This window comes from Hyalella azteca, unplaced genomic scaffold, assembly GCF_000764305.2.
Source record: "Hyalella azteca isolate HAZT.00-mixed unplaced genomic scaffold, Hazt_2.0.2 contig16377, whole genome shotgun sequence".
NCBI classification, from domain to species: domain Eukaryota; kingdom Metazoa; phylum Arthropoda; class Malacostraca; order Amphipoda; family Hyalellidae; genus Hyalella; species Hyalella azteca.
In genome coordinates, this window is record NW_025946201.1 from 38,440 (window position 1) to 182,618 (window position 144,179).

Genomic DNA, 144,179 nt, shown 5'->3' on the forward strand with positions numbered 1-144,179 from the left:
CAGGTAACCTAAATTTAATTTCGGTAAACACTCGTTCCTTTCGTTAACACAAAACAAATTACGATCTCTAATGTGACGGACTGATAAAAATTTTAGGAACGAAATAATTGTACTTGATTACGAGAAAGCCGGGGAGGAATGTTCCCCAAATATAAAAATGATCTACATTTATCACTGTTCGTATCTTCCCTTAGCATCAGTACCTTTTGGAAGTATTAGTATCTTTTGGAAGTGTCAATTTCCCTCATTGGATTTCGAAAGCCAAAATATCGAACTGTAAAGTATTTCTTCCCTGAAATTAATTATCATAAAACCGCAGTGCACGCAATCTCAAAAATTATTAGCATTTTTAGGATTATGAATTTGAAAGTTATGAGTTTGAAGTGAGTAAGCAATGTAATTATATTCAAACTCACGGAGGTAACATGATAGTAGAAGATAGTTTACGTCTGTATACACAAGATGATTCGGCCGCTTTCTCTCGGTGGTAGTAATATAAACAAGATTGTTGTTACTTGATCTAACCTATTACCTAACGTAACCTGGCATATATGTGACCTCACTTCTCAAACGTCGTATTAGTATCGCACTTATTATGACTTGGTAGTAAACAACCTTTTTCAGCCTTAAAAGCAACGGTTCCATCTTGCTCAACGTTTGATGTCGATGCAATTTTCATCTACATTAAAGTTGTTTCTTTTTTTCATCTCTCCTCGTGTGTATCAATTTATTTACTAGCTAATGACTACTAATTTATTTTTGGATGGAGTTTTAGTGGAATGCAGTGCAAGAGTAATTTTTTCTGCTTATAAAATATGCGAAAAATAGGATATTTTTGATAAAATAAAATGCCCGATTTGAGCACGTAATACCAGTCCAGCGTCATAGCATTCCTTATAAGAATTAACGACTCCCAAAACGATCTCAACTTAATTATTGAACTATTTGGACGAGCGGAATGTAATGTAACGCTATTTTCGGTCATCTGACTTGTAATTGAAAAAATATTCTTATCTTACTACGCAACGGCAGGCGTTGCTAGAATTTTTTGTCGTTCTTAAATTAAGCGAGTATGAAAAATGGATAAAAAGTATTAAATAGCGTGTCTCTTTTGTACCCCAAGGTCTCCATAAACCCCATTATATAAAATGGCGTTTTCCTCTATAAACGTGTTTCCCTTATATAAAAACGGCGAAAAAATCTTACAAAGTTTAAATGATTTTATGGGTTAAAAGTGAATTTTTAATAAGGACACTATGATCTGAGCTTGTTTTAGTGTGGCTGTCTCAGTGAATGCTTCTATGCTAGAATTAAGCTATGTAGAGCAAGTAGATAAATTCTCCGATGCACCTCTCCTAGTGACAACTGTGCTTTAAAAAACCTACATCACAGCTCGCATTATCAGACAGAAATCCTGATTTATCTCGAATCATTAAACCATTAAAGCATTGACAAAATAAAAGTAGGTTTTATTTAGTGTTTTTTTTACAATAAAAATTCTTTACGTACAATATTTTCAGTAAAAAATTTCATAGTTTCAGTGAACCCTCGCAGCTTGGGTAATTGCGTAAAACCCTCATTTTATAGTATTTGAATTCCAGGAGCCCAGTTGAATGCTGAACTGAGTACGGAACTCAAAAAGGAGACAGGTCTGCCCTCATGCAATAGGTATGCTCTTCTAAAATGTCTCAAAACTATGAAATTTTAAAGTGGATGTTGTCATTTACGTTGATTTCGTAGTTCTTGTTACATTTTGTTGTGATTTCATTAGATTTTCATAATATTCTTGATACTTATTATAATGCTTGCTCTGGGTACAGAAGTCTTTTCAGCTTTTCATTTGGTTTAGTGACCCCTATCTATTACCCAAGTTGAGCACAGGCTACTCTTTTTTCTTCTTGAGCTCACCGGTGGTCTTGGTCTGTCNAATACCGCAAAGTTGCACATTTTCTCAGGGAACGTTGATAACCGAATTACATATTTATTCTAGACTGTCCATTGCTTTTGAATTTCTAGCATAGGACAGACCACGTCTTAAGAGTCCCACGCACCCAGGATATCCTGCTGCGGGAGCCACTTGGCCAGCTTGACGTTGGGGGGCAGGCCTGGCATCGACGCCTCGTCCCATTTCCATATCACGCGTTGGGGAAGAGTCGAGAAAACCTTCACAAACACCTCACGGAAACTATAAAGATCGACGCGGTTAGTTTACATCAAATAAAAACTGAAAATCATTCGTTTTGAACGCTATTATTATGGATAAATCTGTTATGATGCAGCATGTCCTACACTTTGTGAAACAACTTAATGCTCTAATTTCTCAATTGTGATAAAGGTTGAATCTAATCAGCGTCATACTCGCATTAGTTTTGCGGGGTCAATTTCACCTAGCATTTTCTCCTCTTTTGAAGTCTAATGAAGTAATAACACGGTCAGAAGGAGCGAACTAAAACGTGTTCAAATAAAACAAGTGACAAAGGCAAATGAAATTTGAATTAGAATGACGCATACGTTGGAAAAAAGTTTGTCGTGAGATAATTTTCGCCTATCAGACCAGTGTTATGAATATTGTATGATACAATTTTTAATCTATTAAGCACTTAGCTCTTTTTTCCAAACACGTCTCGGCCGTTTAACCGTCTCTAATCATCTCAGAAGTGCACTTACTTCTCAGGCATGTCCTTCGGCTTTACAATGGATCCCAGGCTGAAGTAAATGGTGCCTGCGTCGCCCGAACCTTCAATCCACGATGCAAGATCCTGAGAATATCAAGTGCCATAGGCTAAACTAATAGGCCATCCAGGCTAAATGCTTTAATTTTCAATTTAATCATCCCAAACAACAAAAAAATAGATTTGAAAATGACGAAATCCCATGACAGTATTAGACATACGTAAAAAACTGAAGATCAGCTTTCATTGACGAAGTATGATCTTAGGAGGATCTAATGTCATGTAAACAACTTTAAAATAATTCATCTGGAGAGAAGTTATTAGTTTTAGGAAGGCATATTATCGTTATTGTAGCCAACAAATTTCCTAATTTCATGCACTTATACAGCATGTTAAATTGAGCACTAGCAGTGATCAGTCATTCTCATTTCTAGGGAAAAAGTTGTTTTTTCGAAGCATTTCCAGAAAAATAATCAGAACAAATGGAAGCTACTCTGGCATCTTCCTATGGAATGCTAGACAATATTTTTTGACACAAGTTTCAGCAAAATTATTAAAAAATGTATTTATCTTGACGAATCATTCTTATTTGTTCTCGATTTAGTATGTTTTGTGATTTCATACGTTTCTTTTGTGATTTGCTAAATTTGCTCCATCATTGATACTTAATTTATATCTACTCGGTGTGCGCCATGCCCTGATAAACCCACGTCACGCATGTTGCGGCTCACCTCCGGCAGCGGCTGGGCGGGCCGGCAGTTGAGGCCCCCCGCGTGGATCACGGCCGGCACGTAGGGCCGCACTGGCGTCTCCAGGGCCTGCACGCTGGGGGTGGACACGAGGGATTCTTAAAGGTGAAGGTTCACTCTACCTTCAAAATTTTTTCATTTAACTGGCACAGAACGCATGAATTTGCGTTTAACTTGGGAAGGATATTATTTAATTGTGCATTGATTTCTCGAAATATGCAAATGGTTATTTTGTTGGAAAGTAGGAGAAAAATTAAACTAAAGAATAATTGTGGCAAGACAAAAAGACCTTAATGTGAGGCTGAAGGACTTCATAGTGGAGAAGTCTTTGAAACTCATATAATGGGAAAGCAATCAATACGGGTTGTGAACACTGCATGCACGAATCTCTTCGGGAGTGTAGGACATATGTGAGAGTTGAATACGATAATTATCGCATCATTCTCTAATACATATTTAGTATGGAGAAACAAATTATAATTAGATAATCATAACTAAATTTCAAGTTTTTGCACTATCTGCCGTCATTGACACTTACTTGTTTATGAAAATGAATGCAGATTTTGCAGCGATGTCTTGAATAGATCTCATGTCGCGCGGGCACAGACCAGCAGCTTTGCATGCTTTTTCAACACTGATTACGAAAAGACACCATGTCACTGAAGTTTCTTTCCTTTTTTAACTTAAATTTGTCCTTGCTGGCACTTGTTATTTTTGCTAAGAGCTTTAGCATGATGATTACGGACACCGTTCAAGCATACTATCAACTTTGAAAACTATAAAATCGAGAATCAGTTAACGCTGATTTATTATTTTTGTTATTTCAAAGGAAATCTTTCACAAATAATTCGATCTTTTTACACGAGAGACCATGATATGGCATTGCAAACAACTGAATTACAACGTCTCTTATGTAATACTGACCTCTTTTACAAAATTTCTGACTTCAAAATGCATTACTCTAGTTCCCCAGCCATCTCGACTAGCCATTGACCTAGTTTGAGCCCCAAGTATGTTTTAGTTTCTATAACATAAAAATTGCCTCAAATTACTTATGGCTACAGGAACTACCACTAAGAGTTTAACGTATACACGGAAGAGGACATTAATTCCATAAAAGTGAGAATTAAGTCTTCCTCAGTTTGCAGCTGCCCAAGGGGACTAATTTGAACATTAAATGTTGAAAAAATGAAAACTTGGGTAAGTAAAAATTATCTTTTTTCGTATAGGGAATGGGCTGTCAGCACTCACCTTGGATGATAATAGAATTTGGTGAGTGCGGAGCTGAAGAAATTGGCAAGGGTATTCAGAAGGCGTTGTGTGAATGTCATAGGATGCTCCATGGGCAGTCCAATGACGGGTACGAAAGAAGGAAAATCAACATTTCCCACGATGTCATGAAAGTACGTGAAGAGTGCATTCGGGTTCATGATTATCACTGGAACCTGCGAATTAGCGAAACTCAAACCAATGCATGGGTGACTCAGAAAAGGAAATTCAATTCCTCAAACTAAGTGCTTGTTAAATTATTGCACCAGAAGATAATTTTGGAGGAATAAACCCCCAATTGCCAATGGACCTACAAAAAAATAGGCATAAACCACAAAAATAGCAATCTTATCCCAAACGACACTAATTTTCATCGTCCGTTCTAGCACTGGTCGCGCATCACTGATATTCAAGCCAAATTGATTCATGATATTTATAAATTGAATTTTGTTTAAATGACAAAATAATCTCAGCACGATACAATCACTTCATTCATTTTATCTTGAGGGGAAGCTGAAGTGTATGCGGAATTCCTTGGTATGGTAAGTGCCGTCATCGCTTTCTGTGCTCTATCAGCCTTCACGTCTAGTCATCTCAGCTGGACCAAAATTAAAGTCGTCAACAAAGAATTTACTGGCTGTTGAAATAGTACTGTGGAATATCAAGCTGCATGAAATACAATCACTTCATTCAGTTTTTTGTTGAGGGGTGGCTGTTTTAAAGTCAGATATCGGAACATCAATACAAGCATGATCTAGACTTATATCCAAGCCCAAGGTCGAAGGCTAAACTAGATGACAACTATAACAAAGACCATTCATTGGTAGCAGTTGCTTATTAACCAATTTTCATAAAATTTTAGTAAATTTTATGTTCATAGACTAGAATAAGAAGAATATCACAGTTACTGCAAGGCTTTCCNTCTTAGCATCAACAAGCAAAGTGAGACAGTTCTTCTACTGTGCCTTGTCGGCTTCCTTACAGTCTTTCTTGATGAAGACTTTTGGCACCAGCCATCTCAGGTTCCTACCAAGGCCATACCTGATAGGGCTCTTGTCCAGTAGCTTTTGGATTACAGCCTGCATGAAGTCCCGTGCTCGTGTCTAGAAAGTGAGAACTTGCAGTCCACTTGCCTTCTTGTCTGCAAGTTGTTTTTTTTAACGCGGTCCTGGCCATGGAAGGGTGCCCTGCCGAAGACCACCATTGCCCTGGATGTAATGGACCACCATGATTTCTGCCTTCCGTAACGTAGACTTCAACACTTCTGGACAATCGTATAGGCAGCCGAAAGCCACCAGATAGAACGAATCAATTGAATTATACCAATCAGCCTTTAGGAGAAACAGCCGGCGATCGAATGGCCTAGCATCGTCCGCCGTACTGTGAAAAAATTCTGTACCACTCGGACGTAGCGCGCCGGAGCCTTGCAGCGAATGTGATATTCTTCACCACCAAGCCACGTCCATCACGTTTCGGACAAATTTACGGCCGGACTTGCTGCCGGTCTCGCGGCCGGTGTCCAAATTCAGTGTACCTGGAATATCTCCCAAAGTACTGAACGTAGCGCGATGAAACTTGGTACACATATTCATTATGGTTTTACGGTGATGTCATGCTCGTGACAATTTTTTTGTGACAATTTTTTAATATCGCCTTCATTCGTGAGTTATATGACGTAACGTGCCGAAATTTGCAGTGTACCGGCCATTTCTTCCAGAGTCCTGGACAGATCTGAATGAAATTTTGCATATGAATTTCTGAATACTAAACGGTGATGTTTAGCTCGTGAAATTTTTTTACGTTTTGCCTTCGTTGGCGAGTATTTTTCTCTTTTCCCTCATTCGTGATTTAAACAGCAAAATAGCGCTTAAATTCGAAGTGTACCAGAGATTCCTTCTAAAATACTGAACAGATTCGAACGAAACTTTGCATATAGAAACCTAACCTCCCAACGGTAATGTTTAGCTCGCGACAACTTTTTCGATTTTGCCTTCGTTTGCGAGTTATACTGATATACGGAGAAACGACCGGCATTTCTCAGGCCGATTTTTGAACTTGCATTGACCATGAGCCATATACGTAAAGCCGTATAACTCGCAAACAAAGGCAAAATCAAAAAAAAATGTCACGAGCTAAACATAACCGTTGGGAGGTTAGGTTTCTATTTGCAAAGTTTCGTTCGAATCTATTCAGTATTTTAGAAGAAATCTCTGGTACACTGCGAATTTAAGCACTATTTTGCTGTTTAAATAACGAATGAGGGAAAAGAGAAAAATACTCGCCAACGAAGGCAAAACGTAAAAAATTTTCACGAGCTAAACNACTATTTAAACTTATTATTTATCGTGGAGCTAACGGTGCTACTCGAATCCGCGAGTAAAATGTAAAAGAGCCTATACGCACTCTGGATTTGAAAGCAAATAAATAATATAATAATACATATAATATGGGCCACTACCTGAGTAAAAAAATAGCTTACAAGCTATTTTGTTTACTGGAAACAATTAAATGGCGTTGATATTTTGCTGAGCAGTCGAACGATCTCTCGTGACGAGAGATTGACTGTATTTGCTTACTGAATACTAACAGTGATCAAATATCCGCCATTCTCGGCGAATATTTCTGCTGTTGTGTGCATGAACTCTCATTTGTAATTGTTAAGCTTGGATCAAAATGATACTGTTCACTTAAAGGCTAATAGCAGTGAGAGTAAGATCGGAAATTGACTGGGAATTTAATATGAAAAAAGATGGAGAAATGGTTATTTTATAACTGATATCATTTCCTCGGTCATCTCTCTCGTCAGTCCGAAAAAATCTGGTTTCGAACCCTCAACTCTCGCCTCCAGTGCAGTAATTTTAAAAGAATTGAAAGTTTTATTCATGAAATACTTTCCAAGTTTCATCATTCACATAAAATCGATGCTAACCATTGATTTTAACTCCGGTTCTGAAATCTAGTAGAAAGGTGAACCCGGCGACTTCTTATTTATAAGCAATGGTTCCAAACTTTTAAAGGGAGGGGGTATACCCTCCAAAAAAACTTTCAAATTTACCAATGGATCTTTCTGAAACTTCACACATATATGTAAAACGAAAATACAAGAACATTTTGTTCGTATGATTTTTTCGGAAAAATTAATAGAAAACGTAAAATTCATAGAAAACGGACAAAAAAGGGGGTACTGTAGAAATCTATCTCCTCCTAGGGTTTTTAAGCTGCAACATTGAAACGCATATCATTCGATGCGTAAAGACCATACCAATCGAGTAACGAAGCCCGATTTTTTTATTTTTTCCTTAGTTTTTTTATACACGCATTTTTCCGTTTTCTTCTCATTTTCTTCAAAATTTTCCCCCTCCCCCCAATTTTGAATCTAAACTATGCATAAATCTAAAAAAGGGCTTCGTTACTCGATAGGTATGATCTTTACAAATCGAATGGTATATGTCTCATCGCTGTAGCTTCAAAACTCTAGTAGGAGATAGGCTTGCCGTGACAATAAGTGCGAATGTTCAGGAGAGTGATTCCACTCAAGGATGGTAGGAGCGACTACTTGCGCACCTCCTCATACAACGCCGGCGGATAGCTGAACTGCACCTCAAGCAAACACTGTATTTATAGTGCTGGCAGCGAATTAGTTCCTATCTAATTTGTTAAAGAACTCCCCCACCCGCCCCCCTTTCATGATCTGTCGTGAAAGCATAAATCAATGTACAGGTGTGGCAATGATACCGTTGGATAGGGCAGAATGTCAGCTTCAAGATGAGACTAGAAACCGGAAAAGCCAAATCCGAACATTTTAGGGTTCCCCCCCCCCCTTAAAAATGCAGTTCCGCGTTGTCTGCTTCAGAATACGTCGATTTCATTTTGCTTCTACAATAGAGTGGCTTAGCTTCTTAATTAAATTGGCTAGTGTATTAATGAAGCCGAGCATTAAGGATGCAGATACCGCTGGCAGACTACTTTCGCACTCACCTCAAGCAATGCTCAATCTCGCCAAGAATTATTAGAACCGGGTGACCTATAGAGATTTCAAAATTAGATTTCGTATATGGTGCTGCGGACGTAACATTAGTAGAATCTTTATATAGTTTGTATAACGCAATTAGTTCTAATGACGTCAAATCTGTTTCAGGCTCATTTATTGGTATTTATTAATATTTTTTATGTTTTTGGATTTCTGGTTATTAACTTGTACCAATTTCGTCATCCGGATTGTTTACTCCTCTAATAATGAACGTTTAAATTAATAATATAACTAGCATGCAGATAAAACTCATTAACAGTACGGTTAATTGTCTTACCATTATATTAGCTATCAAATTAATATCAGAAGTTACCTCTCTGAAATGTTTTCTTTTCCAAAATAATTTCAGGGCATCCTCGACAATTTTACCACCACGACATTTTTAACAATCTTGAAGTTTAAAACGGTTTCTTAAAGAACATCATCTGTTCATTTAACGCAGATTTGGTTGAGTTGGTTGTTTAAATTAAACTTGTAGTGACCTCGACCCAATAATAGATTCACGAAGTTGATTGCATACTTTTCCTAACAAGATTACTTCCTTGGGTTTTTGAGCAAGAAATGGCAACTGAAGCCTGCAATTGGAATAATTTGACAACTCATTAAATTGGTGATCCTGCATTGGTAAATTTATTACCTCAAAATATTTAATTAACTACCACTTGACTTAAACACTTGACAAACGGGCAACACGAAACTCCTTCGAAGGTAACTGTGAAGCCAGCAAGAAATTGTACAGTAGGGGCCACATTTATTAGAAATTATTTGGTCATATCGCACTATATAAATATTATAACATTGTTATATACCATCAATTTAATCTGTTTTTTTCTTTGCCAGACAATGACAAACATTATTTTCGATCGATTCCATCAAAGTGGACAATAAAAATCACGCTTTTCTTAGCTCAACGTAAGACCAAACAATGCTGGTGCATTGCGGGTATGTACTATGAAAGGAGAGAGACTGGCTGTTCTTTAATGAAGGTAGTCATTATCAGAGATAATGGCAAGGTCTAATCAGATAACATGCGTTATCAAAACGGTACATAACAGCTACATGTATATACCCGTTCACGGCTTTTTTCCTTGATTGACCTGAACGAAGGTTTAAGTTGAAACTAAGCAAGCGCACCATGCATTGTATGCAAAGGAAGGCTAATTATACGAATAATTATTATTAATGCTATCAATTATGAATGCATATGCTTCCTATGCACTATATGCAAATAATGAATTACATTTTCCTTTTACGCTTCAAAACACATATTGAACTTTCAAAAAGAGATTCATGAGGCAAAAATTCGGGCAAGTAAATATTTTTCCATTCAAAAATGCAATTTAACCAATTTAAAAATTTTTCCCATTTATTTAACCGCAATCATGTCCCACTGACCTGACTTTTTCTAATTTTAAAATAATGATAAGAACATATGACGACATTTGTCAAGCGATAATTATTACCAAAAATGTATGCCGGACCTTCATAGCAAACCTGTCCCTAACTCTAATATGTTTGAAATACGATGACAGTTGTACTATTGAAGTTAATGACTGATAGTGTAACCCTAAAACTGTCCAGGCAAGGAGGGTTTGGAAATGAAAATGTATTATAATCAACATCAAATGAATAAAAATCTGTGTCTGAAGTTTGATTCATATACAGATTCGTAATAATTTCTGAATATTCGAATATTCCTGCGGTACACGTGAATAAGAAGTAGGTACTATCAGTTTACCTGAATGGAATTGCTACCGTAAATAATTTTCATTTCAAGGTACTTTTCCATTAAAATATATTGTCTTGCTACCACTTAAGATTTACATATATATTATATCTTTGGATATATTTGCGATATAAACCGTATTATCTTCTCAGTAGGTACAGTTTTTTTCAAGTTTATTCTCACACAGCCACAACAATCAAGTAGGACGTCGGTGACCACAGTGTCGTAAGCTTCAACTGCCTGCTGTATGTTTCATGCATTTTAGAAAATTTTAGATTCATTAAGATTGATTTCTTAAGGTGGAGGTGGCGCGTCCGGAAAAACTTTTTTGTTTACGGATGGATCTTTCTGCAACTTCACACATATATGTAAAACCGCAAAGGAATCACATTTTGTTCATGTGATTTTTTTGGAAAAATTGATAGAAAACGTGACATTCATAGAGAACGGACAAAAAAGGGGGTCCTGTAGAAATCCTTCTCCTACTAGGGTTTTCAAGGTACAACATTGAAACTTATATCATTCGATGCGTAAAGACCATACAAATCGATTAACGAAGCCCGATTTTTTATTTTTGCCTTATTTTTTTACACGCATTTTTCCATTTTTTTCATTTTTTCTCATTTTCTCCAGATTTCCCCCCCTTCCCCCCCCATTTTGAATCCAAACTATCCACAAATCTTTAAAAGGGGTTCGGTAATCGATAGGTATGGTCTTTACGAATCGAATGGTATATGTATCATCGCTGTAGCTTCAAAACTCTAGGAGGAGTAGGCTTTTCCGTGACAATAAGGTAAACTTTTCAGGAGAGCGCGACAAAGTCCCGCGCGCCTCGAAATAGGCACTCAATGTAGCACGGATACCAAACTACAGGCTTCTGTAGCTTCCTTCCACTCAAGGATGGTAGCAGCGACTTGCAGTACACCTCTCCGTACGAAGCGAGGAGGGTGACTGAGCCTTGATGCCAGAGAACACCATATATCTAGTGTTGGTCAGCGAATTTCCTCCCATCTAATTACTGAAGGAACTTTTAAAGAGCAGCCGTGTACGTATAAATTCACGTACAGGGATCGCAGTGGTATCGTTGGAAAGCACAGAATGTCAGCTTTAAGATGAGACTAAACGAGTAACTAAAGCGCAACTCAATCAGACACTATATTTAAAATGCTCAGCAGCTAATTACCTTGTATCTAGTTAGTGAAGGAACTCCCCCACCCGCCCCATTAAAAGAGCCGTCATGTACGTATAAATTCACGTACAGGGATCGCAGTGGTATCATTGGATAGGGCAGAATGTTAGCTTCAAGATGATACTAAATACCAGAAAAGCCAAATCCGCAAATTTTAGGGTATACCTTGCCCTTAAAACTAAATTTCAGAAGCTTATTATAATTGCGAAATCATGACTTGATTTTAATTTATGACTCAATCTACATATCTGCAGCTAACAGTTCAATTATGTATGTGCATGGTTATAGCGAAGAAAATTTTTTTGCACGAAAAAATTTATCGCTATAAAATAGAGGCACTCAACACTTTTCTATGCACAAAATATTGTTTGAGGGAAATTGCGCAATCTATGTACAGTTAGATCAATTATAGGTAAAATATTGAGAATATATAATTTTAATTTCACTTCCGGGAAATGTCTGCAAAATTCATATTCGCGATCAAAGATACAGATAGAAATCACATCTAACGGAGAAATCACATCTAATTTCAAGCTTAATAACCGATTACGTGCGCCTACAAAATTCTTTTCACGTTTCTTCAATAAGAAAAATGATTGAAAATATCACCATAAAAAATCTTATGTCCCGGTGTGGCCTGTGAAGTAACACTTTTCTCTGGTACCTGACTTCCAATTTTCTCTCTCCTCCTCCTTACTACTCTATGACACCTCTTTTACCTCCTTTTCCACTCTTCTACGCCGTCACTATTTTATCATTCCCCTTTCTGACAATTGTACCTTCTACAATTTTAAGGTACAATTGTAAGGTAAAATTGTAATTTGTTCCTTCTTTTGTAAGGTACAAAGAAGGTACAATAATTGAACCTTCTTTTCCACTCTTCCCTATATTGGCACTGCGCCGTCACTACCGTCATCATCATTATGAAATACTGCGAGGCATCATGAACAATGGACACTTCGATTATGTCGACATTATTAGCAGGTTTTTGTAACGAAGCAACAAGTCTATCATAAAAGATAATATATTGGAATAATAACCCACCGCGAACCAATACAGCCAAGATTGTTGGCAAGAGGAAATTTTCTGGATTATTCAAAACGAGCCAGCGAACCACCTGTTGCATCTTGCTCAAAGTTTGATGTGTATATAAAGTTTGATGTATATGTTAGCTTGTTTCTTTTTTTATATCTTCTCAAGTGTATCAATACATTTACTAGCTAAGGACTACTTCCTTATTTTTGATGGGAGTTTTGGCTGAATGTAGTGCATGAGTAATTCTTTTTCTGCTTACACACACACTTCTTTTCTTACTACGCAACGGCAGGCGTAGCTAATTTTTTTCGTTCTTAAGTAAAATAAACGAGTATGAAAAGTGGATAGCCTTGAAATGCCTAGCACCTTACAAACCTGGCAATAAGTCCAGCAGGTATCTCAAACAATCGCTAGCTATAGAGAGATCGGGTTCCAAAGGCCGGATCCTTTGGAATCAAGTTGCAAAAAGTACAAGAATCGGCAACAGGCCATGGGCCCATTTCTTCAGAGCCGACACTTCTATACTATTCTATAGCCGTTCAATTATGAAAGGCGAAAAAATCTTACAACGAAGAAAAAAGGCGAAAAAGTCTTACAACGCGAAAAAAAGTTTATTGTGTGTGTCTCAGTGAATACATCTATGCTAGAATTAAGATAAAGCGAGTAGGTAAATTCTCCCACGTACTTCTCTTATTGACATCTATGCTATAAAAAACCTACATCCAGAGCTGGGCAGAGCTACTTTGAAATGTAGCGGCCGCTACTGCTACATGCTCTAAATAAAGCGGGCGCTACCGCTACCGCTACCGCTACACCTACTAGATTGCAGCGAGCGTTACCGCTACCGCTACAGTAAAATGTAGCGCCGCTACATTAGCCGCTACAATGGCCAAAATTATTGGAAATCTCCAAATATTTATTGTTCTGCTATTGGGATTTACTCATAAACATTTAATGATAATAAAACATTTTCAAAACATATCAATGCAACTTTATTGCAATTAACCTAACCGAACTAGTACGGGTTAGATACAGTGACTAAAAGTTACAATTATTTTTATGTTTTACCTTCCCTACATGGATGCCTACTTTAATCTACCAATCTCAAAAATTATCCACATATACATATAAAAAATCAGTCTTTTATTTGTATTTATATATATGTGGATTATTTTTGAGATTGGTAGATTAAAGCATACATCCATGTAGGGAAGGTGAAACATAAAAATAACTGTAAGCAAACTGAAACAAGAAAAAATACCTGTAAGTGGTAACTGGTAGCAATTTAACAAGTACCAACTAACATGTTGACACTAGTAACAGGCTGAGGTAGCCAACATTACACCGAAATCTTTCGTACAGTTTTATTCTGTAATTTATATTATGTATGTATCATTATGGTTTTTAAATAATATATAATACTATCAAGTAAAATCTAAACGCTTCATCTATAAATGTAGTAGCGCTGTAGCGGCAAAACCTCGTATCGCTACTTAAATATAGCGCGCTACTGTCCACCTTTGCCTACATCGCCGCTCGCATTCTCAGACAGAAGTCCTGATTCATCTGGAAGCATTGCGAAACAAAAGTATGTTCTATATAGTAGTTTTTTACAATACACATGCTTTGTACATAATATTTTAAATAAGAAATTGCCCCAGTTTCAATGAGCACACGCAGCTTGGGTAACTGCGAAAACTCTCATTTGATACTATTTGAATTCCAGGAGCCCAGTTGAATACTGAACTCCGTACGGAACTAAAAAATGAGAACAGATCTGCCTTCGATAGGTCTGTTCATTTTTTTATGTAGATATAGTCATTTAAATTGCTTTCGTAGCTCTTATTACGTTTTGTTGAGGTTTCATCAGATATTTATGATTCTTGACATTTTTTATAATGCTTGCTCTAGGTACAGAAGTCTTTTCAGTCTTACATTTGGCTTAGTAACCTCTTTCTATTGGCCTTATTAATCACAGGCTACTGTTTTTTCTTCTCGAGCTCACCGGTGGTCTTCGTCCTATAACAGCATCGTCTCACCAGAGCAATTATTATTTTCATGTCCAAATAGAGACACGCGATTGAACATCATACTCATATTAGTTTTACAGGCTCTATTTCGTCTAGCATTTTTTTCCTCTTCAGAAGTCTAATGAAACAATAAAAATTATCTTACATGCTGAGAAGGAGCGAACTAAAACGAGTTATAATGAAACAAGTGACAGAAGCTAATGAAAGTTGACTTAGAATGACGCATTCGTTGAAAAAAGTCTGTAATGAGAAAATTTTCATAAATCAGACTAGTGTTAAGAATATACGTAGTATGATATGATTTGCAATTTAAAATGCACTCAGCTCTTTTTTCCAAAGACGTTCGGCCGTTTAGCCGTCTCATTTCATCTCAGACGCGCACTTACTTCTCAGGCATGTCCTTCGGCTTCACAATGGATCCCAGGCTGAAGTAAATAGTGCCCGCGTCACCCGAGCCTTCAATCCACGATGCAAGATCCTGAGCGTATAAAAATCAGAGATGAATTCAGCCCAAATTCTTTTATTTTCAATTTAATTATCTCAAACATATAAAAAATTGAAGACAAAAAAATCCCTTTACACTCTGGCATCGTCCACATTATTTTCACAACATTTTCACACAATATTTGTCGCAGAAGTTTTAACAAAATTATTAATAAATTGATATTTCTTGATGCCTAATTATTGATATTTATACTCGATATAGAATGTTTTGTGATTTCATCAATTATTTGGGGGATTTTCCGGAAAATTGTAGATTTTCTAATATTGCTCTATCTTTGATACCTAATTGGTATCTGCTTGGTGTGCGCCATGCCCTGATAAACCCACGTCCCGCATGTTGCGGCTCACCTCCGGCAGCGGCTGGGCGGGCCGGCAGTTGAGGCCCCCCGCGTGGATCACGGCCGGCACGTAGGGCCGCACTGGCGTCTCCAGGGCCTGCACGCTGGGATTGTTGAAAGAACACGAGGGATTGTTGAAAGAAGAAGTTCCTCCAACCTTTAAATTTTTAACTGGCACAGAACGCTTAAATTCGTGTTTAACATAGGTAGGAAGTTTTAAAAACCCATGTAATGGGAAAGCAAGCAATGTAGGTTGTGAACTCTACATGCACGAATCTCTTCGGGAGTGTACCACAAAAGTGAGAGTTGAATACGAAAATTATCGTATCATTCTCTAATCTACATCTAGTATGGAAAAAAATATAATTTGAGAATCATAACTAAATTTCAAGTCTGCACTGATTGCCGTCATTGACACTTACTTGTTGATGAAAATGAATGCAGATTTTGCAGCGATGTCATGAATAGATCGCATGTCGCGCGGGCACAGACCAGCATCTTTGCATGCTTTTTCAACACTGATTAGGAAACAACACCATCTTAATGAGATTTCTTATGTTTTTTTTTTGCTTCAATTTATCATTGCGGGTACTTGTAATTTTTACAAAGAGCTTTAGCATGAAGATTACTGACACCGTTCAGGCATACTATCAACTTGAAAAATATAAAATCAAGAATGAAATTAATGCTGGCTTGTTGCTCTTGTTGTTTCAAAGGAAATCTTCCACTAATAATTCCATCTTTTAACACGAGAGCCCAGAAAATGGCATTGCGGGCAACTGAATTACTACATCCCTTATGTAATACTGACTTCTTCTCACAAAATTCCTGACTTCAAAATGCAATACTCTAGTTCCCCGCAGTCATCGCGACCAGCCATTGACCTTGCCTCAGCCCCAAGTAAGTTTTTATTTTTAAAACATAAAAATTGCCTCAATTTACTTCATTTCGGCTCTCCAGAAACTACCACTAGCAGCTTAACGTACATACGGTAGAAAACCTTAAGTCCATAAAAACGGGAATCATGTCGTCATCAGTTTGCAGCTGCCCAGCGGAACTACTTTAAAAATTGAAGGCTGAAAAAATTAAAACTTTGTTAAATAAAAAATCATCTTTTTCGAATAGCGAATGAGCTGTCGGCACCCACCTTGGATGGTAATAGAAATTGATGAGTGCGGAGCTGAAGAAATTGGCAAGGGTATTAAGGAGGCGCTGTGTGAACGTCATAGGATACTTCATGGGCAGTCCTATCACGGGTACGAAAGAAGGAAAATCTACATTTCCCACGATGTCATGGAAGTAGGTGAAGAGTGCGTTCGGGTTCATGATTATCACTGGAACCTGCGAATTGACAAAACTCAAAAAAATGAATGTGAATGAATTAAGTATGAATTCCTCACACTAACTACTAGTTAAAAAATTCAACAGAGGAAAGTTGTAATTACCTCGTGGTGGGATAAACCCCCCACCTGCCAATGGACCTGAAAAATATATGTACAAACCACAAATATAACAATCTTTTTCACAAATACACTAATTTTCATTGTTAGTTCTAGCACAGGTCGCGCATCCGGCATCACTGATATTCTAGCCACATTGCATCATGATATTTATTTATTTGATTTAGTTTAAATGGCAAAATAGTCTCAGCTCGAGTCAAGCTGAAGTGTATGCGGAATTCCTTGGTATGGTAAGTGCCGTCATCGCTTTCTGTGCTCTATCAGCCTTCACGTCTAGTCATCTCAGCTGGACCAAAATTAAAGTCATCAACAAAGAAAATACTGTCTGTTGAAATTGCAGCCTACTGTGGAATATCATGTTGCACGAACTGAGAAGAGATACAATCACTTCATTCATTTTATCTTGAGGGGAGGCTGTCTTATCTTGACGGGTGGCTGTTTTAAATTCCTCAATATTCTGTTTCAAATTCCTCAATTCCTGTTTTAAATTCCTCGGAATCTCAATACAAGCATGATCTAGACTTATATCAAAGCCCAAAGTCGATGGCTATACTAGATGACAACGATAATCAAGACCATTCATTGTTGGCAGTTGTTTATTCACCAATTTTCATAAAATTTTATGTTCATAGACTGGAATAAGAAGAATATCACCAATACTGTGTGTCTTTCCGATTCTAAATATTCAGTCCGAATCTGAGAATAACAAATATAAAATGGGGCAAAATAATTATCTCTGATCTGAAAATTTCACCAATGCTATAGACATAACTTAACCCACGCTTACCTCAATGCCATCCAAAAGCCCAAAGAAGCAGTCATTGACAAAGCTGCCGATGAATACCAGGTCGTATTCTTGGATTTTAATATCGTGCACTTTCTTAATCGACAACGCTTCTGCACACATTCCGGGCATCTTATTCATCATGCTAATGCCCACCCACCAACCGCGATTCTCGAATGTGTTCGGGATGAGAGGGCTTCTGTCAAACTCGATGTCTGTTTCTGTGACGTTGTCGTGGCGGATCATCGGCATCGATGTCAGTGACGTTATCTGAAAAATTCACAGTTTTAGTGCATATTAATACTTTTTATAAAAAAATTTAAATTTACTTCATCGGTGCAAGGTTGTGTATTCTATTTCAGACGATATCGGATGCGAAATAATGGTGTTGAGATAGACGCGTTCCAGCTCAGCCTGTATCACGCGTTCGTGTCATGAGAAACCCATTAGTGAGCTTCGCCTACCCGCCAGCTGTTGATCTTCATCTTTGTTGCTCGGGAGGCGAGAACGGCAGATATTGTAAACTAAAAATGTTCATTCGTCATTGTCATGATAATTTGTTTGTATTGAGCATGAATGAGGTGTCAATAGGTTAGGTTATTCGTGATAAGTGAGTGAAGTAATTTATTAGGGTTTGTGATAGTGGTTGAGCACAAGTTAGCCTCTAGGTTTAGGGGATTCAAGAAGGATGTCATCCTGCCCCTCCAGGAGTCGTGAAATAAACTCTTCTTTCGTAGACTAAATCTTTTGTTTACTTAGTTTGTGCTTAGCTTGCGCTTTATTGAATGAAACAAAATTTTCACAAGAACCTTACGAACCTCGTTTTCAGTAAATTCAGGATAGCACGATTACCCGAAATCTCTCCTGTTCTGAATTGACAATCGCGACGTCATGACAATACATTATCTAGGTGGGACATGCAGCAACGGGTATTTTTATGCCAGTTTTCAATAACTATCCCTATAAAAGAGGGTTAGTTATTGAAACCTAAATAGCAGTATAAAATTCAGAGACGAGCTTGGGACGCTTCACAAGTGAAAGTTATGTATGCCAATGAAGAGTTATTTGCTAAATTGGTGGGAACTTCCTGGTCACGGCCTGAGATCCGACTGAATGTGAAATAATTGCACATCACAAAACGTTTTCTGAGGAAGTTAGGGAGAGTACAACTAAATCAATAAAAAGCAATATTTATAGAAACACGATTGTAACCACCCCCTGAGTGGAATGACATAAAGTACCCAGTCAATCACCAATGTGGGCAGCGATGTCGATTAGTGTGGGTTACTGCATATCGCGGAAGATCCGACCACTCGAAGATTTGGAAGTCGAATTTCCCTGAATAATCTATACAGGTGCATGGCGAACTATCGACTGTGGGTTTAGCGTTGCAGATCGAAGTATCTGAGTGTGGGCAACATTACAGAGCAAACCGAAAAATTCATGCGCAAACATGTCGGTTGGCAATTCAATCTAATAGAATGATGAATCGGAAATTGATATGCACTTTAATTTATGATTGCCCAGTTAAAATTGTGTACAAAACTGTGTTCAATCTAGTTCAAGCGAAAGAATGCGCTATTTCGCGTCCATTTCTGATGCCAGTTACGATTATTATACCACGTAATTACTTTAATACTTTGAAATACGGACGTAAGTGTTTTACTAGCTTTCCCAGTTTAAACGTTTCCGCAAAGAGGAACGTTTAAGCCTTAATGTTACATTTCCTTAATAATGTTCAGGATATATCGATTAGTTTGCCTAAAATTTTTTTTTCTAACGTGAGTGTAAAGAAAATGTTTTTACATGCATGATATAAATCTCCTGCTATCGACTAAAAGTCGTACGAACAAACTGCTTCAAAGCTTAACAATATTTTTATTTAAAAAAATCCCATCATAAACTTCTTCATAGTTCATATTCAAAACATTTTCATACAGCTGTTGTAGCGTGTTCCATTAATCATTTCAAATTTGCTTCAATTTTTCAACGAGGCTGATTTGAGGTAATAGAACTAATGAGAAATAAATTTTGATGTAAATTGATCAGCTCCATTATGAAATTTATATAAACTAGAGAACCAACTTGTAAATAAATTGAGGAAATATGGAAGTAACGGCATTTCGATTGCCTGAAAATAATAAAAAGTGGCAAGAGAAACAGTGCTTGTCTGTCTCCTTTACAATACGGGTAATATTTTTTCAAATGAATAGAAACTGCGTTCATTCCTCTAAAATAAATATAAATAATAATCTCTAAACAGTTCCACCACAAATGCGGTTTTTCCTCGATTTACCTGACGATAGCAAGCTATTCGTTTCGTAGTTACAGCATGTAGTTGATAGAGCTCGCTGTAGTAAGGTGCCATGGTGGTCAAGTGGGCTGAGGCTTAACTCGGACGCGAAATTCCAGCGTTCGAATGTCGAAGCTGCCGTCGACGTTTATCCGGTAAGAGAACTTAGCGGTTAATTACTTGTGACTTCTCTGCATTATTACTAATTGAATTTGTTAGATTGTAATTGATATCGCAAGTGCATACACGATACAAATGTTCGACAGCGAACATTTGACCTGATCTGACATGTCATAGTAAACAGTAACATGTCGATGATCTCGAAGAGAGAGAGAGTCGCGTCGTTTAAATTTGTTTTCGCGTAGTCGACAAACGGTCAAACTCGACTGCCGGGCATTTGTCAATTAATATGGATTAGACATCGATTAATGTAGATTCGTCGTAGATCAATGATGAATCGACATCGATTAATGCAGATTCGACTTCAGCTAGTGTAGATACAACATCGTTCGATGCAGATCTTTCGACTCAACAAATTATCGGGTGCAGAAACTTTGAAGATCTGTACTGAATCGGCATAGAATGCCCCTCTTTAATCGGTGGTGCGCCCCGCGACATTGCCCCGCGATTGATGTGGTTCTTGATCGAACCACATCAATCTCCGTCGATCGATCAATACCTGATTGACTGGGTAGGCAGATAAATTTATTATTTTAAGATAGAATGTACTATTTTGTTTATGAAATTTGTGTTCGTCAAGCCAAATAAGGTTCCGGCATGCTGTTCTTTTGGGAGTTAGCTTTGTACAATGCAATGTCAAGTGCCAACGTCATGTTTGCTCTGGACCTCTGGTAATACTTATTACTTATTGCACTGTTATACACCTAATAACATTTTATAAGACTCACATGATGTCCATGGTCAGCGAGGGTCTTGATGATCTCGCCAAAAAATTGCCAGTGGCTTTTGCCTGAAAGCGGCGCGATGACGAGGATCTTGCTGCCATGACTGTTCATGCTGCCGCAGCTCAGTAGCAGCAGCGCCACCAACTGTACCTTACAAACCTGCATCTGTGCTAAACTAATTAAACTTATTATTTACCGTGGAGCTAACGGTGCTATTCGAATCCACGAGTATAATGCAAATGAGCCTTCGCACTCTGGATTTGAAAGCAAATCAATATTATAATGAAATATATAATGCGTTCCTCTACCTGAGTAAAAAAATATCTGACAAGCTACTTTGTTTACCGGAAACAATCAAATGGCGTTGCTATTTTGATGAGCAGTTCGAAGGATCTCTCGTGATGCAGTTCTGTATTTGCTACTTGAATATAAACCGTGATCAAATATTCGCCGTTATTTCTGTCGTAGACTTGAACTGTCATTTGTAATCGAAATTGATTCCTAATTTTTATTTCATTGAAGTTTTATCAAGAAATCGCACAGATGATGACTTTAAGAAATTAACTTAAACGCTGAAAGCAGTGAGAGTAAGATTGTAAATTGACTAGGAATTTATTACGAAAAAAGCTGGAGAAATAATAATATCATCAATGATGTCGTTCCCTCGGCCACCTCTATCTTCAGTTCAAAATTCAAGAGAATGTATCAGTATAACCGATTTAGGGAATTAAAATTACATATTACATTTCGTTGAACCAACATCGGCCAAAAATCAACCTAGAATCATTACAGGCCGATATATATTCTATCAATTATTGAGATATCAAATCCAATCTTCAAAATTACTTGGCAATGTAACTGAAATTTTACAAATTCTAGCCAAACGTGAAGATGACTTCGCCGTCTTACTTAAAACTCATTCTGCTCCTGTCAATGTTTTGGTATTTTGTACAACCTCGCAAAAAATTCAGAAATCTGATTTCGATTTAATATTTCGATTCAAGCCGGTTTCACTCTTTACGATTAACAGAATTTCAGACTTGATTTGTTGTCGAATAATAATGTATAATAATAATGCAGTGTCAACTTTGATTCATCAATTTTGGTGTGTCGTCAAATCTCAGCCATTCAGCATCTCGTGCATGGTGATTTCGATCAGAATTTTCTCCAATTTAATTGCTGGTTTCGAACCCTCAACTCTCTGCTCCTGTTCAATAATGTTCAAAGATTTGAAACTTTTATTCACGAAATATTTTCGAAATTTCATCATTCACATAAAATCTATGTTTGCCAATGATTTTAACTTCGGTTTTGAAAATGGGTAGAAAGGTGAACCAGCTAGACGACTTCTTATTTATATGCGATGGTTTCAAACTTTTAAATTCAGCTCTGGGTTGTGCGCTTCAGAATAAGTCGATCTTCTTTTGCTTCTGCAATAGAGTGGCTTAGCTGTTTAATTATATTGGCTATTATATTGATATATTGAGAAGCCGAGCATCAAGAATGCAGTTAACCGCCTCCAGACTACTTTCGCATCCAACTCGTGCAGCAACGCGCAAACTCGCCATGAATATTGCTAGAACCAGGTGACCTATAGAAATTTCGTATTGGGTGCTTCCGTCGTCACATTTAGAATCTTTGTATAGTTTGTATAACGCAAATAGGTCTATTTTCTTTATTTTTTGTTATTAACTTTTGCACGTGTATCGTCGTCCGGATTGTTTACTCCTTTAATAATGATCGTTTGAATTTAAAATTTAACTAGCCTGCAGAGAAAACTTATTAACAGTATAACGGTGAATTCTCTTCCCATTATATTAGCTATCAAAATAATAATGGAAGTTACTGCTCAGAAATGCAATCTTTTCCAAAATAATTTCAAGGCATGCTGGACAATTTTACCACCACGACATTTCCAAAAATCTTGAAAGTTTAAAACGATTTCTTAGAGAACATCATTTGTTCATTTAACGTTAATTTGATTTAATTAGACGTTTTAATTAAACATGTAGTTTTCTCGACCCAATCATAGATACCCAAGGTCAATTTCATATTTTTTCTAACAAGATTTCTTTCATGTATTTTTGTGCAAGAATCGGAAACTGAAGCCTGCAAATGGAATAAATTGACTACTCACTAAATTGGTGATCTTGCATGGGTAAATTCATTGCTTTAGACTATTTACTTAGCTATAACAGTAGACTTCAACACTTGACAAACTCGCAACATAAAAAACTCTCGAAGGTAAACTGTTAAGCCGGCAAGAAATTTTTACAGTAGAGGTCGTATTGCTTAGGAATTATTTGGTCATAACGCACTATTTGCACATATCGTTATTATATAACAGCAATGCAAGCTATTATTTTGGCTCACGTTGACTAACATTATTTTCGATCGATTTCACTGAAGTGGACAGTAAAAATCACACTTTTCTTAGCTCAACGTAAGCCCAAGCAATGCCTGTGCACCGTGAATGTGTTTTGTGGAAGGAGAGACTGGATATTCGTTAATGATGATGGTCTTTATCAGAGATAATGGCAAGGTCTAATCAGATAACATGCGTTATCAAAAGGGTACATAAAAGCCATATGCTTGCTTACGGTTTTTTTCCTTGATTGACCTGAACGAAAGAATCGGGTGGGACGGAACCGATTGAGCAGTTATGAGGCGAAATAAAAGAGTAATGGAGGTACATAAAGAAAAAAGTTTATTTTCATCGACGTTAGCATAACATACCATTTAGAATACTTTTGTTTTGAAAATAATATCAGGAAGATGGTGGCCGTTTGCTGCAACACGCTGTTGGAGTCGTTCTCGGAAGTTTCCTTTACAGCACGTTCACACATATGGCGAGGTATGGCCATAACCTCTGCAAGAATCCGTTCCCCTACCTGTGGTAAGGTGTGAGGGCGACTTCTGAACACCTTTTCTTGTAGATGCCCCAAAGAAAGAAATCGCAAATGTTCAAATCAGGTGACCTCGCAGGGCACCTGATCGCAGGGACCACTGCAAATCACCCCTCAGAGACACCAGACGTCCCGAAGACGTGCGTCTCAAAACATTGAGTGGCATTCGGGCTGTGTGAGCTGTAGCCCCATCCTGCTGGAACCACACATCTCCCAATGCTTCATTTTCAACAATTTTTTCCATCCTGGGCTGCAAAAAATTTTGTAACATTGCAGCATAGTGTTCGGAATTCACTGTCACGGCGCGCGGTTACTCCCTCCCTCCTCAAAGAAGTATGGGCCTATCACGCCAAATTGTGAGATGGCACACCAGACCGTTAGTTTGGGAGAATTTAGTGGTCTTTGATGGATAATTTGTGGGTTATCTTCAGCCAAGCAACGAATTTTTGTTTATTTACAGTCGTACAGAGGTGAAAAGCGTCTCTTCGCTGCTGAAGAACGCTGCGTTGAGAGCAATCTGTTCAAACATGTTCTCATACAGTTTTCGGCGGCTGGCAAAGTCTGCTTCGTTCAATTGTTGGGCCATCATAACTTTGTAAGGATAGAAATGCAAATTTCTATGCAGAATCCTCCTCAAACTACGTGAGGAGTTTCCCAAAGCAACGGCATGCCTTTGTGCAGAACGTCTTAGCGAGTGGATGACTGCTGCTCTCACCCTCTCGACATTTTCTGGTGTTCTGATGGACCTGCGTCGGCCATGTGTATCTCTTCTTAGTGTGCTACCAGTTGCCACCAACTGCCTAACCCAGGACCGAATTGTGTTCGCCTGAGGAGGAGCATCATTGCGTGGAATATTGAACCGCCGCCGAAAAGCTTTATGCGTTGCAATCACGGATTGATTGTTCTCGAAATTTGCGCGCACAGCAAAGTCCACGATGTTCTCCTGACCACACCATGTTGGCTACTGAAATGAGAATACCGGAGGGGCTGGAAAAAACCAGCCGCATGCACATCCCGGCCCATGGTTCCCTGCGAGCACTGACTGCTCTAAAATCTTCAAGCGGTTCTGACCCACCCTGTATAACTCTAAATCAAGCAAGCGCACCATGCATTGCATGCGTAGGAAGGCTCATTACAATAATAATTATTACTAACTCTACAATTATGAATGCATATGCTCCCTGTGTGCTAAATGCAAATAATAAAATAAATTTTCCTGCTTTGCTTCAAACCACACATTGAATTTTTAAGAAGAGGTTCATGAGAAAAACTTTGGGAAAGTAAATTATTTCCAATTAAAAAATGCAATTTGACCTTGACCGCAACCATGTCTCACTGATTTGAATTTTTCTAATTTTAAATAAAAATAATAACATGCAACGATATTTGAAAAGCGATTATGTTACCAAAAATGTATGTCGGAACTTTCAGGCAAACCTGTCCCTAACTTTACTATGTTGAAATACAATGACATTTGTACTATTGAAGACATTGGCTGATAGGTATAACCCTAAAACTGTCCAGGCTAGGAGGGGTTGGAAATGAAAATGTATTAGAATCAATATAAAATGGAGATAAAAGGCAGTGCGTGAAGTTCGATTTATATCTAAAACTTCTTACAAATTTCTGATCCTGCGGTCAACGTGAATAAGAAGTACCAGTTGATCTGGATGGAAAATGTGCTACTGTAAAGAATTCCATTCCAGGGTACTTTTCCATTGAAATAAATTGTCTACCACTTATTATTTACGTATATCTTATATCTTCGGATATATTTGCGATCTAAACCGTATTATCTTCTCAGCACGTACAGTTTTTCCAAGTTTATTCTAGCACTTCCACAACCATCAAAAAGGACGTCGGTGACCACAGTGTCGTCAGCTTCATCTGCTTGGTGTATGTTTCATGCATTTTTGACAATTTTATATTCATTGAGATTGATTTCTTAAAACTAAATTTCAGAAGCTTTACATTACTGCAAAATCACGACTTGATTTTAATTTGTGACTTAATCTACATATATGCAGCTAACAGTTCAATTATGTATGCGTTTAGCGAAGAAAATATGCTTTGTTGTTTAAAAAAATATCGACTTTTTAAAATAGAGGCACCAATATTGTTTAAATATTAATGTTAAAACTGATATTGTTTAAAAAAATATCGACATTTTTAAAATAGAGGGACTAAACGCTTCTCTAGCTACAACATATTTTTTGAAAGAAATTGTGCAATCTATGTAAAATTAGGTCAATTATAGGTAAAATATTCTGAAAGTATAATTTCAATTCCAGTTCCGGGACAATATCAGCAAAAATCATATTCTCCATCAGAGATACAGATAGAAATCACATCTAATTGAGGAATAAATTCTAAATTTAAGCCTAAAAACCGGTTGGGTACGCCTATTAAATTCTTTCCACGTTTCATCAATATGGAATATTGTTGGAATTATCAACATACATACAAACACTCTTGTCTCGGTGTGGCCTGTGAAGTAACACTTTTCATTGGTACCTGACTTCAAATTTTCTCTTCCCCCTTTCTGACCACTCTATGACACCTCTTGTATCTTCTTTACCACTCTTCCCCATTCACTGCACCGTCACTACCGCCATCATCATTGTGAAATATTGCGAGGCATCATGGACATTAGACACTTCGATTATGTCGACATTATTAGCAGGTTTTTGTAACGAAGCGACTAGTCTATCATAAAAAATAATAATAACCTAAGAAGCAACGGTTCCATCTTGCTCAAATTTTTTATGTTAGCTTGTTTTTTTTTATCCGTTCTCGAGTGTATATCAATATATTTACTAGCCAAGGACTACTTGCTTATTTTTGAATGGAGCTTTTGTTGAATGGGGTACAAGATTAATTCTTTTTCTGCTTACAAGATTTGCAAATATTAGGATATATTTTGATAAAATAAAATGCCCGATTTGAGCTCGCAGTACGACTCCCAAAATTGAGGTCGTAAAACGAACGACGCCCAGAATTATCTCAACTTAATTTTAGAACTAATTGGACAGGCGGAATGTAGTGTTATCACATCTTCGCATGTTCATGTATAAATGACCCAGAGTAAATGTAACGCTATTTTCATTCCTCTGACTTGTAATTGAAAACATACACTTATTTTCTTACTAGGCTACGGCATGCGTTGCTAGAATTTTTTGTTTCCAAATAGAACGAGTGCAAAAAATGGATACAAAAAGAATGTAGAAAAATTAATAAATAGTAACGTGCCTCTTTGCATCCCAAGGTCATAATTTAACCATTCCATCTTTTATAAAAACGGCGAAAAAAAACACACAACGTTTACATGATAGTTTTGGTTATAAGCGAATTTTTACTAAATACGCCATGATCTGAGCCTGTTTTATTGTTTGTCTCAGTGAACACATCTATGCTAAAATCAAGCTAGAGCAAATAGGTTACCTCTCTTAGTGACACCTGTGATATAAAAAACCTACATCACAGCTCGCATTCTCTGACAAAAGTCCTGATTTATCTCGAAGCATTGACAAAATCAAAGTAGGTTTTATCTAGTTAATTTTTTACGAAATAAAAATGATTTGTAAACAATATTTTGGGTAAAAAATTTTCTCGCAGCTTGAGTAATTGTTTAAAACTCTTATTTGATACTATTTGAATTCCAGGAGCCAAGATGAATGCTGAACTGAGTACGGAACTCAAAGAGGAGAATAGGTCTGCTCTCAATAGGTCTGTTCTTCTCAAAGCGTCTCAAAACAGTATAATATGAAATTTTGAAGTAGATGTTGCCATTTAAATTGCATTCGTAATTCATGTTACATTTTGTTGAAATTTCATTACATTTTCAAAATATTCTTGATACTTCTTATGCTTGCTCTAGGTACAGAAATATTTTCAGTTTTACATTTGGCTCAGTAACCTTTTTCCATTACCAAGTTAACCACAGGCTACTCTTTTTTCTTCTTGAGCTCACCGGTGGTCTTGGTCCTATAACAGCATCGTCTCACCAGAGCAATTATTATTTTTATGTCCAAATAGAGACACGCGATTGAGATCACAATCAAGGACAGCCAGACGTCGACGTTGTAGATCTGGTACCTGCGGAATGAGACCGATGCGAAATTTATAAAGTTTGAAATGTTTTTGCACAATTTGCGTTGAATAGAACACTTTATTCAAATGAAATGCCTCTCTATTTTATAACACTTCTCTTTAACTTCACTTCTTGTTGTTTGTCTGCTACAAATCTTTTAATCAATATTTAACAGACTCCTAATTATCCAATCGATCTGAAATTTTGCCATGCACTTGCGTAAAGTCGGGGACAATGCTTGAATCAATTGACAGAAAAATTAACTTTGAAAACTTTAAATTCATTTTTAGTGTTAAACAAATTTAAAATAAATTTTTAAGTTTTGAAAATAAAATTAGAAATTCATTGTATATATGAAACATCGGAGACATTGGCCTCTTTAGAAGAGTTGTCTTTAAAAAGTAATTTTCAAACGCATATTATTCTATCTGATATGCACTAAGGCAATTAACGTAGAGAAAGTGGATATCTGAGTGTACAAATAAATTGAGGAATGACGTATAAGATGGAACGATGATCATTTCGATCATACATAAAGGATGGAAAACATAATAAGAGGGACGAATTCGATCACATTGCTGAGAGTAAATTTTGACGTCTCAATATAAATGTTTGTGAATAAGATTGAACAACCAAGTGGGAATAAGTCAAGCTCAAGCTGTTAAATTAAAATGAATAGAAAGAATTAATTTCATTGCCAGACTGTATATGTAGCGGGCGTAAACAGTCGAATACGAAGCACTCACCATGCCATTCCCTTGACAGGGGACTGCAGATGTGGCGCCCCCTTGTGGCGGATGGCGTACTCGGTCCAGTAAACCACAACATCTCGGGGAGACATCGGCTGGTCCCGCATCAGTTGCGAGCGATGATTGACAGTCTTCTGATATCTTAGGGAAGCATTCAGCGTTACTTTGTTGACAAGCATTCAGTGTTGACGTTACTATGTCGTGTAATTCAGCACATAACACAAACATTTTTTGTTAATTATGCTAAGAAAATGGCTAACATGGAATCCCAAGAAAATTTTACGCTAAATCCAATATCCGATTGTTTCATCCAACAACGCATATGACTACAAGTCCAATAAGACGATTACTAACATAGTCGTAAACTCGGACCCTTCAATCAAAGCCAAGGGTTTAAGAGTAGATAATAAATTAATTATCTCCTCACTGGTTAACAGGACATTAGTGGCGACTCACTTCAGGTCGGTCAACATTTTGTGTATTGTATGATTTAGCAAATCCTCCGTAAGATCGTCCCATTCGATGGTCTCGGCAATGCCATCGGCTGTAGACTTGATCATGTTACTGCCTTGGTCGGCGAACACAGGGAAGCCGAGGATGGGAACAACGTGGTAAATAGCCTCCAGCGTGCTGAACAGCCCGCCGTGGGTGATGAACAAATGCACCTTGGGGTGACCTGCGATGACGACAAACTTGTTATATTTAATGAATAGGGCAGATAATGAGTACCTTGATATAGGCTGCAGTTGTTGCAGATTGTAAAAATATTTATCTGTTCATAAAAAAGAAGCCCTGAATTATGTAGAAAGGAAGAAATATTGGGCTTATCATCTACTGCTGAGAGTGATGTACATTGTGAAAATGAGAAATATGATTTTTCATTTTTGAATAAAAAGCAGGCTACATATTCAAAAAGCTAGAAGGTGGAATAAAAATAATAGCTCCTAAGTTTACTAGAAAGTGATTGGCAAACTGTAATTTAAAAAATTTTTCGTAATTAATAACGCGGTGTCTCGCAACGAATCAGGGATATGAACAAATCAATATTTCAAATTACGTGGTTTCATATTTTTGTGAATAAAAACACGTTTTTGCATCATCTATGAGTCACCAAAACTAACATTTGAGGGCGGTGTATAGCAAATTTTATGATTATATATGATGGTTTCAACATCACTAAAGAAGGATTGTTATAGGAACAGTTTTCGATGAACATATTCTTCCCTTAGTATCGAGTTATTAATCCAAGAATGTTAAAAAGTGATGAATTACCTGATTGGTTGACTAGAAATGTGAATGATTTCTTATAAAACATATATCAAAAAGCATCGAGTACATTCTTACGTATGCATTCAAGGATCAATATCGTACGAGTGACATCGAGTGATATGTTACCACGTTCATGAAATTCACCAAACGATGTGAATTCCAGTATATTGAGTGCTAAGCATTCTTTCATCAAATATTATTCTCTTGGAGTGTGGATACAAATTCTGTGCATTTCAAAAATGCCGCAAAGTTGCAAATTTTTTTTTTTTCAGGGAACGTTTGACAACCGAATTACATATTTTTTCTAGGCTATTCATTGCCATTGAAATTCTTGTATATGCCATGCCGGACAATGTCTTAAGGGGGGAGGCATACCCTCCAGAAAAACTTCCACATTTACTAACAGACTTTCTGAAACTTCACACATATATGTAAAACCCGAACACAAGAACATTTTGTTCGTATGATTTTTTCGGAAAAATTAATAGAAAACGAGAAATTCATAGAAAACGGACAAAAATGGGGTAATGTAGAAATCTAGTTCCTCCTAGGGTTTTCAAGCTACATTATTGAGACGCATATCATTCGATGCGTAGAGACCATACCAATCGAGTAACAAAGCCCAATTTTTTATTTTCGCCTTAGTTATTTTTTTAAACGCATTTTTCCGTTTTCTTCTCATTTTCTTCAAATTTTCCCCCCTTCCCCCCATTTTTAATCCAAACTATGCGCAAATCTAAAAAAGGGCTTCGTTACTCGATAGGTATGGTCTTTTCGAATCGAATGGTATATGTCTCATCGCAGTAGCTTTAAAACTCTAGGAGGAGATGGGTGTTCCATAACAATAACTGTGAATGTTCAGGAGAGCGCGACAAAGTCCCGCCCGCATCGCAATAGGCACTCAATTTAGCAAGGATACGAAACTAAACGTTTCTGGAGCTTGATTCCTCTCAAGGATGGTGGGAGCGACTACATGCGCACCTCCTTATACAGCGCCAGGCGGGTTAGTGAGCTGCACCTCAAGCATACTCTGTATTTATAGTGCTGGCAGCGAATTAGTTCCAATCTAATTTGTTAAAGAACTCCCCCGCCCACCCCCCTTTCATGATCTGTCGTGAAAGCATAAATCAACGTGCAGAGATGGCAATGGTACCGTTGGGTAGGGCAGAATGTCAGCTTTAAGATAAGACTAAACACTGGAAAAGCCAAATCCGAAAATTTTAGGGTATGCCCCCCCCCTTAAGAGTCCCCCACACCCAGGATATCCTGCTGCGGGAGCCACTTGGCCAGCTTGACGTTGGGGGGCAGGCCTGGCATCGACGCCTCGTCCCATTTCCATATCACGCGTTGGGGAAGAGTCGAGAAAACCTTCACAAACACCTCACGGAAACTAAAGACATCGTCTTGGTTAGTTAACATGAAATAAAGATAGAATGTCATTTATTTTGAACGAAATTATTAGGGAAAAATCTGTAGAGATGCAACACATCCTACCCTTATTGAAACAAATTGAGGCTTTAATTTGCCAATTGTGATTACGGTTAATTCTAACCAACATCATACTCATATTAGTTTTACAGGCTCTATTTCGTCTAGCATTTTTTTCCTCTTCAGAAGTCTAATGAAACAATAAAAATTATCTTACATGCTGAGAAGGAGCGAACTAAAACGAGTTATAATGAAACAAGTGACAGAAGCTAATGAAAGTTGACTTAGAATGACGCATTCGTTGAAAAAAGTCTGTAATGAGAAAATTTTCACCAATCAGACTAGTGTTAAGAATATACGTAGTATGATATGATTTGCAATTTAAAATGCACTCAGCTCTTTTTTCCAAAGACGTTCGGCCGTTTAACCGTCTCTAATCATCTCAGACGCGCACTTACTTCTCAGGCATGTCCTTCGGCTTCACAATGGATCCCAGGCTGAAGTAAATGGTGCCCGCGTCACCTGAGCCTTCAATCCACGATGCAAGATCCTGAGCGTATAAAAAATCAGAGATGAATTCAGCCCAAATGCTTTTATTTTCAATTTAATTATCTCAAAGGTATAAAAAATTGAAGACAAAAATCCCTTTACACTCTGGCATCTTTCACATTATTTTCACAACATTTTCACACAATATTTGTGGCACAAGTTTCAACAAAATTATTAATAAATTGATATTTCTTGATGCCTAATTATTGATATTTATACTCGATATAGAATGTTTTGTGATTTCATCAATTATTTGGGGGATTTTCCGGAAAATTGTAGATTTTCTAATATTGCTCTATCTTTGATACCTAATTGGTATCTGCTTGGTGTGCGCCATGCCCTGATAAACCCACGTCCCGCATGTTGCGGCTCACCTCCGGCAGCGGCTGGGCGGGCCGGCAGTTGAGGCCCCCCGCGTGGATCACGGCCGGCACGTAGGGCCGCACTGGCGTCTCCAGGGCCTGCACGCTGGGATTGTTGAAAGAACACGAGGGATTGTTGAAAGAAGAAGTTCCTCCAACCTTTAAATTTTTAACTGGCACAGAACGCTTAAATTCGTGTTTAACATAGGTAGGAAGTTTTAAAAACCCATGTAATGGGAAAGCAAGCAATGTAGGTTGTGAACTCTACATGCACGAATCTCTTCGGGAGTGTACCACAAAAGTGAGAGTTGAATACGAAAATTATCGTATCATTCTCTAATCTACATCTAGTATGGAAAAAAATATAATTTGAGAATCATAACTAAATTTCAAGTCTGCACTGATTGCCGTCATTGACACTTACTTGTTGATGAAAATGAATGCAGATTTTGCAGCGATGTCATGAATAGATCGCATGTCGCGCGGGCACAGACCAGCATCTTTGCATGCTTTTTCAACACTGATTAGGAAACAACACCATCTTAATGAGATTTCTTATGTTTTTTTTTTGCTTCAATTTATCATTGCGGGTACTTGTAATTTTTACAAAGAGCTTTAGCATGAAGATTACTGACACCGTTCAGGCATACTATCAACTTTGAAAAATATAATATCAAGAATGAAATTAGTGCTCGTTTGTTACTCTTGTTGTTTCAAAGGAAATCTTCCACAAATATTTCGATCTTTTAAGACGAGAGCGCAGAAAATGGCATTGCAGACAACTGAATTACTACGTCCCTTATGTAATACTGACTGCTTCTCACAAAATTCCTGACTTCAAAATGCACTAGTTCCCCGCAGTCATCGCGACCAGCGATTGACCTTGCTTTAGCCCCAAATAAGTTTTTATTTTATAACGTAAAAATTGCCTCAATTTACTTCATTTCGGCTCTCCAGAAACTACCACTAGGAGCTTAACGTACATACGGTAGAGAACCTTAAGTCCATAAAAGCGAAAATCATGTCGTCATCAGTTTGCAGCTGCCCAGCGGAACTACTTTAAAAATTGAATTGGCTGAAAAAAATAAAACTTTGTTAAATAAAAAATCATCTTTTTCGTATAGCGAATGAGCTGTCGGCACCCACCTTGGATGGTAATAGAAATTGATGAGGGCGCAGCTGAAGAGATTGGCAAGGGTATTAAGGATGCGTTGTGTGAACGTCATAGGATACTTCATGGGCAGTCCTATCACGGGTACGAAAGAAGGAAAATCTACATTTCCCACGATGTCATGGAAGTATGTGAAGAGTGCGTTCGGGTTCATGATTATCACTGGAACCTGCGAATTGACAAAACTCAAAAAACTGAATGTGAATGAATTAAGTATGAATTCCTCACACTAACTACTAGTTAAAAAATTCAACAGAGGAAAGTTGTAATTACCTCGTGGTGGGATAAACCCCCACCTGCCAATGGACCTGAAAAATATATGTACAAACCACAAATATAACAATCTTTTTCACAAATACACTAATTTTCATTGTTAGTTCTAGCACAGGTCGCGCATCCGGCATCACTGATATTCTAGCCACATTGCATCATGATATTTATTTATTTGATTTAGTTTAAATGGCAAAATAGTCTCAGCTCGAGTCAAGCTGAAGTGTAAGCGGAATTCCTTGGTATGGTAAGTGCCGTCATCGCTTTATGTGCTCTATCAGCCTTCACGTCTAGTCATCTCAGCTGGACCAAAATCAAAGTCATCAACAAAGAAAATACTGGCTGTTGAAATTGCAGCCTACTGTGGAATATCATGCTGCACGAACTGAAAAGAAATACAATCACTTCATTCATTTTATCTTGAGGGGAGGCTGTCTTATCTTGACGGGTGGCTGTTTTAAATTCCTCAATATTCTGTTTCAAATTCCTCAATTCCTGTTTTAAATTCCTCGGAATCTCAATACAAGCATGATCTAGACTTATATCAAAGCCCAAAGTCGATGGCTATACTAGATGACAACTATAATCAAGACCATTCATTGTTGGCAGTTGTTTATTCACCAATTTTCATAGATTTTATTAAATTTCATGTTCATAGACTGGAATAAGAAGAATATCACCAATACTGTGTGTCTTTCCAATTATAAATATTCAGTCCGAATCTGAGAATAACAAATATAAAATGGGGCAAAATAATTATCTCTGATCTGAAAATTTCACCAATGCTATAGACATAACTTAACCCACGCTTACCTCAATGCCATCCAAAAGCCCAAAGAAGCAGTCATTGACAAAGCTGCCGATGAATACCAGGTCGTATTCTTCGATTTTAATATCGTGCACTTTCTTAATCGACAACGCTTCTGCACACATTCCGGGCATCTTATTCATCATGCTAATGCCCACCCACCAACCGCGATTCTCGAATGTGTTCGGGATGAGAGGGCTCATGTCAAACTCGATGTCTATTTCGGTGACGTTGTTGTGCCTGATCATCGGCATCGATGTCAGCGACGTTATCTGAAAAATTCACAGTTTTAGTGCATATTAATACTTTTTAGAAAAAATGGAAATTGACTTCATCGGTGCAAGTTTGTGAATTCTATTTCAGACGATATCGGATGCGAAATAATGGTGTTAAGATAGACGCGTTCCAGCTCACTCTGTCCCACGCGTTCGTGTCCTGAGCAATCTATTTATGAGCTTCGGATACTCGCCAGTTGATCTTTATCTTTGTTGTTTGGGAGACGAGAACGGCAGATATTGGTAAGCTAAAAAACTTCATTTGTCATTGTCATGATAATTTGTTTGTATTGAGCATGAAAAAGGTGTCAATAGGTTAGGTTATTCGTGATACGTGAGTTAAGTAATTTATTAGGGTTGGTGATAGTTGATGAGCACAAGTTAGTCTCTAGGTTTAGGGGATACAAGAATGATGACATCCTGCACCTCCAGGAGTCGTGAAATAAACTCTTCTTTCGCAGACTAAATCTTTTGTTTACTTAGTTTGCGCTTAGCTTCCGCTTTACTGAATGAAACAGAATTTTCACAAGAACCTTACGAACCTCGTTTCCAGTAAATTCAGGATAGCACGATTACCAGAAATCTCTCCTGTTCTGAATTGACAATCGCGACATCATGGCAATGCATTATCTAGGTGGGATATGCAGCAACGGGTATTTTCATTCCAGTTTTCAATAACTAACCCTATATAAAAGGGTTAGTTATTGAAACCTAAATAGCAGTTTAACATTCAGAGACGAGCTTGGGACGTTTCACAAGTGAAAGTTATGTATGCCAATGAAGAGTTATTTGATAAATTGGTGGGAACTTCTTGCTCACGGCCACGGCCTGAGATCCGACTGAATGTGAAATAATTGCACGTCAAAAATGTTTTCTGAGGGAGTTAGGGAGGGTACAATTAAATCAATAAAAAGCAATATTTATGGAAACACGATTGTAACCACCCCCTGAGTGGAATGGCACAAAGTAGGCAGATCAGTTTATTATTTTAAGATAGAATGCACTATTATGTTTATGAAATTTGTGATCGTGAAGCCAAATAAGTTTCCGGTATGCTTTTCTTTTGGGAGTTAGCTTAGTACAATGCACTGTCAAGTGTCAACGTCATGTTTGCTCTGGTAATACTTATTACTTATTGCACTGGTAATACTCCTAATTATATTTAATAAGACTCACTTGATGTCCATGGTCGGCGAGGGTCTTGATGATCTCGCCAAAAAATTGCCAGTGGCTTTTGCCTGAAAGCGGCGCGATGACGAGGATCTTGCTGCCATGACTGGACATGCTGCCGCTCACTAGCAGCAGCAGCGCAACCAACTGTACCTTACTAACCGGCATCTGTACTAAGCCAATTATTTACCGTGGAACTAGAGGTGCTATTCGAATCTACGAGTAAAATGCCTCTCCTTCAGTAAAAAAATAGCTGACAGGCTATTTTTTTACGGGAAACAATCAAATGGCGTTGCTATTTTGCTGAGCAGTTCGAACGATCTCTCGTGACGCAGTTCTGTATTTGCTTTGTGAATACAAACGGTGATCAAATATTCGCCGTTCTCGGTTAATATTTCCTTTGTGTGCATGAACTATCATTTGTAATCGAAATTAATTCCTAATTATAATTTCATTGAAGTTTTATCAAGAAATCGAACACATGATGCTACAGTTACGCTGGGATCAATTTATCTTATTCACTTGAAGGCTAGTGGCAATGAGAGTAAGATCGTAAATTGACTAGGGGGTTGATATGAAAAAAATAATAATAATAATATTATCACTTATGAAATTCCGTCGGCCACCTCTATCTTCAGTTTACAAAATCAAGAGAATATATCAGTATTACCGATTTTGGGAATTAAAATTACAGATCAAATTTCGTTGAAGCAACATCGACCAAAAATCAACCTAGCATGATTACAGGCAGATATATATTTTATGGATTATTCAGATGTGAAATCCAATATTCAAAGTTACATAGCAATTTAACTCAAATTTTACAAATTCTAGCAAAACGTGAAGATTACCTCGCCTGCTTACATGAAACTTATCCTTATACCCCTACCATTAATTAAGGCGCCTGTCCACGTTTCGGTAATTTGGACAACCTCGCAAAAAAATTCTTAATCTGATTTCGATTTATTATTTCAGTTCAGGCCGATTTCACTCCTTGCGATTAACAGAGTTTCAGACTTGCTTGGTTGTCAAAAAATGAGGTATAATAATAATGCAATGTCAACTTTGATTCATCAATTTTGTTGGGTCGTCGAATCTCAACCATTCAGCATCGCTTGCAATGGTGAGTTCGATCAGAATTTTCTCCAACATAGTTGCTGGTTTCAAACCCTCAACTTCCAGCTCCTGTTCAAGAATGTTCAAAGATCTGAAAGTTTTATTCATGAAATATTTTCGAAATTTCATCATTCACATAAGATCGATGTTTGCCAATGATTTTAACTTCGGTTTTGAAAACTGGTAGAAAGGTGAACCAGACGACTTCTTATTTATATGCGATGGTTTAAAACTTTTAAATTCAGTTCTGGGTTGTGCGCTTCAGAATAAGTCGATCTTCTTTTCCTTCTGCAATAGAGTAGTTCATCTGCTTAATTAGATTGGCTATTTTATTAGAGAAGCCGAGCATCACGAATGAAGTTACAGCCTCCAGACTACTTTCGCATCCAACTCATGCTCTCGCCAAGAATATTGTTACATTCAGGTGACACATCAATTTTGTTGGGTCGTCGAATCTCAACCATTCAGCATCGCTTGCAATTGTGAGTTCGATCAGAATTTTCTCCAACATAGTTGCTGGTTTCAAACCCTCAACTTCCAGCTCCTGTTCAAGAATGTTCAAAGATCTGAAAGTTTTATTCATGAAATATTTTCGAAATTTCATCATTCACATAAGATCGATGTTTGGCAATGATTTTAACTTCGGTTTTGAAAACTGGTAGAAAGGTGAACCAGACGACTTCTTATTTATATGCGATGGTTTCAAACTTTTAAATTCAGTTCTGGGTTGTGCGCTTCAGAATAAGTCGATCTTCTTTTGCTTCTGCAATAGAGTGGTTCATCTGCTTAATTAGATTGGCTATTTTATTAGAGAAGCCGAGCATCACGAATGAAGTTACAGCCTCCAGACTACTTTCGCATCCAACTCATGCTCTCGCCAAGAATATTGTTACATTCAGGTGACACATAGAAATTTCAAAGTTAAATTTCGTATTGGGTGCTTCCGACGTCACATTTAGAATCTTCGTATAGTTTGTATAACGCAAATGGTCTATTTTTTTATTTTTATTAATTTTTTATATTAACTTGTGTACCAGTATCGTCATCCGGATTGTTTACTCCTCTAATAGTGATCGTTTGAAATTTATAATTTAACTTGCTTGCAGAGAATACTTATTAACTGTACGGTGAATTGTCTTCCTATTATATTAGCTATCAAATTAATAATGGAAGTTACTGCTCAGAAATGCAATCTTTTCCAAAATAATTTCAAGGCATGCTGGACAATTTTACCACCACGACATTTCCAAAAATCTTGAAAATTTAAAACGATTCCTTGGAGAACATCATTTGTTCATTTAACGCTCAATTGTTTGAGTTATACGTTTAAATTAAACTTGTAGTTACCTCGACAATGTCATAGATTCCCAACGTCAATTTCATATTTTTTCTAACAAGATTTCTTCCATAGACTTTTGTGCAAGAAGTGGACACTGAAGCCTGCAATTATAATAATTTGATTACTCACTAAATTGGTGATCCTGTATTGGCAAATTCATTACTTTCAACTATTTACCTAGCTAACACTTGACCTAAACACTTGATACTTGACACTGGCAACACGAAATCTGCCGAAGGTAAACTGTTGAGCCGGCAGGAAATTTTAAAGTAGAGGTTGTACTGCTTAGGTATTATTTGGTCTTAACGCACTATTTGCATATAATGTCCTTATTATATAATAGCAAGACAAGCTATCATTTTGGCTCACATTAACTAACATTATTTTCGATCGATTTCACTAAAGTGAAAAGTAAAATCACCTTTTCTTAGCTCAACGTAAGACCATGCAATGCCGGTGCACTGCGTGTGTGTTTTATGGAAGGAAAGAGACTGGCTGTTCTTTACTGAAGATGGTCATTATCAGAGATAATGGCAAGGTCTAATCAGATAACATGCGTTATCAAAAGGGAATATAAAGCTATATACATGTTTACGGTTGTTTCCTTGATCGACCTGAACGAAGGTATTACTTGAAAGCAAGCAAGCGCACCATGCATTGTATGCATAGGAATGCTAATTAGAAAAATAATTATTACTAACACTATCAAATATGAATGCATATGCTCCCGGTGTACTATATACAAATAATAACATACATTTTCCTGATTCGCTTCAAACACACATTGAACTTTTAAGAAGAAATACATGAGGCAAAAATTCGAGCAAGTAAATTCTTTCCCATTCAAAATTGCAGTTTAACCTTGGCCGCAACAATGTCTCACTGATTTGAATTTTTCTAATTTTATATAAAAATATGAACATACGACAACATTTGTCCAGCGATGGTGTTGCCAAAAATGTATGTCGGAACTTTCAGGCAAACCTGTCCCTAACTTTACTATGTATGAAAATTAATGACATTTTTACTATTGAAGGCAATGGCTGATAGGTATAACCCTGAAACTGTCCAAGCTAGGACGGTTTGGAAATGAAAATGTACTAGAATCAACATCAAATGAAGATAAAAGTCTGTGGGCGAAGTTCAATTTATATCTATTCTTCTTACAAATTTCTGAATATTTCTGCGGTACACGTGAATAAGCAGTACCAGTTGATCTGAATGGAATTACTACCGTCAAGAATTAAATTTAAGGGGTATTTTTCCATTAAAATAAATTGTCTACCATATATGATATACTGCATATCTGCATATATCTTCGGATATATTTACGATCTAAACCGTATTATCTGCTCAGCAGGTACAGTTTTTCCAAGTTTATTCTACCACTTCCACTACAATCAAATAGGACGTCGGTGACCACACTGCCGTCAGTTTCAACTGCCTGGTGTATTTTCATGCATTTTTGAGAATTTTATATTCATTGAGATTGATTTCTTAAAACTAAATTTCAGAAGTTGTCTATTACTGTGAAATCATGGCTTGACTTTAATTAGTGACTTAATTTACATATATGCAGTTAACAGTTCAATTAATTAGCTAAGAAAATTTGCTTTGTTGTTTGTACGAGAAAAATCTACTTCTAAAAGATGGAGGCGCTAAACGCTTTTATATGTACAAAATATTGTCTGAGAGAAATTGAGTAATCTATGTAAAATTAGTTCAGTTATAGGTAAAATATTCTGAAAAGATAATTCCAGTTCCGGGAGAATGTGAGCAAAATTCATATACACGATCAGAGACAAAGATGGAAATGACATCTAATTGAGAAATCACATCTTACTTTAACCTTAATAACCGTTTGCATGCGCCTACAAAATTTTTCCAACGTTTCGTCAATATGAAAGATTGTTTAAAATATCATCATAAGAACACACTTGTCCCGGTGTGGCCTGTGAAGTAACACTTTTCACTGGTACCTGCATTCCAATTCTCTCTTTCCCCTTTCAGCTCACTCAACACCTCATGCATATGCGTTTCCACTCTTCCCTATAGTGGCACTGCACCGTCAATACCATCATCATCATTATGAAATATTGCGATTTGCGAGGCACAAGGAACACTGGATACCAGTGTTGCCGACTCTTTCCTCGGCAAGAATACCAAATTGCCTAGCTCAAAATACCAGAAATATATCACAAATTTTATTGTTAAAAACTTACTAATACCTCCAAATTTGATGAAACTAGTCGGCAGAAACGTTAGTTAGAAAAAGAAAAGTAATATTTTATCTTTTTTACTGTTCATATATCTGGTTTGACGAATAATTAACCAAATTGAACACGTTATATTTTCCCCCTGTTCGAAATATTTTGACACTTTTCTTTTCCTGTGTTAGATTACATTGACACTTGTTCCCCTTTTTATCACTGTGTGGCACTTCTTCCCATTCACTCAAGATGAGCAAGACACGGAAACAGGTCATCTTCCTCTTGCTTATTTTTGAACATGCTTGCATATTGCATTTATCTTACATTTCGGGGGTCATTACTTGTTGCGGCTGAGCAAATACGTAACTTTTGGGCCGAAGAACGGACTCCAGTACCTTGGTTGAAATTCTGTTTTGTTGCATATTTTTTCACGTAGGTAACTTGTGAAAACACTCGCTCCACGAATGCATTGGAGACTGGTAAAAGTAGACAAGTGATGCAGCAGTCAGCCAGTTCTATGAATGGATGATGATATTCAAGATCAGTGAAATATTGAATAGCACCCCAGAATTCAAGTGACACTAATAAGTGACACTCTAGAATTCAAAACCACCAAACAGAAACGGTGGAGCTTGCGTCGCAGAGATCGTTTCGACAACCTTACTCACCATAGGCCATATCATCACTGATCAGTAATCAATCAAGAGTTATTACTCTCGTGCTTATACTGCAGTAAGCACTTTTGTTGAATCTTAACAAATAGATTGGGGTTATTTTATCAAGCGATAATCTCGCGGATTCAAAAATGGTGGGAAAACTCTAGTCGCGCCGCTCTGAAGGTAATCGATATAATCCATGCCTACGCTGGGGGGAAGTTCAAATTTCAGAGGTGGAACTTAGTGCAGTAAATTTGCAGTAAGTCAAAAAAGACCAGAAAATACCAGATTTAGGCACAAATACCAGATTTAAAATATTCATACCAGACACCATCAGAAAATACCTGATTTGTGAAATCTGGTATAGAAATATACCGGTTGGCAACGCTGCTGGATATTTCGATTATGCAAATATATATGGCAGGTTTTTGAAGCGAAGCGGCAAGCCGATCATAAAAAATAATGTATTGGAATAATAACCTACCGCGAGCCAATTCAGCCAAGATTGTTGGCAAGAGGAAGTTTTCTGGATTATTCAAAACGAGCCACCGAACCACCTGTTGCATCTTGCTCAAAGTTTAATGTATATGAAAAGTTTGATGTATATGTTGGCTTGTTTCTTTTAGCATCTCTTCTCAAGTGTATTAATATATTTACTAGCAAAGGACTGCTTACTTCTTTTTGAAGGGAGGTTTGGTTAAATTGAGTTCAAGATGAATTCTTCTTCTGCTTCCACGATCTGCGAAAAATTAGGAACTATTTTGATAAAATAAAATGTCCAATTTGAGCTCGTGGTACGACTTCCAAAATTGAGCTCGTAAAACGACTCACAAATTGATGTCAACTTAATTTTTGAACTAATTAAACAGACGTGGTATAGTGTTGTCACATCTTCGCATTTTCTTGTACAAATGTCCCAAGAAAATTTAACGCTATATTCAGTCCTCTACCTTGTAATTAACACACACACTTCTTTTTTTACTACGTAACGGCAGGCGCTCCTAACATTTTTTCGTTCCCAAGTAAAATAAACGAGTATGAAAAGTGGATAGTCTTAAAATGCTTAGCACCTTACGGACCAGGCAACAAGTCCAGCAGCTATCTCAATCAGTCGAGTTATAACATAGCATAGTGATGTCAGCGCTGAAGTGTAGGCCTGATGTGGCCTGTCGCCGATTCTTTTCTTTTTCGTGCCTTGTTCACAGATCTAAACTCGTGTCATTTGACAGGATCTTTTCATGACTGACGATAGTTTGAAATAGCTACTCGACTTCCACCGGGTTCCATAAGGAGCTAGGCATTTCAAATCTGAACATATATTTTTCCATAGCTTTATCTCTGTCTCTTATACACATCTAGATGTGTATAAGAGACAGNGCGCTGCAACTAGGCGATAATCTTACAACGATTGCATGATCGCTTGGGCTATAAGTGAATTTTTAATAAATACGCGATGATCTGAGCTTATTTTATTGTGGCTGTCTCAGTGAATGCATCTATGCTAGAATTAAGCTAGAGCAAGTAGGTAAATTCTCCGACGTACTTCTCTTAGTGACACCTGTGCTATAAAAACCTATATCACAGCTCGCATTCTCAGACAGAAGTCCTGATTCAGTATCGATCCATTGAAGGAAGCATTGAATCATTGCCAAAATCAAAGAAAATTTTATTTAGTAATTTTTTACAATATAAATGCCTTGTATACAATATTCTCATGAAAAAATGTATACTTTGTATACAATATTCTCAGTAAAATCACTTCAAATGAGCACTCGAAGCTTGATTAATTGCGTAAAACCCTTATTTTATATTTGGATTCCAAGAGCCCACGTACTTTAAGGCTGAACTGAGTACGGAACTCAAAAAGGAGAATCGGTCTGCCCTCAATAGGTCTGCTCTTCTAAAAATGTCTCAAAACTATGAAATTTTAAAGTAGATATCATTTAAATTGGATTCGTAACTCATGTTACATTCTGTTGAAATTTCATTAGATTTTCAAAATAGTCTTGACACTTTTTATAAGGCTTGCTCTAGGTATAGAAGTTTCTTGAGCTATACATTTGGTTTAGTGACCCCTATATATTACCCAAGTTCAGCACAGGCTACTCTTTTTTCTTCTTGAGCTCACCGGTGGTCTTGGTCCTATAACAGCATCGTCTCACCACAGCAATTATTATTTTCATGTCCAAATAGAGACACGCGATTGAGAACACAATCAAGGACAGCCAGACGTCGACGTTGTAGATTTGGTACCTGCGGCATAAGATCACTGTGAAATTTATCAAGTTTGAAATGGTTTTGCACGATTAGTGGCTAATGGAACGCTTCATCAAAAAGGAAGTGCCTCCCTATTATCTGATATGCACTAAGTCTACGGAGACAACGTGGATATCAGAGTGCACCAATAAATTAAGGAATGACGTAAAAGATGAAATGATGATCATTTCGACACATAAAAGATGGAAAGCATAATAAGGGGGACCAATTCAATCACATTGCTGAGAGTGAATAATGAAAGCGAAAAATTTAATCCATATTCAGTCCTGAACTAAAATTTTAATATCTCAATATTGTTGCTTGTGAATAAGATTGAACAACCAAGTGGGAATAAGTCAAGCTCAAGCTGTTAAATTAAAATGAATAGAAGGAATTAATTTCGTTGCTAGACTGTATATGTAGCGGGCGTAAACAGTCTAATATGAAGCACTCACCAAGCCATTCCCTTGACAGGGGACTGCAGATGTGGCGCCCCCTTGTGGCGGATGGCGTACTCGGTCCAGTAAACCACAACATCTCGGGGAGACATCGGCTGGTCCCGCATCAGTTGCGAGCGATGATTGACAGTCTTCTGATATCTTAAGGAAGCATTCAGCGTTACTTTGTTGACAAACATTCAATTTTGACGTTACTATGTCGTGTAATTCATCACATAACACAAATATTATTTGTTAATTATGCGAAGAAAATGGCTAACGTGGAATACGAAGAAAATTTTCCGGTGAAACCAATATCTGATCTTTTCATACAATAACGTATATGAATACTAGTCCAATAAGACGGTTACTAATATAGTCGTAAACTCAGACCCTTTAATCAAAGCCAAGGGTTTGAGAGTCGATAAGAAATTAATTATTTTCCCACTGGTTAATTCGACAGCCCACTCACTTCAGGTCGGTCAACATTTTTTGTACGGTATTATTTAGCAACTCCTCCGTAAGATCGTCCCATTCGATGGTCTCGGCAATGCCATCGGCTGTAGACTTGATCATGTTACTGCCTTGGTCGGCGAACACAGGGAAGCCGAGGATGGGGACAGCGTGGTAAATAGCCTCCAGGGTGCTGAACAGCCCACCGTGGGTGATGAACAAATGCACCTTGGGGTGACCTGCAATGACGACAAACCTGCTATGCTCAACTAATAGGGCAGACTGTGAGTACCAAAATATAGGCTGCAATTGTTGCTGAATGTTAGAAAATTTATTTGGTCAAACAGCAAAAGCCTTGAACTATGTAGAAAAGAAAAAATATTGGGTTTACCATGTACTGCAGGGAGTGTTGTAGATTGCGAAAATGAGAAATATGATTTTCCGTTTGTGAATAAAAAAGCAAGCTACATATTCAAAAAGCTATAAGGTGGAATAAAAATTAGGTATAGCTTAGAAGTATACTAGAAAATGTTTGACAAACTGTGATCTCGACAATTTTTCGTAATTAATTACGCGGTATCCTTCAACGACTCAGAGAGGTGAACAAATTATGATTTCAAATTGCGTGATTTCATATTTTTGTGGATAACAACACGTTTTCGCAGTATCTAAAAGGCACGAAAACTAACATTTGAGGGAGGTATTCAAAAACTATAGTCAATTTTAAGATTATGATGGTTCCAACTTCACTAAAGGAGTGTAATAGGGACAACCTGCGATAAACATATCCCTCCCTTTAACAAGTTAATAAGTCAAGAATGTTAACTAATGATGAATTAGCTGTTTGGTTGAATAGTAATTTGAATGCCTTCCTCTAAAACATATATCAAAGAGCATCGAGTATATTCCTAAATATTCAATCAAGTTAATTCCGTACCAGTGACATCAAGTGAGATGTTATCCTGTTCATGAAATTCACCAGACAACGTAAAGGCCAGTATATTGAATGCTAAGCATTATTTCATCAACTATTATTATCCCGGAGTGTGGATACAAAACCTTTGCACTTCGAAAATGCCGCTAAGTTGGGAAATTTTCCAGGGAACGTTTGACAACCGAATTACATATTTATTATTGACTATCCATTGCTTGTGAACTTCTAGTATAGGCCAGACCACGTCTTAAGAGTCCCACGCACCCAGGATATCCTGCTGCGGGAGCCACTTGGCCAGCTTGACGTTGGGGGGCAGGCCTGGCATCGACGCCTCGTCCCATTTCCATATCACGCGTTGGGGAAGAGTTGCGAAAACCTTCACAAACACCTCACGGAAACTAAAGACATCGTCTTGGTTAGTTAACATGAAATAAAGACTGAATTTAATTTTTTAACGTTATTATTCTGCGGCAATAAATCTGTAAAGATGCGGCATGTCCTACACTTAGTGGAACAAATTGAGGCTTTAATTTTTCGGTTGTGATTAGGGTTGAATCTATTTGCATCATACTCGTATTAGTTTTACAGGCTGAATTACTTCTGGTATTTTTCCTCTTCTGAAGTCTAATGAAATAATAACATGGTCAGAAAGAGTGAACTAAAACGAGATCAAATAAAACAAGAGACAGTAGGAAATGAAAGTTGAATTAGAATGACGCATAGGTTGTAAAAAAGTTTGCAATGAGATCATTTTCACCAACCAGACCAGCTTTAACAGATAAACGTTAGTCTGATAAAATTTGCAATTTAATAGCTTATTAGCTCTTATTTCCAAAGACGTCTCGGCCGTTTAACCGTCTCTAATCATCTCAGACGCGCACTTACTTCTCAGGCATGTCCTTCGGCTTTACAATGGATCCCAGACTGAAGTAAATAGTGCCCGCGTCGCCCGAGCCTTCAATCCACGATGCAAGATCCTGAGAATACATATTAAGGGCTGCAGGCTGAACTAATAGGTCATTCAGGCTAAATGCTTTTATTTTCAATTTATTCATCTCAAACAACAAAGAATAGATTTGAAAACGACGAAATCCTTTGACACTATGCAACATGAACACTTGATGAACAGCGTTCCTTGACGAACTATGATCAGAGGAGAATATAATATCATGTAATCGACTATAATTCACCTGGGGAGCAGTTACTGGTTTGAGGTAGGCATATCATTGTTATTGCAGCCAATAAATATCCATAATTTAATGCATTGATACAGTATGTTAAATTGAGCGCTAGCAGTAACCATCCATGACCATTTGTGGGGAAGAAAAGTTTTTTTCCGAAGCATTTCACAGGAAAATAATCAGAAGAAATGGAAGCTACTCTGGCATCTTTCACAACATTTTCACAAAATATTTACTGGCTCAAGTTTCAACAAAATTATTTAAAAATTTATGTTTCCTGATGCCTTATTGTTGTTTATACTCTATATAGCATGTTTTGTGATTTCATCAGTTTTTTTAGGATTTTCCATAAAATTGAAAACATTTCAAATTTGCTCTATCTTTGACACTTAATTGATATATACTCGGTGTGCGCCATGCCCTGATAAACCCACGTCCCGCATGTTGCGGCTCACCTCCGGCAGCGGCTGGGCGGGCCGGCAGTTGAGGCCCCCCGCGTGGATCACGGCCGGCACGTAGGGCCGCACTGGCGTCTCCAGGGCCTGCACGCTGGGGGTGAACATAGGAATAGTTCAAATAAGAGATTAACTCTACCTTTAAATGTTTTTCTTTAACTGGCACAGAACGCGTGAATTCGTGTTTAACTTGGGAAGAAATTAACCTATTTGTGCATTGATTACTCTAAATATATAAAATGTTTTTTGTTGGAACAATACTAAAGAAGAAGAATTCTACCGACGAATAAGCTTTGCAAGTCAAAAAAATTTCAGGTGAAGGTGAAGGTCTTCATAGAAGAGGAGTCTTTAAAACTCATATAATAGGAAAAAAGCAATATGGGTTGTGAACACTGCATGCACGAATCTCTTCGGAAGTGTATTACAAAAGTGAGAGTCGAATACGAAAATTATCGCTTCATATCGCTTCATTCCTTATTTTCAATTAAAAAATAAATTATAATTTGAAAATCATAACAAAATTTCATGTCTCAGCACTGTTTGCCGTCATTGGCGCTTACTTGTTGATGAAAACGAATGCAGATTTTGCTGCGATGTCTTGAATAGATCTCATGTCGCGCGGGCACAGACCAGCATCTTTGCATGCTTTTTCGATACTGATAAGGAAACAACGCCATGTTAGTGAATTTTCTTAGGTTTTTTCTAACCTAAATTTTTATTTGATGGCGCTTTTGAGGGGGCCGTTACGGTAAAAAAATTTATTTACGGATGGAGCGTTATGAAACTTGGTACACATATGTAAAACAGAAATCGATGACTTTATTGTTCGTGTGAATTTAAAAAACAAATTAAAGAAAATGTGAAATTAATAGCAAATGGCAAAAAGGGGGTACTCTAAATAAGTTAATAACGTTTGCAAATCACATACTACAATGTCAAGACACATACCATTCAATTTGTAACAACATTACCTAGCGGCTCTAGAGCCCCGATTTGCGATTTTTCTCATCGTTTCTCTTTTATGTGCGTTTATTTTTTTATTTTTCCACGTTTACCGCCTCCCCCCCACTCCCACTTCCCCATATATATGTCAAACCATGCACAAATTCGAAAAAATATAACTTGAGGTCACGGACGGACGGACAGACGGACGGACAGACAGACAGACGGACATGGCGAGCACAATAGTGCATTTTTCCCATAAATGAGAAAATGCGCTAAAAAGAGCACCTATAGTCGCTAGGTATGGTCTTTACAAATCGAATTGTGCGTTGTTCATTGCTGTAGCTCGAATACTGTAGGAGTTATTACGTTTTTAAGAAGGCGTTTTTGTATTTTTAAATTTTCAAAGGGAGCTAAATAAAGTAAAATTTTTTGGAAAAAAGAATATGCCAAAAAATTCTTGATATTGTAGCCCATTGCCAATTACTTGCATTTAGTGTCCAAGCACGTGTCTCTAGACTTATTCATGTCCAGTTTAACGTGAATAATGAGCTATAAATGGGACTTTTGATAATTATATACTGTATATACATAAATATTCATTTCATATAAAAGTTTAAAACTGCACTTCACAAAAATTATTACATGTACATGCATGATGGTAGATTCGTTGAACGCGTCTTGTTTGTAGCTTACACAAATTCGAAAAAATATAACTTGAGGTCACGGACGGACGGACAGACGGACGGACAGACAGACAGACGGACATGGCGAGCACAATAGTGCATTTTTCCCATAAATGAGAAAATGCGCTAAAAAGAGCACCTATAGTCGCTAGGTATGGTCTTTACAAATCGAATTGTGCGTTGTTCATTGCTGTAGCTCGAATACTGTAGGAGTTATTACGTTTTTAAGAAGGCGTTTTTGTATTTTTAAATTTTCAAAGGGAGCTAAATAAAGTAAAATTTTTTGGAAAAAAGAATATGCCAAAAAATTCTTGATATTGTAGCCCATTGCCAATTACTTGCATTTAGTGTCCAAGCACGTGTCTCTAGACTTATTCATGTCCAGTTTAACGTGAATAATGAGCTATAAATGGGACTTTTGATAATTATATACTGTATATACATAAATATTCATTGTATATAAAAGATTAAAACTGCACTTCACAAAAATTATTACATGTACATGCATGATGGTAGATTCGTTGAACGCGTCTTGTTTGTAGCTTATAAACGAGTGCACACATTTTGCAATTAACGCAAATAATGATCCATAAATACCATTTTTCAAATAAAAATTTGTAAATATTGTTATAAAATGGTCATTTTATAAAAGTTCAAAACAGCTGTACGCAAAAATTATTGTATGTATCATGCATGGCTGTAGCTTTGTTGAACGCGTCTTGTTTGTAGCTTTCAAACGAGTGCAAACACTGCAATTAACAAGAATAGTGATCAATAAATACAGATTTAATTTAAATAATACTCTGTACAAATTGGTAAATAATGTTCATTTTATATATTTTTGAGATTGTTATAGGCAAAAACTAGAGCATGCACAGACATGCGGTTTGCTGCGTTTGACGCGCTTCTTCAGCCGCTACAAAATGAGCTAAGACAACGGAGAAGCCAACATTTTCGATTTATGACCATAGCGGTCCCCATAATTTTTGCAAAGAGCTTTAGCATGATGATTACGGACACCGTTCATGCATACTATCAACTTTGAAACGTATAAAATAGAGAATCAAATTAATACTGATTTATTATTTTGTTTTTTAAAAATAAATCTTTCACAAATAATTCGATCTTTTAGCACGAGAGCCCAGAAAATGGCATTGCCGTCAACTGACTTATAACGTTCTTTACGTATTACTAACCCCTTCTTATTCGGGATTTCAAAATGCATTACTCTAATTCTCCAGTCAGCAGGACCAGCAATTAACCTTGCCTCAGTCCCAAGTAAGTTTTAGTTGTTATAACGTAAAAATTGTCCAAAATTACTTCATTTCGGCACTCCAGAAACTATCTCTATGAGTATAACGTACCGACTTAAGCGGACCTCTATTCCATATAAGTGAGAATTAAGTCTTCATCAGTTTACAGCTGACCAAGGGAACTACTTTAAACACTGAATGTTGAGAAAATGAAATCTTTGGTAAATAAAAAAAAAATCATTTTTTCGTATAGGGAATGGGCTGTCGGGACCCACCTTGGATGGTAATAGAATTTGGTGAGTGCGTAGCTGAAGAGATTGGCTAGGGTATTCAGGAGGCGTTGTGTGAACGTCATAGGATGCTTCATGGGTAATGTCATCATGGGTACGAAAGAAGGAAAATCTACATTTCCCACGATGTCATGAAAGGTCGTGACGAGTGTGTTCGGGCTCATGCTTATTACTGGAACCTGCAAATGGACGAAACTCAAAACAATGCATGTTGACTTAGAAAAGGAAATTTGACTTCCTCACACTAACTACTTGTTAAATTGATGCAGCAGAAGATAAATTTAATCACCTCGTGGTGGGATAAATCCCTAGATGCCAATTGACCTTCAAAAAAGTCTAAATCGCAAAAATAGTAATCCTCAATCCTCCTACCTCAATTCAAGTATGATCTAGACTTGTAGCCAAATCCAAGATGGAGTCTTAACTAAATGACAACTATAATCGAGACCATTCATTTATGGCAGTTGTTCATTCGCCAATTTTCTTGAAATATTAGTAAATTTCATGTTCATAGACTGGAATAAGAAAAATGTTACCAATAGTTCGTGGTTTTCCGATGAAAAATACTCAGTCCGAATCGAAGTATAACAAATATGAAATTGGGTAAAATTAATCTCTCTAATCTCAAAATTTTTGCCAATGCTATTGACATATAACCTAAGCCCACGCTTACCTCTGTGTTATCCAAAAGTCCAAAGAAACAGTCATTGACGAAGAGGCTGATGAATACCAGGTCGTATTCTTCGATTTTAATATCGCGCACATTTTTCCTCGACAACGCTTCTGTACACATTCCGGGCACCTTAGCCATCATGCTAAAGCCCGCCCACCAACCACGATTCTCGAATGTGTTCGGGATGAGAGGGCTCATATCAAACTCGATGTCTATTTCGGTGACGTTGTTGTGACTGATCATCGGCATCGATGTCAGCGACGTTATCTGAAAAATTCACAGTTTTAGTGCATATTAATACTTTTTAGCAAAAATGTAAGTTGACTTCATCGCTGCAGGGTTTTGAATTTTATTTCAGACGAGACCGGTTATGAAGTATTGATGTTAGGGATAGACGCGTTCTAGCTATGTCAGTCTGTACCACACGTTGGTGTCATGAGCAACCCATTTATGAGCTTCGGATACTCGCCAGTTGATCTTTATCTTTGTTGTTTGGGAGATGTGAATGACCTATATTGGTAAGCTAAAAAAGTTCCTCTTGTTTCATTTGTTATTCCAGTTCCATTTGTTATTGACATGATAATTTTTTTGTAGTGGCCATGAATAAGTTGTCAATAAGTTAGGTTATTCGTGATAAGTGAGTTGAGTAATTTATTAGGGTTGGTGATAGTTGTTGAGCACAAGTTTTCTCTAGGTTTAGGGGATTCAAGAAGGATAGCATCCTGCACCTCCAGGAGTCGTGAAATAAAGTCTTCTTTCGCAGACTAAATCTTTTGTTTACTTAGTTTGGGCTTAGCTTGCGCTTTATTGAATGAAACAGAATTTTCACAAGAACCTTACGAACCTCGTTTTTGCTAGATGCAGAATAGCAAGCTCATTAACCCGACCACTCTCACGTTCTGAATTAACAATCGCAACATCATGACAATGCATTTATCTGGATTGGACATACAACAACGGTTATTTAATTACAGTTTTCAACAATCAACCCCATAAAAGAGTGTTTATTATTAAAAAATAAATAACAGTATCACATTCAGCGAAGACCTTGGGCCGCTTCACAAGAGAAAGCTATGTATGCCTTTGAAAGAGTTGGATCATTCATAAAAATTTACGTGCACGTATTCCTATCAAGTCAGCATTACAGAAAAAATTATTTTCATATCAGTTCATTAATGAATTGGTGTGAACTTTCTGGTCGCAGCCAGAGACCCGACTATGTGAAATCATTGCACGTGTGGCCACAAAACGTTTTCTTAGGTAGCAAGGGAGGAAACAAGAAGCAATATATATGGAAGCCCGATTTTAACCACCCATGGAGTGGAATGACTTGAAGTAGGTAGTTCAATTTATTATTTCAAGATAGATTGTACTATAATTTTAAGTTAAGTTGTACCTATAATTAAGTTGTACCTATAAGTAAGTTTGTGTACCTGATATCAAATAAGTTTCCGGTATGCTGTTCTTTGGGGATTTGGCTTTGTACAATGCACATGTTTAGTGTCAACGTCATGCTTACGCTGGTAATACTTATGATCCTAATTACATTTTATAATACTCACTTGGTGTCCATGGTCAGCGAGGGTCTTGATAATCTCGCCAAAAAATTGCCAGTGGCTCTTGCCTGCTAGCGGCGCGATGACGAGGATCTTGCTACCGTGACTGTACATGCCGCAGCTCAGCAGCAGCAGCAGCGCCACCAACTGTACCTTACTAACCTGCATCTGTGCTAAGCTTATTATTTACCGTGGAACTAAAGGAGCTATTCGAATCTACGAGTAAAATGCAAATCGGCCTCCGCACTCTGGATTCGAAAGTAAACATTAAATATAATAAAATTTATAATACGCGCTTCTATCTGAATAAAAAAATAGCTGACAAGCTATGTTGTTTACCGGAAACAATCACACAGCGTTGCTATTTTGCTGAACAGTTCGAACGATCTGTCTTGACGAGAGATTGACTGTATTTGCTTACTGTATACAAACGGTGATCAAATGTTCGCCGTTCTCGGCAAGTAATTGTTCGTGCGCATGAACTATCATTTGTAATCGAAGTTAATTCCTAATTTTAATTTCATTGAAGTTTATCAAGAAATCGCACACATGATGCAACAGTTAATCTGCGAGCAAAATGATCCTTTTGACTTGAAAGCTAATAGCAGTGAGAGTAAGAACGTAAATTGACTAGGAAGTTAATATGAAAAAAAAAAGAGATAAATAATAATATTATCACTGATATCATTTAGTCAGCCACTTCTAACTTCAGATATATCGCCTTACTTACTGATTTCGATCAGAATTTTCTCCAATATAGTTACTGGTTTCGAACCCTCAACTCTCTGCTCCTGTTTAATAACATTAAACGATTTGAAAGTTTTATTCATGAAATGTTTTCAAAATTTTGTCATTCACATAAAATCGATGTTTTCCAATGATTTTATCTTCGGTTCTGAAATCTGGTAGAAAGGTGAACCAAACGACTTTATATGCGATGCTGCCAAACTTTTAAATGCAGTTCCGCATTTTGCGCTCCAGAATAAGTCGACCTCATATTACTTCTACAATAGAGCGGCTTAGCTTGTTAATTAGATTGGCTATTGCATTAGAGGAGCCGAGCATCAAGGATGCAGATACCGCTGACAGACTACTTTCGCACCCAACTCGTGCAGCAACGCGCAATCACGACAAGAATGGTTACATCCAGGTGACCTATTGAGATTTCAAATTAAGATTTCGTATTGGGTGCTTCCGACGACACAATTTAGAATCTTTGTATAGTTTATACAACGCAATTAGGTCTAATGCCTTCAAAAGTTTCAAGCTCATTTATTGGCGTTAATAACTATTATTTTTCGTGAAAATTTGGTTGATAACATGTGTACCATTTTCGTTAGCCAGATTGTTCACTCCACTAATCGTGAACTTTTGAATTTATAATAGAACCAGCCTGCTGAAAAAACTTATTAACAGTACAGTTAATTGTCTTCTATTACATTAGCTAAAAATTAAAGATGGAAGTTACCGCTCAGAAATGACTTATTTTCCAAAATAATTTCAGGGCATGCTGGACAATTCTACAACCACGACATTTTCAAAAATCGTGAAAGTTTAAAGCCGTTCCTCAGAGAAAATCCTTTGTTTATTTAACGCAGATTTAGTTGAGTTATACGTTTAAATTAAACTTGTAGTGACCTCGACCCAATTATAGATTCCCAAAGCCAATTTTAAATTTTTTTTCTAACAAGATTGCTTTCATAGATTTTTGAACAAGAATTGGAAACTGAAGTCTGCAATTGAAATATATTGACTACTCACTAAATTGGTGATCCTGCATTGGTAAATTCATTGCTTTCGACTATTTACTTGGCTGATTTACTTAAACACTCGGCAAGCGGGCAACACGAAACTGTCGAAGATAAACTGTGAAGCTGGCAAGATTTTTCAGTAGAGGTTATATTGCTAAGAAATCATTTGGTCTTAACGCACTATTTGAAAACAATATCATTATGATACAATATCAATGCAAACTTATTGTTTTGGCTCATATTGACTAACATTATTCGCGATCAACTTCACCAAAGTTGAAAGTAAAATCACCTTTTCTTAGCTCAACGTAAGACCAAGCAATGCCGGTGCACTGCGTGTGTGTTTTATGGAAGGAAAGAGACTGGCTATTCTTTAATGATGATAGTCATTATCAGAGATAATGGCAAGGTCTAATCAGATAAAATGCATTATCAACACGGTACATAATATCCATATACCTGTACACGGTTTTTTTCCTCGATTGACTTGAACGAAGGTATAACTTGAAACCAAGCAAGTGCACCATGAATTGTATGCATAGGAAAGCTAATTAGAATAACAATTCTTCCTAACGATATCAATTAGGAATGCATATGCTCCCTGTGTACTACATGCAAATAATATAATAAATTTTACTGTTTTTCTTCAAACACACATTGAATTTTAGAGAAGAGATTCAGGAGGCAAAAATTCGCGCAAGTAAATTATTTCCCATTCCAAAATTTAATTTATTAACCTTGACAGCAACCATGTCTTACTGGTTTGAATTTTTTGAATTTTTCTAATTTTTAAATAAAAATAAGATACGACGACATTTGTCAAGCGATTATATGTTACCAAAACTGTATGTCAGAACTTTAAGGCAAACCTGTTCCTATAACTTTACTATCTTTAAATACGATGACATTTCTACCATTGAAGACAATGGCTGATAGTATAACCCTAAAACTGTCCAGGCAAGAAGGGTTTGGAAATTAAAATGTAGCCTGTGACGTAACACTTTTCACTGGTACCTGACTTCCAATTTTCTCTTTACCCCTACTTACCACTCAATGACGCCTCTTGTACCTTCTTTTCCACTCCTCCCTATAAAGGCACCGCACTGTCACTACCATTATCACCACTACCACCACTACAATCACCACATCATCATCACCACCATCTCCACCATCATCATCACTATCACCACCACTATCTTCATCACCACGTCCAGCTAATGATCATCGTTAAAGGTCGTAACCGATTCAAGGCTTCGTATTGAAGAAAGGGCCACGGGCCCAAGCAAATTGAGAGCCTGAAGAAATCATCACCAATGATCATTCCGAGCGCCGGTTTCAACCTGAAAGCGAAAGTGTATTTTCAATTTAAGTCAATTTCTATTCGGTATGATTATGAAATATTGCGAGGCATCAGGAACATTGAACACTTCGATTATGTCGACACTATTACCCGGTTTTTGTAACGAAGCAATAAGTATATCATAAAAAATAAGGTATTGAAATAGTAACCTGCAGCGGACCAATCGAGCAGAGATTGTTGGCAAGAGAAAATTTTATGGATTATTCAAAACAAGCTGAGAATATGTGTGTTGTGTCGGCCACTGTTCAAATTTCGCAGAACAATCGCATTTCTTGAAATTTTCTTCGCCTCGCCAACGAATTCTTTACTTGAAAAATAACACTCGAGCGTTATCGCGGGATAATATGGAAGTTGTTTTTGATCATGTTGATTCTTCAACTAAATTTTAGGCTTTCTGCAGTAAAGAAATTCCTCGCATCAGCAAGGCCAAAATTATCTAATTTTTATTTATGCTGCCTGAGTCAGAATTTAGGCATAAGAATTGGCCAGAACCATTTTCGGGACTCGAAAAATGGTTCTAAACTAAATTGAGATTTCATGGAGAATATACTTGCATAAACACCACTTCATTCATGCTTTCCCACTTCAGGTGGAACTTAAATTTAATTATTATCACACTTTCAGTCGATTAAGATCAAGAAACTTTCACAATCTTAATTCATCGTTGCTTTGCATGGTGCTGGTGTGATTTGACCTGATGATGCATTTGCATAAGGAATGATAAAACAATGAGCGCCACTAAATTCCTTAAAATTATCGATCGGAAAAGATACCAAGGCCTATACTTTCAAAAAGTTAAGAGATCGTAAGTTCATTAGCCAATCATTGACGGCCTTTCAAGCAAAATCCACCAATCATAGACAAGAAAATAGAGCGTAAATATTTACGTTCACGTAGCGAGTTTTGAAAGTATGGCCCCAGAAAGATCGATTAATCGGAAAACATGCCCTCGACTATCACCTTAAGTTCGCCGTTGGCGTAGGCGTCGTTGTCGTAAACGTAGCGGATGCTTGGCTCGGTCTTCGGCTCACGTCTCCGCAGTTCATGTGCTGGTTTGAAATCTTCGGTTGCCGATATCATCTCTTTGAATGTCTGTGCAGAAGTAATGAAGCTTTTTTTAGTATAAGAACTTACAAATATTGAATACAGTTGAGCTTCTACCAACTGAAACCTTTATTGTTTTTGGAGATGCGTGGCGGCTTGGTCGGCACAACGCCGCTTGCCGCCATCATTACTGCGGAGGAACGCGGTTGGACGGTGGCCAGGAATTGCAGCCTTGTCAGGAAAAATTTGCTACCAGCACTGGAAGTTTGATTGTCTATCCTCATTCCTCATGTCATATCCCATATGGTAGCTGGGTATTTTCTCGGCCTAAATTTTCAAACTTTTCAAACAGATCAAATTATTCCACCATGTTATCAGTAGCTATAAATTTTTTCGTTATTATGGACTTGTCGATAGAACAGGGACATTTTAGTCGAATTTAACGATAAGTTTATATGACATTTCATTTCATTTTCTCCTTGAAATCAAACCAGTGCCCTTGCATTAGGTACGCTTTTCGTGCTTCGCGTGCTAATCTGAACGATTTTTGGGATACCACATTCAGTGCATTCACATTCAAAATCGACTTTACTCATAATATAAGGCATTGTATCTGCTAATATAATGATTATTTATTAAAAATAATGCAATGTCCACATGACAAATGACCGTAAATTATGAGCTTTTTCTTGGTTAACATCATAGAATTTAATGATAATCTTTCATGTTATATTAAGTATCAATTGAGAACGTGATACGTAAGTATACGACAAGGACAGCTCGATGCTGGTAGACTTATTTTCACGTATTGATTGTAAAGAGCATTTATTATTTCCCGACGTTACTTTGCTTAAATGAATACTTTTTTAATTACTACTAATTAAATAAATTCAATGACATATGAATATATCTCTTAGAATGCTTCCACCAATTCAGTTAATTTAAATTGCATCAAATGGAAGGAAAACCTGACGAACGCTTGCTCCTCGCCTCGCTCGATTGAGGAACGCGTCATGGGAACGATTTAGTGATCACCCGATGCCATCCTAAGGCTGGAATTGTTCTACCTAAAGCAAACATTAGGTATGAAGATTTATTTTAACAAACAAGGAAAAGAACAAAGCTATTTACCATGCATGTATAAAGAATAAATTAGGAACGGTATTAATCTACCGCAAAAAAAAATAATAAAAATGCTTCATACGTTTTTGTTAAATTCTTATCCTGAGACTTTTATTGTAAAAGAATTCAAATTTTAGAGTTCTTCATACTTGAACTTTTAATATCAAAAACAGACTAATTAGTAAATTTAATTTAATTAATTAATTTAATTGCATGAGCAATTCGTTATTATTCCCTAGACAAAGTTAATTACCACTTACTCTTTTATTATAGAATATCTCATAGAGAGCAGACACTGGGAGGCTGAGTAAAGGCAGCACCACAAGTAACCATCCACAACCTTGAACCAGATTGCCCAGCTCAAAATACCAGAAATTCTATTGTTCAAAAACAGACTAATACCTCAAAATTTGATGAAACTAGTCGTCAGAAAAGTAATTTTTCATCTTTTTTGCTGTTCATTTATCTGGTTTGACGGATAATAAACCAAATTGAACACGTTATATTTTCTCCTCTGTTTGAAATATTTCGGCACTTTTCTTTTCCTGTGTTTGATTACATTAACACTTGTTCCCCTTTATATCACTGCGTGGCACTTCTTCCCCTTCACTCAAGATGAACAAGACACGGAAAAAGGTCATCTTCCTCTTGCTTATTTTTGAACATGCTTGCATATTGCATTTATCTAACATTTCGGGTGTCATCACTTGTTGCGGCTGAGCAACTACGTAGCTTTTGGTCCGAAGAACGGACTCCAGTACCTCAGTTGAAATTCTGTTTTGTTGCTTATTTTTTCACGTAGGTAACTTGTGGAAACACTCGCTCCACGAATGCATTGCAGACTGGTAAAAGTAGACAAGTGATGCAGCAGTCAGCCAGTTCTATGAATGGATGATGATTTTCAAGATCAGTGAAATATTGAATAGCACCCCAGAATTCAAATGACGCTCTAATAAGTGACACTCCAGAATTCAAAGCCAGCAAACAGAAACGGTGGAGCTTGCGTCGCAGAGATCGTTTCGACAACCTTACTCGTCATAGGCCATTTCATCACTGATCAGTAATCAATCAAGAGTTATCACTCTCGTGCTTATACTGCAGTAAGCTCTTTTGTTGAATGTTAACAATTAGATTGGAGTTATTTTATCAAGCGATAATCTCGCGGATCCAAAAATGGTGGGAAACCTCTAGTCGCACTGCTCTGAAGGTAATCGATATAATCCATGCCTACGCTGGGGGGAAGTTCAAATTTCAGAGGTGGAACTTAATGCAGTAAGTAAAAAAAGACCAGAAAAATACCAGATTTAGGCACAAATACCAGATTTAAAATATTCATACCAGACACCGTCAGAAAATACCTGATTTGTGAAATCTGGTATATACCAGTTGGTAACGCTGCTGGATATTTCGATTATGCGAACATGTTTAGCAGGTTTTTGTAGCGAAGCAACAAGTCGATCACAAAAAATAATGTATTGGAATAATAACCTACCGCGAACTAATTCAGCCAAGATTGTTGGAAAGAGGAAGTTTTCTGGATTTTTCAGAACGAGCCACTGAACCACTTGTTGCATTTTGCTCAAAGTTTAATGTATATGAAAAGTTTGATGTATATGTTGGTTTGTTTCTTTTATCATCTCTTATCAAGTGTATCAATATATCTACTAGCAATTAAGGACTGCTTACTTATTTTTGAAGGGAGTTTTGGTTAAATTGAGTGCAAGATGAATTCTTTTCTGCTTACACGATATGCGAAAAATTAGGAACTATTTTGGTAAAACAAAATGTCCAATATGAGCTCGTGGTACGACTTCCAAAATTGAGATCGTAAAACGACTCCCAAATTGATTTCAACTTAGTTTATGGGCCTCTTTCTTCTGTGTCAACACTTCTATTCTGCAGCCGTTCAACCTTTTAAAATATAACTCAGTACTCACTGCACTGAGTGACAGAGCGCATTTTCTGGTCGACGAAAATGTGAAGTCACAGACGGATAGACAGACGGACGGACATGGCGAGCACAATAGTGAATTTTTTTCCATAAATGAGGAAATTTTCTACAACTAGGCGATAATCTTACAACGATTGCATGATCGCTTGGGCTATAAGTGAATTTTTAATAAATACGCGATGATCTGAGCTTATTTTATTGTGGCTGTCTCAGTGAATGCATCTATGCTAGAATTAAGCTAGAGCATGTAGGTAAATTCTCCGACGTACTTCTCTTAGTGACACCTGTGCTATAAAAACCTATATCACAGCTCGCATTCTCACACAGAAGTCCTGATTCATCTGAAAGTATTGATCCATTGAAGGAAGCATTGAATCATTGAACCATTGACAAAATCAGAGAAAATTTTATTTAGTAATTTTTTACATTATAAATGCTTTGTATACAATATTCTCAGTCAAAAATGTCTTCACTTAAAATAAACACTCGCAGCTTGAGTAATTGCGTAAAACTCTTATTTTATATTTGGATTCCAAGAGCCCACGTACTTTAATGCTGAACTGCGTACGGAACTCAAAAAGGAGAATCGGTCTGCCCTCAATAGGTCTACTCTTCTAAAATTGTCGCAAAACTATGAAATTTTAAAGTAGATATCATTTAAATTGGATTCGTAACTCATGTTACATTTTGTTGAAATTTCATTTGATTTTCAAAATAGTCTTTTACTTCACTTTTTATAAGGCTTGTTCTAGGTATAGAAGTTTCTTGAGCTTTACATTTGGTTTAGCGACCCCTTTCTATTACCAAGTTAACCACAGGCTACTCTTTTTTCTTCTTGAGGTCACCGGTGGTCTTGGTCCTATAACAGCATCGTCTCACCAGAGCAATTATTATTTTTATGTCCAAATAGAGACACGCGATTGAGATCACAATCAAGGACAGCCAGACGTCCACGTTGTAGATCTGGTACCTGCGGAATAAGATCACTGCGAAATTTATAAAGTTTGGAATGGTTTTGCACGATTAGCGGCTAATGGAACGCTTCATCAATAAGGAAGTGCCTCCCTATTATTTGATAAGCACTAAGTCTACGTAGACAACGTGGATATCTGAGTGCTCCAATAAATTAAAGAATGACTTAAAAGATGAAATGATGATCATTTCGACACATAAAAGATTGAAAGCATAATAAGGGGGACCAATCCAATCATATTACTGAGAGTGAATAATGAAAGCGAAAAATTTAATCCATATTCAGTCCTGAACTAAAATTTTAATGTCTCAATACTGTTGTTTGTGAATAAGATTGAACAGCCAAGTGGGAATAAGTCAAGCTCAAGCTGTTAAATTAAAATGAATAGAAAGAATTAATTTCGTTGCTAGACTGTATATGTAGCGGGCGTAAACAGTCGAATATGAAGCACTCACCAAGCCATTCCCTTGACAGGGGACTGCAGATGTGGCGCCAGCTAATTAGCGCTGATACGCGGCTGGCGATATCGTCTCTAAAGCGGACATTTCTGCTCTATCGCGGCTATGTCGCGTCTCTACGTCGGCTCTGCAGCCGGCGACGGCCTGCTCTATTCCCTGCCCTAAATTTTAACTGGGATCTTTCACAACATTTTCAAAATATTTTCTGGCTTAAGGTCCAACAAAATTATAAATAAATTGATGTTTCTGGATGCCTCATTGTTGTTTATACTCGATATAGTACGTTTTGTGATTTCATCAATTTCTTTTAGGATTTTCTATAAAATTGAGGATTATATATCAGCCTGAAGTAAGTTTTAGTTTTTGTAACATAAAATTTGCCTGAAATTACTTCATTTCTTCACTACAGAAACTACCACTAAGAGTTAGCTTATATAAGGAAGAGGGCTTTAATTCCATAAAAGTGAGAATTAAGTCTTCACCAAATTGCAGCTGCCCAAGGGAGCACCTTTAAGCATTGAAAGTTAAAAAATAAAAACTTTGGTTAATTTAACAAATTTTTTTCGTAAAGAGATGGGCTGTCGGCACCCACCTTGGAAGGTAATATAATTTGGTGACTGCGTAGCTGAAGAGATTGGCAAGGGTATTCAGGAGGCGTTGTGTGAACGTCATAGGATGCTTCATGGGTAACCCCATCAAGGGTACGAAAGAAGGAAAATCTACATTTCCCACGAGGTCATGAGCGTAGGTGAAGAGTGTGTTCGGGTTCATGCTTATCACTGGAACCTGCGAATATGAATTTCTTACTCCAACAACTTGTTAAATTATTTCACCAGAAGATAATTTTAATCTCCTCGTGTTGGGATAAATCCCCACATGCCGATGGACCTCGAAAAAAATGTAAACCACAAAAATAACAATCCTCAATCCTTCAACCCCAATACAAGCATGATCTAGACGAATATCCTAGCCAAAGATCGAGGGCTAAACTAGACGACAACTATAATCGACACCATTCATTGTTAGCAGTTGTTTATTCACCAATTTTAATGAAATATCAGAAAATTTTATGTACATAGACTGGAATAAGAAGAAAATCATGAATAGTGCATTGCCTTCCGAGTAAAAATACCAAGTTCGAATCAAAGGATTACAAAAATGAAATCGGGCAAAATTAATTACTCTGATCTCAAAATTTTCGCCACTACTATAGACATTACCCAACCCACACTCACTTCTGTGTTATCCAAAAGTTCTAAGAAGCAGTCATTGACAAAGAGGCTGATGAATACCAGGTCGTATTCTGCGATTTTAATATCATGCACTTTTGTCCTCGACAACGCTTCAGCACACATTCCGGGTACCTTACTCATCATGTTAATGCCCGCCCACCAACCGCGGTTCTCGAATGTGTTCGGGAAGAGAGAGCTCATGTCAAACTCGATGTCTATTTCGGTGACGTTGTCATGGCTGATCATCGGCATCGACGTCAGCGACGTTACCTGAAAAATTCCCAGTTTTAGGCAAGTTAATACTTTTTAGAAATAAATGTAAGTTGACCTCATCGGTGCAAGGTTGTGAATTTAATTTCAGATGTTAAGTATTGGTGTTCAGGAAAGACGCATTCCAGGTCAGTCTGTACAACGCGATCGTGTCGTGAGCAACCCATTCATGGGCTTCGCTTGCTCATCAGTTGATCTTTATATTTTTTATTTGGGAGAAGAGAACGGCCGAAATTGGTAAGCTAAAAAATAAAAAAATTCACTAGTCATCGTCATGATATCTGTTTATATTAATCATGAATAAGGTATCCATAGGTTAGGTTATTCATGATACGTGTGTGAAGTAATTTATTAAGGTTGCTGGCATCAAGTTAGCTCTTGAGCACACGTTAGTCTCTAGGCTTTGGGGATTCATGAACGAAGACATCCTGTACCGGCAGGAGTTCATGATAAAGTCTTCTTCCGTAGATTTAATTTTTTGTTTACCAAGTTCGCTTTCAGCTTGCGCCTTATTGAATGAAACAGAATTTTTGCAAGTTCATTACAAATCGTTTTTACTAGATGCAGGATAGCACGATAATTAACCCGACCTCTCTCATGTTCAGAATTAGTAATCGCAACATCATGACCATGTATTCATCTGGATTGGACAGACAGCAACGGATATTTTTCTTCCAGTTTTCGATAACTAACCCTATAGGAAAGGGTTAGCTATTGAGTTACCTCGGCTTTCGCTTACAACAGGCCGCTTCACAAGTGAAGCTTTGTATGCATTTGAAAGAGTAATTCATTCATAAAATAATTACTTGTACGTATTCCTATCAAGTCAGCATTACAGAAAAATATTCTTGCTATATCAGTTCATTAATAAATTGGTGGGAACTTTCTGGTCACCGACTGAATGTGAAGTCATTGCACGTACGGCCACAAAACGTTTTGCGAGGAAGGGAGATAACAAAAACAAATTTATGGAAACCCGATTCTAACCACCCATGGAGTGGGATGGCATAATGTAGGTTGTTAAATTTATTATTTTAAGATAGATTGTACTATAATTTTATGAAGCTTGTGTACCTGAATTCAAATAGGTTTCTGGTATGCTGTTCTCCAGGGAGTTAGCTTTGTACAATGCACATTTTTAGTTTCAACGTCATGCTTACGCTGGTAATACTTATGATCCTAATTACATTTTATAATACTCACTTGGTGTCCATGGTCGGCGAGGGTTTTGATGATCTCGCCAAAAAATTGCCAGTGGCTTTTGCTTGAAAGCGGCGCGATGACGAGGATCTTGCTACCGTGACTGTACATGCCGCAGCTCAACAGCAGCAGCAGCGCCACCAACTGTACCTTACAAACCTGCATCTGTGCTGAACCGATTAATTATTTAGCGTGGAACTAACGGTGATTTCGAATCTACGAGTAAAATGCAAAAAGCCTCCGCACTCTGGATTTAAAAGTAAACATATAATATAATACAACATACAGTATAGCACGTGCCTCTATCAGAGTGAAAAAAGGCTGACAGGCTATTTTGTTTACCGAAAACAATCAAATGACGTTGTTACTTTGCTGAGCAGTCGAACGATCTCTCGTGACGAGAGATTGACTGTATTTGCTAACCGAATACGAACTGTGATCAAATATTCGCCGTTCTCGGTTAATATTTCCTTTGTGTGCGTGAACTATCATTTGTAATCGAAATTAATTCCTAATCATAATTTTATTGAAGTTTTATCAAGAAATCGTACACATATTCCTAACGATATCAATTAGGAATGCATATGCTCCCTGTGTACTACATGCAAATAATATAATAAATTTTACTGTTTTTCTTCAAACACACATTGAATTTTAGAGAAGAGATTCAGGAGGCAAAAATTCGCGCAAGTAAATTATTTCCCATTCAAAAATTTAATTTATTAACCTTGACAGCAACCATGTCTTACTGGTTTGAATTTTTTGAATTTTTTTAATTTTTAAATAAAAATAAGATACGACGACATTTGTCAAGCGATTATATGTTACCAAAACTGTATGTCAGAACTTTAAGGCAAACCTGTTCCTATAACTTTACTATCTTTAAATACGATGACATTTCTACCATTGAAGACAATGGCTGATAGTATTACCCTAAAACTGTCCAGGCAAGAAGGGTTTGGAAATTAAAATGTTTTAGAATCAACATCATATGGAGGTAAAAGTCTGTGGGTAAAGTTCGATTTATATCTAATCTTCTTAAAAAATTTCTGAAGATTCCTGCGGTACAAGTGAATGAGAAGTACAGTTGATCTGAATGGAATTGCTTCAGTAAAGAATTTCATTTCAGGCTACTTTTCCATTAAAATAAACTACCAACCACAAATGATATACATATATCTTATATGTTCGGATAAATTTGCAATCTGAACCGTATTATGTTTTCAGTAGATACAGCTTTTCCTTTCACTTAGAGCAACAAAAAAGACGTGGGTGACCACAGTGTCGTCAGCTGCAACTGCCTGCTGTATGTTTCGTGGATTTTAGCGAATTTTATATTCATTGAGATTGATTTCTTGTAACTAAATTTCAGAAGCTTTTTATTACTGCGAAATCATAACTTGATTTTAATTTGTAACTCAATCTATATATCTGTAGCTAGCATTTCAATTATGCATGCGTTTAGCTAAGAAAATGTGCTTTGTTGCTTGTACGAAAAAAAATCGACTTCTATAAAAAGAGGCATTAAACGCTTTTCTATGCACAAAATATTGTTTGAAAGAAATTGAACAATCTGCTTAAAATTTAGTCAATTAAAGGTGAAATGTTCGGAAGATATAATTTTAATTCCAGGTCCGCTGACAATGTACTATTCACGTACATATTCACGTACATATTCACGTACATATTCACGTACATATTCACGATCAAACATATCAAACACGATGTACATATTCACGATCAAAGACACAGATAGAAATCACATCTAATTGAGAAATGGCATCTTATTTTAAGCCTAATTACCAATTGAGTAGGCCTACAAAATTCTTTCCACGTTTCGTCAATATGAAATATTGTTGAAAATGTCATCACAAAAAAACTCATGTCCCGGTGTGGCCTGTGAAGTAACACTTTTCACTGGTACCTGACTTCCAATTCTCTCTTCCCTCTTTCTGACCATTTTATGACGCCTCTTGAATCTTCTTTTCCGCTCTTCCTTATAGTGGCACCGCAACGTCACTATCATCATCATCACCACCATCACCGCCACCACCAACACCACCATCTCCACCACCATCATCATCATCACCACCACCACCATCATCATCACCAAGTCCAGATCATGATCATCGTTAAAGGTCGTAACCGATTCAAGGCTTCGTATTGAAGAAAGGGCCACGGGCCCAAGCAAATTGAGAGCCTGAAGAAATCATCACCATTCGCCGTTGGCGTAGGCGTCGTTGTCGTAAACGTAGCGGATGCTTGGCTCGGTCTTCGGCTCACGTCTCCGCAGTTCATGTGCTGGTTTGAAATCTTCAGTTGCCGATATCATCTCTTTGAATGTCTGTGCAGAAGTAATGAAGCTTTTTTTAGTATAAGAACTTACAAATATTGAATACAGTTGAGCTTCTACCAACTGAAACCTTTATTGTTTTTGGAGATGCGTGGCGGCTTGGTCGGCACAACGCCGCTTGCCGCCATCATTACTGCGGAGGAACGCGGTTGGACGGTGGCCAGCTATTGCAGCCTTTCAGGAAAAATTTACTACAAGCATTGGAAGTTTGACTGTCTATCCTCATTCCTCATGTCATATCCCATATGGTAGCTGGGTATTTTCTCGGCCTAAATTTTCAAACTTTTCAAACAGATCAAATTATTCCACCATGTTATCAGTAGCTATAAATTTTTTCGTTATTATGGACTTGTCGATAGAACAGGGACATTTTAGTCGAATTTAACGATAAGTTTATATGACATTTCATTTCATTTTCTCCTTGAAATCAAACCAGTGCCCTTGCATTAGGTACGCTTTTCGTGCTTCGCGTGCTAATCTGAACGATTTTTGGGATACCACATTTAGTGCATTCACATTCAAAATCGACTTTACTCATAATATAAGGCATTGTATCTGCTAATATAATGATTATTTATTAAAAATAATGCAATGTCCACATGACAAATGACCGTAAATTATGAGCTTTTTCTTGGTTAACATCATAGAATTTAATGATAATCTTTCATGTTATATTAAGTATCAATTGAGAACGTGATACGTAAGTATACGACAAGGACAGCTCGATGCTGGTAGACTTATTTACACGTATTGATTGTAGAGAGCATTTATTATTTCCCGACGTTACTTTGCTTAAATGAATACTTTTTTAATTACTACTAATTAAATAAATTCAATGACATATGAATATATCTCTTAGAATGCTTCCACCAATTCAGTTAATTTAAATTGCATCAAATGGAAGGAAAACCTGACGAACGCTTGCTCCTCGCCTCGCTCGATTGAGGAACGCGTCATGGGAACGATTTAGTGATCACCCGATGCCATCCTAAGGCTGGAATTGTTCTACCTAAAGCAAACATTAGGTATGAAGATTTATTTTAACAAACAAGGAAAAGAACAAAGCTATTTACCATGCATGTATAAAGAATAAATTAGGAACGGTATTAATCTACCGCAAAAAAAAATAATAAAAATGCTTCATACGTTTTTGTTAAATTCTTATCCTGAGACTTTTATTGTAAAAGAATTCAAATTTTAGAGTTCTTCATACTTGAACTTTTAATATCAAAAACAGACTAATTAGTAAATTTAATTTAATTAATTAATTTAATTGCATGAGCAATTCGTTATTATTCCCTAGACAAAGTTAATTACCACTTACTCTTTTATTATAGAATATCTCATAGAGAGCAGACACTGGGAGGCTGAGTAAAGGCAGCACCACAAGTAACCATCCACAACCTTGCACTACGGGAGGATATACGTAGTCTTCGTAATAAGCTGGAATGTAGGAGTAAATCGCAAAGAAGAACACCGTCTGAAACATTACAAAATATTTTAGTCATTTATTGGATCTTTAGCTTAATGTTGTGTTTAGCATGTCTGAATAAAACGAATCCTCTTAACAAGGTATCTTAACATATACCAAGGACTGATAATTGAGCATCACAATTCATTATTTTTTATTTATTGGTTATGGTTTTTATGACGTTAATTGGTGATGCCAGTTACGCTATGACATCCGGGAGAAGATAGCTTGGGTTTCAGCCACCATATCCAGTCTACAGCCTGCAAATCATCTACAGGTCGTAAATGTACCGCGCCCTGCCTGCGGCCGCTCCAACACGACATCACTTAAAAACTAAACATCGATTAAAAATTACTCGACAGCAATTAAAAATTAATCGAGATCAATTGAAAATTTTTATATACGGCAGAAAATTTAGATATACAATATACATTCTACAACCCAATGAGCTTAATTTTGCTTAAGCTGTTTAGATGAGTCAAAGAATTATGCAAAGTAAAGATGGGGCAAAAATGGAGCTATTGTGAGTACGAGTAACATGCGTTTCAAATATTTATCCCAATAAAAGTGTCAGGAGGACAAGAAAATGTATCTTAACAATGTTAATTTCTAACCATCAACACAATAGGAGATAAAACAGCCCATGAGGCCGCCCAGTACACATACAGGAACATTGGCATGTAGATCTCCATCTCATCTCGGATGTTTTTCATGAAGCGATCAATTCCTGCAATAATAGAGACAAAAATATGATAAATAAATAAAATCCATTTAGTAAATGAAATTTAGAGGTATCCTCAATCATGGATTCATTAATACGGGATTACGTGCAAAGATGTATCTTGGCATTGCTTAGGGAATCTACTTCGTATGAGCATCGGAGTTACTGAAATCAGACAAAGCATGCAGTTGTATCATAGTTTAAAATCAACATCCAAGCCGGAAATGTGCAGTTAAATAGCATGACATATTTGGATTAGATATATATATATATAGCAGTTTTTAACCTTCAAACCACCATGATTTATCTTTACTATCATACTAACATTTTTAGTAAACAGCTTAAAAACTCAAGCGTATATATGTTAACTGCAGTTGGAAAAGGTAAAAAAAATCGAGGACCAAAATAATGTGTTGGAGTGTTACACACACCTAAATGACAAATTGATTCACGGAAACTCCCTGACTTCAAAGATCAATAAAAAACTGTTGAAGATATCATAACAATATGAATTGTATTGAAAGAGACATTACCTGAAATTTTGTATCACTTAGTTTTAGAGATGATATTGACATTCAACTCGCTATGTTGTTCGTCATATGAGGTTCCTTGTTGTTCGCTGTTCCTTGAACAGTTATTGTAAACACTTGATTCAAGATAAACCAACCCATAAAGAAATCACACGGAGCTAAATCAGGGGATCGGGCCGGCCAAAGAAGGCCACCTCTCAGAGAGATGAGACGCTCTGCTAAATGTTTCCTGAGACGGAGACAACTCTGCAAAACGGCCATTAGAAAAATACGCCTCGACAGCAAACGCACGCTACTCACTTGTCCAATGCATAGTGACAACTGACTGGGCGGGGCACAAAACTTCATGACCCTGTCTTTTGTGTTAAATACTTCCCGCCCTTTTCCTACAATATCTGGCTGTTTGGCTCAAAATACAAAACGTGATATTTCCGTGAATCACTATGTATATACGGGATTACGCGCCAAATCACCATTACGTCCCAAAGAACGACACAAATTTAACTTCTGGAATGCAAGATATCATCGCGTTTGATACATTAATGGAAGTTAAAACATTTAAATCGCTATGCAAGTAACTGTGAAGTTGTTAAGTCCGATGAAGCGTTATTGAAGACGATGGCAGGTTTATATATATTTAAATTTTGGGATTAAAGACACAGATAAATGCTGCAAAAACGGAAAGGTCGGAAGATTTAGTCAGAATCATCCTGGATTCTGTAGATTTTAGTGTGTATACTTTGCGAGATGATGCTTAGATGATATTACAAAGATTGATGCAAATCATTACCGCCTCAGAAGCATAGCCTTGCATTGAAGCTCTACACAAACGATAATCGGGCGATCAAATTTGGTACGGTAAAGCTGGCAGTGACATTTCGTTTTTTTAATTTGCGATAGCTTCGGTCGTATTGATCATGCGCAAGCAATTGATTTCGTATTGATCAAAATTAAATCCTACCAGCACGATTATTGGAATTATTTCGCTTGCATAATTAGTCATGACACTAAAGGATGTGTGATATCACTTCTGTTGAATATTTATTGACGCAATAATGAAATTAATATTAGTCTACACAATTATTTCAATTCAGACGTTTGACTTACCGTATATATACGTGACTGTGAATAGTTCCACAATTCCGTAAATGATGACGGACAACCATCCAGAGTACCAGTTGAAGAGCTCGAAAACATACAATCCTCCCTCCAAACAGAAGGCGATACTGATGACAAACATGAAGAGGCTGAGGGTGCTGATAACGAGGGGCTTGTGCTCTCGTAGAGACGTAAACTGATCATATATTGCTGATGTTAGCGTCTCAACCAACGAAAACTGAAAAGAAAATCAAGTTACGGCAATCATCACGGAAATTGAATCAATATCTTGTTTTAAAAAAGTTTTCGGAATGAAGTTTCAGAATTCACTTTAACCGATGTATGGATTTTGGAAGTACTTCAAGAAGAGATTTTTTGATATGATGTGTTTACTCCCGGAAAGTTCGGAAGACAATTTACCTGGGAGTCGAGTCCCAGAATGACGAACATGACGAAGAAAAGGCATGACCAAAGTGGAGGTAGAGGCATCATGGTCACGGCGGCAGGGTATGCGATGAACGCTAGACCAGACCCTGACGACACCACATCCGTTACCTGAAGGTCAGTGAGTCAGGAAAAGCTAGAGGGTAAATGCAGGAAGGACCACAGTTTGCAGTTCAGAGCACAAAAAAAGCTAGAGGGTAAATGCAGGGTGGCTCAGTGTTTGAAGATTAGTGTACAATGATTGAAGAATCGAGTTGTGGGTTCGATCCCAGCTTCCATGCAACAGTTCTGGTCAAAATCGGCGAGGTGGCCGGGCGGTTAAGAGAAAAGCTAAATTTGAGCAGTGAGATGAATGGTTGAGACGCGCAACAAGCTGTGAAAATTCTACATGTTCAGGATCAGCGACAGGTCTAATAGCGTTATCAACGCTGTCACCGCTACAATTCTATAAATTCACTACAAATTTAATATTCTCTGATCGCCGAATATCATGCGTCGTCCCTTTAACAAATGAACCAATACTTCTTTATCGCCAATTAAATAAACAGGCGCTATTTATATTATTTTTAGGCTGGTAACAAACTAAATAAATAAAAATAAAATGAGTATTACTGACTACTTTTTTCATGACTCATTCAAGTTTCTCGATTATGCATTTCTTATATGATGCCACTCTGAACCAATATCGTCAGTTATGAAACGAATGCCCGACAGAAAGACAAACAGAAAATGCGTGCATTTTCGACTAGCCCGAATGAGTCATATTGACTCACTCAATTCTCCGAGTTCAGCCTCGAATCTTACCTCGACTCCAGCAGACGTTGCCATGAAGCCGAGAATACTGAATATAACAAAACCAGCAAACACTGACGTCACGCAGTTGCTGATCGCAATCACAATCGCATCTCTGAAAATGAAAGGTCAGAACTTTTCACACTTCTTTTATCAGCGGTGGAATATAAGTGACCTTATTTTACCATTTTGAATTCATTTGATGCCCTAGGCTGTTCTAACTTCAATAGATACACATTTAATTACACATATTCAACAGTTGCACATTAATATAAATAAATGTAACGAAATAGCCTAACAAAATTTAGAGACGTGTGCGATCCTGTATTTTGGCCGCCCAGGACTCTGGGAGCACGTAAATCAGCTTCTCTGTGTCCGCTTCGGCTCAGGGTTCGACAGGCAGCCTCTGGGCAGCTGGTTAGCTCGATACGACTCGGCTCGGACAACCCTTGTCATTTTCTTAGGCGACTATAAAGTCGGGTAGGAGATTCTGACCGCAAACTGATTTTGATCGGGTGGCCACGCATACCCAGAAAAACTTTGCGCAGGCGCGGGGTGTAGTGACTATTCGGCCGAAGCCTAGGTGGTCCCCAAATTTTGTTAGGGTAGTTTCTTTAGACATCTCTTGAGTTTTGATGCATGCAGTTCTTCATGTACAATGATAGTATAATTACGAAATTTAGGCACATAATATTCAATATCTCACTATTTTATGCATTTGTTGGATGAAACAAACTGTTCTGGAATCGTCATTCCAGAATTGGAATCATCGTTCTAGATTCCAGAAAATCAGCCCGCATGGTTAGTGGGTTAGTGATAACTATCAAACAATAAACAGTAAAGAGCTCTTTTTCTTCTCCCCTATATTTTATATCAGATTTAAGCACAACCTCCGTCAACTCTAAACTATTCCAAAAAAAAATTAACAAAACTCACCCTCATTCGATAGCTTAACGACACCTCCAGACAGATGAAGCTCCCGACAAAGTTTGGTACACCGGCTCACATACAAAAACTTTGAGCTCAACATTCAGCCGCCCTTTTAAACGCTGCATTAATCATAGAATGATATGCCCCTGAAATTTCGACTTAGAGTAGGCTAAAATGAGTTCTCAAATCCTTTCATTTACTAAATTTTCAACCGATTATGTGTTTGAATGTCATCATGTATTATATTATGTAAGCGGTAAGCATGGTTACAATTTACATATTATGAGAAAATTTTCTCCTGCTAACCTCATGCAATTGACTTTAAATCCGTTGTACGAAGCCAAAACGATGAGACCACCAAAAGCCGTTGATAAAGAGAAGAAGATTTGGGCAGCTGCGTCGTTCCAAACTTCCGCTTCCATCAGCCTGCTCATGTTCGGCTTCAGAATATAGAATTCTATTCCTTTGTAAGCTCCCTCGAGTGTGATACCTGGAAAATGATCTTTTTCATTGAGAGTTCAATTACAATAGATTATCAAATTTGGAAAGATTTCATTTATATGTATCAACAAAATTTTATTCATCAAACTTGTTACTCAACATGCGCATAAATTTATTCATATTGCCCAAGTATATTCGAGCGACAACTATTACAAATTGTCACTCATCTTAAGGAAATTACAGTTAACCAAAAAATTATTTGAGCGTACATTTTCGAACAATTTTCAGTTAATACAATTAAACGAAGATGATTTTTTGTCCGATTCATATCAAACATTACTTCTACGTACCACTTTGTTATCATCAGTTTCGCACGGGCTCTACGCATTTTATAACCCTCTAAATTGGAAGATCTAGTCTCACGCTAAATCAACTTGGCTTAGTCAACCTATACACTACATTCACTTGCTTCAATATCATGATATTTTCAATATCAATTATCCTTATTCAAAAATCTTGCATGGCTTCATTGCTATATCTTTCCTACCCGCACGCTCTGATAAAAATTACCGATTTTGAAATTTTAGGACATAATAACATTTATTTATAATAATGCCACGTTTTGCGAGCAATAACAAGAGCAAAGATTGAGTCAGGAACTGAAGTTGAAAACTTAAATTGGGCTTTATGCTCTATTTTTGGTGGAAATATATTTATCGTGTATTGAGATTTCGTTTTCGGTGAAATCTTAACACGGTATACGCCTGTCCAGTAATCGTTAATGTTCAAATCAACTTGCGTGCGATCACAAAAAAAATTGGCTCGGTGAAAAAATTCAAGTACATTTTAAGTTTAATTTGTTGTATCAAAATTATTTAGAATTTTGCATTTTATGAACTTGTTCATTGTTTACCACTAAGCAGCAGTTTAAAATCACTGTTGGTACACCTAGCTACTGCACTAACTTCGGGAAATTAATTAATCTAATCTGTTACAAAATTATTTGATAAGTTTACCTCACCTCTCACGAACAGGATTACCAAGACCACATAGGGGAAGATTGCCGTGAAGTACACGACTTTACCAGAGCTCTTCACTCCTTTAATGAGGCAAGCGGCCACTGCGATCCAAGCCAAAGCCAAGCAGCCAACTAACTCCCATCGGATACTTCCCAGGTCCGACCATGACCTTCCGTTGATGCCGAGCATTCGATTTCTGAAAATAATAAACCTACTTTCTCATGATTGCTCATCTAATAGAAGAAAAGTTGGCAATAGTTTCTCATTTCACGATTGAAATATCTGTGTGAACTTCTTTGACGACTTCTTACAACTGATTACAACTGAGTCCATGATTAAAAATCTGATCATATGATGTAAAAAATATTAACAATTATTAACAGGATGCGCCTTCAAAACTTCTATCCGCGAATATTATAGATTTTTTTACAAGACTTCTCTTTAACTTCACTTCTTGTTTGTTTGTCTGTCTGTCTGTCTGCTACAAATCTTATAATCGATATTTAACACACTTCTACCTGTCCAATCGATCTGAAATTTTGCACACTCGCGTAAAGTTGGAGACAATGCATGAATCAATTTACAGAATAAATAATTTTGTAACTTATAATTTTTTTTTCATTATTAAAAAAAATTAAAAAATAATTTCGCCTGCTACAAATCTTATAATCCATATATGACACAATTTGACCTGTCCAATTGATCTGAAATTTTGCACAATTGCATAAAGTCAGAGACAATGCATGAATCAATTGACATAATAAATAATTTTGAAAATTTACAAAATTTTGATATCTTAAAAAATTTTGAAAAATAATTTTTTTTTTCAATATTTTAAAATAAAATTAGAAATTCATTGTACATGTGTAACATCCAAGACACCGGATTATTCAGAAGCGTTGTCTTTAAAAGTAATTTTTAAACGAATATTATTTTATATTCTAAGGTATAATATATTTAAGTCTGCTATCGTTTGATCGTGTTCACAAGCAGAAATTGCTTGTGTTCAGTTCAAGACTTTAGTAATATGCCCAGTAAGTATCTATTTATTCTAGGGTGTAATATATTTAAATCTCCTATCGTTTGATCGCGTTAATTAGAAGATATTGTTTGTGTTCAGTTTAGGATTATAGTAATAAGCTCAGTAACTTTTTTTATATTATAGGGTATAATATATTTAAGTCTCCTATCGCTTGACCGAGTTCACAAGCAGAAATTTCTTGTGTTCAGTTCAAGACTATAGTAATATGCCCGGTAATTTTTTATTTATTCTAGGTTGTAAATATATAAGTCTGCTATCAATTGATCGCATTAACTAGAAGATATCGCTTGTGTTCAGTTCAAGATTATAGTAATAAGCTCAGTAACTTTTTTTAGATTATAAAGTATAATATGTTTAAGTCTCCCATCATTTGATCGTGTTCACAAGCAGAAATTGCTTGTGTTCAGTTCAAGATTATAGTAATATGCCCAGTAATTTTTTATTTATTCTAAGGTATAATATATTTAAGTCTCCTATTGTTGAATCGCGTTAACTAGAAGAAATCTTTTGTGTTCAGTCTAAGATTATAGTAATAAGCTCAGTAACTTTTTTTATATTCTAAGTTATAATATACATAAGTCTCCTATCGTTTGATCGTGTTCACAAGCAGAAATTGTTTGTGTTCAGTACAAGACTATAGTAGAATGCCCAGTAATTTTTTATTTATTCTAAGGTATATTATATTTAAGTCTCCTATCGTTTGATCGCGTTAACTAGAAAATACCGCTCATGTTCAGTTTAAGATTATAGTAATAAGCTCAGTAACTTTTTTATATTCTAAGGTAGAACATTTTATATATTTAATAAGTCTCCATCGTTTGATCGTGTTCAGAAGCAGAAATTGCTTGTGTTCAGTTGAAGACTATAGTAATATGCCCAGTAATTTTTTATTTATTCTAGGGCATAATATATATGTCTCCTATCGTTTGATCGCCTTAACTAGAAGAAATCGTTTGTGTTCAGTTTAAGATTATAGTAATAAGCTAAGTAACTTTCTTACAAGACTTCTCTTTAACTTCACTTCTTGTTTGTTTGTTTGTCTGTCTGCTACGAATCTTATAATCGATATTTAACACACTTCTACCTGTTCAATCGATCTGAAATTTGGCAAACTTGCGTAAAGTTGGAGACAATGCATGATTCAATTGACAGAATAAATAATTTTATAAATTAAAATTTTTTTCATTATTAAAAAGAATTAAAAAATAATTTCGCCTGCTACAAATCTTATAATCCATATATGACACAATTTGAACTGTCCAATTGATCTGAAATTTTGCAAAATTGCAAAGTCAGAGACAATGCATGAATCAATTGACAGAATAAATAATTTTGAAAATTTACAAAATTTTGATACCTTAAAAAATGTTGAAAAATAATTTTTCTTTTAAATATTTGAAAATAAAATTAGAAATTCATTGTACATGTGTAACATACAAGACACTGGATTGTTCAGAAGTGTTGTCTTTAAAAAGTAATTTTTAAAAGCATATTATTAGTTACTCAGACCGGTTTGAGCAAGCGCTTATTTACCTTTTGTTCAATTCGTTCGGAATTGAATTGAATCGAAACAGTGATTCTATGAGGCTATTAAAAATTGCTTCATTTTCCATTCTATTCATTCTGAACTTGAACGACTATGTATTTCAATACATAATGTTTTAAGTAATACGGCATATTTCTTAGTTCGCAGTCATACGTACTCACGGTAGGGAAACTGCGAATCTACGAGACTAGGGAGAAAGAGCACGGATTATCACGAATTCTTCACTTATCACCTGTAGTAATCCTCAGCTGCGGAATATCTCTTGACTGCGAGCTCGGCCCTGATGGAGATGTTGTTCGCCGTGAGGCAATGCGTCGAATTAACGGCTTCCAGGGAGTCGATACCACAAAAAGTGTCCGTGTTGTGACACTCTCCAGCGTAGTAATACATTGAAGCGTCACGGCACAATGCGTTTTCTTCAAACGTGTAACAGCCTGTGATAATAAGTAAAGAAAACATATTGAATGTGGATAAACACAAAAATATCTAGTTCAACTAATGATGGTTTTCTGGAACATAATGTCGTTTATTTTTATAATACGGTCATGGCAATATTAAAGCGCACTAATCATGATTTATGTTAAGGACTTCATGATGGAAGTTTGATTTAACAGGCTATCATGAATCGACCCTCATTTAGAAGTAGAGGCACCGGTTCAATATCTACATAATCCGCAATAAAAGATAAAAGTTTCATCTTTTTCTGCTATTTAAACCAAGCTTTTTGAAATATTCTCGAGCACTGAAACTCAATAATATAATACAGTAACAATTTCTTTGAGGTATTTAGTATTAAAATTTGTATAAAGTGCGCATATCAACAAGTATAAATAAATTCGTAGCAATGCAATTTGGAATTTATTATATATTAAATATTCTGTCGAAAAATAACCAATTTAATAGTTATTTCATGTACTTATGCTGCTGTAATTATGACCAGATTGGAAAATACAATTTGAATCTAGAATATTATTAATGTATTAATGCAATACTCACCACCAGTTAGAGGGCAGAGTTTGGGGAAGAGTATATTAGGACCCAGGCTGACATATTGTCCGAGCGCGAGTTCCATGAAGAAAAGCGGTATCCCAGCTACGAGGAGCATGATGGTGTATGGTATCAGGAACTCACCACCAGTTAGAGGGCAGAGTTTGGGGAAGAGTATATTAGGACCCAGGCTGACGTATTGTCCGAGCGCGACTTCCATGAAGAAAAGCGGTATCCCAGCTACGAGGAGCATGATGGTGAACGGGATCAGAAACGCCGCTGCAGGGAGCGATGAAAATATCTTTAATTTTGATTTTTAGCGCAATTTCTCATTTATGGAAAAAATGCATTATTGTGCTCGCCATGTCCATCCATCCATCCGTCCGTCGTCCGTCTGTCCGTCCGTGACTTCACGTTTTCTTCGACGAGAAAATGCGCCCTCTGTCACTCACTGCAGTGAGTACTGAGCTATATTTTTTACAACAAGGTATTAGCTGTCTGAGGGCTCACCTATAGCCCTTATTCGACTCTAAGTAAACACAAGCTAGGGGCTAAATTTTTCAATTAAATTGTTCAAAATTTATTGTTAACTTGTTACTTTAGTAATCACGTTCAATGCATACTCACCTCCACCGTTCTTGTAACACAAGTAAGGGAAGCGCCAGATGTTGCCAAAACCTACTGAGTATGCGAGGCATGACAGGAAAAACTCGCATTGATTGCTCCACTGGCCGCGGTTGTCGGGATCAACATTGGCTTCTTCTCCATTTCCTACCTCCATAGCTTGGCCATTCTCGTCATTAACATTGAATTTATCTTTTCGACGAGTCATTTTATCAAAAATATTTATAATTTATCTATCCTATGAGTTGCATGCAAGTGACACTTTAGGGAATACCAAGACTTAATTTATGGGGACCAATTTTGAAACCAGTACTATTGCCAAGACCATTTTGGAACAAGATAATTATGTCGACCTAAATTACGACTAATAACACGATAACAACTTACATATCTGACAACTTGCATAAATGACAACTTGCATAAATGGCAACTTACATAAATGACTCATTCATGAAAAATCTGTATATTAAATGTAAGTGGAAACGGTTTCCTTAGTTTGGGTCCCGTCGTGTAGAACTATCTGTGTTGTCATCAATGTTTGCTAGGGTAAATTTTTCGTGGCGCTCTGGCGTAAACTGTGTTGTAGCTTTTTTAGTGAATCCAAAGAGTTCATAGTGACGTAATGTGTTTAAATGCGTATTAATTTTAGAGGTTCATTGACATTGCGGCTTGTTTTAAGGGGCGTGAAAGGTTCTGTTGCCTTCTCCTCTGACAAATATATAAGCGTTACACAAATATTCAATTGACGTAAACTCAAAGTTTAAACGCTTAAAACACGTAGATTTTTTTGTCAGACGCCTTGTGGGTTATGGTTTTGTAACTTTAGTTACAACACATATTAGTAGTTAAGTACTCAGGAAGAGTTTAAATCCTTCGTCGAAATAGTATTAGTCTATATATACTATAAAGAGACTAATACTTGTCGTCCAAGGACTTATAAACTTTTCCTGGTACATCGGCGAACATAAGGATTATAAATGATATAATCCTTCTCTTAGTTCGTCGATGTACCAAACGATGGTAGGGTCTGGGGAGTTTTGCTGGGCTGCATGAAGCGTTTAAATAATTGATGGGGATTATTTATTGATGGGGATTATTTATTGATGGGGATTATTATCCCATCTATATAATAATTGATGGGGATTATTCGTACCGAGGCAGGGTACGAATAAAAATTATTTAATTGTTATTCGTCGCTTCGGTCTATTATTACATTTCCCTTGGCTACGGTAGGCAAGAGTCTTGCTACTGAGGGTGTAGGGTCGTACAGAGGCTTGTCTTGATCTAGTTTTGCTTTATTATTTGCTAAGGATGGCAGGTTTCCTGCATAGTCTGTTGACGTTAAGTGTCCTATTTGTGCTTTGTGACGGCTGTAAAGTTTTTTTTTTGTGTTGTTTTTATGTGTGTAGGTTTGATCTGCTGCATGAGGCACTCATCCACTAGAACAGTGGTTCCCAAAGTGGGCGATATCGCCCCCCTATGGGCGGTGGAAAGATTTTGGGGGCGGTAAGGAATAAGAGGGCGTTTGGGGGCGATAGGGGGGCGGTAGTCTGAAGTCGAAGTCAGTAGTTCGAACGTTTGTTTGACGATTAGTACACAACACGTGCAGCACATCAGGACACCCAGCGATGGTTTTTTCCACCCAGATCTGCTTTTTTAACCTCTCCTGGGTTTACGTCTCGGACAAATTAACGGCCGGACTCGATCAAAAGCCGGTCTCACGGCCAATTTCCAATTCAATGTTCAAGTAATATCTCTCAAACTAATGAACTTAACTCGATGAAACTTGGTACACGTATTCATTAGGACCTAACGGTAATGTTAAGCTCGTGATTTTTTTTTAATTTTGCCTTCATTTGTTTTTGCCATAGTTATATGTCAATACGGGCCGAAATTCACAGTACCGGGTAATCAAGAATTTTTTTCCAAACTATTGAGCAGATTCGAACGTTATTTTGAATTTACAGTCCTAACTACCGAACGTTAATGTTTAGCTCATAAAAATTTATTCGATTGTGCCTTTGTTTGCGTTTTTTTTTCCATTTCACCTTCATTCGTGATTTAAACAGCAATATGTGCTTAAATTCGCAGTAATCGAGAAAATCCTTCCAAAACTACTGAATGGATTTGAACGAAACTTAGTATTTAAATACCTAACCTCAGCAACGGTGATGTTTAGCTCGCTACAATTTTTTCGTTTTGCATCGTTTGCGAGTTATACGGCTATACGTATACGGATAAACATAAACGGCTCTTGGTTAAACCAGCCGGTAGAAAAGCCGGTCGTTCCTCCTATATCTCTATAACTCGCGAACGAAAGCAAAATAGAAAAATTGTTGCGAGCTAAACATCACCGTTGAGAGGTTGGGTATTTATATACAAAGTTTCGTTGAAATCTGTTCAGTAGTTTAGAAGAAATTTCTTGATCGCCGCGAATTTAAGCGACAAATTATCCGGCGATAACAATTGGAGATGAAGATTTTAATGGACGGTATTTTGAAGGTAATTTTATGGTGTGTCAAGTTTACAGGTGATAACTGAAATAAATATATTAAAAAAATATTTTGTTATAACAGTATGAAGTTCGCAATTTGGTTGAGAAATTATTGAAAATCATTAACACAATACTATTATTTATTCGTGTTATAACTCCTTTTTTATTTTAGCAAACAAAATATTACAGAGGAATATTTTTATCGGAATTTTGACCGAGGTTAGTATTCATTTTCAGAAGCACAACATCAAGTATATACTTTCCTATTAATTGTTTTAACTAAATGAAGAGCACTCAATTTCTAGGCGATCAATTTCAAAGTGATTTTTTGATGATAAGGTGATAGATGAAACATTAAGAAGCACTGGTTAAATCGAAGCCTAAATATCGTTAGAGGAAAATTGTGATAAGTTCGACCATAACGGAACGTAGATTATGATGCTTCCTAACACCATGTTAGCCATGGACAAGACTGCACAGGTTGCCCACCAAGCCACACGACGTCAACTGAGTAACTGTAAGCAATTTTAATTCCATCGGTGATTCTGTCAATGACATGCAAGGTTATGGACATAAAATCTAAATCGGTATTAGCATCAAACTCGAATAGGAGGAAATATTTAACGAAGCACAGAATTGCCCAATCTTTTTATTCTGATTCCACGAAAGATTTGCATAAAATGTGAGTGTGCGACCAATAAGAATCTGACGAGAATGAGAGACTACACGGAAATTTTTTTCATGTCTCCAACTTAAAAATGAGTGAACTTGACACCAGTGAACAGACCACATTTCCGTGGGTGTGTCAGCATATACATATCGAGCTCACTTAATTACCGTACTAAGTTTTTACTAATCTGCGCATTTATATTTTTATCTGTTAGATTACTGGTTTAGTATGAATTCATTTATATATACGGCTAATAAAATAAACGTCATTTTGCGTGGTTAAGAATAAAATGCACATTGTCATTTGATTTGGTAGTTTAAACACACGAGAAGTTTTTCGAAAATGGTGTTTAAGAAATTTGAGTAATTTCTTATCAACATCTAACTGCAATTAAAGCCCTTGAAATTAACATGATCTTGAATTTTCAAACGATACCTTATTTCTTTATTCTAAAACTTGGTCGTCAGATTTGTAGAATTTTGCTCACGGCACAAGTAGATAAAAATAGAAGATAAAATTTTATTCTAGATGTTGGTTTCCAATTATGTTATGTCTAGAAATTTATTGAAATCAGAGGTCAAATCTCATCTTACCAGCGAAGATGGCCTTCTTTTCGTATCAAGTTTATGTTGATGGTGGACACCAAAATTGTTACGAAGTGTATATTTTCAGGCAAAAATCGTCATTTCAGGCACCAATCAACCTGATTAAAATAATTTTTAAACAATTGAGTTAGGTTGAAATGCATGTTTGATAATTGAATATCTTATTATGTCAAAAGTTGTGATAATTGAAATGGTTTCTCTTCTTTAATTACTAATCTTATACTAAATTTGGAGTGATTCTCCGTATCAAAACTTTCCCCTTGCACAACAAAACCTTCATTTACGTGTCCTGTGTTGTATTGTGTATGCCAGACACATGTTATTAGAACGTACCTTCAAGTTCTAACCAGTTTATTTATGAAATCATGACGGCACCTGAGCGCGTCATTCGCACCGAAATCCCTAACAAAATTTAGAGTCGCCCCAGCTTCTGGTAATCCAAATGAGAAGCTGCCGCCTGTAAATTTTCACTGGGATAACGAAAGTGCCGAGGCCATCACATGCAAACAGGATATTTATAAGCCGAGAGATTTGAATGCAACAACGAGATGAGGATATTTTTAAATTTTCCTGTTGAACCTATGCAGCTAAATTAACATGTTATTAGAACGTACCTTCAAGTTCTAACCAGTTTATTTATGAAATCATGACGGCACCTGAGCGCGTCATTCGCACCGAAATATAACGAAAGCGCCGAGGCCATCGCATGCAAACAGGATATTTATAAGCCGAGATATTTGAATGCAACGACGCGACGAGGATATTTTTAAATTTTCCTGTTGAACCTATGCAGCTAAATTAAATAGGAACCTAAGTATTTTATGCAATTACGAGGAACTTATGAGAAACATAAAATTCAGCAGGAAAATTATTTGAAAGGAAAACAAGTAAACACTGAGGTAATTTTAATGTCGTGAACTTCTTATGATTTTTATGAAGAATCAACCCGTTAAAATCTTCCATGAAACTGAATTTTCAATAAAATATGCGATATTTTTCGTTAATAGCTCATAATTACTTTACATTTGTTACCCAAAAATGAGGCTTCACGCTTGCATGTACTTTATTCCATGCATTGGTCAGAAATAAAAGTTTGATCTTCATTATAAACTATATTCATGAATTTAGTTTCGTCTTGCGAAACGGTCATTTATCGAGCATGTATATTTCTTCAATGCTATTGGTAAATGATAATCAGTGCTATGAACGAAAGGAACATGATTTAATGCTAATTGGCGCATAACATATTTTATTATAAGCTAAAATTTAGCTTTAAAGAGCAAGTAAAATATTTGTAGGAAAATTCTTTAAATCGGAGAACCAATAATTGGAGGGGGAATTAATTCTTCAATGGTGACATACACAGGCGGTGTCGCTTCTCAGAAATCTGTTCAGATTTCATCAATATTCAAGACCAGTCTCGTCCACGCCAGCTTACGAATAGCAAACCCAGGATACTCAAGGTATGCACATTCATGTCAATATATCGGGTCTTATGATGAAACGTGCCCACGTAAAGATTTGTGTTGCTAGTGAACTTTTTACATAAATTCCTTTTGAATCATGAAGGCAGAATTTTTAAAATAATAAAGATTAAATAACAAATTTTTCAAATGTGATCTATACTTAGATAAAAATTTCATATCTTAATGTTAGGAAGGTTACTAGTCTTTTAATTAAAAACAAATTGGTGTATTCATAGTCTGTGAAGTCTCTGCAAATAAATATCACCAAACTGAGTTTGGAAAGTTCCCGTTTTTAAACATTCACGACTTCTCCGTATGTTGACGAGTCGTCGCCTTACATTTCTATGCAAATATTGCCCCATTCAAGCACAAACACTTGCTCGTTCAAGTGCGTCTTAAACAACATTCATTTAGATCGATCGTAGCAGATTAAATAAGGCCGATATTGATTTGGGATTATTCCTCTCTAACTCAGTGAAAATCTCCGCTGACTCTTGAAATACAGAAGGAATTCCTTGTTTATTTTATTTTGGTTATTTTATTTTATTGTTCCCCTAAGCAATTTTCAGTTAACGATCACACCTTCCATCAGAAGGTCCTCCACTGCATCAAATTTAGATTTTTATTTATTCCTTGAAATTATTCGTACAAATTCTAGGAGTTCTACAAATCATCATCATTGCATATTTTCAAGCAGAGGCAATTAGTTTGAATGCTGCCTTTAGCTTTTATTCAATTAAAATTGTAAATAGATAGATTTTGCTTTTTTTTGCTTCGTTTTTGTTTGTAAATTTGTGTTTTTAGCGCATTGTGCTCGTCATGTCCGTCCGTCCGTCTGTCCGTGACTTCACATTTTCGTCGACGGATAAATGCGCTCTCTGTCACTCACTGCAGTGAGTACTAAGTTGCATTTTTTCTATTTCGACTGGACTAACTGCGGATTATTGTATCTGTGTTCTAGAATTTTAGAACTGACGATGGATCTGGACTCCGAAACGTTTTCTATAATAATATGGTAAGTTATGTGGAATTTTCTTTGCTTTTAATTTTTATTGCAAGGTACGCCGGCCAGAAGCAAGGTAAGAGAAGCGTAGAGAAGCCAGCCTATTCAAATAACAACTTAACCCCCACAACTAAGACCCGCGGTCAGACATCGCTGTGAAAAGTGTACAGGAAAAGTTCTCTCATCCGAAAGCAAAAAACGAGTAATTTCTTTTATTAGGAAAAATAAAACAAAGCGACATCGTCAATAATAGTTTATCTAACCTACATTTGAGCTCAGGCCTTTGCTATCACGAATTCCCAGCTAACCATTATCCATTCACACAATCTTCACTCACAGTTTAAGCGATCACTTACATCCAGACAACATAATTTGAATGGTCACGCATTAGCTTTATTTACAGTATAATTCTAGATTTGTTACAGTATAATGCCAGATTTGTCACAGTTTAATCCCAGATTCGTAACAGTATAATTCCAGATTCGTTACAGTATAATTCCAGATTCGTAACAGTGTAATGCCAGATTCATTACAGTATAATTCCAGATTTATTACAGTTTAATTCCAGTTTCGTAACAGTATAATTCCAGATTTGTTACAGTATAATTCCAGATTCGTTACGCGGTATAATGCCAGATTTATTACAGTATAATTTCTTTGCAGTATAATTACAGATTATTTACAGTATAATGCCAGATTTAAATTCCCTTAAAATGCTAATTGTGTTCGTTGTGTAGAATCGTAGTTAGTCAATTAGGATTTTATTTCTGGCATATAATAGTACACGCTCCAATTTTCTTCGCAATGCTTGCTTGGGAAGTTATAGACTCTTATTTGAAATTTTCCAAGTTCAATCTAGAATTTTTATGATTTTAAAATTATGTTATTATATACAATACAATAATTTTTGGATCATACAAATTCTAGATTGAACTTGGAAAATTTCAAATAGAAAGTTGCTATTATATGTAATGCAAGTACATAACTTTTAAATCATAAAAATTCTAGATTGAACTTGAAAATCTCAAATAATAGTTTACAACTTCCAAAGCAAGCATTGTGAAGAAAATTAGAGCTTGTACTGTTATATACCATTAATAAAATACTAACTAATTAACACCGATTAGACACAACGAACACAATTAACATTTTCAGGGACGTTAAAATAACACGCATAAGTAGACCATAAATATATATTACACTTGTAATTATACTATGATTAACAATCTGAAAAAGAGTCAAGATTTCCGTTGAACACATGGAACGGGCTTTTTCGGTTCAATAAATAATTGTGTTTCTGGAAACGAGAATTAGAATTTCAGTGATATATTTCAGCGCTATCGCTGAAATTTGCAAAATATGCCATATAACAACACTTATTGTGGGTGGGTTTTTCAATTCAAAACGAAGAGCCCGCGAGTTCAGAGGATATTAGTTAATAAAATAAAAATTAAAAAACATCAATTCAATTTGTTCTGAAAAAAACGTCAAATGTCAAGATTCAAACCCACGTTTAATGAGAAGTCGTAAATCAATGAAGCTACTCTAGGATACGACTTCAATTTTATTTTTTCGGATGGTAAAGAATTTTGAAATTTCGAAATAATTGAAATAAATTTAAAAATTCTTAAGCTTGTAGCGTTGCAAGCTTGGTTGTAGATAAATTATCTGGTGTCAATGGAGTCTGTAGTTCTTTAAGATGGTTTAAAAAAGGAAGGCAAAATTTCTTGCGATGAAGGTATAAATGTGATGTGATGAGGATGCCCATTAGAGCATAGAAATTCTAACTTTACCTTTAATCCAGGATGACAGTTAAACCGAGAAACTTCGAATTTTTCTTTCAAAATATAACTTTATCTCCATAATTATAGCCTTCGAGCTTTACCTTCAAACCTTAAAAATTTGAAACGTTGTTATTGGTTACTCCCAACAACTCATAACGTATATTTATATTTTTTTGACAAGTCGCATCATTTTGATTGGAGACAAACGTTGTTTCAAAACCATTCCTTCTTCTGAATGAAGCTCATTATGCAAATTCATTACCGTAAAAATGGAAAAAAGCCACACCTTTTCAGGAACCACAATTTGCTTTGCTTACAAAAATTATTCGGATTTGGTGGAAATGAAAGAAAATTCAAATTCAAAATCGAAAGAAATTCAAAATATTGGAGGCGATTGATTCACTGCATAGTATTTGAGGCATCCGAAGAATCATATCACAGGCATCTGATCCATCGTAGTAAATTCATCTGATGAATCATATCTGGGGCAGCAGATCAATTGCATCAGAGGCAGTGATCATTCATATCAGAGGCAGCTGATGAATCATATACGAGGTAGCTGATCAATCATATAAGAGGCCGCTAATAAATAATATCAGAGACAGCTAATCAATCCTATCATTTGCGGTTGATTGTCGAACCCATATCAAGTTGAACATCATAATACAAATAATGTANATGTAGACACAACCAGAGACTGGCACCCATCCGAGGTCGAGTTGTGCATCATAATACATATGATGTAGACACAAACAGAGACTGGCACCCAGCCAAGGTCGAGTTGTGCATCATAATACATATTAGGTAGAAATAACCAGAGACTGGCACCCAACCGAGGTCGAGTCGTGCATCATAATACATATTAGGTAAATATAACCAAAGAGTGGCACCCAGCCGAAGGTGTAAGCTGCAGGAACCATCAGTGTAGTCACTTCCTAGGTTACGGGGCTGGTCTCAATCTGAAAAAGGATGGAAATTACCTCACAGATCGTACAATTTTGTTTCGTTGAAAGCTATATTGATTCTTAGAGATCATGTATTGTTTCGTGAATTTTTTATAACCAAAGGATTCGTTCATTTGCAATCGGCAAAGGTCAGAATCAAATCTTCGTTTGGTTTGGTCATATTTATGCATAAAAATAGGAAAAAATGGTTTCAATTATAAGATTTCTAACAGATTATCACAGCAGATCTAGCATAATGACTAATAGTATCAAAATTAAAGCCCAACAGGCTCACAGTGTATAAAATTAAATTCCAAAAAGACAAAAAACATTAAAAAAAAAACTACTTCAATGCGGCGGAAACAACATGGAGGGTTTGCAGTAAATATATCCTGAAATTAAAGTTTAGTGGAAATTTAAATAATAATAACTTTTTCAATTCTTAAAACAATTTAGGGGATAAGTTGCCAAGGGGACTCGATCATCACCTTAACGTCGCCATTGATGTATGCGTCGTTGTCGTAAACGTAGCGAACGCTGGGCTCGGTCTTCGGGGCAATTCTCTGCAGCTCATGCGCTGGTCTGAAATCTGCGGTGGCCGATATCATCTCTTTGAATGTCTGGAAAAATTAAAAAATTTTATTGAAATCTGAGTTACCTGTTTAGTACAAATTGATAACTAACACTTTCGTGTCAGTTTAAAAAAAAGAGTTCACATTTTTGGCTCGACTTTCAACACTCAAAGATTGACTACACGGAATTCCTTCAGTTAAAGCGTTAAAATAGATAAACTTGACCAAAAAATCTGTACCTATTTTTGGGGGATTATTAAAAGGGTCAAAGGATCCGAAAATTTTGAATCCAAGGTGTCGAAAAATCAATAATTTATAACACATTTTAAAGCACTTCAAAAAGCAAATATGTACTACCTGACTGTTAAATTAGGTTGTTGGTTATGACCAATGATCATTAATCTAACAGCCAGCTGTTGAGTAGGTTGTTCGATTTGGCCAATAAGCAGCGCCTATTCCTACAAGCTGTTTAAGTAGTTTGTTTTATGGAACAATATGGCACACCTACTACCAAGCTCTTGAAATAGGTTGCCGGATAAGGTCATAATTCAAAATTTGCCCCTAGCCGCTCAATTAAGTATGTTGTTTGGAATGACCAGTAAGCCACTCCTATTATCGAGCTGTTGAAGTAGGTCGTTCGACTTGGTCAATAAGCTACACTTACCAAATAGCTTTTTGATCACTGGTTGTCGGATTTGATAAATCCGCAGTACCTACTCCGTGGCTATTGAAGTTGATTTTTAATAACTAATAATCAACATCTATCACGTAACCATTGAAGTAGAGTGCTTGATACGATAAATTAAACAAAATTGTTAATTTNCCATTGAAGTAGAGTGCTTGATACGACCAATCAAAAAAAACTTCATTTCCTTCACGATCCTGCACCTCAAAATATTACAATGGTCTTGATTTTCATGCACTTACTCTTTTGTTATAGAAGATCTCATAGAGAGCAGACACTGGGAAGCTGAGCAGAGGCAGCACCACAAGGGACCATCCAAAGCCTTGCACTAAGGGAGGATAAACGTAGCTCCCGTAGTAGGCAGGAGTGTAATTGTAAATAGAGAAGAACAGCACAGCCTGGGGTCGGTAGAAAGTACAATTAGATATAAGATACTTTTACAAATCATTAAGAATATAACGAAATATACAATTTAATTTTGTTTGAGCAACTTGTGTTGAAATAAATGAACGCCATTGTCATAATTTCTCGGTAGCGATGGCAGAAAATAATTTTGACGATTAAGAATTGGACGGGGGAAGTGGGAGTTGAACAGGTGGTGAGGGTGATAGCTTTGGCTTATACCGCACGTGGGCGGTAAACAAGATTGAGCGCATGAGGTAGAAGACACAACAAAATTCACCGGATCAGTGATAGGATCAGCAGAGGGCTTAAAATTTGCAAGGCCTAGTCTATGCAAAACATGCAGGATCATTCCCTAAAACTTTGACTATTTCGTCCAAGATGGTTGCAAAGTCAATTGTGGATGTAACTCTGAGAATAATGCAGCGTACGAATGGGCCCCTAGTTGATAATTCCAAGATAACTACTAACATTTCTTTTAAGTGAGTGAGTGGAGTGACATATAGCGGGAACTCACTGTAAAGTTACCGCTGTCAAAAATCACATTAATGCTGAAAATTATAACTTGTGAATCGGAACTGTTAGAATCGCAAGCAGTTATGATATTTTTTATTCGCTCTCTCGTACGTTAGAGCGAATAACCATCTAACTCTAACAGTTCTAACTAAACCAGTACGACAGGAAAGCTTATAAATTTGTCGGTAAAAAGAGGGATGTTACATACCAGCAGCACTAAGGGAGTCAAAAAGGTCCATGTTGTTGCCCAGTACGCAAAGAAAGGCAATGGTACGTTGACTTCCATCTCGACTTGGATATTCTTCATGAATCGCTTGAAACCTTGAAGGAAGAATTAGTTCTACACATATGGAATAAGAAATACGTAGAAAATTATGGTAGGTGCACGATTACAATCTGTTGTAAAAATAACTTGCGCAACTTGCTTGCTTGAAGAAGTTTTTCTTTTTACAGTTTATTATTGTTTTAATATAAGTCGAAATAATCTTGACTATGGTTTCCTATCCAAAGTTTGCATTATAGCCTAAAAGAAGAGCTAGACCTAATTTTGCATAAATTTCTCCGTTGAAACTTTGAATTAGAAAGGCACCCATCAACAATGAAGAAAGCATCTTCAGAGTTAACAATTCCATTTTCATCATACTTCTACTGGTTTTTTTCCAGAGGAGATTTTAAAGACACGTTGACCGTTCAAGGGACTCAAGACAAAGCAATCAGGCCAATATTCTTCATGAAGTAGGTATTCAGGCGGGGAAACAAAAACGGGCACGTGCTAAAAACCGCATTTGGAACACCATTTAAAACAGCAAAAAACTGCATTTGAAGAAAATATCAAACGGAATCGGTTGTGTAAATTTATCACAGACCATGCAAATGCAAGCATGAAAAAACGAATAAGTCATGCCATAATGAATTGATACGTAATTCAACACAAAACAAATGAAGATATTTGTGAAGATATCGTTTTTTACTTACTAATTACAATCACAAGTAGGTAGAAGAAAAATTGAAAGACTGTAAAATGTGTACTTGTTCCAGTGATCATTGAGTGTTCTTTATTCCATATACTATGGCTTCCATAATGCATACACCAACAGCAGTCAACATGATTGCTCACCGATTTAATGCGTCACCGTCTCATATTTTATTGAATGAAAATGTTCATAATGAACATACAAACAGCAGTCAACATGACTGCTCACGGATTGAACGCCTCACCGTCCCCTAAGTTTAACCACGCCTCAATTGTTAACAAATAGCGAATTAAATGTCCAATGAAGTTCAGGATAGCCAGCAGGCAACTTGAATTCTTCAATTATGAAGTCAACAATTGATTTGGGGGCATGATATAGCAAGAGTTTTCGATCTTATTATTTAATTCTTAATCGATTAATTATTCTGGACCGTTTCATTGTATGCAGCTGAAAATGTGAGCTGTACCTGCAATTTCCTATGAGGATGAATTTGATATTTAGCGAAATTAGAATTTAGCGAATTCTCTCAATTATGGAAAAAAATCACTATTGTGCTCGCCATGTCCGTCTGTCCGTCTGTCTATCTGTCTGTCCGTCTGTCACTTCACGTTTTCGTCGATTAGAAAATGCGCTCTCTGTCACTCACTGCAGTGAGTACTGAGTTATATTTTTTAGATATTTGAGTGCAAAAATAATAAGTGCAATATCCCGCTTTCCGGCAACATTAAAAGGTATTGACATAATTTTCTAAGAGTTTGTCTTACCGTACAGATAAGAGACCGTTATGAGTTCAACAATGGCGTATACGATGACCGCCAGCCACCCGGAGTACCAGTTGAAGAGCTCGAACAAAAACGCGCCCCCCTCCAGACAATACGCGATGCCACATAGAAACATGCAGAGGCACAGTACGCAGACGACCAGAGGCTTACGCTCGCGTAGGGACGTAAACTGGTCGAATATGGCCGATGTGAGCGTCTCGACAAACGCAAACTGAAAAAAATGGGCAAAATTAAGTTATGCACAGCACAAGACACGCGTAATTTTGCGTTTTTTCCAAAGCATTAAAGATTTTTCGAGGTGATTATTTTTCGATCTTTTTGATAATCATGAACGAATATAATAATGAAAAATTAACAGTCTTTATCCGGACTCGGTAGTCTCAAATTCATTGAGGAACGCCTATGCCCACAAACAATTAAGCCGAATGCATACCAGCAGCGGATTTAGTTATAGAAATCAAATTTATTCCTTAATTTGAAGCAATCCATAATTTTTGAGATGACTAACAATTCCCAGTTTTAAATGCTTCAAGTTCGGTAAACATTATACCTGGGAGTCGAGCCCCAAGGTGATGAACATGGCGAAGAAAAGGCATGACCAAAGTGGCGGTAGAGGCATCATGGTCACGGCGGCAGGGTAAGCGATGAACGCTAGACCAGACCCTGACGACACCACATCCGTTACCTGAAGGTCAGTGAGTCAGGAAAAGCTAGAGGGTAAATGCAGGAAGGACCACAGTTTGCAGTTCAGAGCACAAAAAAAGCTAGAGGGTAAATGCAGGGTGGCTCAGTGTTTGAAGATTAGTGTACAATGATTGAAGAATCGAGTTGTGGGTTCGATCCCAGCTTCCATGCAACAGTTCTGGTCAAAATCGGCGAGGTGGCCGGGCGGTTAAGAGAAAAGCTAAATTTGAGCAGTGAGATGAATGGTTGAGACGCGCAACAAGCTGTGAAAATTCTACATGTTCAGGATCAGCGACAGGTCTAATAGCGTTATCAACGCTGTCACCGCTACAATTCTATAAATTCACTACAAATTTAATATTCTCTGATCGCCGAATATCATGCGTCGTCCCTTTAACAAATGAACCAATACTTCTTTATCGCCAATTAAATAAACAGGCGCTATTTATATTATTTTTAGGCTGGTAACAAACTAAATAAATAAAAATAAAATGAGTATTACTGACTACTTTTTTCATGACTCATTCAAGTTTCTCGATTATGCATTTCTTATATGATGCCACTCTGAACCAATATCGTCAGTTATGAAACGAATGCCCGACAGAAAGACAAACAGAAAATGCGTGCATTTTCGACTAGCCCGAATGAGTCATATTGACTCACTCAATTCTCCGAGTTCAGCCTCGAATCTTACCTCGACTCCAGCAGACGTTGCCATGAAGCCGAGAATACTGAATATAACAAAACCAGCAAACACTGACGTCACGCAGTTGCTGATCGCAATCACAATCGCATCTCTGAAAATGAAAGGTCAGAACTTTTCACACTTCTTTTATCAGCGGTGGAATATAAGTGACCTTATTTTACCATTTTGAATTCATTTGATGCCCTAGGCTGTTCTAACTTCAATAGATACACATTTAATTACACATATTCAACAGTTGCACATTAATATAAATAAATGTAACGAAATAGCCTAACAAAATTTAGAGACGTGTGCGATCCTGTATTTTGGCCGCCCAGGACTCTGGGAGCACGTAAATCAGCTTCTCTGTGTCCGCTTCGGCTCAGGGTTCGACAGGCAGCCTCTGGGCAGCTGGTTAGCTCGATACGACTCGGCTCGGACAACCCTTGTCATTTTCTTAGGCGACTATAAAGTCGGGTAGGAGATTCTGACCGCAAACTGATTTTGATCGGGTGGCCACGCATACCCAGAAAAACTTTGCGCAGGCGCGGGGTGTAGTGACTATTCGGCCGAAGCCTAGGTGGTCCCCAAATTTTGTTAGGGTAGTTTCTTTAGACATCTCTTGAGTTTTGATGCATGCAGTTCTTCATGTACAATGATAGTATAATTACGAAATTTAGGCACATAATATTCAATATCTCACTATTTTATGCATTTGTTGGATGAAACAAACTGTTCTGGAATCGTCATTCCAGAATTGGAATCATCGTTCTAGATTCCAGAAAATCAGCCCGCATGGTTAGTGGGTTAGTGATAACTATCAAACAATAAACAGTAAAGAGCTCTTTTTCTTCTCCCCTATATTTTATATCAGATTTAAGCACAACCTCCGTCAACTCTAAACTATTCCAAAAAAAAATTAACAAAACTCACCCTCATTCGATAGCTTAACGACACCTCCAGACAGATGAAGCTCCCGACAAAGTTTGGTACACCGGCTCACATACAAAAACTTTGAGCTCAACATTCAGCCGCCCTTTTAAACGCTGCATTAATCATAGAATGATATGCCCCTGAAATTTCGACTTAGAGTAGGCTAAAATGAGTTCTCAAATCCTTTCATTTACTAAATTTTCAACCGATTATGTGTTTGAATGTCATCATGTATTATATTATGTAAGCGGTAAGCATGGTTACAATTTACATATTATGAGAAAATTTTCTCCTGCTAACCTCATGCAATTGACTTTAAATCCGTTGTATGAAGCCAAAACGATGAGACCACCAAAGGCCGTTGATAAAGAGAAGAAGATTTGGGCAGCTGCGTCGTTCCAAACTTCGGCTTCCATCAGCCTGCTCATATTCGGCTTCAGAATATAGAACTCTATTCCTTTGTAAGCTCCCTCGAGTGTGATACCTGGGAAATAGTACTTTTTACAACTAAGAAAGCATTTTCTAGTGCATTCAAATTAATAACTTTAATATAATTATTGAACATAGATTTTGAGTGAAAATTTTAGGGTTTCAATGAAAAATAGAATTTAACGGTTCACTCAATCGTTTAATGTGTTCATACCACTCTTCTGAAACAATTCTCATAGTGTACCATTTAATTTTCTATCGAGTTTAGAAGTAGCATAGTAGATCCGTGTTGCAGTAGCATAGTAAATCCATAGAACTTAGAATAGTTTCCTTTTACAAAGAATTCTAATTAAGTTTACTGGTTAACTAGCTATGGAAAGCTTTAGAAATCATTTTTGCCTATCGTTACCTTCTGTAAGTTAAAGTTCTAATAACCTTTGAAACACTTTTCCTGAGTTCCAATTGACCTAATTTTCCAAATTACCATGTTATTTGACTCTCCTCAACCAAATCTCATCATAACCCCGTATTTATTGTCCGAGAAAACGCTATTGTTTTTCCGTATTGAATCTAAGCTAATCTATGTATGTTTGGCCCATATCAACGTGGATGACATTTCAGCCAGATTGACTGAATTTTCGTTCTTTAGTTGGAGAAACACTGCTGCTATTTATCAGTGAACTGCTGTGCATCATGCTGCTGTATGATTCACAAATGCGCTGTGGTGATGGCCACAAATATTATGTTGATTTGCATGTTAAACGAGAATCAAATGATTACCATTAACTGGTGCATTAATTTTGATGGTAGATAAACTATTCAATGTACTCTGAAACCCTTTTGGTCCTTAATATTGCTCTTGGGTCGCTTCCTTAAATATTTGCCTCACCTCTTACAAACAGGATCACCAAGACCACATAGGGGAAGATTGCCGTGAAGTACACGACTTTACCAGAGCTCTTCACTCCTTTAACGAGGCAAGCGGCGATGACCAACCAAGCTAAAGCCAAGCAGCCCACCAATTCCCATCGAATACTTCCCATGTCTGACCACGACCGGCCGTTGATACCGAGCATTCGACTTCTGAAAATTTAAATATTAATTTTTTATAAACGATGATTTTGGACATCATAGTAAAAAAATTGCAACACGCTTCAAGGGTTATCTTGCATTGAAGATAAATATATTTTTCATTCATTGTTGAATGAAAAAATATCTCACTTTCAGCTAGTTGGACTGTGTTTTTTTTTTCGTCAAACATATTGCATATACTTGATTCTAGGACGAGTACGACTGAAATCAAGACTCATCCTAACTATGCTTTACTTTTAATTGCAACATTTAAAAAAAGGTTTATGTGTAAAAGATTATTATGTTGATCATTTCGCCAATCGTTCAATCTTAAAAAGTTTAAATGATTAACTCTCAAGTCTCAAAAAAAAGTAAAGTCTCAAGAGTTATAAGTGCTCAGGTATCACCTGTAGTAATCCTCAGCTGCGGAATATCTCTTGACTGCGAGCTCGGCCCTGATGGAGATGTTGTTCGCCGTGAGGCAATGCGTTGAATTAACGGCTTCCAGGGAGTCGATACCGCAAAAAGTGTCCGTGTTGTGACACTCGCCGGCGTAGTAATACATTGATTCGTTCCGACACATCGCGTTCTCTTCAAATGTGTAGCAGTCTGCATTGAGACACGTTAAATAATCTGAGATAAGACACGAGCATAAATTCGGCGTTAAATTTACGAAACAATCTCGGATGCGACACGTGTAGAAATTGAGAATAAAATATGCGCAAAAATAAAGGGAGAAACATGGGTTTCAATCTGAGACGTGATATAAGAAACAATTCAGGAGTACATGTACAGTTTTGTAATGTACGCGTGCGACAATCTATATACAACATGACGCTTTCTGTGAGCCTAGAGTAGACACATTCTGAAATTTAGGATGATACACTGCTATAATCTAGGACGAAACACGGTCAATAATCTAAATAATAAACGGGTTACAGCATAAGATAAGACTCGTGTTACAATCTAGATTAATCCTTATTTACAATTTAAAACTAGAAACTAGTGAAAAGTACACGAAAACTTCACATTTTGTGAATGATGATTCACCGAAATAACAGATGATGCATTGATGGAGGGAGATAAAAATATATATTAATGACGATGATTCGGCAACAATAAACGACTCCTGATTGAACGTTACATGTCTCACATTCATATGAGGCACTCTGTGAAACAAAAATTAGATTAAATAATCAAAATTATTCAATTATCTTATTATGGTATACAATTAAAATTTTGCAAATCCCGATTAATCTTCGTCGTTCTGCAAATCGTTCTTTACAAAGAATCGAAGCAAAGTTCGCGAACATTCGTACTAGCACCAGAAACTTTTCACTTGACCTGTAATTAGTGTTAAGCTTCTGGCCACTGGTTGTAATCCCTGCACGCAAATTACAAAAATAAGTTTATGGTATCTTCCTAAGCCATGCTGTATCACCACCTCAACGGCAATCAAGCGTCGCTCACTAGCAACAGCGAATATGTATTCACCTCGGTGCCGTTACCCCTAAGCTAATGTAACAGTAACATTATGCGCGAACAGTAAAATAAATCTTCTCGAATTTGTGAATCCGCATGACAATTGTGTATACGACTATCTGATTTAATTTCTGGAGCTGAATAGATGATTGGAAAATACAATTTGAATCTAGAATATTATCAATGTATTAATGCAATACTCACCTCCAGTTAGAGGGCAGAGTTTAGGGAAGAGTATATTAGGACCCAGGCTGACGTATTGTCCGAGCGCGAGTTCCATGAAGAAAAGCGGTATCCCAGCTACCAGGAGCATGATGGTGTATGGTATCAGGAACGCCGCTGCAAATTACAATCATTAGGAGTGGAAAATTGTCAGCAGAAGACAAAACTTATTAATGTCGACAAGCAACTTTTCCTTTACTGAAACATAAAAATCTTATTAGATATTAATGCCGGGGAGATCTAATTTTAATCAAATATTTATAATATACGTTTAAAAATTACTTTTTAAAGACAACACTTCCAAAGAATCCAGTGTCTCCAATCTTACAGATGTACAATGAATTTCTCATTTAATTTTCGAATATTAAACAAAATAATTTTTCAATTTTTTTAATATATAAAATTTTTTAATATATAATTTTTTTCAAAATTATTTATTCTGATAATTGATCCATGCATTGCCTCTGACTTCATACAAGTGTGCAATATTTAAAAAAATTAATTTTTCATTTTTTTAATATATAAAATTTTTTAATATATAATTTTTTTCAAAATTAGTTATTCTGATAATTGATCCATGCATTGCCTCTGACTTCATACAAGTGTGCAAAATTTCAGATCAATTAGACAGGTAAAAGTGTGTCAAATATCAGTTATAAGAGATGTAGCTGACAAAATTATTTTTCAATTTTTTTTAATATTAAAAAAATTTTTGATTTTTAAAATCATTTTTATTTTGACATTTGTTTCATGCATTGTCTCCAACTTTACACATGTGTGCAAAATTTCAGATCGATAGGACAAGTAGAAGTGTATTAAATTTCGATTACAAGATTTGTAGCAGGCAAACAAACAACTAGAAGTGAAGTTAAAGAGAAGTGTTGCAAAAATATAGAAATTAAAACATAATCAAGTTATTACATTTAATCTAGACTCACCTCCACCATTCTTGTAACACAAATATGGGAAGCGCCAGACGTTGCCAAAACCCACAGCAAATCCGAGGCAGGAGAGGAAAAACTCGCATTGATTGCTCCACTCGCCGCGGTTGTCGGGATTTAGAGGGGTTTCCTCCACCGCTCGTGCTTCCATAGCTTGGCCATTCTCGTCATTAACATTAAATTTATCTTTTCGACGAGTCATTATATCTTAAATATTTCCAATTTAAACTATACGTAACAGGATAACAATGATTATGTAGTGTGAATGATAATAGACGAACTCAACTTCACCAAATGAACTCGCATGCGGGCACGGTATAAGGGCTGCGAAATTGGTGCAAATGCCTTATGAAATGGCAATGAACTGAAAATAAATAAAAAGAATTAGGAAAAAATCAATTACTTTCATGAATATTTTCCCCGACATTTACATTGAGTCATCAATTCCAAATCAACAAAAAATTCAATGCCCAGTTATCAAACTATTGTTCGTTGCGATTCTAGCAGGTAAAGTTCTTTATAGGTTATTAGCTGGTTATCCAGGCATTACCAGGATTCGGTAATTCCTGCAATTTTAGCATCCTACTATCCCGAATATCGTAACTCACGTGATCCTAAATCAATTTTAAAGTCTAAGGTAAATTTTATATCAAATACTTTCCTCTCTGTATTGCAAACCTTAATATTATGTCACCAAGGATACATTTTAGGTCTATGTAATATCCCCCACTCTATCAATATCCTGGATGCGTTCTCAATGTACTTACGATGCCAGGCGCTTCAAACACACACATACACAATCTGGCATACATGGACACAATCATACATGGACACAAAAAATCTTTAACAAATATTTATAAAATTAGCGAGTGAACGTTTGTAGTTGCCACGTGAATTGACATAAGCCATGTTTGGAAAGCTTTGTTTCGATAATTTTGTTTAAAGCCGCAATAATTCATAATGTAAATGTAGAAATTTTCGAAATTTTAACGGAAGTTCAAATTCACTTTATGAGCCGAGTACAAAATGACGAAAATAAATTTGATGAGTAGAATTAACCACTTGGGAACTTGAATGTTCAAACCGAAATGACAGTGTTAACATCTAGAATTCTTGAATCTAGAACATTTAGAATTCCTAATATCATGAATTCTAAAGCCTTAAATTGTCACTAAATAATTATTCCTATCCAATAGTTGATTATGAGATACATTACAATGGGGATTTCCTTCGTGATAACAAATTTGTATAAACAGACAACTATTCGATTATTTTCCTTGTTCGATATAGAAAAGGTTTTAAAGTCTTTGTATACACGAAAACACGAAAATTTGAATCTTTTCCTGACAAGCTCTCTTGTATACACGAAAGTTTTAAAATCATTCTCATCTATATTGCTTCAAATGTTGAAATGTGCATTGATCATTTCAGGGCTGAACTCGCACCCGATGCGGAAGAGTCTCAACCTCAGCTTCAAGTCTTACATCGTCATGACAGTGACATAGGGGTGCGGAAATGGCTCTGAAAATGACCACGTCTTAAAGGTTCAATTATTCGCAGACGGCAACAGAAACGTCGCCTTCAGCAACCGCAGTGCAAGTGTCGAATGAGCGAGTAAAATTATGCATGTCTGAGAAAATTACAGCTTTAAATCAAGGTAATAAAACGAGAACTTACGGCCTTACGAACTAAAATTCAATATAAATATTGTAGTTTGTCTTTGATTTGTGTTGTTGCCATGAATAGCGAATCCATTAATTTATTATATCATGGATTTCCGTTGACAGTAGAGACCGATGACGTGTATATGAAAGATCGAAGATAAAACTGAAAGAGCTGTTTGTGAAGTAGCTCAATTACAAAATTGATTGTTCATCTCACATATGAAATGTCGAGATATAACGGAGTAACCGCAGCTTGGTTGAATAACATTTATGAGCTAGCACGTTTTTGCTGGGATTCTTTGAAGTATGAATTGTGTTAACGAGCATTAGGCTTTGCCATGAATGGTCTTGTGCCGAATCTTTCACTCTGACTCTACTGTACATTTATTTGGGATTTTCATCGACTGTGTCTCATTTGAGGAGTAATATCAAATCTTACGTGAAGAAACATTCCATATCTCATGTGATGAACCATGCCATATATCATGTGATGAAGCTATCATATCTCATAAGGGGAACCATATCATATCCCATGTGATGAACCTATCATATCTCATAAGGGGGACCATACCATATCTCACGATAAGGGAAACCATATCATATCCTATGTGATGAACCTATCATACCTCATAAGGGGAACCATGTCATATCTCATGTAAGGATCTACACCACAACTCATGCTAGGACCCATAGAGAATCTTAAGCTAGGATCCATAAAGCATCTTATATGAGATTCCGTAGAGTATCGAATGCGATTCATATCGAATGTGCGGAACCATCCCACATCTCGTGTCACACAAATTTTTAATTCTAAAGTGTTTTCCAAATTAATTTTACAATAGGAAATAGTGTGCCGTAATATATCATGAGGGCAATATATTAAGAGCCATCAGGCATGGAATGTATCAACTTTTATTGGCATAGTTATGCTTCAAATAAATATTATTCAAATATGCGGTGAATATTTGCAACCAGAAGATAGGTAACAAATTATACTACAAACAAGAAACATACGATCTAAGATGATAAATGAAATTTTTTAGTCGAACTTACAGTCAGCTGGAGTTCAAAGCTGCGACCGTCTGTTTACAAAATATTGTTGGAATGATGTGAGTCTGCATCAAGGATCCCGTCTTTAAGCCACATCGAGGCCACATACCTGAGCATTGTAATTTTATTTGTTTCATAGTTAAAAGTCAATAAACTATCCTTATCTCAGCGCAGTTGAGTACAAGTCCTTAGCTCAGTACAATCTAATAATCTTCCTTTTCCATATTCCAGGAGCCAATCGAAATTTTTCTTTTGTTTGCTCTGTACTTTTCACCTTTCACTGATATTTGAATTCCAATTATACTGGTGTATATTTAGATTTGTTGGAAATTATTGAGAAGATTGGATTGAAAAGTTATTGAGGGGTCAAAATTTTATGCTTAACATATATCATTACAATTGTTATTTTGGAGAAATGGTATGAAGATCAGAATGACAGAATCGTTATTATGTACATTGAAAATTTAATTGGCAATGAGGGACAATTTTACAGTTTCAAACAGTTACAGAGCGAAATTTTGATCGGAAAGCTGGTGGGAATAGTTCATAAAAATAATTATCAGAGCACAAATAATCATAGTATGGCTGAAAAAGATCTCAAAATGGAATGACGCCAGCCTATGGAAGAGGCAAAAATATCCATTGGGTTGATGAACCGTACAGGGAACCTAACGATTGATCTAACGAACATTCATAATTTTTGTAATCTCCTATCATGGTAGATGTACCATGGTAGAAACTCACACATTAATCTATACCGAATACTTTGAAGAGCTTGGTACTATTGATGAAACTTGCTGCGTCCTCACTGGTGGCTATTCGGAACTAAAAGTATTTTTATCAAGTAAACTGAATTATTTGCAATTCTATCATCAGCTTTGTGCTTCACAAAGCTGATGATATCGGTGGATTAGGAAATACATACGATACAATTTAAAGCCTGCACTTTGGCGGAAAAACACATTTGTACCCTATAGTTACGGGTTAACGGCGCTGATTGTATGTTATAGCTTGATTTTGTATGTTATGAGCTTTTGTATGTTATAACAATAGCCTTGACTGTGAAGCAAACTCAGGAAGTCCCTCTTGAATTTTATTTACAACCATGGGACGTTATCATCTTGCAGGTGAAGGCGTGACAATCTCAACCCATAAAGACATAAAAGATAAACCGGAACTTCACGAAACCTTTGATGTACAACGAAATATTTTTGTATAGTAAAATTCTATTTTATGAATTCTTTTATGAGAAGATTGTCAAAGGAACATTCGATATTGTATTTGAGATTTAAAACAAATGCAATTTCCACACTGTGTGTATTGCAATGGGATGGAAAGATTAACCTTTTGATACGAATTCTCTGAGATCTGTTTCAAAATCTTATACGGAGGACTAATCAATTGTGGTATGTGGACGGCAGTAATTATATTGTTACTTGGTCTAAGCAATGAGGATAGGTTGTTAATGCGAAAAATAAAATATTATTAATCTATTTTAGAGGTATCAATTGCGTTTCGTATCAAAGCGGAGAGTGTAAGTCAGTCGGAAAATTAAATTTATGCGAATCCAAGTATATTAAATATTGACTGAGATGTAGATATTTCTAGATATTGTGTATTTGTGCTTGATTTGTATCTTATTTATAGATTTATGTATAATTATTGTCATTACCATATTTATGAATCAATGCAGTTGACTAGGTAAATACTGATTTGCAAATGTGATCCATTTCCATTTTTCATATTTTCAATAGTGAATAATACATTGAAAATCATTTTATCGTACTGTTAAAGGGCAAAAATTAATCTTAAAATGTTTTCAATAAACTAATGAATTTCTTTATTATAATATAATACAAGGAGAATTTTATTTGTATAGAATTCTTTACTAGATTAGAATGCAACATTTGTAACGAATTTGTCATAAAGATTATCTGTTGATTAGGCTGTAAAATAATTGCCGATTTTCTCGGTGACCATGTCGAACAATTAAAAAATCGATAAATGTACAAACTAAAAATAGGTAAAAAAAATTTTTCACAGATTAAAAATCGGTAAAATTTGGCGAATGAGTTGAAAATGAGAGAAATGGGAGCTTGATGAAACTCTTTTACCAATATCGTGAAAATTGTGTGCGCCCGAATTGATAATTGCGAAAGCTTTAAATTGCTATTTATTACAGCCTGGAGACACTTTTCGAATTCATCCGTAAGCGTAAGTTCTACAGAGACGAATGTTCATAATAGCTGGTCTCTGAAACGTTTTCAATTAAAATATAGCTAATTTACTTGGCTGTTTAGCTTACTTTGAAAACTCTAATGAATTTACGATTCAAGGAGACTATTGATATAAGTATACTTAGAAAATGGTAGCACATTTCATCAACAGCGTGCAAATGTAAAATAAATCATTCATCACAAAATTCCCAAAATGTATCCATGAGATCCTATGAATGAGCAGAAACAATGAATTAAAAACTACACGTCACTGTAGCGATGTAGCTAATGGCACCTGAGCTACTGCACCTGAACCTAACATCATCACTGCACCTGAGCAACTGCACCTGCACCAGCCGTCATCACTGCACTGGGGCACCTGCACCTGCACCGATCGTCATCTGAGCAACTGCACCTTAGCAACTGCACCTGCACCGATCGTCATCACTGCACCTGCACCAGCCGTCATCACTGCACTGGGGCACCTGCACCTGCACCGATCGTCATCCCTGCACCCGAGCAACTGCACCTGCACCGATCGTCATCCCTGCACCCGAGCAACTGCACCTGCACTGATCGTCGTCTGAGCAACTGCACCTTTGCAACTGCACCTGCACCGATCGTCATCACTGCACCTGCACCAGCCGTCATCCCTGCACCCGAGCAACTGCACCTGCACCGATCGTCATCCCTGCACCCGAGCAACTGCACCTGCACTGATCGTCATCTGAGCAACTGCACCTTTGCAACTGCACCTGCACCGATCTTCATCACTGCACCTGAGCAACTGCACCTGCACCGATCGTCATCACTGCACCTGCACCAGCCGTCATCCCTGCACCCGAGCAACTGTACCTGCACCGATCGTCATCACTGCACCTGAGCAACTGCACCTGCACCGATCTTCATCACTGCACCTGAGCAACTGCACCTGCACCGATCGTCATCACTGCACCTGAGCAACTGAGCAACAGCATCTGAACCAACCTGCACGTTTCCTCACAAGTGTCACCGTAATAAAACCATGCAGAAAAGACATAGAAGCAGCGACATTGTTCGTAGTGAACAATGGTGAATATGAGTCGTCATGAACATATTTTAAGTCGTTCCGTCCATCGTCGACATGAAATATTTTGCTGTGATTAAAAGGGCTTCAAATTAAAAACAAATATTAGTCTTTTCTTGTTTATTATATGGTATTTAGTCTCCATATTTTTATTTGATTACGTCTTGCGTCTTAATCCTCACAGGGAATTTAATTATCGCAGAAAATTTAATTTCCACGGAAATTTTAATTATCACAGAAAATTTAATTAAATCTCACAGAAAATTTCATTCCCACAGAAAATTTATTTCTCACAGAATTACGTCTCTGTTATCACAGTAAATTCAATTTTTATTGCATTTCATCATAATTCTCACAGAAAATTTATTTCTCGCGGAATTACATCTTAATTATCACAGAAAATTTAATTCTCAAAGAATTACGTCCTAATTCTTACAGAAATTTAATTCTCATAAAATTACTTCTTAATTCTCAAGGAAAATTCCATTTTCACAGAATTACGTAGAAATTCTTAGAGAAAATTTAACTCTCGTAGAATTACGTCTTAATTCTCACAGAAAATTTAATTCTCACATTACATCTTAATTCTTACAGGAAATTTGATTTTCACACAAAATTTGATTCACAAAGAATTACTTCATAATTCTAACTGAAAATTTATTTCACACAAAATTACGTCTCATTTCTCACAAGAAATTAATTCTCACATAATTATACGACTCAATTCTCAGAGAAAATTTAATTCTCGCAGAATTACTACTTAATTCTCACAGAACAAAAACATTGAAATCAAGACGAGACACAAAAATCTTTCATTAGCTAAGATTATCGTTCATGTCATTCAATTCAATAACAACTTGATGAAATATTGTATTAAGTTGACGTCTTACAATAAAAACTATGCATTTAAAAAAATCACTAGCCGAAGAGCTCATAAAAATTCGTTCAATACCTACAAATGACCAAGTTCGTTTATTCCTTGGCAATGCTATTTTTAGCGCATTTTCTCCTTTATGGAAAAAATGCACTATTGTGCTCGCCATGTCCGTCCGTCCGTCTGTCTGTCTGTCTGTCCGTCCGTCTGTCCGTGACCTCGAGTTTTCGTCGACGAGAAAATGCGCTCTGTTACTCACTGCAGTGAGTACTGAGTTATATTTTTCTCTCTCTCTCGCTGTCTAATCGTATAAGTAATATGTTGTCTCTATAGGAAAAAGTTGTAACTAATTTTTCTTGAATTATTTCCTTGAATGTACCGGTCAGCTCCAATTTTTATGTCTCCATTTATTGCAATGAGTTGCATTCTATCTAAATATTTTATCACAATATTCCGATATTTTATCGGCATAACTGTTTTTTCGGCAACAGATTCTGCGTCAAGAAATAATAGTGCTGATGAAAAAATTTTATAATCGCATGGTGAGTTTCTGAAAAATTGTCCTTATTTTTAAGCGGTTGTTGCAAAGAGTAGTATACTGAAGTCGACATGGCATATATTGCGTACGAACAATAGTAATCTCGTTCGACATCAGTTATTACCACTCGCATCGACACCTCCAACATTATTTAATTTATGAGTCACTGGATGGCTTTCATTAACTGGCCTCCACGCACATATATTTATGTTTTTTATACGTACGAATAAAAAAAAAGCTCTCGCTTTACTAAACTCTCCATTTCTATTTAGTTCATTCATTTCTTTTCGCGATAAATAAATTTCTGATCGAAAATAAGAAAATTCCATCATTTTTAGCGCATTTTATCATTTATGGAAAAAATACCCTATTGTGCTCGTCTTGTCCGTCCGTCTGTCAGTCCGTCCGTCTGTTCGTCCATATGTCCGTGACTTCATGTTTTCGTCGACGAGAAAATGCGCTCTCTGTCACTCACTGCAGCGAGTACTGTGACTACTGAGTTATATTTTTTAATGATTAATATTTTGCGGTGGTATTATTATTATTGCATTTCATGTGTCACAGATCAATAATTTATAGGCGAATCCAGAAAAGAGTTTCACAACAACTTACCGCATATTTCTTAGACTTGGGATGATGTATCCGTTCACTAAATTACCTGCTTTCACTTTCACTGTACATTTACTCAGAGAAGTGAGTGAGGCTTTTTTTAAACAGCAATGTAGTTTTTGGTCTTGTGTGGGTCATTATGACCCATGCAGTTTCACCCAGAAAAAGCTCGTACCACTTCAAAAAGTGAACGATTTGGTTAGTATAAACCATGAATATTTTTGAGTGCTGAAACTGCTGTGTTATCAAAGAATGGTTGACCGAACGGAGACCCGCCATAACAAATTTTTGATTTATGTTTTAATATTTCCTCTTTACTCGTCCCGTGCTTTTGACATCTGATTTTTGGTATATGATGGCTATTGTTACGTGAAAGCCTTGAATAATTCGATGAATTCCAATGATTGAATATTGAATTGAATTCCAACGAACGCAAAAGTGATTATGGTTCCAGCGCATAAAAATATTCAGCGAGTGTTGGAAATTAATACCATACATTTGTGTGGGAGGTACAGTCTGTGTAATTCAAACAATTGAGGAGAGATTAGGAGTATAGAACCTGTCTCTTATACACATCTAGATGTGTATAAGAGACAGANTACAGATCATATATGACTGTCATGCGAGCTACAGGCCATGTATGACTGACAATGGAGCTAAATACCAAATAAGGCTGCCAAGTGAGCTACATGCCGTATATGGCTGCCAAGTGAGCTACAGACCATATTTAACTGCCAAGTGAGCTATAGACCATAAATGGCTGCCAAGTGAGCTATAGACCAAATACAGGGTCCATTATGAGAGGAATAAGCATTATGTTATTGTGACGCGACGATAGATTGCAGCGCGGTCAAACCGGCTGGGGAATGTGGTGGGGGAAATGCCCTTTCAGTGCATCAGGTCGTCATTTGAGTTCGAGCAGCATGAGCGGAGAAACGAGCATCCGCGTGAAGTGTGTTTTCGACTTTTGTAACACAGCGTCCTGGAGCGTTCGCTTGGACAACGATACGCCATACAGTTTTGCGTGAGGCTTGGAAGAAATGCAACGAAACATTAGAGATGCTACAAGAAGCCTTCAAGGACGATTGCATTTCAAGATCATAATCTGGGCAGCGGCACAAGGCACTCAAGGAGGCCCGGGAGGAGGTCGCCGACGAACCCCGTTCTGGACGCCCAACAACAACCCAAACTGAAGAGATCGTGGATCGTGTGCGCGAAGTATTGCGGTCAAAACGATGATCATGACATCTTTGACATCCGAGGAATAGTCCATTGTGAGTTTGTACCGCAAGGACAAACTGTAAACTCAGCCTTTTCCACATCCAGCACCATGTTACAAAGTTCCTGAGAGGCATTCCCGTCGAGGAGTTGCAGGGTGCCTTTCAGGCGTGGCAAACACGTCTCCGCAAGTGTATTGATGCAGGAGGAATGTATTTTGAAGAATATTGAACATTAGAACGAATTACGATCAATAAATGTTATTTGCCAGAAAATGCTCATTACTTTCACTATGCACCCTGTATGATTGTCAAGGGAGCTGCAAACCACGACATTTTTAACCACAACGACATTTCATGGGGAATTTCAAAATCTAATCTACACAAATTATTAACGATAAATAATATTAAATAAAAAAAATTAACGATAGATAATATTATAATTAGAATATTACATTATTAACATTATCGGGAATAATTATCGTATTGTAATGGAACTTTGTAATTCGCTAATTGAGCGATTTTATAGTACTGAACCAAATTTATAGTATTGAACTGTATTGAACCAAATTTATTTCGATATTCTAGTATTTTATTACTGCTTATCATCATACGAGGCTAAAAATATTTTGAAGACGCTGTTATCTTCAACACAACATGTCTACGAATGCTCATAACATCATTGCAGATAAATTTTCATCTAATACTAGCCATATTATTGTTTGGTAACTTTCAGAGAATAAAGTTTCTCTCAGATCGTAAATATAAAATATAAAGAGCCTAAATCAAATATATTTAAACCTTATCATTCATACAAAGCTTATTAATAATTCGAAAACAGCTTAAAAAACCCTTAGTTTCAGTCAGTAAATATAAAATCTCATTCTTTTTAATACAGACCTTCATTGCACTTTATCACATCGCGTGATGCAATTAGGTACTTTACATGAAAAGGGTTTAAAAATTATCCTCTTATGCATTAAGGGGCTAGAAGGTATAATAAATTGGCGATTTGATGATGTAAAGTTGCATTGATATAATAATAAAATTTAAACATGTTATTTTGTTACGTTTATCTTTGATTACAGAAGTTGTAAAGTGGCCTTAAGGTGATTTTAAGAAAGGGACAGTAATAACTGTCCCTGTTATCAATTAGTCTATATACACAATACCTATATCAATTAGTCTTATATATGTAGACTAATTGGTCTATAACATCATAATTAGCAATCTAATTATCATGTTAAAAGCCGCGTTTAAAGGGCTACTAACTGTCATTCCGCTGCCAGCAGCGCCTATATATACTCGAGGCAAATGGCTCAGTAAATAGTGGCGGCTGAAACTTGAATGTTGCACTGGCCGTCACTCAGAGCAAATGACTTTTAAATAGCACTGATTACGAACTTATTTTGTAATTTCAACGCCAGAAGCTTTGCATGGTAGTGCTACAGCAACATAGAGTTGCTTCTTGGAGAACTGAAAATGTCCAACACTCACTGTCGCTTATCACTAATCTCTTCATTATGAATTGCCTGGGCATAACATTTTACAGCTTACGCTTTTTGTAACGTGTTACATATATAATAATTGCTCATAACCTGTATTTTATCATAATTAGGCAAAGTTGGTATTATTTTCATAGCTATACATACAGTATTTCAGTTTGACATCAGGCAAACACATTCGTTTTATGAGCGACATTTTTAATTTAATGACACTCGACTTTGCCCCTATACAAACTAGTTATTATCATGCAAAATATCATTCACTCGTGATTTAGGAATAATATGGATAATATTTTTCTCACATTCAATCCAGCAATTGTCAAGCACAATATTTTGCTCCAATTAAATCTAGAAATCATTTTGCTCAAAAGTTCTACACTCATTAGATCTATCGATTATAATTCAAAATATTTTCGCTCGTTAAATCTATCAAGTATTATGAACAAAAGTTTTGCACTCAATAAATATATCATTTATTATATACACAATATTTTGCGCTCATCAGATCTAGAAACTATTATGCTTAATATTCTGCCCTCATTAAATGTAGCAATTATTATTCTCAATATTTTGCACTCATTAAATTTAGCAATTATTATGCACAATATTTTGCGCTCATTAAATCTCGAAATTATTATTCTCAATATTTTGCACTCATTAAATCTAGCAATCGTTATGTTTAATAATTTGCCCTCATTAAATGTAGCAATTATTATGCTTAATATTTTGCCCTCATTGAATGTAACAATTATTATGCTCAATATTTTGCGCTCATTATATCTAGAAATTATTATGCTCAATATTTTGCAACCGATAAATCTAGCAATTATTGCGCACAATATTCAGCGTCAGGGTCCGGATAAAACTACGAACCATCGCTGCTGAATGTGTGAAGCATTGCGTGAGTAAAATGAGTAAAGTCACAACTTTGACCTTATGGCCTTATGATGAGTTCGGGACTTCCTAGTCCCCGGTCACGCTGATGCGCCGCCTTCGTCGTCCTCCGTCTCCGAGTCGTCGCTAGGCAGGTCACCCAGCCCTCGGGTCCCGGATGTAAGGTTGGACGTGTTCCGTATATTTGCCCTCCTTTGGGCCCTCTACACTTTAAAGTCTATGTCGAAATTATCTTTGAAGGAGATTTTATGACACCGAAAACCTTCCTGACTTGTAATGTTGCTGTCCCTGCAGCATGCATCCTTGATAGCAACAACGCTTTGCATCTCATGAACGCAAATGCTGATTGAAAACTGACCTCAATATTATTCTTTATATCTCTATTAGCATTACACTGAAATGACTCATGAGAAGAAAAAAGTTAAACGCTACTTATAATGTTCAGAAGAAAGTCACATGTGACCGTTGTACGGAGGAGGCAGCTCGTGGAAATTCGAGGAAGGAATAACCTGTACAATGACCAAATAATCACTCATTAGTTCATGTTAAACTATGTTCAAAATCAACTATGGTTAAACTATGTTCAAGGTAAATCATTAAAAGTAAGCATTTTTTAATTTTTTATTCGTTGACTGTTGGTGGTCTGCTGATGCTATAGTAAATACGATAATAATGAGTTTACGGTCATGGTTCTGATTTTGAATTGTTCGATAATAATTAATTAGATAAATGATTAATAACAAATTAGGAGCCCTGATACTTTCATCAGCCGCCCAAACAACCACGAAACTTATGCAAATTGTTACCGCACAGCTGCTGGTCATAATGATATGAAACGCGTTTTGACTTAACAATCGTTTTTATTAGATAACCTAATCAAAAAGTCGTGTCATGTGATGAATAATGTGATGACAGATTGAGCCTTGTCAGTCATCGATGGTGTTTTGAATATTACAAATGCACAAAGCAGGGATTAAAAAATTGCACTTCTGTATACGGGCGGTACGGAAGCTCAAGAACTTCTCGACATTTGATGCTGCCATATACAAGTCATACAAGTCATACATTATTCAGTCATACAAGTCACATATAATAATGAATAAATAGTGAAATTTCGTCATATTATTGAGCAATTTCATGATTAATTATACCCTTAATACAACAATTACTTAATTACCTTGGCTTCGGTAGTTGTCTGGAAGCCATCGTTGTCGTAGGTGTACCTGAAGGTGCTGTTGGGCACCCCAGAACTTGATGCCCCCAGTCCTGCTCGCTCGCGCGCCGAGCAGAAGTCTTTTGTCGCTAATACCAGCTCCTTGCCCTTCTGGAACGCACAAGAATCTATGCATTCAGGAAATAAATTAATAATGTTGTATAAATAGTATAACACGGTCTTAAAACATTGCAGGAGCAGATAATGGTTGAAACACCGATGCGCCATTTTGCGGGTATAAACTGTGTCAAGATGCCCGCACATAGTCAATAATAGGCACATTAATATTTAAACAGGGTCTCATTATTTTCTTAGGGTGCTTGTGGCATGAATTTTCATTGACAGTTTCATCAAGACGAGAACGACAATTCCTAATTCATGGATTTATTCGTAGTTATAGTAAACTAACGAAATTTTCTTTGCGAAAACACTTAAAAAGAAACGTACGTATTGGCCGGTCCATACAACGTACGCCCCCAGGACAGGGATGCACACTATGGACGCGGCTGTGATGAACCACCCGAGCGTCTGGATGTTGGGGGGGAACACGTAGTCTCCGATGTAGGCAGGTACGAACTCCATCACCGAGATAACCAATATCACCTGCATCAACGATGAGATTTTCCTCAAACAACTCACCTTGATATTATTTAAATCGACAGGTCAAAGATTTTTAAATTTGAAAATGCTGAATATTTTTACCAGCGGGCTTTTTAATCTTACAAAAAGTTATTGTTAAAATCATAATACTGTATTTTCTTTAATATTGAAAATGAGTAAAAAATTGAAATTTAATATTGAAAATGAAAGTCTTTAAAGTTGAAAGTCTTTAATGTTGAAAATGATGAAAAAGATGAAAAAGTTGAAAAAAATGTTGAAAGTTGAACAGCACTCAGCAATAGCAACATTTGAGTACACATCAAAATATATAAAACGGGAATAGAGAGACTCACCACAAGGGAAATGGGCGTGAGACAAACTAGTGTGATGGCCCAGTAGCCGTAGAGAGGCTTCGGAACTGTGATGCCCATGTCGTCTGTGATGTGCTTCATGTACCTCGGGAAGCCTGATGTAGCAATTATAATGAGAGGGAATGTCATCACGAGTCTCATATTGCTCACTGACAAAAATAAGGATGCGTATAATATAGCTTCACGATGTATAGAAATCAGTCAACATAATCGGTATTTTGCCAATGGTCTATATTTGTAATAAAGTTGAGTTGCGGCCATACAGTTCTGTTCCCAGTCGCAGCTCACCGTACACGTATGAGATAAGTGACACCTCGATGAGGGCCATAACGATGACGGAGATGCCGGCAGAGTAGAAGTTGAAGAGTTCGAACATGTAAAGTCCTCCTTGCAGGACCATCGTGAGGCCGCACAAGAAGAGGACCAGGCTCATCAACGACACCACGAGGACCTTTCTAGACCTCAGCACCGGCCACTGATCAAACACGGCCGTCGAGAGCGTTTCCACCATAGTGAACTATGGGGAGGGAAAAAGATCATTTACATAACTTAGTTGATTTAGCTAGATAATTTAAAAATATTTTCTATGTAACTGCAACAATTTTGCATTATTGTTTACTCGTTTATCTTATATCCGTTGGCCCAGCTAGATTTTTAGTTGCTGACATTGAATTTAATGGCCCAAATATTTTTAATAAAATGTCAAAATGTCACAGTAACTAACAGCATGGTTTTTAATCGGCCAAAGATCTTTTCCTAAAAACTGAAAAATTTAAGAAGTGCTTTGGCGAGCGCGCCGCACGCATCGTAGCAGGTCCCAGAAGTTGCGTCATCACCTGAACAGACTCCCATAGTTGAAAGCGGCCCTAATTTAAGTAATTATATCAGAAATTATTTTAATAAATACAAATTTGGAGTTACTGACATGATTATCAAATAAGATCGAATTATGTTGAACTTGTAAGGTTCTCTAAGTCAATGAACAATAAAGACCACATAGATGAACATCGGAAAATAAAAGACACTGAAGCTGACGGTAACAACGCCACAAATTTTCCCAATGAATAATAACAGGCACAAAATTTTAAAAAGCATTCCGATGACTCAATCCCACATTCAAAGCTTCCCAATTCTTTTTCGCCTTAACCCCTATCTTCAAATGGCATGCGTAATTTTAATATACATACATCAATATTCTTCAATACTTCATAATTAAATACTATGGGTTTCCTGAACGCTTTAAGATTTTTCACAATCCTGACACAGCAGCACAAAATTGCATAAAAACAGCGTATTTGTGCTAACAAATTAATTGTATAACTCCCTTTGTACCCTGTATTTTCTAATATAACCCTAATATATAGCACCATGTATTATGTCTCAATCCACGTTTTTCACAATTGTAATTCACCTGCGAGTCCAGCCCCAGAGTGATGAGCATAAAGAAGAAAAGAAAGGCCCACAGCGGCGGCACAGGCATGTTGGTCACGGCCTCTGCGTACACCACGAACGCAAGACCGGATCCTGATGTGACCAGCTCAGGAACTGTCGTGCCCTGCGACACCGCCATGAACCCGAGGAAGCTGAAGATGACAAAACCTGCGAAGACCGAAGTCGCGCAGTTGCTGAAGGCTATGACTATCGCGTCCCTGGAAATGAAATCCAGTTGCTAGATGTGGAGAATTCAGCTCACAGGGGCTTTGGAATTTTGCTAATCCCGAAATGGTGATTGTTAATATAGTATTAGAATTGTAAAAAATACGGGACAGCCTTCACTTCTTTTTAATGAAGCAGATCACAGCCGTCACATGTGTATAAATCTTCCTTTTTTCAGTTTTATGTGAATTAAATAGGCATTTTTGAAAACATAGTGCATGAGGTGGTAAACTCTTATAAATAATGCCTCAATTTCTCAGCACAATATGTTAACCAAGCCAAAGCAAGATGGAAATATGTTTTTACAGCCAGAACGAATATATTTTTGTTATTAAATCGATCTGAGAAGTCGCACTATGTATATATAGGTGTTATTTACTTTGTAATATGACTTATACGAAGCCACAACTTACCAATTTCATGGAGTAATTTAAACATTTACTTAAAGAAATCGCACGCTATTTAATATATTTTTTAATACTTCACATGCCTCATGCAGTTGTTCCTGAATTTGTTGTAGGATGCGAGGGTTATAAGGCCACCAAACGAAGATCCCAAGGAATAGAAAATTTGCGTAGCAGCATCCGCCCAGACTTCGATCTCGTTCAGCTTGGTGACGTTCGGCGTCAGGATGTAGAACTCGATTCCGGTGTAAGCACCTTCAAGGGTAATGCCTGGGAAAAATGTATTGAGATGGAACGCGGAATTCAAGGAAATGTGGAGTGCTAATGAGATAGAATTCGGGACTCAAAAACTGCGAAAAGTTATTGAGATGGAACGCGGAATTCCAAATGATGTGGAAAGTTACTAGAATGCAATGGTGAACTCAAAAAATACAGAACGTTACTGAGATTGAATATGAAATTCAAGCAGATGCGGAGTGCTACTGATATAGAATATGGGACTCAAAAAATGCGAAAAGTTATTGAGATGGAAGGCAAAATTCAAGATGTGGAAAGTTACTGAGATGCAATGGTGAACTCAAAAAACACAGAACGTTACTGAGATGGAATGTGAAATTCAAGCAGATGCGGAGTGCTACTGATATAGAATTTGGGATTCAAAAATTGCGAAAAAATTATTTAGATGGAATGCTAAACTGAAGCGCACTTTAAAAATCATGCATAACCTGAGGAAAATTGAATTTGATTCGATTATAGACTTGGGTCTATACCTTATCCATACTCAGCTATAGATATAAGTATAAATAGAGAGGCTGCCTATATATTTTTTGGCTTGTAAATGTGACGTACTTAGTATATCATTCCTTCCATTAACCAAGTACATGAATAGTTTTAACCCATAAATATGATTATACGTGTTGAGATTAAATTTGTTCTTCTAACTTGGGTTCCATACACATATTTGAGAATATCGTAACAAATGAATCACTAATAGAGAAATGAGCTTTTACCTAATTAAAAGTAAAAGTTGAAAACAATTCTTATTTTTTTGAAGAAATGATGTTTTTTGTAAGCACAAAATAGTATAACTGGAATTGATTAAATCATCACTATACAAAAAGCATGATTGGAAGTATATTTGTTAATACATCATTACCTCTGAAGAAGAGGATGACCAGCACGACGTAGGGGAATAAGGCAGTGAAGTAAACCACTTTCCCTGAGCTTTTAATGCCTTTTATCAGACAGAGACCCACGATTATCCAGGCCAGCGCCAGGCACCCGACGAGCTCCCAGTTCAGACCGCCCATGTTGTCCCACGTGATGTCATCAGTGCGGCCCAGCATACGATTCCTGGATTAATAATAATTCAGCATCAGATTACTATATTAAAAAACCCCACTCTTTTAATCCTCAAATTAGAAAAAAAAACAAAGCATCCTACTAGTGTACTGTATTTCTATATATAGCAGAATCCGATTCCTGTTTTAAAAAATACAACAGTTACTGGATGCTGGATCATAAAAATATCGAAGCATCCGATTCTCGTATTGAAAAATAACTGCAGCCAATTCGTGAATTTAAAATTGGAGCAAAATTAGTCTTCCGCATGAAAAAATAACACTACCTCTGATTCCTCCATTTAATCATGACACTGCATCCGACTCCTCCATTTAACAATAACACTGCCTCTCATTCCTCCATATAACAAAAACACTGCCTCTCATTCCTCTATTTAACAATAATTAGGATTGCCACAGTTTCTTCTTTTCAAAAATAACACTGCCTTCGATTTCTGCATGAAAAAATAACCCACCCCTGTTTCCTCCAGTAAAAATCCTTCCTGCATTTAAAACATAAGAGATAACTCGTGCATCCGATCCCTGATACGTTGCATTAATAATCAACTCGCCGGTTATGGCACAAATAGACTATCGTAATGGTTGAATTTCAGTTTTGGATTTCTTCAAATGTTCAGACAAATGACGATCTTCTTAAATTCTGAATTATTCGTTAGCGTAATTTCACATTATTTCTAACATAACTTTGATTCGGATTTGATGTTAAGAATCAACATTCAACGTCGTTCACGAACGTGATTGTATTCTGGGTGAGACTAATTTAATTTTGTTCTATTTCTGTTACTTTGGTAACATTTTTCTCGAAATCAAGACATTTGTATGTTGTAATCTTAAAAGTTAGTTAAGGATTCACTCTTTAAGAATTTATCCCTGCATATGCGTTCTGATGATTACACGAAAACAAAAAAGTCTGTTCTATGTTCGCTCCTCTTGGAAATGTTTATCTCTTTAAACACGAAACCAGAGATTCAACCGTGCATTACTTCACAACTTACTTTTTTTATAACATTATAAGCACGTTGTTGAAATTTTTTACTTTCACCCACTAACTTGAAATAGTCTTCGCTCGCAGAGATAAGTTTCCGAGAAGATTCCGCAAGGATCCGATTAGAAGAATTTGTCGGGTCTACACAATGAGTTAGATTATATGCCGAGAGCTTGGAGAGCCGGCAGTATGCGGCGACATCGACACAGTCTTGTTTGTAGTAAAACATTGACTGGTTGCGGCATATATTGGCATCTGTAGCTGTGAAGCAGTCTGAAAGAATTAAAATTAGCATCATAATTAAACACAATTCATTATTAAGCTGTGAACTTCCAAGACATTATTGTATTTAAGTAATCAGAAATTTTTCTATAAAATGCATTCACGCCATTAAAAATTTACGGATTAGAATTTCCCCAGGAAATTTTAATCCGTAGTTGCTATTTTCAGGTACAATCTGTACAGTCTACAGCTCAGAATCTTTTGTTGAAGGATATACTAAGGATACTCCGACCCTGCAGCTCTCACCCTCATATCTTACAGAGCGAAGAACACTGCCCATGAGCTAACACTGTTCTTCAAGTTAGCTCCGAGCTTCTGTCAGCATTACACTCACTGTCAGAGTTGAAGGTGTTATTACAATGTCCCCAGGGCAGAACACTGGTGAATGAAGCGAAGGTATAATACAGAGACCACGCCAGGATGACGTTGTAATAGATCGCAACCAGCATCGAGATGACCAACATCCCCCATCCCAGTCCTGATCAAAATAAAACAGGTTAGAAGAATCAGTTTTATCTTTAGAAGAATCAGTTTTATCGTTGTTATCGTAAAAGATTCATTTAGTTTTTAATGAAGGACTCTCAAGAGTCCAAAATATTTCCGTATATTAGATATTTCGTATACTAGAAGAAACAAAATATTTCGTATACTAGAAGAAATTGATTATTTTATGCAGGATAATTGCAATATTTATCATTTATCATTTTGTCAAGAAGAAGAGACAAAATTCGCATCTCAAACGAAATAATGTAAGCATAAAATATCATTTTACCTGTCGCAAGAAAATGAAATTTTCAATCGAAATTAAAATAAGCCCATTCCTCGGCATTGATCTATCGTAGATCCTCTACTATGAACTGTAATATGAACAAAGCTCATTTTTGTTATACTAATATATTGGGATGTATTTTTAAAAGGTATCCAGTGTTTCTCAAATGTTTCACTATGTTCGTCGTAAATGAAACATAAGGAGCGTAAATGAAATCTCAAATTTATTTTATGGCTACTGAGCCGCATTCGTCGCATGATTATCATAAAGAACAATGAACATAAAACGTTTAATATTTTGATAATATTCTAGATGGAGACCTAATTTACTATTATATGTTTATTAATTACCCATAAAAATTGGAGACAGGCTAAGGAACAGTTTGTTGGGGCCGAGGCTGGTGAACTGTCCTAACGAAAGCTCCAGGAAGAACAGCGGCAGCCCAGCCACCAGCAGCATGATCGTGTACGGCAGCAGGAAGATCGCTGGACACACAAGAACATACTTAGCGAGAAACCCGCTATGGGCCCGTGACCCGCAGTGGGCTCGCTGCCCCATGTTACCCTATGTCAGCTTAATACAGTTTATGCTACATTCTACACCAGGTCAGCAGGGCCGAAATATCAGTTTTGAGCAAAAATTGACTCAGGGCATAAGTCTGCTCATTCGAACTTTTCAATACATTCACCGTAGCGTTTGAGTATTTGTAGGTACGCATAGAGCGATAATTTTTTTGAAATGAAGCTCATGAACGTGTCAAGTGAATTTTTAGTAAATATTTAGCTGCAGTTTTAATGTGCAAAGAATGCAAATTTACAGAACAATAATGTCTTAAAAGAAGCAAAGTCGGATTGCAACAAAAATTTTGAAGCAACTCTTCAAAAACTTTATTTTTAGCGCATTTTCTCATTTATGGAAATAATGCCCTATTGTGCTCGTCATGTCCGTCCGTCTGTCTGTCCGTCAGTGACTTCACGTTTTCGTCGACGAGAAAATGCGCTCTCTGTCACTCACTGCAGTGAGTACTGAGTTATATTTTTTCATAATCTTATATGCAAGCCACCACCTCCGCCGTTCTTGTAGGCGAGGTATGGGAACCTCCAGACGTTGCCGAACCCCACAGCGTATCCAAGACACGAGAGGAAAAACTCGCATTGACTGTCCCACGTCCCGCGCGCGTTGCCCACTTCGTCAGGGTTTGTGTCGTCTGCTGGGGTCACTTGCATCACCTTCGTTTCTTTCCCCATGGTGGGTTTGGGGGAGTGTACCTGGTTAAAATATAATTAAGTTAAGGTTTCATGATATAATATAATGATTATAAGGTTTCATAATATAGAATAATTATTATAAGGTTTCATAATTTAATATAATGACTATAAGGTTTCATAATTTAATATAATGATTATAAGGTTTCATAATTTAATATAACATTATAAGGTTTAATTATTTTCGTTTCTCACTGTTCTTGAAGACAATTGTGATATTATTGTTGAATGAATTAGGTAATGGTTATTTGAACAATTACAAGCAAGTAGCGGACGATTCGACGAGAAATTAGCGAGAAAAATTGATAATTTATAGATAGGATTCACGATTTTTTTCTCCTCAATCCTTGACATTTTAGATAATCTGAATATTTTGTAACCGTTCAATCACTCAAAATGACTTGAGTGATTTGAGCGTAACCGTTGATTTGTCAAATCACTTTGATAAATCAAGAAATGATAAATTAATTTTGATGTCAAAATCATTTTTTGGCACATTAAATCATTGAAACTCATGAATAACTTATGAATGTTTGATGGCTACATCAATAATTAAATTTTAAGAATTACTTTGAATTGCAAATTTAAAATCACATTGCTCGGCACCAAAGTGAAAGTAGCAGAAATGTTCTTATTATACTTCAAATATTAGAAGCTAGTGCGTGTTGATAGGTTAAAATAACTTACACCTTGCCCTTTGCTAAACAGTTTTTATGACTTTATTTCACTCAGTCCATATTGTTTACGACCGCATGACTTTAGTCACGCATGAGCTCTTAATTAGTCGGTCACTGACCTCTATTTTATTTTAGATAAAAAATGCTCTATTATGTATATGAACATTTTTTCAGTCATCATTAATTATTTTTGAACTTTCATAATATAAAAAGTGAATGAAGGACACTTTCTGAAAACGTAATTGAAGTCTACGGACGAGGACGGGCCAGAAACGGTCGCTATGATACAAAAAAAAATTGTGTACAGGTACGAGTAATTAAATATTTTCTATGGTCGCTACGATATTAAAATGGAAGGCTGAGAATCAATTCTCAATCAGTGAAATATGAACTGAATTACCAAAATGTGTGCTTTGATCGCTTTTAGTGCGTGTGTTTCTAACTTATTACAATTTTATCCTCATACACTAATACGGAATGGACGATATTGGTGGCCGATATGGCACGATCATTTATTTGAACGCGCATTATTTCAATAAAATGCAGATAATCTTGCGAATTTAATTTGGATCTCTGTCGCACTTTAGCAATAGACTTTTATTAGCGTTCTTGAGTGCTTATTATGACTTTCGGCTCGTGTTTAGTGCATGAAAATGAAAACTTATTTTAGGTTAGATGGTGCGAGCTCTGGAACCCCTACACATACGATGTCCTTTAGAAGTACGGAATATTTATCGCGTACACTCCTGTTACTAAATGGAGCAAGTTTATTGGGCTGAACGCGCTATTATTCATTTGTATTCATATACAACTCAAACACCAATACCTAGAACATTCAATTAAACCGCAAATTAAATCATATAAACGATATTAACTTTCAAACGATAATAACGAAAATTTCTGGATGATTGGCAAAGGTCAAGCCTGCATTTCGAAACATTATAAAGCGTTATAATAAATGAATTTTTGCCTCTTGTTTTCCAGAATAAAATGCAAAATTCAATCGGATTCTTTTAAAAAACGCATCTCCGTTAGATCAATGTAATCCCCTCATTTTGTACTTGTTTTGCGTGAATATTAGCTTCTTTTAGAATAGAATAGAATAGAAGTGTCGGCACTGAATAAATAGGCCCATGGCCTGTTGCCGATTCTTGAATTTTTCGTGACTTAATTCACAAGGGATCCGGCCTTTGGAACCCGATTTTTTACGCTTCTCCTTCAACAGTAAAACCGTCCTTGAACTTTTCCTATCTATATTTTCCGTCAGCGATTAACATTCATATTTATCTCTCCATTGATGGTCAGCGGCAAACTGGAATTTTCAGCAACTATTTACCTGGAACCTAATTCATATTACCTCAAAAGAATCATGTTCATGTAATTATCGAAGAAATATCTCGGATCTCATGCAGTGAATAAAATAATATTCTACGCACGATTCTCAAATGACAATTCCTGTGGCTTCTGCTATTCTTCACCGACAATAACAGAATAGGCATTGTAAAAATGTTGTTTGCATTGATATGCATGAACATTTGGTTTCCGGACCTTCACGCTTGACTGGCCTAAGAATTTCTTTTTGTTGTACACTTCAATGGGATCATTATTGAATTATTGGAAGTTACAATCAAATAATTGCTTCAATTACAATTTACCTAATTCCCCGACATCGTCAATAATGAATGTATGAATTTGAGCTTAAATTTACGAGTCTGATTTTCAGTATACAACTATGAGCTGGTCTCTACACTGATATTTGGGTGTTCTCTTCGGAGAATAGCTTGTTACGTAGTTAAAATACATTTCGTAGAAAACTTGTCCACTTATTAAAATAATTATCGTAATAGTTATAATATAATTATATTTTAATAATAATATAAATTGAAAACAAAAAATAATTAGTAAAATGATAATATAATTCTGGTCCAACACAGGATTCCGGACACGAATATCTGCCTTTCAGCATCTTAATGCGGGGAATACGTGCCGAGCTCTTACATTTTAATGGCATCAATGTATGAAGGAAAAATATAATACGATTTATTTTCAATTCCCAGGCAAATAAGAAGACTTAGACAAAATATTGCACAGAGTTGTAACTGAATTTAGTGAACAGTTAGTGTGTACATTCAGCCGGCGATGACTTGCACTTCAAGACTGAATGGTAATTAACTTGTGAATAAGTGTAATTTTTATTTAATGAATAAGGTTCAATTGAATTGAAATTAACCTGCGAATACGTAAAATTTTCATTAATAAATATGGTTCAAGAATATCTGGTCCTCATGATATATGAATGAAGTATGAATAGAATTTTAATTTGCGTAAATTTCCGTTGAACTGTATTGAACAAACTAGCACCTCGACTCAAAAAAATTTGTATGTATAACTCGTGTCTTCAATGGCAAAGAAATTTGTAAGAAATTATTGTCAATAACGAAGGTCGAAACCAGCATGCAAATGCAAGAATTTTGACTCGCCCTCCACGACAGAAATTATTTAGCTAAACCCCATGATTCAAAATTTTCGAAAAACATTTTACAGAATTGGATAAAAAATGAATAAATGCTTACCATGCTTGAAACAACGAAATAAATTTGTATAAACTAATCTCGATGGTCCTGAAATGACATGTTTTAGATCCTAACCGGATTTTATCAGCGATCTTTATATTGGTATTTTTATCTCAGATAATTATGTCAAAAATTATTTCGGTGGTGCACACATTATATACACCTATACAGGTTAACTCAGGCAAATCTGCGGAATTTTAACAGAACCAACTTTCAAAGTTTTCAGAATAGTCTCAAGTCTGCAATAAACTGACAAGGTTAAACAACCTTTCTTACAAAAACTTATAACACCTCTTATAACACCCTTTCTTACAGGTTAAATTTGTGTAGCCATGAGAGTTTTTTTTGTAAAACTCAATTGTATATAATTGAAATTGTAATCCTGGCCAATTTTATGTTTGGAAACACGTTACATTTTTTTACGAAAAGTCAGACAATTATTGCCATAGAACTGCTGCGCGCTACCCGGTTTATTTTCGCCAATGTTACGTACATATATTCAACTTCAGGACCTTTTTTTCCAATTAGCATAATTTTGTTCCAACGGAAAGGTTTCAACCAGTACAGAAAAAATATTTTTTATTTATCTTATAGTTCGTTTCAAAGAAACGAACGATTTGGTAGATAAATCGTTCGTTTCAATGAGCGATTTACCATCACATATTTAGCGGTGCTTAACACGGGACTCGTGCTTGTTCCACTTGAAGCGAACATGGAAGTTTAGTGTCACTTTTTTATTCGTATCTGATAAAATTACATGAAACTTATATATGCGATATTTAGCGTCAATGATAAAACTTGCCTCTCGAAAATAACTTGACTTAAATCGTCAACAGCTTTTTGTAAATCGTCAGATAAAAAATATTATAATTTTCAATTTAATGACGTGAGTGTAACCAAAAAGTATTCAAGTTCTATGTAACTGCGTCACGTATAGTAAGCATGCATGTTGCTAGGCACGGCAGGATTACTAATTACTTGGACCGGGTGTTAGCAGCGATACCATTCGTGACTTCCATACAAATCCATGAAGCTGGTGATCGTTCAGTTAATCCGGCATTTATTTAGCAAAGTCTCTTTTTCTACTTTCAGTTCCCTAAACTGCATCCACTGCAGTTCCTTTATTCTACTTCGCTGGAGCCGAAGTTTACCTTCTTGAGTTTCAATAAAATTGTTAGCCGTTATGCTTGTATAAATTCCTTACAGTTGAATGATTGGTCATTTTACTGTTATTTTATTGGTTTGTATTAATTTTATTGTCTTAATTATTTTGATTGGTTTATTGGTGTCGGTCAGCACGCAGCGGAGTACGGAGATTATGCGTATAAATTCTTCGCGTTTGCTAATTTTATAATAATTATGCTTCATATTATTAAACATTTAACCAATATTTAAAAATCTCTCTATTTTTACTACTGAAATTTGAGACATAAACTGCTGCAAAAACCATGCTTTGCAAAGTTTTGAAATTTCATTCGAAGTATCATTCGTGAAGTTTAGACAATTCGTCCTAAGAAACATTCGTGAAAATTAGAGAGCTCGTTCGAAGTAACATTCGTGAAGTTTAGAAAGTTTCTTCGAAGTAGCATAAGTGAAGTTTTTATAATAACTTCTATCTCCAGACCATGAAAATTGTAATATTTTAAAGAATTCTATATGGTTTAATTCGACTTACTCAATTATATTTTGTATTCAGAATTAATGGGAATGTTGACTGTGATTAATGAATGAGTTGATGAAAGCTGCCCTTCCTTGTAGGCAGGAAACGTAAGCCCATCCCGCATAGCAGGTTTGCACGTAATCTTTTTATCATCAGCTTCGAAAAATGTTTCTTCTCAATCGAAAAAAAGTGTATGATAATCCTCATTAATATGAAATTCAGGCTCCAATTTATCAGCAATCTATGTTAACTCTTATAGAGTGTAAATAATCAGTTACAAAGTTGGTTCGGCTGCAATATATGTGCATGTAATTGGCGCTCAGTTGTTAATTGAAATTTTCTAGCTTATGTTCGATTTTCGTAATGACTCAATGTTTGTAATCAAGCAATGGTATTCACAACGCAAAAGTGATGCTCACGGCTTCGCTCATTCGTTATAAACCGCGCTAAGTTAGCAATGATAAGATGTGAAATGTTTATTTTCTAACACTTTGTGATAATTTTAAATACTATTCAAATTCAGACACTTGTGTAATTCACCTTTTACCTGCCGCTCTTTTATTTATGTTACAGACTGCTTCTATCAAGCCACAAGTGTGATGCATGATGGGTCGTACCTTTTATCTGTCGGATTTTGATGAATGTTATTGAGTATTTGTATCAAGCCTCGCGCGTGATGCAAGCTGTGACACAAGACTTTTTATCTGTCGATTTTTGATGAATGTTATTGACTGCTTATATTCAGCCATAACTGTCATGCATGCCACACAATTCACTACTTATATTCAGCCATAACTTTGATGCATGCCACACAATTTGCTGCTTATATTCAGCCATAACTGTGATGCATGCCACATTTGTCTCGCCACACTCGCATGCCGCCCGGCCTCACCCTATAGTCATGCCACCGATGCTTGCGGTAGCGCAGCAGACAGTGAAAGTCAGGCGCTGCAGTCCCATGCATCCTATGGTCAAGAAATGCCCGGCGGCAGTTCGTGCTGGAATTGCTGGCCAGTTTTTTTTACCGTCATCCTTTAGCGTGTCGCTCGCTTGCAGCTGCTGCTGTAATGCAGGTGTCACTGCTGCACTTGCATGAAGCACATTGGAATTAAACTGCGTGTATTTCTACTTCAACTGATGCAGTAACAACTGCATGCATTCCATCACAATCATCACCTAAAATCAGCATAAAATCTTATTACCTCGCCAAAAGAGCTTGTCAATTGGATTGCTTCTTAACTTTTGTAAATGAATTAATTGTACGATTTACAGTCACGAACGTCACAATTGGCGTTTATAGATCGATGAAAACAACTAAAATCTAACTATTGAAAATTTATAAGTAATAATTATATAATTGGCAAGAGTGAATCTTTCTAGCCTTTCCTTGTTGTCTTTCAAGCCATTCCCAATTACATTTCAAGCCGTTGCCCATTGTCTTTCTTGTCATTCCAATTGCCTTTCAAACCGATTCCCATTATCTTTCAATCTGTGACAACTTCAAACAGTAAATTGTGGGTTCAAATGAGTAGGGGATTGAGGATGGCAGGATTGGGGAGCAGAAAGGTTTTTAGGTTCATGATTGGTTGCCCTTGAACATCACAAGGAGGCTCTCAGCAATAGGGGAGCTATCGGCTGCAATTATTTCTTCACGCGTCTCGTCACGACGACGACGTTCGATCGCAACGGACTTTTCCCGTTGCTCTATTTCGTGAGGTGTGCTTCATGATGTTCTTTGATAGCCTGTAATTTAATTGGTTAACAATATTCACTTAAATGTTTAATTTATTTAATTAAATTAATGACGTAAAAAGTGCATCAAGTTATACGGATATATTTTCCATCTGAAACTTAAGCTCAAAGCTGTTCAGGTTATTCAACACAAGGATCACACAAAAAAATCGGCAGATAAAGATCTATGAAATACCAAAAATACACTAGAAGTGATATTAACGTTTGGCAACTATATGTTCATACTACGTGTACGTATCGTTAAAATAAGTATAGAGTACAGATCCATATCGTTACTATGCGCATGGCTCCGCATAGTTACCATTCATATAGACCCGTATGATTACTATACGAATAGATACGTATCGTTCCTATAGGTATATAGATATGTTTCGTTGCTAAACGTATAGATCCGTATCTTTTCTATGCGTATATAGATCCGTATGGTAACTATACGTATAGATACGTATCGTAATTATACTTATCGTTCCAATACAAATTTATCCATATATCGATACTCGTACTATAAGCAGCGATCTGCATCGTTACTATACGTATAATTTCATACTATTTCTGCCCGCATGGGAACGTATATATATCGTGCGATGTACAGAAACGTTATGTCTTCCTTCCATGACCACGAAGCACCGAAAACGTGACCATGAAGCACCGAGTCCCACGGCGACTGCAGCAATTAAATGCCAAGCTTCATGTGAAACTGCCGTCGAAATAGTGTGCAGGTGCAGGTGCAGGTTGGTACCGTAATGCAGGTGCAGGTGCAGGTTGGTACCATAATGCAGGTGCAGGTGCAGGTTGGTACCGTAATGCAGGTGCAGGTTGGTACCGTAATGCAGGTGCAGGTTGGTACCGTAATGTAGTTGCAGGTTGGTACCGTAATGCAGGTGGAGGTTGGTACCGTAATGCAGGTGCAGGTTGGTTCCGTAATGCAGGTGCAGGTTGGTACCGTAATGCAGGTGCAGGTTGGTATCGTAAATCTGTTATCCAGTCGTAAGGTGTTGCTGCAGGCTACCTGAATTTATCAAGTATAGGTATAGTTAACATTATGCTAAAGATTTCGATGAAAATGATGTTTTCATAATTTTTCATCATGAATTGATACATCAAGACTTTCTCTGACACATCAACAGATTTGTGGTCAATTAATCCTTCATGTGAATGGAAAATCCGCGAGTGAATAGTTCGATCGGCAAATTTTCTCCTTGAAGGGAATGCTCTATCAGCTCAAGAAGTTTTAAGAAGGCTCGTAAAATTCGTTGTTACTTGAACATAGTTATGGTGGTCGTCAAATTTCCAGGTGAACAATAAAATATTCATGTGCATAGAATTTTCCTAACCTATTCATGCGCGAATAGATTTCACGAATATTATTTATCTTGATACCAATTAGCGGAAAACTTCTCACTAAAAAAATTAATGGGCCTCATTGTCCAAATAGTGACACATTCTTACATTTACGTCCATTTGATGGGCCAAACATACGTATTAGGCTGATTCTAAATGAGGGCAAAATGTGCACCGTCATTTGGACAATACTCACTTATATATCTGAGAGTAACATCGTTACGTAGATTTACTACACGCAGCCGCAGATGACATCGAGTTCTGTAATTACATTAGCTCAGCCATTATTTCACAATTCAGCTACAGAATACATGATTTTAAAACAATAAAATTATGAGGAAAATTTCGGCTCAAAATCTGCATAACTATAGAGACAGGAAACAAAAAAGCAATAACTTCTAGAAAATAATGGCCGGTATTTTTTTAACTTTATTATAATGGTGACCAAAGTCATGCATATTTTATGTTTTTGTTAACTCTATAATTATAATTGACTCTATGTCATTTCGTCACGTAATAAGGTCTATTGATATTCACACAATCAGCTTGGTCTCTGACAATGTCAGAGACCAAGGGTCAGAGTTTCGTCCGTGACGTTTTCTTATGCACAAAGAGGCCTACAATGCTACCGCAGTTGCGGCTGCGGCCAAAATAAGGCCAACGCGGCCAGAAATGAGTCCAACGCAGTTCTTAGGATTTCAACTTATTTGTTCGTTGGCACGAACTTGTACCTCAGCTGGTATACTCTACGCTATTGACCGCAATCGGAACCGTGTGTGTCGCAACCTTCACTCAGAATTTAATGCGTCCTATTGTCCAATAGTGATAGAATTCCATAAATTTAATACGTCCTATTGTACAGTAGAGATAGAATTCCATAAACAAGGAACGAGTCGAGAGCGGACGTAGTACTGATACACATTTCTTGTCGCACGTAAAACTGGGTCTGGATGACCCACACATAGGTAAAAAGTGCGTGGCAATTTGGACAAGTCACGCACGTTATTCTGAGCGTTGAAGTCTAGAAAATCTACTATAATCTATTGTTCTACAGGTATCCCCTAAATTACCCAGATGTAAAAATTTTTATTGTTAGATCTATATAGAATATTGTACCCAGCTATGTGTAATATATTTATCTGTTTCGTTTCAGTTTACAAGTTAAAAGTAAAAAACAGAACTCCTACGTTATTATTACAAAATATTTTTTAAAAATTACAATTTTGTTATCGAAAGACCATTACAGAGTGAACGGCTTGACCGGAAAATCTTCATTTACATTGATATAATTTTCTGTCAATTGTTTTGTAATCCAATACTTTTTACCATGGGTGACTACATTGCGCAGCACTATCTATAAAAAAATTAATTATAAATCATGATTTTAACTTTAGCACAGGTCTGCAAATGATGTTTTAAAGAATCACAAAGTTTTTATCTTGAGTAAGTCAAGATTACCGACGCGAAGTGAGTGCATTTGGGTTTTTAGGTTCTTCACGGTAAAAAATCTGCGATTAGTAATGCATAAAACCATTTCTTAATATAACGTCTGATCACCATGCGGTCGTTTTGTTGATTAATAATTAAATAAAAACTATTCCGTAATACCTGCGGATCCCGTTCGGTTAAAATGATTGAGCGCTGATTTTAGTCTTGAATTCCAAGCTGTAAACCTTAATTTACGTCGTATTTTAATTTTTAATTACCGCAATTCTTTATTCTGAAAAGCTTATTGCTATTGCGTTAAAAAATCTGATGTATATTAATTTGGAGTATAATAATTACTGCCATGAATATAGCAATATTGTGGGAAAAGTAAATAAATGATCAACTACTCGACTCCCTGTTATATTCATTTCAATTCCTAAACATCAAATAATTTCTTTACGCAACTTAAAAATTTAATCAGGTCAAGGTCGTTAGTTCAAAATTCTGGTTTAATTTCTCTTGGTATTTGGAACCATTAATTTGTCACTGACTTTAGAGACACCATTAGCCTTCAGTTGCATCATCGATGCGATAGTTTGCAACGACGTGGCAACAAAGGCCGCTCGTCGCCTTGGAGCGCATGTAGGCATTTTACCCGCCTTGACAGCACAGCGAAGTTACGAAATATTCGTTCACAGCGCTGAACGTGAGATACAGACGCCCGTATTGCAAGGTGGAACTAAAACATTCTTCTCACTCTAGCCCATCGATGAAAGAAATTAATTATGTGATCCAAGATCTTTCCGTCCTAATAAATATTTTCCCTTGTTAAAATATATTTTTTGTTAAAAATCCCCAGGTTGAAATATTTTTTTTTGTTAAAATTTCCCATGTTAAAATATTTAGACATAAAAAATACTAATAATTTCCGAAATTCGAAGTCATTTATGATGCTGGGTGACTACGCGCTCTATTACGCGAGTAAATCTCGGAAGCATACAAACCTTAATTGCAGAACAGAAAACTCTAAATATGAAATGAAATAATATGAATGTCACTGATTTTTATTCATTGATACTATTCCTAACAATGAGATAGGAGCGTAAATCGTTTATCGTTCTTGCATCCATGAAACAAGCAGCAAAAGTCTCACTTAGTTCAGACGTTGAGCTCATATTTCGATCGAAATCTGTGTCGAATAATTTCCATTACGAGCTAAAAATGCAACTCATCGTTTTATATTTTTGCGGATGAAACAGACAGACCATTCGATACACTTATTACAATTTTTAACCTTCTGTTACAATAGCGCCTAACAGCCAGTGCAACATCTGGCAAGCTGTTCTCTTTTTAGCGCATTTTATCATTTATGGAAAAAATGCTCTATTGTGCTCACCATGTCCGTCTGTCTGTCTGTCTGTCTGTCTGTCTGTCTGTCTGTCTGCTTGTCTGTCTGTCCGTCCGTCTGTCCGTGACCATTTTCTCATCCGTCGACGAGTAAATGCGCTCTCTGTCACTCACTGCAGTGGGTACTGAGTTATATTTTTTATAAATACCGGCAATAGGTCGAGCATTCATATGCATGCCGTTTGATTTCACTAACTAAATTTGATTCAATCACTTTTTCATTGCTAACTTACCGTTAAAAAGTTAACTGTATGTGCAATGAAATTTAACGTCCTTATAAGACAAAAAGGTTAAAAAATCTATCAGATTATTCCACCCAGAGACCTCAACGACCGACAGGGTGTGATATCTACCAGACGATGTTATCTAATTTATTTCGTTAATTAAAGAACTTACTAATGTTATCTAATTGCGCGGAAATGTTTTCGAAAATATTTTTCATGCACTGTTTCCAAGGTCCTATAATATCCTAAGATATTTTGAGGAAGAGCTTAGAAAGAAACAAACAATTAATAATGTAATTATGATTACAATTACAATTGTAATTATAATTATAATGATAAATATACAACTTGTTATGCTTGTTTCTTGTTTACAAAATTATAATTATAAAAATTATAATTATAGTTCATTCAAGTTCTAATTAATTATATAATTCAAGCACTTTAATTCTAAAAAAAACATATCATTACATCTGTGGTCTGCAATTATTTTGCACTTCAGAGCCTCCACATAAGATGCATTTGGCAACACATAAATGATTATCTAAATGATAAATAAATACAATAAGTGATGAATAATTAAAAAACTTTCTTGCTCGTTGAAGGCATCAAATGTCAATAATTGTTTAATTGCCTTATAGTTTTTTTGTCGCATGGATTCGCCAGGCCATTGCCACTGTGCATTTTCCAAAAAAAAATATTAGTCCTGAAATTTCCCTTTTGCGTATATTTAAAAAAATCAATTTTCTGCATTAAAATAATGCCGGAAAAAAATTCACGAGGCAGGCAAGGTCGTAACTCCAAGAGAGCCTATAGAATCTTCCTTAATATTCAAGGGTCGTATGAAACTGACTTAGGTGCACGTTGCAGCATAAGTGCACGTCGCGGTGTAAGTAAACGTAGCGGCTCAAGTGCATGTAGCTGTATAAGTGCGCGTGGCGGCCGAAATACACAAAAGGCCTGAGTACACGTATAGTGGTTTAAACATTCGTAACGGCCTAAGTTCGTGTTGTGGCTTAAGTTCACATTGGACACAAGTTCATGTTGGGCACAAGTTCATGTTGGACACAAGTTCATGTTGGGCACAAGTTCATGTTGGACACAAGTTCATGTTGGACACAAGTTCATGTTGGACACAAGTTCATGTTGGACACAAGTTCATGTTGGGCACAAGTTCATGTTGGACACAAGTTCATGTTGGACATAAGTTCATGTTGGGCACAAGTTCATGTTGGGCACAAGTTCATGTTGGACACAAGTTCATGTTGGGCACAAGTTCAGGTTGGGCANGATGCAACCCCTGTCTCTTATACACATCTAGATGTGTATAAGAGACAGAGTCGTGACCGTGTTACTATAACACTTGTACTAGCAATGCAAGTAACTCTGCACAAGTCGTGACCGTGTTACTATAACACTTGTACTAGCAATGCAAGTAACTCTGCAAAATCGTGACCTTGTGACTAGCACTTTTGCTTGCTAGGTAAGTGACTGCAAAAGTCGAAACCGTGTAGAAGTCGCAAGTGTACACAAGTGTTCGTGACTTCAATTACAAACGTCCTGGTACAGCTTCTCTGTACCAACGAATTTCGCTTCCTGTTATTAATCAAGACTGAAAGTAAGTTCGCTAGTAAACAGAGGTAACGTATTTCAAATAAATCTTCACATTTTCGGAAACAGAGCAAAAGTGAGGAAGTAAGCTGATATTTATCTCAGTCAATATTGGCACGAGGATGTTTATGAATTGAAGGAAATAGGAAATTACATGAAAGTATAAAGTTAAAAAACGTAAAATGTGTTTCTAATTCATCTCCGTATTTTTGCTTCGTATGAACAATCAATACAAAAATTGATCAATATATACATTCAGGATGATTAATGGTGCCATGATGATTATCAGGATGATCAATAGCTCGAGTGGGGGAGTTAGCAATAATGATTAAATCATTTATTTAAAGCACTAATGAGTATGATTATCAGGATGATTATAGTTCAAGTGAGGGAGTTAGCAATAATTATTTAATCATTTATTTGAAGCTCCAAAGAGTCTGTAAATTCATCATCGTGTAGAAGAAGATGAATGATCTGTTGCAGTTGTTTTCTTTGCACAAGACGAATTGATTTAGCTTGCATTAATATATATATATTTTTTCACTGCAACATATGACTGACATTTTGATGGAATAAATAGCAAGGAATTGCAAGAATTTTTCCACCTAAAATTAGAAATTAAATTGAACTTTTAATGATAACTTTAAATGCACGAATTTGTTTGATCAGAACGGATTGTAAGAAATTTTATAACTATGTAAATAGTTTAATGTCTCAATTGTATTAAAGGTGAAACTACATAAAAATGTCTCACTTTATAACAAAAATGTTCACCAATGAAATTAAGATAACTTCGTTGATATTTCTTCTAAGAATAACATTCATGAACAACTATACTGTTATTATTGCTGGCAGTCTCTAATTCAAATTTTTGCTATGTAATTCTAATTGGAATTTGAGTCGTTTGAAGGACGGACTTTTTCTTGGATATTTAAATATTTTAACTCACACATTTTATGCAACAACAAATATAACTATGATATGCATGCTAGAGCAAAAGACCACGTGAAGTATCATCTTTTAGATTTCAATAAAAAAGAGAGTTTTCGTAGAATTAAGCGCAGCATATTTATACATGTAGTATAACTCCTAACTCATATATCCTAACTATAGTATATGTATAGTTAGGAACAAACAAAGTATGCATATTGTAACTAGTCAGTCAATCCTTGACGTTTCTCTATCGAAATGCAGCCGATGACAGTTGGAAAACATTCCAATAACACAACGAACATTTTACTAAAAAAAAGCAAAAATATGGTAATTGAGACCCGTTCAGTTGATGTTTTGATTTTATTTTCAGATTTAAGATAAGGATTTTTACATACAGTACATTCATGCGGTCATGCAAAAAAATGATATCTCAGAAAAACTGATGGAAAGAAGAAATTCTAAAGGAGAAACTGAGAATGTTCCTTGGTTACTTCATTCAGAGAAACTGATGGAACCAAGGATAAGCATTTATGAGGTAAACCATAGCATGATGGTTTTTGTTAACAGAATACGTGAGAAACAAGTTAAGGGGATCTTATTAAACGAAAATAAAGCTTTCCAACGCGGCTGTTTCACGATTATTGCCACTGCGTTGGTAATTGTGAATAAATCTGCACACAATGTTTCAAATAAAAATTCAATCGATCATTCATTTAATTTGACGAATGCCTTCCTTCTGTCGATAAAATAACCGTTCATAGGAGGCATCTTTTTATCAGCAAAATGTCGTGGAAAAATCGCCCAATTTTTTATAATTCTAGTCGGTAATAAGTCATCTAAACAAGCAAGAAGAATTACCCATACGAATTAAAATCGGATTTTCGGTTCGATTTAGCCCCGGGCAGAACAACTACACTTCCGGCTACAACTTTTTACACATTTTTATCACGATATATTAAATGTATATTTTATTCACCGAATTCCAAGAAGTTGTTGAAACTGTGCAGCCAGCTGAATATGTTATCCTTCCGCAGATGTTTCAAGGATGTATGATTCGATTGCCAGAAATGTCCTACAAAAACAACAACTTAGAAGTACACGTTTTCTAGTAGGCCTTGGAACCTGTTGCACCACCTGCATAGAGCGACACCTGCACGCACCTTCCACCACGACTGCCAGACGAGCACTGAATGCAGTCGACCAGGTCACCTGTTCGGTAGGAGGTCAACCTGCCATTTGCACCTGAGCCTGCATCTGATGGAACTATTATGCTTCTATACAATACTTGAGTGTTTGAGTGATGTGTGTTTGAGTGATGTTGTGTTGGAGTGATGTGTGTTTGAGTGATGTTGTGTTTGAGTTATGTGTCTTTGAGTGATGTGTCTTTGAGTGATGTTGTGTTGGAGTGATGTTGTGTGTTTGAGTGATGTTGAGTGTTTGAGTGATGTTGAGTGTTTGAGTGATGTTGAGTGTTTGAGTTATGTGTGTTTGAGTGATGTTGTGTTTGAGTGATGTTGAGTGTTTGAGTGATGTTGAGTGTTTGAGTGATGTTGAGTGTTTGAGTGATGTTGAGTATTTGAGTGATGTTTTGTGTTTGAGTGATGTTTTGTGTTTGAGTGGTGTTGAGTGTTTGCGTTATGTGTGTTTGAGTGATGTCGAGTGTTTGAGTGATGTTGAGTGTTTGAGTGATGTTGTGTGTTTGAGTGATGTTGTGTGTTTGAGTGATGTTGTGTTTGAGTGATGTTGTGTTTGAGTGATGTTGTGTGTTTGAGTTATGTGTGTTTGAGTGATGTTGTGTTTGAGTGATGTGTGTTTGAGTGATGTTGTGTTTGAGTGATGTTGAGTGTTTGAGTGATGTTGAGTGTTTGAGTGATGTTGAATCATTTCACCAAAGAGTTCTACGCATAGATGAAAACCATAACATGTTCCTCGTCTCATTGATGACATGCATCTGAATACCGACATGCCATTATATGTTTTTTTAAATAATTATATAATAGTTCTTTTGAACAGTAGATCCATGGAAGCTCTGACCGTCAGCTGCACGCCAGCAAAAATATTTACCTTTATTAAAACAAATTAATGGCTTGATGACGCTTGATGCATGATGGTACAGAAATTTACTCGGGAAAGGAAGTTTTCAAAGGAGGAAGAGAGCTTGGTGACAGCAACCCAATTAAGTACATGAAAATATCTCGTTCTTATAGTAAGTTCCGATCCTCGTTTTTTCTTAATACCATAATCGTTGCCGGGATTCCCGCTATTTTGTTACTTAACAATTACAATCTTACAATAGCAGCTTGCTAAGGCCGAACGACAAGGCAAATTGTCGTATACGGACGGAAGGCCACGCGGACTGCGGAAAGAACATTGCTGCGCCATTCTTGTTCTTGGAAATGGAAATCGGATGTGCCAGTTTAGGCGCGTATTTTCCGGCAGTTAAACGTGTTGACCAAGCGAAAAAGTGATATTGAGAAGGATCTTAAAATTTTAAGCCTTGATACTCCAACGTCTCTATGATATTTTGATTAAGATATCTTCGATTTTCATGTATAGGGATTTGTCATTTACTGCGCCGTGTTCACCTTGGTTTCATTGCTTTTATAGAATTATAACTAAAATATTCCTTGCCGTTTGAAGAGGATTCAAATTCTTTCCTAAATTTAATTTTTACATTTTTCGAAGGCTGCATTTGTTGAAAAATATTTTTCGAATCAATTTATAAGTTGCTTCTTAAAATTGCAGATTCCCGGTAAAATATTCTATAGATAATATATTGGAACTGGGCTAAAATAGTATGATAATATTAATATTTATATTACTTGTATCAGTCCATCTAGTAATGGTTCTGCTGTTTATAATCCCGGAAACTCTATTGGATGAAACCCATATATAGGATATTCAGGTAATCTAACAAGATTACTTAATTGTGTGTTAATTCACTACTCACTTAACATATACACTCACTAATCACTTTTAAGTTTTAACGTGTACAAATTTGTATTTTTTTCAAACTAATACTTTTATATACTGCAGTTTTTACAATTTTCTACGTTATTTTCATTATACTTCAACAGAGTGGCAAACTAAAAAAGTTTTTTTATTATGTAGCTATAGTGTCGGGATCTGTTAGATTCTGTTAACGACGTACCAGCAAATTGATGCCAAAACCTTAGATGTGTTTAAAAGTGCATCCAGAACACTTGTCTCTGTGAATAGGGTTTAAATGTTTTCATGCTCTAGCTTTTCAAGTCCTGGATGAAGTTTGAGAATGAACTTTTAATTCATAGTACGCCTTCAAATTCAAGCCTTACAGCGTTACTCATGCAATGGTTAGAATTTCATTGTTCTTCAGTAGAAGAGGTAATTCGATTGCGACTCGTTCGGAAGAAGCAAAAAGATAAAAAATATCTGGCAATTATATAAGACTTCATATTATAACGCATGTTATAATCCTACTTTCTATACAAGTATTAGTTTATTTAATAGCGTACTAGGATATAATACGGAGAAAAAGGCCTATGATGCATTATGTTGAATGCATTATACACATTACTGATTATACCTTTTCAGATTACTCTTGAATTTAAAAAAGTGTAGCTTGCGAGTCCCTCAAAACGGGTAAGAAGAACCAAATTATTTAGCAGGGTTTTAAGAAATAACATAATAAATTTACAAGTTTCGCGATGCTTACTCGTTAATTTGATATGTTGAATGAGTAACTTGAAATTTCAACACTATGATGACGCGATCAAAGGTGAAATAAAGTGCTGAAGACAAGATGAAAAAATCGAGCCGCGATCACGATCAGTGGCAGCAAATGTAGTACCTATATAGATTTCTATGGCACTCGCATCGTTGGCTTTGCACAAGTGGTTGCTGAGTTGGGAAATATCAAGTTAAAGTTCAGAGAAGAGTGCCTGGGAATTGCCACCTGAACAAATAATACGTTCGGTGCAGATGTCCATTGGCTTCTGCTGTATCATTGATGTCTTCAACAACTGATACAAATAAGTTGATCTATGATGGACTCCTCGGCGTTAACATTAATATTGATTCATGGAAACAAACAACGCGATTCAACGTTCGCAAATCGAAAGTATAGAAATTTATGAAATTAATAAAACATGAATTGTGATGCAGACAACGTGTCGTCAAAAAATATCAATTTTTTACTTAAATTGAGATCATAAAAAATCATCCGTTACGATTTCGAAATCATATGCTATGATTTATTTGTGTCGCCATACGACACTTGAATACCACTGATCAATTTAGGCTTCAGTTCCATCAGTCGATCGACAAGTTTTTGGCTTGCGATCCAGTCTTGGTGTTTGTAAATGAATTACGCGACAAAAAAATTCATCCGGGTACATCCGTTAACCGTGGGGAGTTTTTTGCTATCATTAGTTATTGATTAGGAATCCACACTACTATTTTTTAGTGTAGTTTGTGTGCTCGATTTTGGCTTAAATTAGAACATGCTCGAGTATTCCCCGCAATTATTGATAGGATAGTACGTTTCTCTTTGATTTTCAGTATAAATTCAACATCACTGAGTTGATTGTATTGTGATGCCACACATGTATTGTCGAATCCATAAAATTCAGCCACCAGAAAATATAATAATAATTAATGAATATTATTCAACAGGGTTCATGCGAAAGCCTAATTAATTAAAATTTTTCTAACACACTTTAGTCAAAGCATAACGAATGGGACTATCAAACGAATTCTAAACTAAAAGCAAATAATCTCAAATGAATTCCGAAAGATGATTCGACAGTACACATGTGTAAATATCTACCGTTTTTTAGACACACAAGTTAGCCGATAACTGAAACAGAATGATCATGATAGCTCATTTAGTTTGTCACGAAGGATACAAGAGATAACTAAATTTTTCAAATTAATAGTTAATACTTGTGATGTCGGGAGCATTTCCAAGTCTGTTCTCCGCAGATTGTCAAAATAACGATGCAATTTTCGCCCTTGAGTGGGTCATGCCCAGTTTTGCTGGTCCTTACCCAGTTTGAACCGCATAAGGGGGTATCAGTGCTATTTAGGCTCTCTATATGTTCAAAGGATAAGATAGTGCATACTATTTGGACAATAAGAACCATTCGTTTTTCTGAGTCTGTTAAAGGAATAATTTCATAACGCTGCTCAATGATACCAATCGCTGAGTAGCGGCAGACATCGCTTGGGTTCAGCTTCGAGATGCAGAAGCGTGTATTCGTCAGAATTATAACAGAATCATTATCTAGGGCATGGAAAAGACGATCATTCAAGCCCTTTTCAAATTTCTAAGTCACGCCTTTTGCGATCGGATAATCATGTAGGTACAGGATAATATGGCAGAAGAGCAAATTTTTGTAAAATAAGTCAAAGCAGAAATCGAGTCGACACTGAAACAAAAGGAAATGTTCATTAATTTAACCTTTCACATAATTCATTAATTCACTACGTTGTTAATTTAACGAATTAAGGTATAATTAATACAGATCAATACGATAAGGTTTTGACAGATTATTTGAGAAAACAACAGGTCATTATCACAGGAACCTTATGAAGCCACGATCGAGAACTGTGCTCATAGTAAGTGACATAACACCAACAATTAACAGCGCAAACGAGCACAACGGAATATCCGTATATACGTACAATCATCAGCTAGGTTACCCCAAATGGACCTCATCAACAAGTTGATCATAATTTATAATATTTCATTTTGCTTCGCGGCCGGGAGGCGCACAGGAAGTTGTATGTTAGTTCCTCAAATGATCCTCATCTTCCTATTCCAAAGATCTTTTCGGTAACCATCTCATCCCGCTTAACGATATGGATGATTTTATATTCACTCATTACTGTCTTGATTCATACATAAGTACAGTGAATATCATACTATTTTGAAGTTGAACAACAGGTTCTGGAATCTGGTCTGTCTTTCAATGGACCCATGTTTGTTCAAGTGTTATCTCTCATGTCATCTAGAAGTTGCCCAGAATTTTAATACAAGACTTGAATATTAGGATTTTAGATGTGTACATAGCTCAATATGAATGCATAATACACAAGCTTTCTAAGCTAGAATAATACATTTAATTAATGATTTCTATACCTAGGTAAATCTATCCCTCGCAAGACTTAAAAAATACCTCGTACATATGTTCAAAGGTAAGTGAACAGCTTCCATAGTGATCCCTGTAAAGCCAATTTTTGCTTTGTTAGGTTTCCGGATACAACATTACATTAATATATTATTGTATTCTAACTCTTTATTCAAGTGTCCGCAGCTTGATGGATCTTGTAAGAGTTCCATCGATCAGTTTCAAAATCCACAAATATCTATGTCTTCAATTCATTCCTTTACCAAAAACACACGATCTACAATTATTCGGATGACGTAAAAAGGTGAAAACCTATAGAGCCAATGAAATGCCTTTACCCATAACTGGTAAATGTGACGTCCAAATAAGACGACTCTCATAGCCCTTCCAGCAAAACGCCCCGTGATGCCGTCAATGACAACCCCACGCCCAGCAGCACGCCACTTGCCTGGTTTCTTCGGATCAGTGAAGAACTCAAGCAAACCGTACGGCTGAAATGTTCCCTGTATGCTGGAATTAACAGCTGTGATCGCAGAATCTATAACAACACCAGCACCGATACCTCCTGCAACAGCCCCAGGATGACCTAGTAGATAAAACCCAGCAAGTCCTCCCGCAATTACAGCAGTGGTATGAGATGCAACCCTTATTGCATTCATCGTCTTTCTCTTGGCATAACGAATGGTTCTTTTCACACGTCCAACCTCGGGTACATCATTTGCAATGGTACCCTCGAAGCTTTTGTCTTTTTGTGAGTCTCCGGCATCCTGAATTCTGCCAGGCGCATCCACAGCGGCAGTTCTAGCCTGGGAGTTGGCTGAGTTGCTGTCATGACAAATCAAATTGCCTGCTTCTGACTGATCCTTCAGCATCGTGAAACTCCCACTGACCGACGATTCCAGACGGAGAGGTATAGGAAGGGGTCCAATTGGTTCTGTAGAAATCAAAATAGACTTTAAAACTAGGAAGATTAATTTTAAGTGCTGTTAAAATTCATGCATATCTGTACCTTTACAAGAAACAGTATAGATACCAAAAGTATCAACTCCTACGACCTTGATTTTTTTTAACTAAATAATTTAAGATTCACTAACAATTGAATATTCGAAAATCAAGGTACAGTGCTCCAAATTTCTTGGAGAAACCATATTCGATAGCCATATTGGATGAGTGTTTCTCTCAAGTGTATATATAGTGACAGCAGTTACCAGTACTACAAGTTGTGTCCGTTTCTGCTCAATGATTCCTTACAAGTGGTTGCATTGTCGCGACTCTAATTCGTGGCAGAGTTCATTAATTCTTGTAAAAAATTGTATGGCTCTTGATAAACTATCTAGATGCATTACAAACTAATTTCTGTAACTACGTTTACCGCGCAAACGTTCATTTGTAACTATTTATTTCGCCTATGACGACGATCAAGTAGAGAGTATAGCATTTGGATAATTCTTTAGATATTCTGTAAATAAAATTTCGGAAATCATATGTTAAATTTTAACATTCATTGAATTTTGTAATTTTAAAATATTTTTATAAATATTGTTTTATAGTGGAAGGTAGATGAAATGTATAAAATATAAAATGTATTTACAAAAAATGTTACACGCAAATGTCAATTTACAAATGTCAATGTGTGTGAATATTTGATGAAATAACACTGTTAAAGTTTCCACTAATTTCATTAGTTTGTAAATCCTCAAACACGTGAATCGAATATCATCGTGGTTAAATGAGTAGAAAATTGACCAGCATAAATGTTATGAATTTGTGATACTTACCTTAATCCTCTCCAGCAATGGTCAGAAAAATTCTTCTGATCCAATTTTTTATGGTTTTAAAAATACAGTAACGGATGGCACAAGTCACTCTCTTCAAGTTAAGACATCTGTAGTTAGAGTGCAGTTGTGTTCCCAGTATATCCCAAGTACAGTATATACTGTACTGGTTTCTCAGTGTAGTTAGGCAGAAGCTGTTCTTCAATACAAGTTTCATTGAAGACCAGAGAATATTTCTTATTGACGAGTTTAATATTGCTTTACTCTATTTGGCAAATAAGGCTTCTTGTGGGATTGAAATATTCGAAAATCAAGGTAAATTTGAACTTTAAGATCCCACATAAAGCCTAATTCGCCAAATGGAAACAATAAAAAATCGTCGATAAGATATACTCTATGGTCTTCAATAAAACTTACATTGGTGTCATGTATGTATTGCTGAAACAACGCCTTCGGAGGCGTTTCATTTTCATCTGCATTCCTTCAAACTACCAATAAACTCTAAATTCCTGTAGGGCATTCACAAGGAAACTTGTTACTCACTTTAGATCGAGAATCGAGGGGTTTTATGCCAGCATATAACTGCCGTTTACTTCTCAGGCTAAGCTTAACAACTCAAGTTAAACTTAAATTAGTCAACTAATACCAAACTTCGGTTAGCTCCAATGCTGACTGCTGAATAGTCCTTAGTACGTCTTATCGGCAAGAACAGATAACTATTTTCTATTAGTAAATTAGATGCAGTAAATTTAATTGTCATACGTACCGAATATATATTTTTCCTTGAATGTTAAGGTTTAGCATTGCCGCAATAGGCATTGAGAATTATTTAAATTCCGTTCCATGTAGAAATAAAACAGAAGTAATTGTTTCATGATTTATCAAAACATAATGATTTATTAGACGAACAAGAAATAGATTGTTGCTTCTCTCACTCTATGACTTTGACGGCCTGTTCTATTCCGCGCTCAAAATTTTAACTGCGAAATGAGCCTCGTTCAAAAAAGCTGATTTTAAAATGTTAACCAGCTTTTTTGCATGTAATAAATACAAAGAATCTCCTCGCAGTCTATTGCCATAAGTATGCTTTCCTGTCAAGCATTTAGTTCGATATAACCAAATAAAAAATTACTGATAATTTTAAGTGAAAAACTACGATTACATAGACAACAGTGCGGAATATTTTACATAACGAGGAAAATTGGTCGTACATATAAATTAGCTTTAAAAAATTCCACAGCCGGTCTTGCGTATACATGAAACGGTATATAGGCATATAAGTGATCATACTATGAAATTCATCGTATTATAAAGCGAATTTTCATCATTCACCAGCATAGAATATAACAGGATATTGGTTACATCTCTCATGCTAGCAACAAAATTTTGGACTTATTTAATCAGAATCGTAATTATAATCAAGCTAACTTAGTACCTCCAGGTCCTGTAAATTAGGAGGAATGCACTGAAATATAAACCTTAATAGAAAGTTAGAACTCTACTAAAAGGCAGCGTTCACTAACATAACATAGTGATGTCGGAGCTGAAGTGTAGGCCTGATGTGGCCTTTCACCGATTCTTGAACTTTTCGTGACTTGTTCACAGAAGATCTAAAATCGTGTCATTTAACAAGACCTTTTCAGGACTGACTATAGTTTGAAATAGCAACTAGACTTCCACCGGGTTCGATATGGTGCTAGGCATTTCGAAGCGAGAAGAAATGTTTCGCGTGGATAAGATATTAGTAACCAAATTAAATTTTATGTCTAACAAAGAATCTAATTTTTCAAAGGAGACGGTCTGTCTAAACAGTGCCATGGCATAAAAAATATTCTCTGTTCAGCATATCACTCAAGAGGCAAGTGCAATCAACTCTCTAAATTCATCTCTTAGTCCTGGCTAGAATTTTCACAGCTACTCCAAGCCAGCAATGCGGGATCAATTGAACACAGTTATCGCAGAATCTTTTATTATTATTTCTGTTGAACAGCGGGACAGCAATTTCAAGCAGAAATACAGATACGATTATAATGTCTTGTTATATCAGCAGGATTCAGGATTCCAACCAATAAGAAAATGGACTATATCTCATTTAATCAGAGGAACAAATAAGGCCAACCCGTGGTTTAGTTTGCCTTCATTTTAGGAATAAAGAAATTGAGAAAAAATACAATGTATTTTTTCTCAATTCTCATAATACAATGTACAATGTATTAGAAAATATTCAGATAGAAATATTAATGTAGCACCTACTTCACTCTGTAGACATGATTAGAACCTAACATTTTACGAATATGAACAAATTTACCGCACTAGAACATGAACAAATCTACCACACTAGAACATGAACAAATCTACCACACTAGAACATGAACAAATCTACCACACTAGAACATGAACAAATCTACCACACTAGAACACGAACAAATCTACCACACTAGAACACGAACAAATCTACCACACTAATCATGGAATCATCACGAGGACTCATTCCTATAGCAAATCAAGTCATTCTTGGTGTAGTGAGCTAATATACATTATCTTTTTCTTTTATCTTAATTATTATTGAAGCGCTGGAAACTAGTCCATGCAGCCCCTTGCTTAAGCAGGGTTTTGCTGGTGCTTAACAGTTACCTATAGGCTATATGAAAATACAAAAATCGGTAAAACGTGGCAAAGGTAAAGCGTTAATTCTATTTATTATCTTCAACAATGCTTTGTCCGCGCCCTGAATGCTTCAACCAAAAACTTCATGTCCCACCTACTCTATACGGGACAATGGCATACTATAAAAGTCTTCACAGAAATTGGAAATGTCTGTGTGAATAGAAAATTCAAGAGGATAGTAGTAAGAATCTTTTCCATGAGTGAAAGCTATTAGATTGTTAATTTTTATAAACATGAACGATGAATGCATTATATAATTTTTCAATCCGTCGATCAATAGGCCGACCAGCATTGTCGTTCAATCATTTTTACTTCTAGCTTTACCATCATTTTCGGCAGAGTCGTGGCACTTTCCACGCTGAGTCGCAGCACTTGCCAGGATCCTTGGGATCTTCCAAGAACTCGAACATGCCGTAAGGCGAAAATTCTCCTTTATTTTCCGAATCAATACATGATACGGTGAAATCGTATTGGGCTGCCATACCAATACCCCCAAAAGCAGCTCCAGCAGGCCCTCCTGCAACAAAGCCTATCGCCGAATAAGCAGCAATAGCTGCGGAGCGAGTAGCAGATTTCTGAGCAGCCACGTACCCGTCTTCATCTCCCACGGCGCGATGAACGAATCCCTTCAAGTGACCAACAACTGGAACCGCATCCACTGTTCTGCTCAAGAATTTTGCACATTCTATTTGAGTTTCCAGAGCGGCGTCCGGGTCTCCCGCAGCAACCTCTATCGCTGATCTCGCTTGAGAAATAACAGGGCATTGACGAGTAAAGTTAATTTGCGTCTGCCAGGCTCCTTTAAAATCGCCGAACGCAAATTGAACCCCCGACTTCAGTTGAGAAAAGCCTGGATACGCGTCCATCGCTTCTGAAAAATGGTTAGCACATTAGACGGATTTCTTTGCATTTCCCACAGATAACTTAACAAACAGCTATACGCACGTAACGAAATGCATTTGTAAACATAGATAAAAAGTATTTTTTCACGCATTAAGTTGCTAATTTCGATTAACGGCAGAAATCAAGCGGAAATAAATTAATTTAGAGACACCTAAAGATTACTAGAAACAGTCACACTAACAGAAACTCGTGTTAAGTTTATCCTATAGTCTCCAAAAAGTTTCGGACTAGCGAGATATATGTAGTTATAAAACATTATTAATTCATTGTATGCTAATAACAGAGTTTTATTCAGTTGGACAATTACGGCAAAACCTTTTTTCTTTCCCTGGAACAGCCAGAATTTGTGAGAGTTAACCTTCTGCCTACCTTTACCACTAGAAACAAAATTCCTCACTCCCTATCACGATTATGCGGTTCGGAAGTTTGGAGTGAATGCAATTATTCTGTCAGTAATTACTAGAGGATTTATAAATCAAGCATAACATAAAAATGCCGTTGTTATGCAATCTACTATATAAGCCGTAATTCAGTAATTAATAGCCGAAAATTCAAGGAAGAAGATTCGGAATCTGAATCTTGTTCAAGGAACAAGATTCAGAGCATGTTGGATGATACGTTCGGCACACAAGTCCGACCTAGTATAAAAAAGATACTCTAAAATAAGTGGAGCATGGGCTTTAATGTTGTAACCGGGTTACTTATTGAGTTTTTATCTCAAAATAAATCCGTTCATTCATAATTTAGTCATAATATCTTTGTATCAATATTTTTGTAATTTAGGGTAATAGTTATCATGTATCATTTTAGGGTTAAAGAAACCGACTTCTAGAACCTTTAGTAAACAATCGGTATTTTTCTTACAATACCTATTTTCTGCCCATGCTCCTTTATTCCCTGGTTTTATTAAATTTGTAAATCTGGTCACCAATATACATCTATCTTTCCGTGTTATTTATTCATGGACTCTGCGCTAATAGTTTACTAAAGTTAGTTGCCTGAGAGACAGAAGTAGGTCACCTAGGGTTGACCTCACCCGCAAATGCGCCGGCAACAATGTCTTTTTCACATATTGTTATCGTGTATCTCACACGCGAGTACTTCAAATTACACGCATTTCACAAACACAAATAAGTAAGACATTGAAGTTCAAGTGAGTTTGGAAGCTCACCTTTAGAGTGAGAAAGGACGAGATCTGATTATAGCAACGGGCCTAGCATCGAAGTTAGCATCGTGAGTGTCGGAATGATAGGCAAAGTGTGTTTAACACGTTACGTGCGGCAAGACCTACCGGTAGGTTGCAGGTATTTTTTCAGTACACATTCCGCTATTTATTTTTTTAATTGCATTGGCCGAAAAAAAAGTTATGACAGTGCACTTCCTTATTAAATTTTAGAAGTAGGAGTAATGA

At 36.5% G+C, this 144,179-nt stretch overlaps 6 protein-coding genes across 10 annotated transcripts in view; all 6 read right to left on the reverse strand.

The window, feature by feature from the left end:
- Window positions 1–1,985: 1,985 nt before the first annotated feature.
- LOC108679904 (UDP-glucosyltransferase 2-like) lies at window positions 1,986–38,962 on the reverse strand. Of its 2 annotated transcripts, XM_018168643.2 has the most exons (8): window positions 38,908–38,962; window positions 20,988–21,149; window positions 17,790–18,056; window positions 16,690–16,883; window positions 3,960–4,055; window positions 3,404–3,497; window positions 2,668–2,759; window positions 1,989–2,185 (listed from the first exon to the last, which is right to left on the reverse strand). In XM_018168643.2, exons 2-8 carry the CDS (start codon window positions 21,147–21,149, stop codon window positions 2,035–2,037), a joined length of 1,056 nt encoding a protein of 351 aa, XP_018024132.2. In that variant the 5' UTR covers window positions 38,908–38,962; the 3' UTR covers window positions 1,989–2,034. The 2 variants fall into 2 exon arrangements, with proteins under 2 accessions (XP_047740827.1, XP_018024132.2); XM_047884871.1 differs by lacking the exons at window positions 2,668–2,759; window positions 3,404–3,497; window positions 3,960–4,055; window positions 38,908–38,962 and adding exons at window positions 15,087–15,178; window positions 15,553–15,646; window positions 15,965–16,060 and having other exon boundaries at window positions 1,986–2,185; window positions 20,988–21,204.
- Window positions 25,478–52,943, reverse strand: LOC108679910 (UDP-glucosyltransferase 2). Of its 3 annotated transcripts, none has more exons than XM_018168650.2 (10): window positions 52,475–52,942; window positions 50,913–51,179; window positions 50,225–50,418; window positions 47,629–47,724; window positions 47,069–47,162; window positions 46,318–46,409; window positions 45,697–45,830; window positions 44,518–44,737; window positions 44,064–44,207; window positions 25,478–27,985 (listed from the first exon to the last, which is right to left on the reverse strand). In XM_018168650.2, the coding sequence occupies exons 1-10, from the start codon at window positions 52,634–52,636 to the stop codon at window positions 27,835–27,837; spliced, it is 1,554 nt and encodes a 517-aa protein (XP_018024139.1). In that variant the 5' UTR covers window positions 52,637–52,942; the 3' UTR covers window positions 25,478–27,834. The 3 variants fall into 3 exon arrangements, with proteins under 3 accessions (XP_018024139.1, XP_047740826.1, XP_018024140.1); XM_047884870.1 differs by lacking the exons at window positions 44,064–44,207; window positions 44,518–44,737; window positions 45,697–45,830; ... (4 more) ...; window positions 50,913–51,179; window positions 52,475–52,942 and adding exons at window positions 28,727–28,870; window positions 29,186–29,405; window positions 31,255–31,388; ... (4 more) ...; window positions 34,592–34,858; window positions 36,038–37,388; XM_018168651.2 differs by lacking the exon at window positions 25,478–27,985 and adding an exon at window positions 43,040–43,605 and having other exon boundaries at window positions 52,475–52,943.
- A 2,431-nt stretch (window positions 52,944–55,374) lies between these two features.
- Window positions 55,375–78,055, reverse strand: LOC108679905 (sodium- and chloride-dependent glycine transporter 1). Its single transcript, XM_018168644.2, has 14 exons — window positions 77,831–78,055; window positions 77,348–77,482; window positions 77,133–77,177; window positions 76,449–76,650; window positions 73,631–73,824; window positions 72,475–72,658; window positions 71,251–71,353; window positions 70,423–70,557; window positions 70,012–70,240; window positions 68,268–68,380; window positions 67,587–67,662; window positions 58,006–58,085; window positions 56,540–56,671; window positions 55,375–55,559 (listed from the first exon to the last, which is right to left on the reverse strand). The coding sequence occupies exons 1-14, from the start codon at window positions 78,033–78,035 to the stop codon at window positions 55,527–55,529; spliced, it is 1,866 nt and encodes a 621-aa protein (XP_018024133.1). The 5' UTR covers window positions 78,036–78,055; the 3' UTR covers window positions 55,375–55,526.
- Window positions 78,056–86,537: 8,482 nt separating this feature from the next.
- LOC108679907 (sodium- and chloride-dependent glycine transporter 1) lies at window positions 86,538–97,386 on the reverse strand. The gene is made up of 12 exons (XM_018168645.2): window positions 97,169–97,386; window positions 96,213–96,347; window positions 94,934–95,135; window positions 94,345–94,538; window positions 93,327–93,510; window positions 92,103–92,205; window positions 91,275–91,409; window positions 90,707–90,935; window positions 89,177–89,289; window positions 88,293–88,448; window positions 87,282–87,413; window positions 86,538–86,808 (listed from the first exon to the last, which is right to left on the reverse strand). Exons 1-12 carry the CDS (start codon window positions 97,371–97,373, stop codon window positions 86,785–86,787), a joined length of 1,812 nt encoding a protein of 603 aa, XP_018024134.1. The 5' UTR covers window positions 97,374–97,386; the 3' UTR covers window positions 86,538–86,784.
- Window positions 97,387–108,960: 11,574 nt separating this feature from the next.
- Window positions 108,961–132,482, reverse strand: LOC108679908 (sodium- and chloride-dependent glycine transporter 1). Of its 2 annotated transcripts, none has more exons than XM_047884872.1 (13): window positions 132,290–132,482; window positions 117,512–117,713; window positions 116,796–116,930; window positions 116,011–116,154; window positions 115,460–115,667; window positions 114,205–114,401; window positions 113,135–113,318; window positions 112,400–112,637; window positions 111,277–111,505; window positions 110,971–111,083; window positions 110,465–110,620; window positions 109,982–110,125; window positions 108,961–109,313 (listed from the first exon to the last, which is right to left on the reverse strand). In XM_047884872.1, exons 2-13 carry the CDS (start codon window positions 117,690–117,692, stop codon window positions 109,257–109,259), a joined length of 1,986 nt encoding a protein of 661 aa, XP_047740828.1. In that variant the 5' UTR covers window positions 117,693–117,713; window positions 132,290–132,482; the 3' UTR covers window positions 108,961–109,256. The 2 variants fall into 2 exon arrangements, with proteins under 2 accessions (XP_047740828.1, XP_018024135.1); XM_018168646.2 differs by having other exon boundaries at window positions 109,982–110,128.
- Window positions 132,483–141,150: 8,668 nt separating this feature from the next.
- Window positions 141,151–144,179, reverse strand: part of LOC108679916 — a 3,374-nt gene continuing 345 nt past the window's right edge. The window contains exon 2 of the mRNA XM_018168658.2: window positions 141,151–142,736. Within this exon, the coding sequence (XP_018024147.1) occupies window positions 142,192–142,731 (540 nt within the window). The 5' untranslated portion in view covers window positions 142,732–142,736 and the 3' untranslated portion in view covers window positions 141,151–142,191. The remainder of the gene's footprint in view (window positions 142,737–144,179) is intronic.

What these genes read in the sequence shown, in the direction of transcription:
- LOC108679905 (XM_018168644.2), bottom strand. Translation starts at nt 78,035, where the DNA reads ATGACTCGTCGAAAAGATAAATTCAATGTTAATGACGAGAATGGCCAA. An exon ending in GCAGCTGAGGATTACTACAG is followed by an intron (nt 73,825 to 76,448) that starts GTGATAAGTGAA and finishes TATTATTTTCAG; the next exon opens with AAATCGAATGCTCGGCATCA. An exon ending in TATCTCCTATTGTGTTGATG is followed by an intron (nt 67,663 to 68,267) that starts GTTAGAAATTAA and finishes GTAATGTTTCAG; the next exon opens with ACGGTGTTCTTCTTTGCGAT.
- LOC108679907 (XM_018168645.2), bottom strand. Translation starts at nt 97,373, where the DNA reads ATGACTCGTCGAAAAGATAAATTTAATGTTAATGACGAGAATGGCCAA. An exon ending in TTTAAAGTCAATTGCATGAG is followed by an intron (nt 92,206 to 93,326) that starts GTTAGCAGGAGA and finishes TTTCATTTTCAG; the next exon opens with AGATGCGATTGTGATTGCGA. An exon ending in CAACGTCTGCTGGAGTCGAG is followed by an intron (nt 91,410 to 92,102) that starts GTAAGATTCGAG and finishes ACTGACCTTCAG; the next exon opens with GTAACGGATGTGGTGTCGTC.
- LOC108679910 (XM_018168650.2), bottom strand. Translation starts at nt 52,636, where the DNA reads ATGCAGGTTAGTAAGGTACAGTTGGTGGCGCTGCTGCTGCTGCTGAGC. An exon ending in GCATTCGTTTTCATCAACAA is followed by an intron (nt 47,163 to 47,628) that starts GTAAGCGCCAAT and finishes GTTCACCCCCAG; the next exon opens with CGTGCAGGCCCTGGAGACGC. An exon ending in CCCGCAGCAGGATATCCTGG is followed by an intron (nt 44,738 to 45,696) that starts GTGCGTGGGACT and finishes TCGTCATTGCAG; the next exon opens with GTCACCCCAAGGTGCATTTG.
- LOC108679908 (XM_018168646.2), bottom strand. Translation starts at nt 117,692, where the DNA reads ATGGGGAAAGAAACGAAGGTGATGCAAGTGACCCCAGCAGACGACACA. An exon ending in CGCCTACAAGAACGGCGGAG is followed by an intron (nt 116,931 to 117,511) that starts GTGGTGGCTTGC and finishes TTGTGTGTCCAG; the next exon opens with CGATCTTCCTGCTGCCGTAC. An exon ending in GCGAGCGAAGACTATTTCAA is followed by an intron (nt 114,402 to 115,459) that starts GTTAGTGGGTGA and finishes TTATTAATCCAG; the next exon opens with GAATCGTATGCTGGGCCGCA.
- LOC108679904 (XM_047884871.1), bottom strand. Translation starts at nt 21,149, where the DNA reads ATGCAGGTTTGTAAGGTACAGTTGGTGGCGCTGCTGCTACTGAGCTGC. An exon ending in GGCTTTTGGATGGCATTGAG is followed by an intron (nt 16,884 to 17,789) that starts GTAAGCGTGGGT and finishes GTCAATTCGCAG; the next exon opens with GTTCCAGTGATAATCATGAA. An exon ending in GCATTCATTTTCATCAACAA is followed by an intron (nt 15,647 to 15,964) that starts GTAAGTGTCAAT and finishes CAACAATCCCAG; the next exon opens with CGTGCAGGCCCTGGAGACGC.